A 144179-nucleotide genomic window follows, 5' to 3' on the forward strand; every position below is an offset into this window, starting at 1 on the left:
ACTGAAAGATTCATTGATTCAGAATCTATTTTTGATCAGAGATGTATTATTTTAAATTCTGATCCTAGCAAGTGACAATTGTTAGTCTTAGTTGAGATTATAAGCCTTAACAAATTTGTTCATTCTTAGGCAATCTCTAGAGTTGCATTAAATTACAAGCCAATCTATATGGTCCCCCAATGGATGACCGCTGGGAGATCCTCTAAAAACCTGGTGGCATTTCTACCTGGTATATGGTGGGAAGCAGTCAGTGCACTTTACAGCTTTTTTCCTTTCTCCCTCCCTCCCTTCGTCCCTTCCTTCCTTCCTTCCTTCCTTTCTCCGCCCAGGTCAAATCCCAGGGGGCATTCATCCCTGGGCCTGCTGTGCTCAAGACAATTTTATTTTTCAATGAAACATGGTAATTTTCACATTTTATTGCCTTTTAATACTTTTTTAAATTGAAGTAGAGTTGATTTACAATGTTTCAGCAAAGTGATTCAGCTACACACACACACACACACACACACACACACACACACACATCCTTTTTCAGATTCTTTTAGATTATAGGTTATTACAAGATATTGAATATAGTTCCCTGTGCTATACAGTAGGTCCTTGTTGTTTATCTCTTTTATATATAGTAGTGTGTATCTGTTAATCCCAAATTCCTAATTTGTCCCTCCCTCCACTTTCCCCTGTGGTAACCATAAATTTGTTCTCTATGTCTGTGATTCTCTTTTTGCTTTGTAAATAACTTCATTTGTGTCATATTTTGGATTCCATATATGTGATCCTATGCTATTTGTCTTTCTCTAAGTATTTTACTTAGCATGATAATCTCTAGGTCCATCCATGTTGCTGCAAACGGCATTATTTCATTCTTTTTTATGGCTGAGTAATATTCCATTGTATATATATGTGCCACATCTTCTTTATCCATTCCTCTGTTGAGAGACGCTTAGGTTGCCTCCATGTCTTGGCTATTGTAACTAGTGCTTCTATGAACACTGGGGTGCATGTATCTTTTTGAATTAGAGTTTCTGTCTTTTCCAGATATACGCCCAGGAGTGGGATTGATGTATCATATTGTAACTCTGTTTTTCTTTACCTGATTGACTTAGTAAGCGGACATATATTCAGGGGTTAAGGCCAAGGGTACCAGAGCCCGCCCCCCCCCCAGTAAATGCTTGTTTACTCAGTGGCAAGCACTCGGGCAAAATTCAAGAGCTGTAACGGGCAAGTCACTCCCCCATCTGAGCCATCGAAGTAGAGATAAACTGGTGCTTACTTAGAAATATGCCAGCCATAGTAAGTGCTCAAGCTGTGTTAGCTCCAGAGGGCCCTCCCCCGGGGAAGATGGCAGCCAGCCCCATGGAGAAGTCCCCAGCCCAGCACAGGCCCCGAGAACAGAGGAGCGACAGCCGATGGGGGAGCCTCCAGCGTGGGTGGACGGTTCAGCCCCGTCCTGCTCGCGCAGCACGGTGTCCAGTGGCCGCCGAGGGGAAGGGGAGGTGAAGAGGCCACGCATGCACCGGTGGGCCAGCGATGGCCGGACACAGTGGCCGCACAGACGCAGCCGCTGCCAGTGAGCAGGGCGCACACGCTGCACCCAGTGGGGCCCATTGGACAGCTGAGCTGCCCCACTCCGGGTCAGACCATCCTGTCCTGTTTGACGGGGAGCTTCAAAAAGGCAGCTCTTTTTTTTTTTCCAAATAGTTATTTATTTGCCGTGCTGGGTCTTAGTTGTAGCATATGGGATCTTCAGTTGCGGCATGTGGGATCTTTGGTTGCAGTATGCGGACTTCTTAGTTGCAGCATGCGTGCGGGATCCAGTTCCCCGACCAGGGATCGAACCCGGGCCCCCTGCATTGGGAGCTCAGAGTCTTACCCACTGGACCACCAGGAAAGCCCCCCAATAAGGCAGCTTGAAACTGGAAATGTCCAAATCACCGTGATTTGGTGATTGGGTTACATTTTCCAGTACTGGTAGAAACTGGAGCTTGTGAACTTAGTTGTATTCAATTATAGAGAAATACCAGTTTCATATACGTCTGCATATCCAACTTTTGTGGACTACCAGTTACGATACTGGTAAAGTTGAGGCTTGCAAATTGTAGAACTAAAGTGATTTTATATTTGTGGGAACGTAGCTTGAAGAACAGAAGGGCCACCATAATTCTAATCGCAGCTCTTATTCAAGAAGATACTTGGTTCTATGGGGTTTCATAAAGGGGAGGAAAAAAAACCCTCCCAAAGCAGCGAGGCAGGTTTTCATATCCTAGCTTGATGCTTCTCACGTATGGTTCCTGGACCACCTGTGTGTGAATCTCCTCGGGGAGGACGCAGTCCCCAGGCCTATCCGCAGATCCCCGAGTCAGTAATCAGTGGAGATTTTTCAAGCTGGTGGTGGTGACTTCCTTTCTCTCTCCCCTCTCCCATTCATCTCCCTGCGCTGCAACTAAACTCTGTGATTTTTACCCCAAACCCCTCAAAACCTGTACTCTTGCTTAAAACCACAGGGACTCCCACTCTAATTATCGTCTGACGCACAAGCATCAGTGGAGGGGTGGTCTGTTTTCAGGGTAGCAGCACCGTCCAGCACAACTTTCTGTGATGATGGAAATGTTCCCGTCTCTGTGCCGTCCAATAGGGCAGCCACCAGTCACCGGCGGCTCCTGGGCACTCGGAATGGGGCAAGTGTGACTGAGGAACAAGTGTGTACTTTCATCTTATTTAATTGCTTTAAATTTAAATAGCTTGGGCGTGACAGTGATGATGGCTGGACAAGAGCATATCTGGGACACTTTGGAGTCGACTGGACGGGCCAGGGCAGGCTTGGGGAGGCCCCTGGGGCTCTGGCCGGAGCTGCTGGGTGGGAGGGGGTCACTTAGGGAATAGGGAAGGGTGGGGGAAGGAAGTGACGTTGGGGTGAGGAGTCACCAGCTCCAAGACAGACATCTTGAGAATGTTCGTGAACATACAGCCAACTCCTGCTGGTCTGGGACACACAGGTTTCTCCAGGTGACTTCGCTGATCTCTGCTCTGATTCGTATAAATCTTGCCTGAAAGGCAAGCGTTGGAGAGCTGGAGCTTAGTTTCCTGTCCCTCACACTTTCCTCATCAGGAATAATGTTCCACGCAAAATTCCTAGTTTGCTAACGTCTTACCTATAGGATCTTCTGGTCTTTTGAAAGTTTGAACGTGTTGTTCATGGGAGCCTTTTTACAAATGGAGTTGAGATACTTGGAAAAGTCTATAACAACGTGTTCATAATATAGTTGATTACCACCGGAGGACACCATTTGGGATTATTCCCATGACAAAGCTTCTTCTAGTCTAATTCAGAACTCTCTAGGCTGTGCTATCCCGTATATTAGCCACTAGCTCCATGTGGCTATATGAATTTAAACTCTTTAAAATAAAGTAAACGTTCAGTAGTTCTTCGGCCACACTCACCCCACTTCAAGCGCTCAGCAGTCACATGTGGCTGGCGGCTGCCATACCGAACCAGGCACAGCCCCCTCTAACACACACTTCAAATCATCTAGGGGCTAAACGGGTCCTAAGACAGACAACTAGTAGGCAAATGAGTTACTCAAAGAATATCTAATGGTAATAGCTGTAGCGTAAGAGAACAAAAATGCAGGTACACAATTAGACCAACTGGGGGTAGGCTCAGGCCGAGCAGGAGAGCCCTGATTTCTGTGCCACGAAATCGAAAGGATCAGGGTATCTGATGAGCTAAAAACCAAACACAGACAGAAGACACGGAGCAGCCTTGTTTCTTCAGAATGATCAAAAGTTTTCTATATGAAATTTTAAGGATAAAGGTGAACCTGATTCTGATTTTAAAGACTTAAATGTTTTTAAAAAGCTTTAAACAGAGGACAGCTTGTACGATGCAACTCTGATTTTTAGGGGAAATTGTTCAATGTAACAGAAGATGTGATGACAGGACTTCAAACATTATGATATAAAAATGCATTCCAAATCTTCATGACCTTCTCGAGACAAGAACCGTCAAAGATGGGAACGGGAGCCCAGTACCCTCTCGGCCACCAAACAGACCTGCTCTGTTCAGACCACAGTCAGGCTGGCTCAGGTATTCTGGGACCTGGAGCAGAAGATGAAAGGTTTTCTCAGAACATCTTGGGATCACAGAATTTGAAATTTCAGTATGTGTAATGACATGATAGTTATAATACTCGCATGAGGAGAAACTGGGCTATTTAAATGAAAGCTGAAACGTAGTCATTTGGAGTTGGTAAACTAAGTTTCAAGGAAAAATTACATACTAATTCTGGGGTTTCGACACACTGTCGTATATTTTAGAAAAGTCAGCTAATTTATTTGGACCATTTCCCCAACTGAAAGATGGGTGTCTCACAGTTAAAAATCTTGAAGAGTTGGTGATAAAGTAAAGAAAAGTCCTTGATAAAGTTGAAAGATTTTGCTTTTGAGATAATAAGCAAAAAAGAGGGAAAAGTTTAAAAACGTATTCATTTCTCCTTTGTTTAATCTCTGCAATCCCTATCTCACTTTGCAATGCTGTAGGCTATATGTGGATGCAGCTCCTCTGTGGCTTCAGAAGTCTTTAGGTAGCCCAGTTTGGTCAAACAGCATGAAGTTGAGAGTCCAGAGAAATGTAACAGATAGATGGAGATTTTGCACGGAACAGCGTTAAGTACTCTGAATCTTGAGAAGAACCTGCGAATGAATCCTTGGTGCCTCGAGACCGTGGTGAGGCAGGCTAGGCCCTGGGGGTCAGAGAGGCCTGGTTGGATCCTAGCACCTTGGCTTTTAATAGCTGGGGGACCCGGGAGAGTCATCAACCTGCCGGAGCCTCAACTCCCTCATCTGTAATATGAAAATGAAGAGCCAGGGGAAAGCTGGCCTGTGGGTGTGAAATCTCTTTCTAAAGTGAGGTGTGCCTGACAATTTCTATCACCATCCAGATGAGAGGAGAAGATGAGCCAATCTTGGTGGTTGCTCTGAAGCACACGTCAAGACCCAGAACAGCATCTGTCCAAAGGCAAGTCCTATCTGACCCAATGGCCACATTCAGCTGAGACCATAGACAACTCTGCCAGCGCCCAGCGTTAAGTCCCTGCCGACGAGCGTGGACGCCTGCAGACACTGCCGTGTCCCTCTCGTGCAAGCCTGCGAGCCAAAAACTAAATGACAGAAAGAAGCAGTGACTAGTTTAACCCTTTAACAAAAATCAAAGAAAAATGAAAATGATTTGGAAATGGCAACAGTTTAATTGAACCCATTTACTGGCATCTACCCTGTCTGAAAAAGGAAAGCAGCAATTTTCTGACTGTTCTTATAACCTGACAGTGAAACTGTTTCACACAATGAAAACGTACATAATCCAGTGTCAAAAACTGGTGATTTACAGAAATCACCCCCATTTATTTTTCCCAGCAAAGAGGAGAAAAACAAACACGTTTCCACAATTCAGTGTTTGAATCACTGGCAAAAACTGTCTGCCTCATTCAACGTTCCCGGCCACGAGCTCCGGAAACACTCTGATGGCCACGAACCTCCCGTGGTTCAAACGAAACGGAGAGCCCACGCATGAAGATTATGTGAGTTGAAGACAAGATGCCTTCTCACAATGTGCCTAAAAAGAAGGTCTTTGAAGAATACCCAGATCTTCAAAGGAATGAAAACACTCCTGTTCTGTTGTTGATTTTTGGTTTTGGGAATAAACTTTCTTCACTGGGAGGAAGGGGTTGTATGACTTTGTAAGTGGAAACCAAGAGGCCGCTGGCTAATACGTATGCCTCCCCTCCCACAGAGCTCTTCTGTCGCCCCAACACCCTCTTCCATGAATTTTGTTATGGTTCGGAAAGGTAAGGAAAATGACTTCAAGTATTCGATTCCTATCAAAAATTGGTATCAAAAGTAATAAAGGACCTAATTTCTTTATAATTCCATGTTTTAAAAAATAACTTAAGAAGCAAGAGGTCCGGCCCTTTACTTGTATAAATACCACAGCGTAACTAGAGTTTCTTAAGACAACGTGGGGAGGAGTCCGTGTTGAGCACCTCGATCATTGATCTTAACGTTGGGAACGTCTCAGACACGGACGGAAGAGTCTTATAAGAAGGTGAGATACTGAAAAAGAAAAACACAAAGCAAGGGTGTGAAAATCAACACAACTGTACAAAAAAGGCAAAGCTTACGGTCTATTAATTCCTATTACGATATTCACTTTCCAGTACTCCCTACGCACGACAGCAGACAATGTTACAAAGCAGGGGGCGCTGTGAACAGAGCAGGCCCTGCTGCAGTGATGATGTGGGGTACGGGCAGGCTCCCACCACGAGCTGCTGGGAAATTCAGCCAGTCTTCAGAAAGAAAAATCAACCCCTGATTTGCACAGTGAGCGTTACGCACACACGTCCCACTGGGGCGCATGCTGGACACGGAACCGGAAGACACAGGTTTCGGGTCCAGCCTTGACCCTTATCAGCTTTAGGGGTTCCTCTCAGCCCCGCTTCCCATATCTGCAGCAAGAGGGAGAGGGTTCCTAACTCCCAGAGCTAGCAGGAGCATGGGACGGGTGTCAAGGTACGCTGTGAAACGGCAGCTGTACAACATAGGGTAGTATTGCTATCTTTTCCTTAAAGAGTTGTTGAAAGATCAACACTGTAAAATGATGTAGGAAACAGAGGCGAGGGCTTTGACCTTATGGTCGTGTCACTAAAACATGTGTAAACTAGTAAACGTGAAACAAGAATATACTGCAACAAGGTGTAGCTGTTAGGAGTTTCCATTACAGAGCTCATGGGATTCTTGCAAACCGGACAAAAGTGTCCTACAGACACAAATTTCTGTTTTAAACAGAGCACAAATTATCCAGCCACTTTTAGAGAGGTTGCTGTGTTCAGTAGGTAACGAAAGGCAGACTGGAAGTGGTTATGATATAAAGGAATAAATAAGGTTGAACAGTGAGATCTGCTTATTCTTAACTAACTCTGAAAGCATCTGTGAGTTTTATTTCATTGCAAATTTACACGTTCCCCGTGGTGCTTCGGAAAACAAGGGCCAGGAAAGATCAGAGTCTGCTAGGCTCTCCCACCGTAATCGTCAGGGGTAATTTCTGGCTAGCATTTCCTGACTCACGTGTATTCCGCACCTAAATAACAATAAAGTATCACCTTCCCAAAACCTAGAGTGCAGGAAAAATGCAGCTGAAAGGCAGGCACTACCACCCAGACTCAGTCTGAATCGGGTGCAGCTCAGCGTTCAAAGTCGCTCCCGAATACTGACCCTGAGAGTCTGGGACAAAGGGCGGATTAGGCAAGAGATATGGGTATCTGACTATATAAATAAGACATTTGTAACCCTTTCTTCACAAACTGGTTCCCTTACTCTATTCATTATTCACGTTTATCCATATACTCACCTGTTAAGGGGTCTTACGCGACAGCAAAAACATTTTAACCTTGAAAAGTGGATTCAATTCATTGTATAATCATAACTCATAAAAATGAGTACAATTCCAGTTTCACGACGCTCGAAAAGTAACGGGGAGCCCCTTCTTTCCCTTTTCAGTTGTAACATCCTTTTGTTTGACCCCTATCCAGCAGTTACCTTTTCAAGTTCATCCAGCTTTTAGCTATTTTGCTAAAGGCCTCTGAACCAGGGGCGGTCATAGCTTCAAAGTCAACCAACTGAAAAAGAAAGAAATTTAACAATGTGATCAAACATGCAGGGGGAAGCTCCCTTTGGGAGCCGTTGCATTCGTGTGTCTCAACACAAAACTCCACAGATTGGGATTTAAACGTTTCCCTTCCAGCTCCAGCTCCGACATACCTTCCCTTTGGGAATTTTTCCTGCTACTTCCTTTCCACTCGCCATCAGGGCTCCCACAATCACTGAGTAAGCGATCACACTGTTTAGGTAAAGAACAATTACCGGTCAGTCCCAGGCCACGGACAGTTACCACGTTAGAGCTTACCACGGATTTTCCATGCTAAGAGATGACATTTTATTTCTCTTAAGAATTCTCTGGACATTAAACATAAGAATATTTTCATTTGCCTTAAAAATATTTACTAATTTACTAATAAAACTATTTACTGATTTACTAATTTAAGGGTAAACGTGTAAGAATAATATTTTTCTGAGAACAAAAAGTATCTTTTAATTAGGAGTTTTCTCCTCACTTGGCTTTTCTCTTCTTGTGAAAGAGTGAATTAGAAAATGTGCCTGCTTATATTTTTAACACCTTCATGAGGCGTGGCTTTAAAACGCAATATATACGATATACTTTGTAAATGCAAACATATTAATATTATCGTTTAAACATTAAACGCTGTGGCCCCGAAGACGAAACAAGCAGAACGCGTTTGCAGAACGCACTAACAGACTGGCCCGAAGCCGGCTGAGCTACGGGGACATCCCGGCGTGTCCGGACTCACTCTGGATCTTGACGTCTTTGTGGCACCAGCTCTGTGCCCTGTGCCAGGCAGCCCAGGACGAAGACAACTAAGACAGGCGTCTTGCCCCGGCGAGCGGACACCAGAGAGAGTGAGCCCGCCCCGGGGTCGCCTGCCAGGGAAGCCCTCACTGAGGCCGCGGCCACGTGCGCTGCATCTTCGAGGGCCACGGGTGGGGCCCCCGAGGCAGAGGAGGGGGAAGCGGACCGGCGGTGGGGGGAGGAGACAGGAAGGTGTGGGCACGGGCTGGGGGCGTGGGGAGGCAGAGAGCAGGGCGGCACAGCCGCCGTGAGGACACGCGCGTGCACAGCGCCTGCGAGGGCGGCGGGCGGAAGGCGGCACGTGGAGGGCATCGCGGGCACATCTAATGACGACTGTCCCGAAGGCACAAGGTTTATGTTCCCATTTTGTTTCAATGCCGTCGTTACCGTTATGTAAGTTCCGTGTAAGGGCACGCACCCGTCTACACCGGAGTGCTCACCACAAGCCTAGTTTCCATCCATCACCACACAGGGGACCCCCTTCGCCCATGTCGCCCCACCCGCCCCCAACGCTTTTGTCATATTATAACAACATTTACTACCACATTTTGGAGAGTTTTACTTTCTAAAGTAGTACTTAAAGATCAAGACATTTAAGTGTATTACTTTAGCCAAAGCATCTTAAAGTCAAACATGTGCTAACGATGGCATACGCCATTCGCATGATTTACTGTACACGGTACCAGAGAAAAGGGAAGAAAAAGAAAGCTCTACAGATGCATCCTTGTTTGAATGACACCTGAAAGATGCCTGGTGAATTCAGTAAGTAGCAAGAATTCATTCATAATAACAAAAATACTTTGCAATGATTGGTGACCCAAAAGTATTAAACGTTAGGGCTAAAGGTCAATTAATGGCCAAAACTTGGGGGCGAGGGGAGAACAGGGCAGGGTACAGTCTGGGCAAATATCAGGAATTAAAGCACAGGGCGCACACGTGCGCACACAGTGAGACTTCGAGCTCCAGCCTATAAACGCCAAGCACCTTCTTTTAAAACTACCTTCCAAGACTCTTGGTGATGCAGTAGATCAAGGACATCATGTTTGGGTGGACTTTGAAAAAAACCAAGGGGTCTTCCCGCCATTGCTGGGGTACCTGTACCCAGGGCCACACAGGAGATGTAAGCAAAAGGAGTGCGTTCTTCACTCCAAAAACTGTCAGATTAGAGGATATCACTCACCTGGATCCGCGAGAGAGCGGCATTAAATTATAAAAGTAATAAACTAAAGATAAGATTAAGTTGCCAACAGCATCAGTCTCCTAGGGAAAAAAAAAAAACATGTGCTTATGAACTTAAATAACAGATTATGAACTCATTTCTTATCAGGTGACAAGACACATCAGAAGCATTTACATTAGGAAGAGGATTATTTCCTTCTTCTTCTACAAGAACCTACTTTCCACATCCTTGAATATTTTATACTCTTCCCAATGATGTTTTTTCTCACGAGAGGGTATACATTCAGCTCGGTTTAGAGCAGTACGTCCCCAGCTGCCTTTAAAACTGCAACCGTTTCTGATAAACCTAGACATCTGTTTCAGTCTATAATGTTACTTGAAATGTCGACATATACATTGAGATTAAAATAAAACAAAGCACTTATTAATACTGAATACACTTTCTCAGACTACAGGCCTCTCTACTCCAGGGTTCTGTCTAGTGCCCTACCCCCACCCACTGAGATTTAGGTGATCAGTATACTTAATTTATGGGTATAAACTGATTAAGATCCTGAGAAACAAAGTAACTTCCCAAGGGCCACGGGCATCCATTACAGAATGCGGATGGAGTGGCCACTACACTCTCCACACAGTGGACAGCTACAGCGACGGAGGTGACGTTGCAGCTCCTGCAACCAAGGAGCCCCACCTTGAGTCGGGGAAGCAACGGAGGGCAGAGGTCACAGTCCAGGAGAGTGTCACTAAATGCAGCACAGGTCATGTCCATCGTGGACCAACCTGTTCTCTCAAATCTTGACAAAGCCCAAATTTCTGATACTATGACACAGTCACTACATACATGTATCATTCCCCTTCCCCAGTTTCTGTACTTACTAAATACGGGAATTGTCTCTACAAGAATATTAAAAGAAATATTTACCACTCAATTAAAGCTGATTTCAAGCATAAACTGTGTAATCCCAAGGAAAGGGTAAAGGCTTTAAGCAGTGTACAAAAGAATCAGAAGAAGCATGGATAAAATGAAGATAAACGAAACCTACCCCAAATTCTGATGAGAGAATCAGTACTTTTCCTTTCGCTGTTAGATCTTTATAAAGTGCATCTATTTCGGCGTGATATAACTGTGTCCTTTCTTCTGTGGTCTGGGTTTCCACGGAAAATAGTATATTGCCTACCCTAAAAATACAAGAAGGTGTGTCGAAGGCACGTATGATACGGTTCAAAGAGCTAAGCACAGACGGGTGGGGAGGGCAGCGTGGCGACGGGGGCACAGGACGCAAGGAAGACTGTCTCTGCCTCTCTGAGCAGACAGATGGGGCGTGGCTCACAGCAGGCAGCTTTTCCACAAAATACGGTTTTGCTCAGTCTAACTGTAGGCCCTGCTTACATGAGCTTCAGCTAACACAGGAGGAGGAAACTACACAGAGTAGAATGTATTTCAATGCCCAGGAAACATTTTATCAGACAGCCACCCTATTACAATAGAAGAGCAGGGGCCGGGGCTGTGCCCTGAAAGCGAGTTCAGGGCCTCCGCTGTTTCCTTTTCTATTAAGCTTCTGCTGCATGAGCTCCATGTGAGGCTCTGTGGAGGATATAAATTCTATGCAACAGGTAGTTACTGGATAACGCCGGTACCCAAACGCTGAAAATACTCCTCAGACCCTCTAAAGGACAACACAGCAGAGCTGCCACGTTGATGGAGGGACGGAGGGGGAAACGAGGCCACAGATTGTGATGAGCCCATGCGTAGAGCCGTAACAGTTCATCAGAGGTCCCAAGGAGAGAGAGTTGATCTACTCTGGAAGACATGGAAGAAAACAGGAAATGCTTGCGGAGGAAGGGGCCTGAGCCTGGGTCTTGAAGAGGAGGACGGCGATGCCAGAGGCGCAGAGCCAGGAGGTGGGAGGTGACCTCGGCGAACAAGCAGTCCAGCTGAATTAGCAGGCCAGGCGCTGGCAGGAAAGTGCTTCAGGGAGGCAGGAAGCGTTGTTTGAGGCCATGATCACAAAAGGCCTGAATGTACGGCACGGGGGCCGATTTTGGTGTCAACAGGCCACGGCAGGGTATGGACTGGGGAGGGAGTTCTGGAGCCACGGGGGCGCCCCATGGACCCGGCCTTAGGACCCGAGGATGCACGGGTCAGCCACAGGAGACCGGAGATGGAGGCATGGGTCATGAGTAGGGGTCAGAGGTCCCGAGCGAGACTGACAACAAATGGGGTGAGACAGACAGCTGAGCAAAGATGCTGCGTTTCAGGGAAGGACTTATGGACTCTTACTCGGCAGTTGCATTTCTGCCTGGGTGAAGAGGTAGGAGAAAAAAATTTCACCTCGACAGAAAACCCTGGAATTCCTTCTTGGGGGAGGATGACCCTTATTGGGAAAGTACTTTGACAAGTGGCTTGGGTTAGAGACGGAGACCTCAACGACGTGGCAGAGTCATAGAATCTGGAAGTTGCTAAACGGGGGTTTCCTCATGAAGGCCTGTGTAAGTTTGGACAAGGAAACCAGAGCCCAGCAGGGGCTGAGAGGACATGGCTCCCACCGCTGAGCTGCCGGAAGTCCCTGATGCAGAAGTGGTGGAGCCTCCTAGGGAAGCAAATGAGGAGTGCGGTGTTTTGGGGACGGCAGTGAATGGAGAGGGTCAAGGTCATTCCACCCAGAACTCAAGGGATATGGAGGCTCCTAGGTGAAGTTTGGATTTCAGATGTAAAGAAAATGATCATTAATAAAAACGGTCACTGCGGCGCTACTACTGATAAGGTGAAAAAATGGGAAACACCCTGAATGATCAATGACAAAAAAATTAGTAGGAGCAACTCTACAATATCCCTAAAATGGAATACTATGCAATTTTTTAAAATGCTTCTAAGAATAGGATATGGGGAAATGTTGGTAGTAAGGGTAGAAAACAAACAGGTTGTAAAACAATATGTACAGTATAATCTCAGTTTTTAAAGGAAACAATGATTTAAAATTTTTAATCTTTGCTTATCTGTATTCTAAAGTTTCAATAAGACTGCACTTATACTCTCATACTACTTTAAAACCTATATTTAAAAATCCAATAATAGCCTTCAACCTGCCAATCTCTCATCTTTTTTCCATTTAATTAGTAAAAGTCTTACCCACGACAAACTTCAAGAACCTGGAAGAATGCTTTCCACAAACCACATCAGACATTATACTTGATATCTAGAAAGTTGTTAGATTTAGCACAGTCAGAAAATCTATCTGCTGGTGTAATAATCTAAACGTCACGCTAAAAAAAAAAAAAAAAAAAGCTGGTTCTCGTTACACACTGGACCTTGATCATCTCCGTTTTAGGAGACAGCCAAAGCCCAGGAGGTCCGATCTCCCGCAGCAGCGCCAAGCGTCTGCATGCCTTCTGACACCAGCCCCCGTCTGCGCACCCGCACGTGGGAAGCACACGTACTTGTCTCCTGTAATAGTGATCGTGAAGCCGTCATATTCCTTCCCTTGGTCTTTGAGGCTGGGAACTTTTGTGTTCACAGTGAACCCATCCTTCGTTTTAGTATTAAACTGCTTTCGGGGAAAAAGAAAATTCACGTTACTGGTGAGATTCACTGTAAATTCCCAACTGCCACTGTGCAGCGCCGACTCCGACTTTCATGTCTTTAAGAAGGGTCACGGTGTGCCAGACACCGTGTATTCTCTGTCCTGGCCCCATGCCCCAACCCAGACTCCCAGCCCAAGTCACGCTCCCCGTGGCCCCTGCCAGAGGGCAGCAGAGAACCTCAGAGCAAAAGGCGCACAGCCTCCCTGCAATGGCAAGGCCCTGCTCACTGCTAAGAGCTCCCTTGGGGTCTTTTCTCTTGTTCATCTTAAGCGGCAGCCACACTGATACTTTGCAGCATAGTTGTACTCAACAGCCTATAATTCGAAAGAGCACCTTGTGTTTATTCTACTGCTTCTTCAAAGTAGACTCTCATCTGTCTGCAAATACTCAGAATTTTGTCACCTGAGAATTTTATACACACGCGTGCCCACACCCCAACTCCGCAGACCACAGAGTGACAAAGCAAAGTATTCTAAAGGAATTACACAGAGATCAGAGTGGCCCTTAAGGGTGATGAGTATGAACACGGCTTTCTGTTGAAAACACTTTTGGCAAAGTGAAATGCCAATAAATTACTCCAGAAAAATCCTCCCCAATTTGGTTATTTGGTGTAGCCAACATTTTTTTAGGATTGACAGACCTGAATAAGAGAATCAATGGTAAAATTAAAAGAGGTCGTGCTTCGCATAAGATACTGGAGGGAAAGTTTGCCCGAAAACAGAGACAGCCAGCAGGCGTTCACCAAGGTCCAGAGAAGGACATAGATGAAGGGACGTCAGCAGGAGAGCGGGCGGCAGGGGCCGAGACGGGAGGTGTCCCGTAGGAGGACAGAGACTTGTAGAGGCAGAAGGCGCTAACACTTAGTATGTGCCAATGCTCTTTCATGCCCACAGCATGCCCATAAGACAGGACACGACCTCCATCTTACAGGTGAGGAAACCAAGTTGGTGAGATGAGGTGAGGTCTGGCCCGAGCTGGCACGAGGGAGTGGCAGAGTGGAAGCAGGGACCCAGGCCCTCTCGACGTCCAGTCCCCTAACTTACTAACCAGCTGCCCCGAGGGGAGCTGAGGTACATCTGAACTTGGCTTTTCAGAAAGCAAAAGTGAATGTGCTGAAAAAGTACACGTACTTTTCAGCAAAAGTACCTATATCTCAGTGGAGGCTGTCATGGCATCATATTCACCAAGCACTTTAAACACAAAGGCGTATTTTTACATACTTCTACGTGTGCCTTTAGAAAGGCCAGTGTGCCCACAGCCTGGCTGGAGGTGCGGTGCAAAACCACAGTGGGATGGCCACTCCCAGATGTGGCCAGACAGGCAGTGACTTTGCACTGGGAGCCAGGCACTGGGCGGGTGATGCCCGGCCCCTTAGCTGCTCTCCAGGCTACTGCAGCCTTTTCTCCATTGTGCTTTTCTTTTTAGACCAAGATATACATATATTAAAATATCCCTAAGCTGATTTTGTATTCTGCCTAATATAGTAAATTTAAATGCCTAAAATACCCACAGGACAGCTAAAGACTAAAACCTGAGTCAGGCTCTAGTTTTCTTTCTGTCTGGTGCATCCAGCGGCCCTCGGCGCGGCCCTTCTGCCCCTTCGGGGGCGTTTGGGGAATTTATAGGATACTGTGGTGGCTGCGGGGATGAGGTGCTGGGGACGGTCACACAGGCGCGACTCCCACTGGACTTCCGTGTAGATGAAGAACGTGTTTATAATGTAATGATTATCTAGGCCTGGAACCAGACTCCGTTTTACACTCACGCTAAATATTTGTTACAATTTTAATACACACTGACTTTCCTAGGAATGCAAACAGCATATACATTGAGGAAAGAGGATACTTATACATTGTGTGGAACTTTATTAAGTGTGGTTTACCATTACAGAAAACCGTTATCGCCAACATCGTAGCTCGTGATACTTGAGTCACCAAATGACACATGGATACAGGGCTGCATCTGTCGCTGTCACGTTCACCAAGATTATACACATATGTGCAAGCAACTGGCTACTTCTTTGTGGCTTCTCATGAAGACATGCCTGAATGTTGACACACTGAAATACATGGTTTTCTACTATAAACAACTTACCTTTTAGAACTCCCTTACGGCACTGTGGTGACTTTTGAAATAATTTTTTGAGTAGGTGGGATACATCCTTTATGAATTTCATTCTAGTGCAGTAAAGGGAACATCTGAACATGTTTACTGAGTTAAGACGGGTCTGAGAAGACTGAGAACCACTGCCTCAGTTCATGAGACCCTCACAACGAGCAGGTCAGCCGGAATCACGGCTCTCCAACACATGAGAGCCTGGGATGAGACCGGGAGAGCCTGTCAAACCCGGCGAGCAGACTGGACCCTGGGTACAGAGTCAGCTCACGGCTTTGTCCATGACGGGATGCTTCCTGGTTATTCTTTAGAAATGGATAAGCTTTGGTCAGTCATAGAAATTTCTTAATGTTTATTTGATGTAAATCAATCTCATCTACTATAGCTACAAGGAGAACATTGATTCAAGTTTTATGTTATAGTTCAAACCATTAGCTGAAAAAAACCAAACCAACCTGCTGCTGGTGCATTATGGGTAGTTATGTTCCTAGGTGGAGAAAAGGTGCATAAAATTATAACTTCTTAATGGATTGTACTTTTAAACAATATAATTGCTGTCCCCTGACACGCCCTTTATCTTGAATTCCAATGTTTCTGATACTGATACTGCCACACCTGCTTTTCTTCAGTAGCATTTGCCTGCCTACCTTTCCGCCTTCAACGTTTTGAATGTCATCTCGTTGTAGGTGTTTCCTGTGAACAGAACCTAGCTGGGCTTTAAAATACCGATCTGAGATGCTCATTCTTTCAGTGAGGGATCGATTATTAACGTCATGTTGAGACCCAGCATCCATTACAGACATTTCCTCCTTACCTTTTTCCCCCCTCTCTTTCTGTAAGCTTTTAGTTGAACTGACTTTGTTTTCTTTATTCCATTTTCCTACCTTCTAGGGTCCGTTTTGTTGTATTTTCGTTATTCTGCAGAATGTGTTTTTATCAGTGTTTTCAAGTAGCACACTTTATAAAACTTAAAATACTTGTTAACAAACAGACATTTAATAATTACGAGTTCGTTTTGTAAAAAGTACGGGGCTTCCCTGGTGGCGCAGTGGTTAAGGATCCGCCTGCCAATGCACAGAACACGAGTTCGAGTGCTGGTCCGGGAAGATCCCCCCATGCCACGGGGCAACGGAGCCCGTGCGCCACAACTACTGAGCCTGCGCTCTAGAGCCCGCAAGCCACAACTACTGAGCCTGCGTGCCACAACTACTGAAGCCCACGAGCCTAGAGCCCGTGCTCTGCAACAAGAGAAGCCACCGCAATGAGAAGCCCGCGCGCCGCAACGAAGAGTAGCCCCCGCTTGCTGCAACTACAGAGAGCCCGAGCCCAGCAACGAAGACCCGACGTAGCCAAAAATAAATATAAAAATAAAATAAATAAATTTTTTTAAAAAGTACTAACTGTTTCCCCTAAAAACGCCTACTGCAATTTTGATGATAAATTTACCTTCATAATTGGAAGGAGGTCTTCCACTTTGTGGACCTTTTCCAGAGCTTCTCTAACTTCCAACAATCCTTTAGGATTATTAGCTCTTAAAAAGGGAAAGAGAGATGGCAACTAAAATTAATACAGAAATTAATAGTTATGCTCTCACCTTTAATTTAAATAAATCATCCTTAATTACTAGTGGCTTTGTTTGTGGCTAAACCACAAACAAAGTTTTGAAATAATGGGATGGTTTAATCTAATGAGTATTGGGCTACAGATGAGAATTAAGCAAACAAGAGAGCAGTCTGTCTAGAATGTGAACTGGGGAAAACCTGAAAGGATGGACAGCCAACGTCTGTGTGGACACGCATGGGTCTGGGCTTGGTCAGAACACATTGATCCTCCTATTCCAACTATGAAATTAGAAGTGAGTGTTTTTTCTTCCTAAAGTTGCTCAAATGGAAGTACCCTACTAAGCTCTTATACCAATTTTATATTTACCTGGTGAACTAACATTCAGAATTCCTTCTTCCCCAGCATTCTGTCCACTGTCCTGTCAATGCTGTGCTGCCTCTCAGTTGAGGGAGAATGAGTATTAAGGCGAAAATCCCTCACTTAATCCCTAATTAAGAAATTCAAGGAAACATCCTGCTTTGAATTCAAAGAAAGCCTAGACGCTTTCAAAGAGGCTAGAAAAGTCACAGCAATGTGTGTAAGATAAAAATACTCGGTTAAGGTCCATGGATTTTGTGGAGCTCTTAAAAAGAAGGTTGATAAATGATTATGAAAGGTTTTATGGTTCCAAACAGTATGTAAAAATATGACGTATTTTGTTTGGTCTGTCAATAGGCTTGGTTTTCAAGTTTCATAAATATAACTAATGTAAAATACATAAAATTTATCCATTACTATGAAAAGGAAATTGAAAGATTACCCATGATAAACTAGGATTCTATCTTTAATAAAATGAAGAATTTTCTCAAAATATTCCAGGTATCTCATGTTGATCACCTGACCCCTGTAAGAAAAAACAATTAAGAATGTTTTTACAAAGAAATATGTTCCACACAATATTTAATTTCAAAGTTAATTCAAAAGGACAATAAAAGAGCTGGGAAATTCGCTTGTTTGCAGCCAAAGAACGGGAGAAACAAACACCTGTCTAAGCAAGACTGATGGTCAGCGACTGGGCTTATGCTGGTGGGAAAGGCACCAAACTCAGCCCTGGAGATGCCAAAACAGGAAGAAAAGTCCTCAGGTACTTAAACGGGGCTCAGGCTTGTATCCCCTTATGGATCCTTTCCCTTTTTCGGCAATATGCTCCCTCCTGCCCCTCGGGGCTCCTGATAGCACTAGGGGCTAATACTCCTTCTTGCTGTCCAGCTTACTAGCTGTCTTCATCTCCTCTACCACTCTAAATAGTATTTTCCTCCCGTTTCTATCCCCACCCCCATTTTTAAAACTCTCCCAGAACCTCACGTACAGCCAACACGCCGATGTACCCATCCAGCTGACGCACGTGTCCGGCAACACACATAGCCAACTGCTTCCCGGGCACCGCTCCCTGGACTCCCCGCAGGCGAGTCAAACCTCAGGTTCAGGAACTCACCCCAGCTCCCCAGCGTGTTCACCTACGTTCTGCCCTGGGGCTTCCTGGCCTACTGGGGCAACCACGTGCCCGCTCGGCAATGGGACCGCCTACCCGCAGCTTCACGCTCGCCCTCACTTCTAACCCACCCCCAGTGTTCCGACCCTGCCTTCTCAGTATCCACTCTTCCCCTCCAGCTCACTTCCACAAAGCTTTCCAGACCTCGGGACCAGTGCACCGGAATGTTCCAGAACTTTCTAACCAGTCCCACGCCTCCAAGGGAAGTCGCTGTCCTCTCATCTATTCTGCCACCTGTGGCCAAAGTGATCACCCAAATGTGTAAATCTGTTCAGCTCACTTCTCTGCTTCTGATCTCTGAATGACTCTCTTTTATTTCAGGACAAAAAGTGCCTGAGCATGGATATGTTAGCTATATTTGGGGGGAAAAAAGCTGTTTATGTTTCAGCCTCTGCCTGTCTTTCCAGCCCCGACTGCTGACAGCCCCTTAATCATAAACTAACCACCAGTCATAATGAATTAGTGATACCTCCCTGACCATGCCTGACTCACAGGTGCGGCCATGCCTGACTCACAGGTGGGGCCATGCCTGACTCACAGGTGCGGCCATGCCTCACCCACCTCTCTGCTTTCCATCTTTCCAAACAGCATCACCTGAAGGCTGGACTGGGACCCACCCCCCCCCAGCCCCCACCCCCGCCCTCCGGCATCCTGTACACGTGAGCACCACCACTCTTAACACACTACACGGTAGGCTCATAGCTTAGTGAGGTCCATCTTCGTCACTAAGCTACAAGCCTTCTGCCGTGAGAGGCTGTACTTCACGGCTAAATCACCATCATGCTGCACAGCACATGGAGAGTGGCCTTTAGTTAAAGCTAGTTGAGTCTACCTGTGAATGTCACAAATTATTCTGCAAGAAACAGGAATATACAAGTCACAAGGGGAAAGGAAATTTATTTTCTAGGAATTAAAAAAATAAATGTCTTAAGAACATTTCCATTAAACTTAAATGTCAAAGTTGTATACTATACTATTTTCTTGATTCAGGGTTCTGGAATTCGAAGCATTTTAGATGTGACACAACTACCACAGGTGTAAAATTTACCTAAAATTAAATTCAGTGGGTCTGATACTGAAGCTGATACTCTTTAGTATTTGCTCATCATATATCTAGAGAGTGGCTAAGCACATGAAGGGTCCGGTAACGAGGTGAGCACTTCACCCACGCCCCTAACTTGCCAGAGCCTCTGGACAAAACAAAAGCTCTCCAGCTAACCTGGCTCATCCTCCCAGGAAGGCAGCTTAGCACCCAGACAGCGTTTTTCATCCAACCGCCTTGGGTGTTGCAGGGTTGGAAGGGGGAGTTTTTCCCTCACCACAAGAACTCCCGATATTATCGGGATCTTATGGTAATGTAATATTCTCCATCTAATTACTTTCTATGATGTTTTAGGGCCCTTTAAAGACTGACATCTAGGCAAAAATCTGGCACTCTACCCTTCACTTGAGTTCTGCGGCAAAGAGCCTGGAGAAGGGGCACAGCATTTCTTTCCGCAACCAGGCTAGCTCAAAGGAATGCGGGAAGGACCTTGCAGGTGCAGAGCTGATTTGTGTCAAAAAGTCACCGAGGAGGGAGCACTGGGCTGCTCGTGGTCTCCATGAACTGACGATTTAAAATAAACTCCTATGAGAACAGGAAAGATAAACAGAATGTTCATACCTGATCAAATTGATGTGGTTGTTAAAGCCTCTGCTAAGACTTCGCGCTGGCATCTGATCCAACCATAACACTGGCTGGTCTGGGTCCGCAATCCTGTAAAAGAGAGCTTATTGAAAAACGAAGACCTGGGCTTCCCCGGTGGCGCAGTGGCTGAGAGTCCGCCTGCCGCTGCAGGGGACGCGGGTTCGAGCCCCGGTCCGGGAGGATCCCACATGCCGCGAGCGGCTGGGCCCGTGAGCCATGGCCGCTGAGCCTGCGCGTCCGGAGCCTGTGCTCCGCAACGAGAGAGGCCACAACAGTGAGAGGCCCGCGTACCGCAAAAATAAATAAATAAATAAATAAATGAAGACCTTATAAAACCTAGAAATGTTCAAAAGCTTTCAAAATAAAACATGTAGAGGTCTTTGGAAAACAACTGCTCAGTCCATTACATCTAAAAGTATGAAACAGAAACCTGCAGATTCCAAAAAGATGTTCTAACTGGGCCAAGGAAGACGTCAGTACAGGTTTGCTAGTAGAGCAGGATTTTTCTCATGAAAATGAGTATCAGCGGTTCCCCCTCTAAAATGTAGCTGGTTGGCCAGGCCCGCACTTCAAGCATAAGAAGACTGGTGCACTGAAGCTCGTTCAAAGGTACCACAGGTAATGAACGATATGCTCTTCCAGAGAGACCGCTTTTTCTACAACACCTCACTTAAAAATGTGCTCGGAAGCACGGCAACGATCAATTCCTATTTCATAAATATTCGCCGAGTGTATTTCAAAGAATAATGATGTCAGGAATTTCTGACAAACTGTAGAGAGGAAAACATAACTTACAAGGCCAATTATTAGTAAATAAAATGGGATTCAAAACCTGTGAACTAGAGGAGACTTAACATTTTCTGACAATGATAAGACGTCTAGCTTATTTTCACTGAAACGTCAGTTACCGTCTCCACTTCACTGCGATGTCAAACATGTCTCTCCACTGCATCAGCCGCGTTTTCCCATTCATTCGAACCTTTGAACTGGTCCACGTACGCTGTACAGCTTGCATGACTTCTAAGGCTGCCAAACCCATGGCTAAAAGAAGGAAATGTGGGGAAAACAGAGTTTGTAGGTACCCTTTAGTGGGAATGATCTTCGCCGACAACTCGGCGAAAGAATCACGGAATCTAAAAAAAAAAAAAAAATGGTTCTGATGCACCTAGGGCCCGGACAGGAATAAAGACGCAGACGTAGAGAATGGACTTGAGGACACGGGGAGAGGGAAGGGTAAGCTGGGACGAACTGAGAGAGTGGCATGGACATATATACACTACCAAATGTAAGGTAGATAGCTAGTGGGAAGCAGCCACTTGGCACAGGAGATCAGCTCGGTGCTTTGTGACCACCTAGAGGGGTGGGATAGGGAGGGTGGGAGGGAGACGCAAGAGGGAGGGGATATGGGGATATACGTATGCATATGGCTGATTCACTTTGTTATACAGCAGAAACTAACACAGCATTGTAGAGCAATTATACTGCAATAGAGATGTTAAAAAAATGACAAAAAATTTTAAAGGCAAAAAAAAGAATAAAAATTAAAATAAATACGAAAATAAACCGGGGAAAACAAAAAGAATCACAAGTATTGGTAATTTAACAGGACCATAGATGCATTACATGATGGCCTGACTAAAGCTCAACTCTATCAGAGGAAATTGGAGGCAACCTCACACTTGTCTGCTCCCAATCCTGAAAGAACTGAGGTTCAAATCCCTCCTCACCCTACAGTAAGGAGACAGCTCTGGTGGATGAGCTGTCTGATTTACAGCAATGACTGAAGACCTACCTCCTACATCTACACCAAAGCAACAGCATAAGAGCCAAAGTTGGAAGCACTCTTCTCTCAGAATTCAGTGTGAATGAATCTATACATTTCTGTTCTGATCACATGGAGATTTTCAGTAAGCACAACATATGATTCTTTTCAAAAGTACAACGTGGTTTCACCGATCCTCAGCTCCTCTGTCATAAACACTTCCATTTTCAGATAGTTTTAAAATACCTCTGTGTATTCTCTTGTTTGGCAGGAAACCAGGTGTTTCATACTGCATCAGAGATCCCAAACGATCAGCTACACAAATCAGCTCTTGGACCTCGGGCTTATAACTCTCAAAATTCTGATGTAACACGTCTCTGGAAGAAACATTACGTACATGATAAAGACTTTTACCACAGATATCTGGTTATCCAGTTTCACCTGAAAAGCAGTCGCTTCTTCCACTGCAAAAATAATCAAGGAACTTCTGACCACATGATCTTTACTTCAGTGGTCTGTACCCAACCAGACACGAATTCAAAGCAGGACTCTTCATGACAGTGTGTGTACAGTCGCTGTCACGTGCTTGTTAGTAACGCTGATAACTAGTCTGCAATTCAGAAGACACGTCTGAGCCTTATTTGTTCTGTAAACCTCTCCAGAACACAGGGACTGCCTCTTTTGACAAGCAACCAAACCCGACCCTACGTCCATCTCCTGCTCCGGCCCCAAGTTACATGATGCCAAGTGTACTTGGGACTGTGTACGTGACTGCTACTGTTTACCCGCCAACCTGCTAAAAGTTTTCATAACAAAGACTGCAATTCTAAGTTACAGGCTGTGTCAGCGTCCCCAAGGGTTCAGTAATTCACTAGGAGGACTCCCAGGCTCTGTGTACAGCTGTACTCGTGGCTCTGAGGACACAGCACAATCGTCAGAGGGAAAAGGCACGTGGGGCGAGGCCCAGAGGAATCCAGGCGCACTTCCAGGACCCTGGGGAGACACGTGGCTCTAATTCCCCGAGTGAAACGCTCACTGGCCACGCCGTGCCCAGGGATTGTACTGGGGGCTGACCACGTGAGCACCCCTGCCTTGCAGGTACCCTAGGCCCCCAGAGGAGGGCAGGTGTTCAGCATGAACCACACTGTTCACACACATGGCGCAGGTGCTGGGAGCCATTCTTAGCTCTGGGCACTTGGGGGTAGGGGGAGATCCCGAAATCCCCGTTCCCAGACGCCGGCCCAGGGCCAGCCTGGTGAGCAGGCCTCTCCAAGGACAGCCCTTCAGGCGCCCCCGCTTTCCTGCACATAAGTATTTCTCTAAAAAGGGGTGCTAGAGGACATACATACCTCTTTGAGCAATCTATTTGGTTTTTATTATCTTGATTATTGAAACTTACAAAAGCATACAACCTCATTACTCAACGAAAGGACCTGAACAATTATGTAGCTCTACCTACTTGTATGCCACTTTCCTGTCCTATCCTCCTGCCTCCCAGGAAGAGGTAACTTATCTTGAATTTTGTGTGCACGATTCCTTGACGTTCTTCTTTTAAAAAATAGGTTACATATGTATATCCCTAAACAATATATTCTATAGTTTTGCTTATGAGCTCTACGGGGAAAATGATGTGACCCTGCAGTGTACCAACTTGCTGTTTTTACTCAACTTTATATTTCAAAATTAGTCCACACTGTTGCTTGGGTCATTTGTTTATACTGCTGTATAATACCCCACTATGTGACAGTATCTCATTTATCCGTTTTTCTGTTCATGAACATTTGGGATGATTTCGTTTTCAGTTGTGAACAAAGAAACTGCTATCAACAGGTCTCCAAGCAGACATGTGCACAGGTACATGGTTGTCTCCTGAATATACACAGGAGCGGAACTTAAAGATTGTAGGACGTGCAAATATTCGATTTTACACAATAAGGACAAACTGCTGGCAGAAGTTCATGGAGCAATTTATCCCCCAGTGTAAGGAATTTCCCCATATCCTCCTCCTGGTCAATACTACTATTATCAGACTTTGTATTGCTAATATTTGTTTACCTAGTGGGTGAAGCATCTCATGTGGTCTTATAGATTTATGAACTGAAGCATCTTTTCACATGCTTGCCATTCATGTTTTCCCCTTGATGAAATTACCTGTTCATGTCTTTTGCACTTTTCTAATTAGCTGTTTGACTTTTATTTGCAGAAACTGTTGGTGTTGAAAGGTTTACAGTCAGTCCAATAATTGACCCTAAGTAGGTGATATGACTTTCCTATTTTTAAGACTTTTCTCTTTACCTTAGGTGTTCTCCAGTTACTTATGATGTGTCTGAGTGGATTTTTTTTCGTTTACCCTGCTTCTTAAAAAAAAATCTATGAATGTGTTTCCTTCGTTCTGGAAAATTCTTAGCCATTATTTCTTCACATACTGCCTCTCCTCCATTTTCTCCTTCGGGAGTTTCAATCACACACACAAGTGTTAGCCCTTCTTACATTTTACGTATCTGCTCTCTTTCAAGTTTTCTAACTCCTTGACTCTCTGTGCTCTATCTTCCAATTCTGCAATTTTCTCTCAGCTATATCTAATCTGCTTTTTAGCCAGTATACTGAATTCTTCATTTCAATGATTATATTTTCTATTCCTAGAGCTTATGTTTTTGGTCTGCGGCATGTGGGTCTGTGGCATCTGTCTGGTCATTTTTTATAATCTCATGTCTCTTCCTCATGTTTGTGATCTCTTCATAATTTCTTCAAGCATTTCATTTGGAGTTATCGTAGAGTCTGTTTTCAACAATTCCAATATCTGAAGTCCTTAAGGGTCAAAGTCTATTGTTTGTGGCTTCTGTTGATTCTCACAAATGGTTTCGGTCATCTTGGTTTTCATTCTCACACTCATGATCTTAATCTGTGGGAATACTGGGGGTACAAATGGGCACTAATTTCTCCCCAGGAAGGATCTGCGTCTGCTTCTGTTGAGATCCTGGGAATGCCTCCAATATGGGATCACTTTAGCCCTTTGAAGGTCAACAAACCCACCCTGCCATGCCTCAAGGCACTCCACTGGATAGGATGCCTTCTTCCGTTAAAATGTGTTTACCATCCATCACTGTAGTTTGAATACTTTCTCTTTTCTTTCTTTTTAGGCATAGAGGGAGCTGATCTTTACAGATTTTTCCTAATTTTTAAGACACTGCTAGACTGCCAGGAATTAATTTCTGTTCTAAATCTAATTGTTCTGTAATGGGATAGCCTTTTAAGCATATCCATTTTGCCATATTGCAGCAGTATTGGCCAGTGCTGTAATTTCAAACTTTTAATATGTTAAGAAATTTGTTTTAAAGTAACATGGTAAAGGAATAATGCATATCAAACGCTACCAAGAAGTATAAGTACATTTGAAGTTACCCCACATTAACAGGGAATGTCGCGCTAAAAGGAAAGACGATGCCCAAAGGTAAGCTAAAAGAAATATTTGCGGACATATCCAATTCAAAAATAAATTCATCAGAAACATGAATAGAAAGCCATTTACTGACCAAGAGATATTATGATGAACTTACAGCTCAGTGTTGAAAAAGAAAAAAAAAATCTTCACTTAAAGCGCTCACTTTGAGAGTTGCACTGACATATATACACTACCAAACGTAAAATAGATAGCTAGTGGGAAGCAGCCGCATAGCACAGGGAGATCAGCTCGGTGCTGTGTGACCACCTAGGGGGGTGGGATAGGGAGGGTGGGAGGGAGACGCAAGAGGGAGGGGGTGTGGGGATATATGTATACGTCTAGCTGATTCACTTCGTTGTACAGCGGAAACTAACACCACATTGTAAAGCAATTCTACTCCAATAAAGATGTAAAAAATAAACAAATAAATAAAGCACTCACTTTATGTGGGGTTGCAGCCCTGGCTGCTCTTCGTAGTCTTCTATGAGGAAAGGCAGATTCTTAGCCCAGTGGTCTTTAAAGCTCCCGGGCAGGTCCGCGTCAATGTTATATTCCGTAAGGGGAGTATCAAGGTGGGCATGAAGATATCGAGAATACTCTGCAGATGGGAAATGGGATCTGACACACCCGGATATGCCAAAGAGACGGTTTTTATAGCTAACTGTAATTTTTTATAGCCAGTCTGTACAAATACTTCATAACAAACCGTTATTTAATTACGAGGATTCTGGGACTTCCCTGGTGGTGCAGTGGTTAAGAATCCGCCTGCCAGTGCAGGGGACACAGGTTCAATCCCTGGTCTGGGAAGATCCCACATGCCGCGGAGCAACTAAGCCCGTGCGCCACAACTACTAGGCCCGCACTCTAGAGCCAGCGAGCCACAACTACTGAGCCCACACGCCACAACTACTGAAGCCCACTGCGCCTAGAGCCCGTGATCCGCAACAAGAGAAGCCACGGCAATGAGAAGCCGGCGCACCGCAATGAAGAGTAGCCCCGGCTCGCCACAGCTAGAGAAAGCCCGCGCACAGCAACGAAGACCCAACGCAGCCAAAAGTAAATAAATAAATAAATTTATTTTTAAAAATTATAAGAATTCTAAATGGAGACTCCAAATTTTAGCAAGTCGCTCTCGTATGATAACGGAGGTGGCCTACCACTGACTTGAGTTACCAGGGTCAAATACAAGCCAGCCAATCAGGGTCCACTTCGGCGAAATTTTAACCACCTTTCCATAAGCAACACCAAAGATCTCACTAGTCGATTCCAGAGTCTGGGAATGCAAGTTCAGTGTTAGACAGAGCCTGCTTCCTTCTCAACTAATAGATCTACGGACTACGTATGCGATGTCATCAACTGACTGACCAACTGCTGCTTATCTCTAGGGACGCGGTGTAGAAAAAAACCAGGATATGGAGTGCCCCCAGCTTCAGTCTACAGTCCACAAGTCCAAGTTCTCCTAAACCAGGAAAATAGAGGGAATTACAATTTAGAGTAAAGAGCTGTGCTATCGAAAAGGTAATCCCTAGCCAGCCGGCTACTGACAACTGAAGGGGTGACTAGTGCGGCTGAGGCACTGAACTTTAGATTTTACTTAATTTGAAGTAATTTAAACTTAAAACTGATATTTTATTCAATTATTAGAAAACTGCCGTAGGTTTGGAACAACTTACGTATATCAGTCTACTTTTACAACTTTAAACTTTATGAAATCTACGTTCAGATCAAGTATTTCCAATGAAAATTTAGCGTCCAAATTGAGATGAACTGTAAGTGTAAATTATAGGCCATATTCAAAGACTAGTACCAAAAACTGTAAAACATCCAATAAAGAGTGCTTTCATATTAATTATATATTGAACTAATATTGTGCAGGTACCAAGTTAAATAAGATAAAATATATTATTAAAATGAATTCCACCCGTTCGTCTTTACTTTTTTAATGTGGCTACTAGAAATTTAAAATTACACACATGGCTTGTAAATGTTTTCACTTGGACAGTGCTAGTACAGAGGGCTAATGATAAAGGAAAGAGAAGGAATAAAAGTAAAGATTTGGGCTTTATATGAAAAACAAAAATGTCTTTGTGTATGGCAGAGAAAGGGTAAGACTGACTAATAAAAGGATAACCCAAAGATCTGCTTTCTTCTTCATCTCAATTTAAATTCTCCAAACTATGTGGGAATTCTGATATGAAGGAATGACAGTTCGAAGATACCAAGTTTTTATTTAACAGTATAAACCTCATAAAATGCTCCTTTCCTGTCATTCCTATATCTCTGGATGAGGTGTGACAAGTCATGGATACCCAGATGATTGTCACATTTAGGTCAGAATATGTTTTTTTGGCATAAGTAAAATTTTTTAACTTTAGAAAGAAAAAATGTGAGGAAGAGGGAAAAAAAAAAAAAAAGCACTGGATTGGCCTTTAGAAGACATGGGCCCGTCCCTCTAGTCCAGATACCACCACTAGCCAAGGGGCAGCTGAGGACAAGTCACGCAGCTGCTCTGAGACTCAACTGCCTAACACGGAACATCAGAGACACAAGCAGTATCACTCCTACTCCAAGCACTCAGCGTCAGTGATTCTGCAGCTGTTTGACTTACCTCGGAGATACTTCACTTTAAGGTACTCTGGGCTGGCCTTCTGGCCTGGGAGAGGGTCATTTAGCATAACTTTAGTTTGTGCTTTTATCCCTTCATAAAACTGTCCCATTGCTACGTGGCTGAGTCCTTTCATGTACTGGCACACCTCGTTATACGGTTCCAGCTGCAGACACCGCTGAGGCATCGAAGGAGAAAATGCTGTATTAGAATCGATACAGTTTAAGGAAACTTTAAAGTACTTTCTTCTTTAATCTGGAATTAGGGAAGTCTTCTCTCCAGGTTAAATCAGACCAAATACATCCTCAGTAAATCAGTCTACAGGACCGGGCCATGGTTTTTTCCTCTTTCTTTCTGCTTAAGTATAAGCACTATTCTTGCCCGCCCTCCCCGCTGACCCCGCTCACTTCACTGAACTTTGCTGAAGAATGACGCAGAATTGCAGTTACACTGCTTCTCACTTACGGATGCTCACCTTGAAGTTCTTAAGGGCTTCCTGCAAGCTGCCATGGTGGTAAAGCATCATTCCCCGAAGCTGGAGGGTCTGCACGTGATTTTGGTTCAGCAACAGAGCCTTTTGAAAGCTCTCAGTGGCTGCTTCAAAATTGCCCAGCTCTCTAGGTGTTTAACAATAGCAATGAACATAGTATAGGCATTTCAGTAAACATACAGAATAAGTTATCCTCAGAATTACGGTTCAATCTACAAATACGATACTTTAATGTGGGTGCTTGCTTTTTTATTTTACCACTTTATAGCTGCTTAGCCTTTGACGCATCACATCCTACTTGCTTTTTCTAAATCTTACCAGATTATAGGATCACCACAGAGCTCGTGAAATTCTCTGGGGGAAAATTAATTTATTGATTTCCAAAGACAAATGCTTATTCAAATCCCTTTCCCCAACTCATGATCAGCTCCAACCCCTAAAAAATCTTTGTGTAAATTTTAGTTATCTGGATAGAAACATATGTTTCTCCTTTGGAAAAAAGTAAGTAGGTTATAATCATACAGAGGTATAACATTGCGAATCAAATTCATAGGCTTATAATTTAATTTTTTCTGTCACTGAAGGTACTTCACTGAAAATCCAGTAAATCATTATCTACTTTAAAATTCTGAAATAAGAAGTATATTTCAGAATTGTGATCATTTCAGAGTGGAAATGGTTATTACTGACCAGCCTTGCCCTCTTTTATATATCAACATTTTTATAAATAATTGAAGAACCTTCAAAATATCCCATATGTCAACTTTCTATAAATAATGAAGATTTAAAATATATATATATAACACCCACTTACATTTCTACAGCACTTTACTATTTACTAGGTGTTTTCAAATCTGTTTTCAATTTATATACCCAACAATTTCGTGGGACAGGAAGGATAAATATCATCCCTTAAACCTAGAACAAATCCAAACACGCTTTGTCCAAGTTAGTATGAGAGCTTTTCCAACGATGGCATCAGATAAATAAGCTCTTAAATGTAATCCTTCCTGAATAAGGCACCTAACAGGGTTTAACAGGGGATTTCCATGACTGTCTCTCTCTTTCCTAACTTTTTATAGCACCTTTATACGAGTCAGAATGTTAAAAAAAATTTTAAGCCAGAAGTCAGAATGGCTTTGCTGGTCAGGGCAATGCATGTAGTCAGGAAGCCAGGGTCCAGGCACAACTACTCATACCCTACAGAGATGCATCATAACTGTAGCATTTCCATCCCGCAATTCTAGGAATCTTCAAACAGATCCTAGTGATGTGGGTATTAACCTTAGTTACTGCCTAAAAAGGCAGCAGCGTCTGTAACTCAGCAGCTTATAATGCCACTATTCAAAGCAACAACTCTTGAAGGACTAACGTCTTCTAGACTAATATATACAGACCGAGGCTGTTTTAAGACACAGTAACACGTATCACGATATCCTCTTACCCGTGGTTCTATGTTCCAGAGAAGATCTTAATAAGTATGTGAATGCCTATGTGATTTAGAACGACCGTCTCTTTTGGTTAAGAAATGCATTTTTTTTTTTAAAAAATCACTATTATTTGAGGCTATCCCACTCTACGCCCTCCCTCCTACCCCAACTATTAGTACTTTACTTACCTATAGGCCTGCCCCAGGCTTTTATATGCATCAATAAAATCAACTTTCTGCTTCAAAGCTTCTTTGAAGGATTCAATAGCTTCCTGTAAAAAGTATATAGAAAATTATTTCATTTGCTTAACTGTTAAAATTGAGTTTCTCTCAAATCACTAAAGGACATATATATATATATATATATATTTATATAAATTTATATAAATTTAATTAAAAAAGTTGTCTCTGAGTACTTTTTTTTTTTTTAATAGGAGGACTTAAAAAAAAGAGAGAGGTAGAAAGTACAATAAACTATGAGTCTGGAGGATTTAATTTCAATAGTAAACAAATGCATTACTATGAACAACAACAGAGCCTTAAGTTTCTCCTTCCAAAATGGGAAAACAGCTTCTCACTATCTTTTTCATTAGGGCTTTAGTACTGATCACACCTGCATTTTAACATCAGTTCCTTAATTAATAAAAACCCTATGGAACAAAAGTAAGCCTAATAGCTGTGTGAAATGATGCAAAACGATCACAGCTAGCAGCATTTGAAAGTGAACCAATAGAAGAGACAAAAAAAGCAAGCCCAATGTGAAATTATTTATAGAACAAGAAGAAAGGCTCCCAGGATAGCTACCTGAAGGACTCCCATGATCTACGAGGAAAAAAGAAACCGTAAAATTCAGGAGAAACCTTCAAGTTGGGGGCAGGTGGGCATGACTCCTGCCAGCACAGCTCAAGGCGGCACTAAGGGCCCAGAGCTGCACCCACTATGCTTTCAGGGGAGCCCTCGGAACCACAGTGCACTTGGCCGCAGGGGGACTCCCTGGGGAAATTGGTGGTAAAATAAAAATTGGTGATGAAATGTTTCAGAATAAACACCCTAGGCTTACACTGGGATTGAACGTACTTTTCATTATGACTCTATTTATTGTGATTAAAAAAAAATTACGAAGACATTTCCCACATTTCCCAAGGAAAAGACATATCTGACTTAACGGCTATAAAGGCTCACAATCTCTAAGAGCTTTAATTGAGAGACACTTGACTTTAAAACTTCTGGAATAGATCATTTCAACCTGATTAGAGAATTCAGAGCAGAAAACCACTAAAGATATCAAATGCCTTGCCCATGGTAGGCACTCAATAAATATTTAATGCCCCGGTAGGCACACAAAATAGTTTTGCAAAAGCTATACAATCTTGATTCTTTTCAGAAAGTCATTCAGCCCCCGCTCCTTGATTTTCTCAGAAGGGGCCAGCAGGGCAAGAGAGGCTGGCTTTGAAACTCTTCAAAGGCAATACTGAGGACAAAATTGCCTCATGAAGGAATGCCACTGAATAGCTACTGTTTGGGTGAAAGATGAGAACGGATAAATTTTAACACCGAAGAAACGTAAAAGGGCATTCTTCATCGGGCTTCCTGCCGTGACATAATCTCGATCTTTTAGGATTTGTACAACTGTACTTTTAATTCGACAAACATGTATTGAGCGCCTACTATGTGCCAGGGATAGCAGGAGGTAAGGGGACACGAAGATGGGTGAGTCATTACCTCTGTACTCTGAGAACTCACAGTGTCATTAGAAAGCCAAGTAGGTAACCAGTTTATTAGAATACAAACTAAGAGCTACGGCAGAGATGTGAGGAAGAGGCTCTGGGAATAAAGAGAAAGAAACCACTAAACTGAGCCTGGGAGACCAGAAGAGGCTGTACAGAGGCGCTGACAACTGAGCTGGGTCTTAAAGAACGAGGAGTTTGGTAAAGCAAGAGGGCATCTTGGACGGGGCAGGGGGCACCGCACAGCGGCACAGAGTGCTCACCGACGCTGGGAAAGCCGGAGGGGCAGGAGTGCAGGGGGCATGGGGTCGGGGGGAGTGGGGAAGAGGGAAAGCCGGGGCCAGTAGGAAGGAAGCAACGAGGACTGGGGGCTCTGAGGAGGTGTGGGACCTCACCAAATTTACTCTTTGTAAACATGAAAAATGCTGGTAAAAAAGGAGAAGACACGCTGGAGAGGGGAGAGGATGGGGCCCAGATGGGAGGCGGCTGTGATGGAACAGGCAAGAGATAATGCAAGCTCAGATCGAGACAGTGCCTCTGAGGAGAGGGAAAGAAGGGTCAAATTCGGGAGAGAGTTTTAAAGGCAAACTAAGAGAAAATCTGGTGGCTGTCTGGGTACGAGGGAGGGATGAGGGAGAAGAGAGGGCAGGGAGAGTCTAGGCTGAGAGCCCGGGTGGAGGGAGGCGTTAAGGAATGTTAGGAAGTACGGGGAGGTCGTGAGTCCACTGGGGCGTGTGATGTCTGGGGTGTTTGTGGACGTCTAGTGGAGATGCCCGGGAGGCGGCTGCTGCCCACCGCACTTACTGCATGCTTGGACGCCACAGTTCTTCAAAGTCTGATTTCTCTTCAGCTTTTAAGTCTTTGGTTTCGGGGTTCCTGTCTAATCACTGCACAGCTCTCTACCTCATTCTGCCAAAGAGGGGACATAGCAGAATCAAGATTTTGAGCCATTGGGAACAAAGAAACTACGTTTGTTGAATCAATCTCTAAGCACATGAACTGGCTCTGAATTTGTTGGCATCGTGAATGCAATCATCACCACTTAAGTCACCATCTTCTTTACTAGCTAAAGGGCAGCCATCGCCCTGGGGCTGTTCGGTATAACTGAACAGAACAAACGCAGGTAACTCTCAAAGTAAAGGCTTATAATATACAATTTTTGAAATATCCTTACAACGTGGGTAGAATTCAGTAGAAAAGTTCTTGCTGTTCTACTCCCTAGGAATTTCCAAAACGTCTGATATATCTTCTGAATTGGACAATTGTGAAACTTGTCATGTAATATATCCTAATATACTTCTAAGGTATTATACCATAAAGTAAATAAGCCATCACCCGCTCTGTTTCTAAACTGCTGTTGACCTGGAGAGACCACCTTTAGGGTACAGAGCTAGCTCAAACTCATTGGTCCCTTTAATACTTCGTCTCTACAGTTAACGAGAGAAAGAGAGATATCTGAACTAAGTTCATTAATTTAATTAAGGCATTTCACCACTGACTCAGTTTTCCAATCTCTGTAACTGGGACACCCTCTGCTCCTTCTATACTTCACGGGGATGCTTCTGGGATGAGTGAGACGCTACGGAAACACCCTGACCTCCTCGGACGGCAGATCTATAAAATGCAAAGAAAAAGTCCCCATCTATTACACACGTTGCTGCTGTGTCGGTGGGCATGGTGAAAAGGAGGGAAGACCAAACCGTTTGGTGAGACTGGTTCACTGAGGGGCTGCCAACACTCAGAGAATGAAAGCACTGTTTCTAGGTCTTCATCCGGGAGGTTCGGAATAAACCAAACTGAATTTTGGTCCATGTCTATTTTCTACTTAGTGTCTCTGTTATGGCTCTTTGCTGAAAAATTCTCATTTCGAAATAACACAAAGGGCCCTGCCCACGTTCCTAAACATGGCTTTACAGTTAAAAGTGAAATCAACTGTTTGCATTTGTTTACTTTAAAAATTATCTGGACCCTCTTAGTACTAATAATTGGCCTTTTTTTTTTTTTTCTATTTCAGATCTCTTTCTCCTCCATGTGATACTCAAGGGAGAGACTCTGAACACAGCATTGCGATTCTCAATTTTTTAACTGAAGGGGACTGAGAGAAGATGAGAAGACAGACGGCAGAGACAAAATAAACTGGAAGACGTCACCTGGCAGCTGCTCAAAGCACATGTTAAATAACTCAAAGCCTGCACTGCCTGTCCGAATCCTCAAAGGGGGACGGAAAGGGTCCCTGTTAGGACCACCTCCACATATTTGCAAAACGGAGATGAGGTGTATGAAGTAAGATTTGCAAAATTCCTTCTAGTTTGGTTTTTAACGGACGGGAGTTATTTTTTAGAATCCACAAAACTTCGATGAAATTACATTCTCACATGTAAAATAATCTGTATCATAATCAATACCCGATTCTGGTTTACAGTTTATAAAGGGCTTTTCACACATGTTGTTTTATGGAAGCCTCACTCTCATTTCCAGAGGCAGACAGTAGCATCATCTCTGCCTGATAAATGTGGAGAGACGGGCTCAAAGAGTTCAAGCAGCGGCTTCAGCAGTGCAGTTAATAAGATTCAGAGCGAGAGCTCAGAGCAAGGCCTTCCAACTCCAATTCAGCTCTCTGCCCTTGACATGCATTTACCCCACTGATTCTTACTGAGCACCTACTATGTGACAGGCACTGTCTGTAACACGGAGGACTTACAACTTGTGGCCTTTTTAGAGGTAAACCCTCTCCCCACCCTCCCAGTGTGTGTGTTTATGTGTGTGTCAGATCCTCAGAACTATTTTTAATAATAACACGCATGCTCTCTCTGCCAGAGTACCCTTCTCTGCCACAGGTTGTTGAAGCTCTTCCCACCTTTCCAAGTTCAGGGTTAAGTGCAGCCTACTCTGAATTCTCCACCTCCTGGTCAGAATGAGTGTCTTCACCTAGGCGGGCGGGCAGACCGTCTGTGACTCTCAGGCCGGCTGTCTTCAGTCGGGCAGTTTGGAGTGTCAGGCCTTGGGTGAGAGCCAGAGCTCCATTCTCAGCCGTGTTTCTGCCCCTCACCCCGGCCGGAAAGAAGCTGCTGTAGGACAGGCTCCCCAAACAGGCTCGGAGAACGGAGAGTCCCGGGCAGGAGGAGGGGCAGGCAGGCTGGCAGTGACGTCCCTGCCCCACTCAGCTGACACAGAGCCTCTCCTTTGTCCCTCGCCTCCTTCTTCCCACAGCAGCCTTCAAGGGACAGTGCTGGGACCGCTCCTGCAGCCCCCAGAGGATCCGAGGCAGTCTGGCCGCCCCTGACCTGAACGTGGCCAGCGACCCCCTCAGCAGTCCCCCGTCCCTACCCTCCTCGGCCACCGCTGTATCAGCAACCACTTCCTCAATACAGATTGGGTCTCAACTCTGTATGTCCCCCCAGATCTAGACTTCACAGCCCCTCTGGGCCTAGCAACTCAAGTCGGCACCGGAGACCTTTCAGGGCCCCTCCCCGTGCTGCAGCCCTTCACACTCAGCCTGCCTATTTGCTCAAGGGCCTGACCATGGCCCCGCCCCCCACGTCATCACTCACACCTTCCTCTCGCCCTCAGAGGCCCTTCTCCTTCCCAGCCCTGCTCTGCCTTCCAGGTCAGGACGAAGTCCACTTGCTCTCTGGACCTTCCCTAACTCCCGAGTTCAAATGAATCTTTCTCACCTCTGCTTCCAAAGCACTCTGCTTCTACTGCTTTCTTTCGTGTGTTCACCCTATGATAAGTTATCTGTGGCGAAAGCCTTTGGAAAGTGTATTCGTCCCAAGTGTAAAGCATTATTTCTCCCTTATAACCTTTCGCCCTCTCCCCTTCTGCACCTTCCTCCAAGTACCTATCAGATAGTAGGCGCTCAATAAATATCTCGATGCAAACGACTTTCTAAAATAAACCAATGAGACACTTGAGACGTCATTTTAAAACCTGCCAGACTTAACCCCGCTCAGTTCACTGCAAAGGAGAAGCAGGATTGCTGTAGGTACACGTATTGCGCAGCACTTTCACCTTCAAAAGTCCTCTGTGAAAGAAAGTTAAACCTTTGTATAGCATAGCTATGGGCTGGTTTTTGTTCAGTTCTAAGGACTGCTGAAAGTCTTCGTGGGCTGTTGCATAGTCCTACAAAAAGGAGAATGAAAAAAAATAAATAAAGTAGTATTCGTTAGACATTTGGACATGTCCTACTTTCGACTGATAGAGGAAAAGAAATCCCAATTTAGTTTGTGCCCTTTCTGGCTTTAAAGGAAACATTTCATGACCACGAATATTAGAAGAATGCTTACACTGTTTGTTGAAAGAGTCGATTTCAATTGACAGGAGAAACTCACAAAGGTTTAATTTAAGCACACTGTCTCAGCCGCAAAAAAGAATATTATTTTAAATTCAATTAAAGTCATAATCTGTTACAGAAATTTTACAAATTATTTTCTGGTACTAGCATTTTATTATACTGAATTCTAAAATAATTAGGACATAGATCAACCTTAAAATGTGTTATGTTGAGATTTTTTAAATCTACTTTCTTTTGCAATAGAAAATTGTTATTAAAATGACTGCAAGCCCACAAAAATAGCTATGGCAGTCATAAATACCACTCTGATGATAAAAGATAATCTTGCTAGATTGAGAAGCTACAGTCTGGGAAGCCGCATTAGTTCAGGTTATGGTTTTCGGGTTGGGATACCCAAAGAAATTCAAATTGCACCTCTAAGTTTAATGATCACACATTGACAACACGCATACCTGCTTCTCTATGCTGACATCTGCAAGCACAGTTAAGGTATAATCTGTAAACCAAATTTCTCTTCTTCTGTTTCTCACTCTTTCTTTTCTCCCCCAGCCCAGAATTAGTTACTGCTGACAGTTCAAGCAAGAAAACGTGTTCCTGGTACTTAATATTTCTCCACTGGGTTCGACCTCAGCTAAAGAAAATGCTTTCATAACTGTCTTGTATCACGAGCTATTATAATACAGCCCCAAACCCAAATCTATCCAATAGCAGCTTTCTGAAGTAGAAGGAAAGGCGAAATCTTTATCATCATGAAAGGGCATGTTTTAAGGCAAGAACAATTCACCTCTGATATGAAGTACAGGGTCCCGCGGTGTCTGTACAGCCGTGCTGAGGGCTGAAGTTGAATAGCTTTAGTGAGATCATTCACTGCTTCATTAATTCGTCCCAGAGGGGACAGAATCTATAAACCCAAAAATGTAATTAGGGGAGAAAAGTCCCAACGATCGCCCCTACAACCGTCAATGATTCTGACTTTTCAATTCCGCTTCACCACCCCACATTCACAATGTGACCCTCTCAGCAGTCTAGAACCCTTGACGCCACGTAGTATGCAGTGAGGTTCAAAGTCAACAGCTGAGGGGCTGCCGATCTTGTCCAGCCAAGGGGATGCAGATGAACTATGACCATGGCAATTGCCTTGCCATTGTTTCACGTTCTAGGTCAAAGCAGATGTGGCTTTTCTTGAAGTGTGACCATTTGTTCCCCAACCTATCATTTACCTTTCAAAACAAAATTGGCATGTCAAATTAATCTGAAGGATAACTTTGAGCCATTAAAATAGAGGAATTGTTCAACACGGATTGGAGTCCTCCGTGGCGTCTAGCTATGCCGTCTGTAGTATTAAGTGCTGAATGGCAATTTCTAGGATTCCAGGTGTTTTGTAAGCCCTCTTCTGTGAACGACTCTCAACTCAGCAGTCATGATCTGCAAGGCCGTGAAGGAACATCTGCAGGCCTGTTCTGAATGCCCTTTTGATGGAGCCATCGGTGGTGTTCAGGCAACAATGACAATACAGAAGACAGCTCAGAATGCAGAAGTTCACCCAAATGACATAAGAAAACCCAAAATGGGTACCAGTATTCATGCAATCAAGCTCAAGCAATTTATCCGGAACAGATGTCCTTAAATTAGGGTTAATTTTGTTCTTATAATAGGTCATTTCCGTCAAGTTTTACTAACTGGTTTCCTCCTCTGCAGGAGCTTAAAAGCAGCAAGAGAGGGAAGATTCAGGCAGGCACATGACCAGGGGCAAGAAAGCTCAGAGAGAGGAAAGAAATGGAAAACATGCCCTTAGAGTTCAAGAAGCATAGGGGTCTAGGGTTATATTTTCAAAGGAAAAACATCCCAACCCAGTATATTAACCCCTAGAGACATAAGTGAATTATCACACCCCAGCACAACAATCAATACGCATAGTAATGACCAGAGTAACTAAAAAAGGTTAAATTATGTTCACTACATATAGACTATTTCAGAAAGTGTAAAAGCAAACGCTTTCTTATAAAATAATTCCTGACGTATATAAATGGTATCCTGTAATTTAGCTGGAAGAATCACTATGTCGTGACATTATTGCCTGATGATGCCAGGAAAGGGGGATATTAATATATATATTTTTAAGATCATTGGAAATCACTTTTCTGATTACTAACATCATTTGGGGTACACAGTTAGCTTTTTATTAGATATACAAATTTTTTAAAGCTGCTAAATCAGTCTTCTTTCTAAGTGTGCTTAATTAAATTCATGCTTTATCATAACATTTTAGCACAGCATCAGCGTAATGGCGGGGAAAAGCACAGTACCCAGTCCCTGGAGCAGAAGGTCACCAAGTGAACCACCAAACGCTCACCCTAAAAACCAACAGGACTCTCGTGCAGCAGCGGACAGATTACGGTCACTTAACCCTTAGGGTTACAATCCAGAAGTGCCATGAGAAAACGAATTCTTTCATTAATTGAGAAGGAATTTCCTTCAGAAAGCCAAGTCCCCAATAAAACAAAAAACTCATTTTAAGAAACTGAACTGTAACTTCAGACACTATAATTTTGAGAACATCACAAATGCAAACATCACAAATGCAGTTTTAAAATTACTAAAACACTTAGTGTGCCCTTTGCTTGCTAAGTTTTCTCCCCCAAGAGAGGGGGAAAAAGTCATTTGTCCCTTTAGTCCAACTATGAAATCCCACCAGATCAGATAATTAAAAGTTACGTTTTATTCAGATTGAAAACATTAACATAAATTCTAAAGCATTTCACATGGTTAAATGTGCAGTAAAATAAATACAACATGAAACCTGGATAGTTTACTATTGTTTTATGAAAATGGTAAAATGGACCCATTTCATTTAAAAGGGGTGCCTTTGCACACATTCCTTTCTCTGGCCTGAACGCCCTTCTCTACCTTGCTCCCCAGGACATGGTTTCTGACCAGCTCCAGCATCACCTCTTCAGTGAGGCCTCTGCAAACACCACCCACGCCTCTCCCCTTGCCAATCTGTCCCAGGGCTCCAGCAGACCACGCTTCTCTGCTCCTGACCAAGCAGCCCCTCTCCCGGTGTCCACTGTCACACCCGTTACCTGGAACTGTCACCACGTGTTGCCTCTCTGTCTCCACCGTGAGTCCCAAGTTCCAGTTATGGTCACCCTTACCTGATCTACATGTCTATGTAGATAGGTATATCTCATAAAAATTACATCCAAGTGTGCGCGCGCACACGCACGCACACACACACAAGCACACGCACACACACATGCTTCCAAAGGCTATAAATCTCTTTTGACCATACTGTCACATTGTTTTGCTGAAGTAAGTCATGTATACAATAAACACGGTGACATATTTTTCAACAAACATTGACAGTGGTAGTACACATCAAAACTGTACACCTTAATACTAAATGTTACTGTTATATGTTAAATCAGGAGTATCACTCGGCCCATAGTTTTCTAGTAATTTCAACTGTGTTTAAAGGCGTTATGTATGTATGGAGGAAAACACAATAGGTATGCGGGAGTTTTAAAATTTCTCAGTAATAAAATAATAGGAAAAAAATCTGAGATTCGACTAATCCAATAACAACAGAGGGAAAAAGAAAGCCACACTCACTTCTGCTCGCTGCTCAAATACCTCTGGACGATCTGGTTCCAAGGTAATTACTCGGCTCAGTTCGAACAGAGAAAGCTCAGCATTCTTAATGTCCTTGAAAAGGCATTAGCTTAGTATGAGATACACTGTTCCTCAAAACCAGCTTGAATAGATTTTCTGAAAAAACTAATAATTTAGCAATGACATAACTACTTATTTAGAAATAAATATGAACTTAGCTTCTAAATAAGAGATCGGCCAAGTTAAATAAGCTCTATTACAATTACTTAACTCACTCAAGTCTACCTACCCATCAACAGCACATGGGACCTGGCTACCTATCCCAAGTTCCACAGAGGGCAAGACATTTTCTCAATTTAACCTATTGAAACACCACATCAACAAATTTCAAGGGATGAGCATGTATGGACACCAGTGTGCAAAATGATGCTGACCAGTGGCAGTGAGGGAACAGAGAGGAGCCGTGTCAGTGTCAGTCAAAACCCCTAGGCCTACACACCTACACCTGGAGAAGTCTAGGTAAACCTGTTCTCTTTAAAATTTACACATTACTTTATATCAAAAATATATGAGCATGTTACTTTTACATTAAAAGTGCATTAAAGATACAAGCAAATTTCACATCAAGATATAAAATTAAAAGAGATGAGAATGAGGAAGAAGCACTTTATCGCTGACCTTTACTAGGGCAACTTAGGTCATTTACTGATGCCCTGAACCTAACTAGGGCTATTTATTGATGCTCTGAATGTAACATTGTTTCCTTCCTAAACATCTTCATTCCCAAATCTGAGTTCCTGCTCAGTCTTCCTTCTCAAGTCTCAGAAATATACAAATATTATACAAGATTTCTCCAGTAGGCTGGCAGGCAATTAGGACAGTTTTTTTTAATTGGCAAAGATACAAAAGTGACACTTCTCCCTCAAGACATAATTTCATTTGAATATTTTTAATAGAAAATAATAGAAAAAGTTTACGTAGAATGTTGAAGACTGAAAATTTGGACATCTGATCTTAGACCACTTCGTTATTTACTATATACTCTCAGGAAAAGTCTTCATTTTTATACCATAGTGCCTTTGTTTGACCAAAATATATTGGGTTGACCAAAAAGTTCATCCGGGTTTTTCCGTAACATCATGAGACATACTGTTATTCAAAACCAGCTTCAATAGATTTTCTGAAAAATCCAGTAATTTAGTAATGACATAACTACTTATTTAGAAATAAATATGAACATCTTATGGAAAAACCCGGGCGAACTTTCTGGCCATCCAATACTTATTATAACCTTTCTCCTGCATTCCTCAGAGAAATAAGGGGAATAAGGCTCCAGAGACATATCTATCTGGGAAAGTATAATGTATGGTAACAAATTAAAAATAAATTTTACAAAAAAACCTTTGTTCTTTTATTCAACCTTTAAAAATTGTGGAAGGAACTCAGATTCTAAGTCCTACTACACTACTGATGCCCCGTCTCTCTTTTACAGCAATGAGTGTTTCTCAGGAATTCAGTCAAGGTCTCGTGTTTTTCTAGGCTTATGTCCAGCTCATCATGAAATAAAGGTTAGGCTGCCAAAGGCTGTCCTTTTGGAATAGAAAGTAACCTCAGAAGACCTGGGCAGAAACTCCCATCCCCCCACATCCCAGCCACTTGATCTTGGAGAAGTCCCCTACGGCCATGGTCTCATCTGTGAACTGGAATGACACCACTGCGTGTTCCCTCAGAGCCCGGGGAGCGGTGAGGGTCTCTATGGGAACCCTGGTCCGAGTCTGATCACGTAGACACTATGGCAGGCATAACTATTCCATACTCACATGTAATCCCTTCTTTCCATAGGCTATCCCTCGGCCATAAATTGCACTAACCAGATCAGGTTCCTCCTATTCAGACCAAAACAGAAACACGTCAAAAACCATAAACAAAACAAAACAAAACAAATCAGTTTCTGCTTAAAGCACGTTAATGCCACAAATGACAGCTCTACATTATGCTACCACTACTCATGTCAGTCAATACACAGTCCCCAACCACAAAAGTCTATATTTCTAAAGCTCATTTGAATGAGACATGAATAAGAGTTTTACATCAAAAAAAAAAAACACTTAAAAATAGAGAAAACTAACATTACTGAGCGCTGTGCTAGTTTCTTTCGCACAGTCGTCTTACTTAAAATGCAATCCTCTCAGCAACTCTATGCTGGGCCACCAGCAAACACAGCTCAGAGAGAAAACGGAGGTTCGGAGAAGCAGATACAGGAGTAAAGGGCCTGGGTGACACCCCCTCCTAGTTGGTCTGCTTTCAGGTAGTCATGAAATCATCTGAAAAGGAGAGAACCCGTCGGAGCCAGCACAACAAGGAACAAGAGGTGAGTCGACTCCACAGACTGTTGGGGATTAATACAGTCCTTTATTCTAAGGGGTCAGAGTGAGAACCAGACCCTTTCTGCAACCTGCTCCCATGTGGACTGGACGCAACGCCTCTCAGTCCCAAGGACAGGGCGTCTGCTGCCCCTGCCATCGAGTCCCTACGTGTGGGGCAGTGGCGTGAACTCCCGTCCTCATCTAACCTGTGCAATTCTTAGCCTCTTCTCTGAATGCTTCCCTGCATATTTAAGAAGGAAGAGTACACAGCCTCTGGCTATAAGGTCCTGAAGGAAGAACCTGACAGGGCTACAGCAGATGAGCTATTCTAGAGGCTAATCTATTATCAGTTTCAAATCTGAGATCGGGTGTCTGCGGGTATTGCCGAAAAAGACACATCAACTTCAATGATGAGAAAGTGCGAAAAAATAAAGGATAAGATGCTGTGCACGGAAAAACAAAAAAAGGCTACTATAAACAGAATCAGGTACATCACCTCAGGTAGCAAGTGGGTGCATCGCTGCCTACAGCCCAGCCCGCAGATGGACCTCATGGTATATGGAGAATTGGAAAAATTCAAGTAAATAATTACAGATTTCTAGCTTCTCTTGGAAAATAAAAAAATCCAACAATGACAGACCCACATTCGGGCATGGGAATGTGAGAACGTGACAAAAACATAGGCACCGGCTGCCTATTTCGATGAAGGGTGTGTACTCACCAGCTTACCATGAGCCCACCCTTGGTCTCTACACTACATCAATTCACTTTGCTCATTTAATGTGTTTCTCTGGCTCCCAGAGAGTTTTGGGTCTCTGATTCATAACGTATGTGTAACCGACATGAAAGGTTGTCCATGCTATTTGCTAAATGGGAAAAAGTATGAGTGACAGAACGAGAGAGGAATGGTAGTCACTTCTTATAAATAATGCTTACATAGGATTATGTGGGCCAGCAGGTGCATAGAAAAAAAGCTCTAACAGTAGTTTTCTCTAGAGAGTGGGATTACTAGGTGTCTTCCTATTCTGCATAATACGCTGATGCATTCCTTTTAATTGTTTAAAACAAACACACATACAGTTATAATCAGAAAAAATATGTGTTAAGTAAGGCATATTACAGAAAATAATAGAAAACTACTGTCAACTGAAAATATCGTATTTAAATAAATAAAGAGAAAATTTATTATAAATTATAGAAAATTTAGGAGATGAGAAAAGCTCAAAAAATAAGGTAAAAGGCATCCTACAATCCTGTCACCCAGAGATAACACTAAACATTTAAATATTCCTCTGGAGACTTCCCTGGTGGTGCAGTGGTTAAGAATCCGCCTGCTAATGCAGGGGACACAGGTTCGAGCCCTGGTCCGGGGAGATCCCACGTGCCGCAGAGCAAATAATCCCGTGCACCACAACTACTGAACCTGAGCTCTAGAGCCCATGTGCCGCAACTACTGAGCCCGCGTGCTGCAACTACTGAAACCCGCGCTCCTAGAGCCCGCGCTCTGCAACAAGAGAAGCCACCGCACTGAGAAGCCCACGCACCGCAATGAAGAGTAGCCCCAGCTCGCTGCAACTAGGGAAAGCCCACGCGCAGCAACGAAGACCCAACGCAGCCAAAAATAAAAATTAAAAACTAATAAATAAACACATAAATATTCCTCCTGGCTTAAAGAAAGGCAGAGCAAGTAGTTTGAGAGAGGGATACAGGTACAGAGGGTGAGGAGAAGCAGGAAAAAGAGTTCCCCACTGAGGAATCAAAGTCAGACGGTCTTCACGTTTTTCCCTAGCAACGGCACCTGCCAGAAGACAGAACAGTCAACAGAGCAGCACCTCGGCCAGGCTGGGTGGGGCTGGTGAGCCCACGCACCTCCCGCCTGCTGATGACAGGCCTCCAGGGAGAGGAAACCCCACTTTCAGAGAAGCTTTTCTCCTCAACTGAGGAAAATTTTATACCAGATGACAGGAGGTTAGTTAGAAAAAAGTGCATTTAAATAACGAGTTATTCTACTTGCGTGACGGACATCTCCATACACCCAGTGGCCACTCCAGCCACCCTGGGAGTCGTCCTCATGTCCCCAGCCAACATATCTACTCAAGATATCCCGGTGCTTTCACCTGCTGATCGATCAGCCACTGTCCAGTTTGCAGCCTTCCCCTCTCACCTGGCTACTGCAATGGCCTTAAGCACGCTCCTGTTTCTTCCCATCCAGTCTCCAGGCCCACACTAAGCCGTCTCAGGGTGATCATGACACTCCCCTGGCTGAGACTGTTCACTGCCCCCCAGCACCTACACTAGCAAAATTCGAACGTTTCCACTCTCATCCACAGTAGGAAATACATTTTACACCGTAACCCAGTACACTCATACGTGTATACATAAACATACACACAAACACACCAGAAACAAGTGTCACTAACGTCGCATCAAGAGCCTCACTACACACAGTGTAATCTGGTACTTCCTCGCTGGTATGTTTCATTAAAAAAAGCTAGTCTTGACTCACCAATTAATTTCAGGGCCCCCTAAAAGGTAGCGCCTCGTAATTTGAAAAACAGTGAGGTAATATCTAAACGCCTTTGCAAAAAGTACTGATCATTTTCCTGCCTCTCTGTTCACCTCCTTCCTCTGCCCCACTCACAATTCTTACTCTAAAAATTGGCTTAATGGGGACTTCCCTGGTGGCGCAGTGGTTGAGAGTCCGCCTGCTGATGCAGGGGACACGGGTTCGTGCCCCGGTCCGGGAAGATCCCACATGCCGCGGAGTGGCTGGGCCCGTGAGCCATGGCCGCTGAGCCTGCGCGTCCGGGCCTGTGCTCCGCAACGGGAGAGGCCACAACAGTGAGAGGCCCGCGTATCGCAAAAAAAAAAAAAAAAAAAAAAATTGGCTTAATGGGACTTCCCTGGTGGTCCAGTGGTTAAGACTTCGCCTTCCAATGCAGGGGCTGTGGGTTCCATACCTGGTCGGGGAGCTAAGATCCCACATGTCTCACGGCCAAAAAACCAAAACATCAAACAGAAGCAGTATTGTAACAAATTCAATGAAGACTTTTAAAAAATGGTCCACATCAAAAAAAAAAAATCTTAAAATAATAATAAAAATTGGCATTACTTAATAGTTCCCTAGATACAACAGGGTCTCCCAAGCTCGGTGCATTTGCAAATGCTCTCATCTGCCTGAAACACCCACCCACGGCCTCTGTGCCCAAGAAAGTCCTTCAATCCTTGAACCCTCTCTTCTGATGCCTTCCAGATGCCCCTGGAAAATAGATACGCCCCTCTCCTCTGTTCCACTATATGTCATATGGATGTGAGTCATTCATTCAACAAATATTTACTCAGGGCCAGCTATGAGCCATGTCCCGGCTCATGTGCTATGAATACCATAGTAAGCGAGAACCAACACAGAAGGCAAAAAAGATTCTTGCCTTCTTGGAGCACAGCCAAAGAATCACAGACATAAGTGTAAAGTTACACCTTCAGTAAATGCTAGAGTAATAAATGGTGCTTTTAGAAAACGTATAAAGACTTAAACAAGGTTAGGAAGGATTTCCTACGGGAGAGATACCTGGGTTGAGATCTGTAGAGGATGGGGGAATCCCAGAATGACTGGTCCAGGCAGCGGGGGCAGACGGTACAAAGGCTCAGAGGGACGCGGGGAACACGGCATCTCCAAGCTGAGGTTGGAGAGGCAGGTAGGGACCTCATTAAGGATTTTTATCTCTAACCTAAAAGTAGCAGCAAAGTATATGTGTGTTTAAAGTACATGTTTGTATGGTATGTACATGTGAGTGTGTGTGGAGGGTGTGAGGAGAGAAGCCAGGAACCGAGAGCCCCATCTGTCATCTGGCAGATGGAAGTGGCTCAGCCGTGGTTTGAACAGAGCCGGGAGTAGCAGATGGACAAAGGAGATACTTAGGAGGCACACAGACAGAGCTGGTGATGAAGTAAGTGGCACACATGTATGTGGAACATGTAGCCTCACATAACCCTGTGCCATTCATTGAGCTTGGCGACACTAGGATACGAGTAGGAATTCTTTTTCAGTTGTGGCTGGGGAGGGTCTGGTGGGATCAGGGGAGAGCAGGCAGTCGATTTGGAACCCGTAATACTAGACTATAACTATGATAACTACCGCAATAACTAAACATCCTTCTGTGCGGTTGCAAGAAAATTCTGAAAAGAAGAGTCAGTCGAATGGAGAAAACCTAAATACGTTACAGATGCACATGTTTGTTTTCTCTAGTATTCAATTTACATGTTCTTTTTAGAATTTCTTTTCGACAGCGTAGAAGGATCTATAATTATTGTGGCTGTTACCACACCACAATATAGCCTAGTATTACAGGTTCCTAAATATAAATAGTAGATTTTATTGCTTTTTCTGATTGATACAACTTTATTACTTTATCACTGGCTTTGGATGTTAACAAGTCAAAACTCTTTCTTTGTGAAATGTCACAATGAATTATTGTTTCAAATAAAAAACAATGTTTATTTCTAAAAACTAATTGAGCTCAGAATATCATTCCAAAGTATTTTTGAATACACAAGTCTAATAATATTTACACTTTATAAAGTTTTCAGAATTTTAAATAAATTAAATTAAACTAATATTTCAATCATCCAATATTACTCACTTTATGCAAATGCAAAATCATGGTATAATAAGACTGTTATCTTACTGGATCATGTCCACTTAAATGTCTCAATTCTCAAAAGAATCGATTTTTTTAAACCCATAAAAGTCTAATTTACCATCTTCATTATATTATTTACATAGTGATTTTAAAATTTACAAATATTTATTTTTCCACCACAAGGCTGGCTTTTTGTTAAAACTCGAAAGTCACTGGATCAAAGACAAACGAATAAGTCAAAAACGTCACTGCACAGCAACGTAACAAGGATTAAGTTCTGTGTAAGTGGCAGGCGCACATACATATGTACATAAAAGATGGTTACAAGATCATGTGCAGAGGAATGTTTTACACTTTGTCTGCTAATGCAAAGTTCTTTCATGAATTCAATTCCACCAGAATCAGATCAGAATCAGATGAGCTCAAGGTCACACAACTAACAGCAAAGGCCAACTGCCTCATAACACTGTCACAGCACTTACGTCACCCAGCCCTGCATGAGCATCAAAGCAGCACAGACATCAGGAAAGGGTCCCACTTTCAAGAACGCTATGATGGAGGTGCTGACACATGTGCAAGTGACACAAGGACACTGACGTGGAGACAATACTGACTGATACGCTTTTAAAATCAAGAGGTTCCAATGAAGACGGACAGATCTATTAAGTCTTGAAACTGTGCTCAGTTGGAAACCTTGATGCTCAAGGAACACTGTATTCCTTTATAGACGTGCCAAACAACCCATACTTGGATAAATATTCAAAGGAACAGTTTGAAACAACAAAGATTATGGAAATAGCCCTTAAGTTTGTTCTCTGATGCTGGAGCTAAGACCACAAGAAAGTATAAAAGCTTTACATCAAAAGGTCACTCTGGAATATGAGTGGCCTTCATGCATAGATCCAAATTTCACGTTAAATGATCCTATATAAATGGTGACTATAATAAAATCCTAGCCCCCATGGCCCCATCTGTCTTCAGCTTTCTATGAATGAAGTCCGATTCTATGCACTCCTGCTTCACCCTGGAGTTCGCGGGCTGTCCAAGAGAAACACTTTGTCGGGAGATAACAAGCTAAAACAAACTGGAAAAGCTTGTCTGTGAACGGTTATCACTGAAGATTTGTTAAACGATGTTTATTGGCTTAAAAATAAAGAGTTGGGCTTCCCTGGTGGCTCGGTGGTTGAGGGTCCGCCTGCCGATGCAGGGGACGCGGGCTCGTGCCCCGGTCCGGGAGGATCCCACATGCCGCGGAGCGGCTGGGCCCGTGAGCCATGGCCGCTGAGCCTGCGCGTCCGGAGCCTGTGCTCCGCAACGGGAGAGACCACAACAGCGAGAGGCCCGCGTACCGCAAAAAAAATTTTTTTAAATAATAAATAAATAAAGAGTTGTCGCACATGTGGAAAGATCCTGCAAGGAACAGGTGAACATCTGATAGCATATACTGACCAAAAATGACCCTCTGGTGATGCTGAGTTGAGTCCTAACTTGGCATCCCTCCATGCTTGAAGAAACGCTTTACCACTATTCTGAATACTGGATACGAAAAAGTATTGCTGGGGTAAAAATCAGTTTCGTTACTGCCAAGACCCAGTATTGCTGCATTTGCCAATAAAAGAAAAGGAAGAGCAGTTAGATTTAAAGAATGGTCATACTTTAAAAATACAATATAAAGAGATGGATTTATGCAAATTCTGATTCATGGTAAGAAAAGGAGTTTTGGTCAATTAGAGAAGTAGCAATAACTAATCTTTGGACACTTGCTACCGTGTGGTTGTGCAGTTTCTTGATGAGATTGGCTATCAGAGATTTGAAGAAATCCATGAAAAGCTCTTAAACAGGAATTATGTGCATCAGTTTCAAACATAAAGCCTAACATGGAAAAGTTATGTCCAGAAAAGCAGGATCAAGTCTCTTATTAAAATTTTTAAAAAGAATTTTAGCACTTAATGTCAAATCTTTGTATTTTGCATTTAGCATAGTCATATAACGTAAAGAAAATGTGACAGATTTTCACCAAGCTCTCTCTGGATGTCTCTAAATTTGCTCCTGCTTACTCCAGCGTGTCATGATTTTCCACATGTGTTATAATGCAGAAAAGGCTGGGAAGCACCGAAACAAAGGGGAAGAGAGACATCCCCAAGAAGAGCACCGGCAGGAAAGCCAAAGGCATTGAATTCCCATGTAAAGACGTGTCATGAATGACAACGCAGTCTCGTCTTCTGCGGGCCCGTAGCATTTGAACTTTCTGCTGCTCCATCATCCTCTATTCCTGCCCCATCGTAGCCTGAATCACCAAAGTCACCAGTCCAACCTTATAACCCACACATTCTCAAAGAAAAATTTACCAGTCGAAAGCAACCCAACGCAGATTGATGAAAATGTTATATCAAACTTCAACATATTAATATCTTTTCATAGCACAAAGAGAAAAATTCTGATCTACTTTCTGAATGCAACTGCAAGGAAAAGATGTTTTACGATAATAAATGGACAACAGAGATACTATGGAGTCACTAAAATTATGATTGTAGAGAAAGACTGAAAAACATTTATAAAATTAAGTAAAAAAGTAACACAAAATAGTACATAAGTTCAGATTATAAAAAACAAATGCATACTTTGAAAAGGTCATAAACTTAAATAATGGTAGAGTGGCAGAATTAGGAAATTTTTCATTACTTAAAGTTTTTTCTTTAACGTTGTTATATTGCCTTCAGCTAGACGGATAACAATATTTTTCAAAAAGTTAAATGAATTGCTAATACGTCTGCAAGCCTGTACTGTTGTCTTCTGTTGGCTACCGTAAATTAGCTGACATTTGCTCCTATAAATGTATCAAAACCTCCCTTTCAAGCCAGGGTGTTAAAGTGCTTTCTTACCTTTTTAAATACTGCAATGCTAAACAGAAAGGCGATTTTTAAAACTTTATAATCTACCCATCGTACTTTAAACTCCACTGAAGAATATTATTCCCTATGACCACTCAAACACATAGCCGCTTGGATCTAAGCACTTTAAAGTAATAACTATAAAAGTGTCTTATTGATTATTTGAGAGTGAAGATGGAATTGTCAACATAATTAATCATATGTTTAAAAAGAGAAAACAAAAGCAGAGCAAAAATTTCAAAAATAATACTTTAAAATTAAGTCTGCCTGCTGGATTGTAAACTATCTATTGGCTCTTACTGTATTAGCACAGATGAATATGCCAGAATGGTCCTTGGAATAGCTGAAATTAACTGAGCACTTACTATGTGCCAGGCACCTAGTAAAGTACTTTTTAGGATATTTCATTCAAACTGAACGAGAATATTTTTGGAGGTAGTTATTATTGTGCCCATAATCCAGGTGGTTAAATAACTTGCTAGTAAGCAGCAGAGTAGATGAGAACTTGGGTATTTCTAACTTTACTTGACCCTCCTGGACAGAGAATGGATAATGGCCAGGCATCTACCAGAGTACAGTTAAATCATGACCTGAGATACACAGCCAGCAATGTCAGGCTGCATTGCAGGTCTCCTATGCAACTCTTACACTTGCGTATGAAAGCACTTGGTCTGTACCGGATTTTAACACAGCCATCAATCAATAGAGGCCCAATACTTCCACTGAAGAGTCTCATAATTACACTTTAAGGTGAGAAACAAATCCACGAATGGACTTAAGCGTGCAGATCAACTCCTGCATGGAGAGTAAACATCCGTAGCTCTAAGAATTTCCAGTGTCCACATCTCATGGGAGACATCAAGGTAGAGAGGAAAATGAACTGAAGCTAACGTCTGTCTTTTTGAAACTTGGTTTGAATCTCACCTCTGCCACCTGATGGTGGGGAGACTACAAGCAAATTGCCTGATCTCCTTAGATCGCATTTTCCTCCTTTAAAATAAAGTAATACTGCAAAGATTAAATGAGAGCATGTTACAAGGCCTGCACTAAGAAAGTGCTCAGTCAGGGCTGATTTCCTTTACTTTCTTGTAAAATCTTAAAATCCATGTTTTATTGCAGCACTTTCGCTATGCGTAAGTCCATATTTTTGTCGTGACTATAAACTTGCAATCATATAATTAAGAAGAAAAATTACCTGAAGCATTGTTGAAAAATGTCTTATTGCTTCATCATAGAGACCACTGCCAATCAACACATATGCAATAGCTATGAAAAAATACAGAAACATTAAAGGAACGAATAAAGGATCTCAGACTGGAATCGGTAACTAAATTCTTTACCAAATCTTAAAAGGCAGCTCCAAGGACTAGAAGCAGTTAAAGAAAACCTAGAAGTTAATAAGATGTAATTGAATTCTCCTACCACTCAGCACTTGCTAATCAGTCTTCTAGTTCCATCTAGATTTAAATTATTAAAGCCATCTATAAAACACCCGCCTACAAGAAGTAATTATCTTTTTCTAAGCCCATCACTCACTTTCAAATACCAAATAATCTTTACGATGTTTCTTATCTATATATACAAAAGAGCTAGTAATAAGCCTGAATAATGTCCATATAACATGGCAATGTGACTTTACTGTGAAAGTTAGAAGAAATACCCCAATAGCATCACATATCTCGATTCCTGCAGGTGCTGAATTTACTGCCAATTACCTAGTAAGAACAAAAACAGAGGCTCCAATTAATATATATTAATATAGTGCTTAACTGTAGATATAATTCACAGCACTGCAAAAGGCCACTAGTCTTTTCTCTAGCTCTTCTATTCAAAATACAGTCAAGACACTACTCAAAATATACTCTAAAGATCACAAATAGTTTTTAATCAAATTGTTTAGGTAAGTGGTATTTTGAAATTAGAGCCATGAATATCTCTTAAAACATGGCACAACTTAGACTAAACGTTTTCACCTGTCAAAAAAACCAATAAATTTTAATATTCTAGATTACATTTTTATCTATAATATTTGCCCTAACTCCCTAAAGTCCCAAATATCCCTGAAAAATTGTATTCCTAACTCAACATAATACTATTTTGATCATATTTCTTTGCAAAAAAGGCTTTATGCAACCCTCTAATTCAAGGACATAATTACGTGTTCAAGAAGATGGGTAACTAAAACTTTTAATGTCATTCAGAGTTTAAATTCCTTGACACTAAAAAGTAGTCAAAACATTAAATGCAGAAAGAGATTCAGAGTATCTTTATAACTAACCTGAGAAAAGTAAAGTTCAGAAACATACAAGAGCTTTTGGGGGCATTCATCAACATGAAAAGAGGAATGTTTTCATCCTAATTGTTTTGGAAAGATAATTAAGCTCAAACTCCTATTCAGAATAATGGGAATGGATGCTACTCAGGTAGTTGTAGCAGACAATGTAGCAGACCAGAGACCTCTTCGGCGGGGGTCAGCGGCATTAGTAGTAAAAACAACAACAACAACAATAATAGTTACATGTACAGTACCCTTAATACGTGCCAGGCACAGTCCTAATTATATACATGTATTATAGCCCATTTACTCCTTAATCGCAGTGAGGTAGGTACAACTGTCATCCCCATTTGCAGACAAGGAAATGAAGCATTTAAACTGTCCAAAGACAGCATGCGGTGAGACAAAGGAAACAGGCTGCCTGGCTCCAGGACCCACCCATCTCTGAGAAAAATCTGGGCTGCACTGAAACTACTGTGCACGGGGCTGGACTGCAAAATCGTTTGAATTCCTCGATGATTGGATGAACAGGGACTGAAGCATAAACTTGTGCATTTTTGAGTGTAGGAAGGTACTTTAGAAAGCCAAGAACTGGGCTCAGATTCTGGCCCCGCCACTCGCTGGCTGTGTCACCACAGGGACCTCAGTCGCTCTCATGACTCTCTGAGTCTTGCTTAACAAGCCTGTAGAAAATTTTCTTAGATTCCTTTCAGATCTAAATTTTCAGAATTTCCTACCTATCTTCCCATAATCAGTAAATATCTGTTGAATGAACAAATGAATAAGTGACCCATAAAAACATATACGGCTTTAGCGGATAAATGTTATACTTGGCGACATGTTGAAAACTTTCGTCCTTGGCTAGCCTACTGAACTCCACTCAAATAAAATCAAATGCAGCTCTCAAATATTTCCATCTAAAAGTAAATATTTTTTTGAGAAAAACCCAAAAGTATGCATTAAAAAGTAACCTAAATCTTGGACAAATATAAATAACTGTTCGTACTAGGATCTAAATTTGGTTGTGGGAGTTCAAAGACATAAAGGAAAAACTAGGATAGCTGGAATCTCCCAGAAATTGTTAATAACCAGCAATTCCACATCTCCGCACAACGTGTATGTTGACAGAGGTCATTTTTCCAAGAAAAAAAAATACTGAGGTTCAAAAGCTCCTAAGCCAGCTCAGGGACTATCCTATCCCAGGGTGTACTACAATTATTCTTAGAGCACAGGACAGGCCTGGCACACGTCAGACTCTTAATTCACTATTTAATAAATGAATATAAGGCTGAACAGAATCCAAGGACTACAACAGAGACCAGATCTGATGCCTTAAAGGATAATTAATTCTCAAAGCCCGCTCAAAGAATATAAACAAAAAGTGATTAATACTTTCAAAATAGTCAACTCTCAATTATCCGCACTAACAAAGGAAGAAGCCAATACAAGAAGTGCTCAGTCTTAATATAAAATGCATATGGTAGAAGAAAGGATAAAATGGTTATGTGTAAATCAGACAGAAAAAAATTTCTGCAGGTGCTTTGGGCCACCAGGCAACCTGTGGGAGAACGCACTTATGTGAAATCTGTCCAGCTGCAGTGTTCAGTCCTCTATTCAATTTTGTTTCCACTCTTTCAAGTGTGAGCTGACCAGGCACTGATGGAGACACACCCAGAGCATATCAGACACTGGCGAAACCAGACTGTTTTAAGACATGCCTCGAACAAGCCAAACTGCATGACCCGTTTGCCGATTAGAATGAACTCAACTTTCTACACCCACATGCTTAGACCCAACAATAACTGATTGGCCCCACAGTAAAATTAACTCAAACCTAGCTATTTTATTACAAAGAAGACTGAAGTAGGTATGATTCTCTCCTGCTTTTACTTCTCTATTGTTCATATTTGATGACAGCACACAAATAACCTTCTAATGAATGCTAGTAGCTCATAAGAACTCGTTACCATAATTATTAATCTCCATAGAAACACAGGTGTGGAACAGTCCTTACGGATTCCATCCAGACCTTTTATTTTATGACTTATAGTACCGAGACCCTCACAAGGGCTGAATGCCCTCCCTACCCAAGATCAAACCTCTCGTGCTGGCAGAGCCAGGCTCTGTGCTCTTTCTGTCTCACCATCCTGCCTACCTGCTCTGCATCTGATCATAAATTCTAGGCAAATATCCCAGGAACGGCCCCCGAGTCAAGTCTCACCTAACTCTTCATTTGTGCTGTCATTATCAGTAGCAAATGGGAATCTCTTTTGTTCGGCAATAGACTTGGCCTGGCTCTGAAATAAAAACAAACATACATTTTTAGCTTATCGCAGATGAGAAACTTACCATGAAACCTGTATTTAAAAGAATTAAAGCTACATTTGATTTATATGAAAGCAAGAAAATATTCACATTAAGTCATATCAATCATGTACTTCAGGGACACAATTTGTGCTGTAACTGATTTGCTTCCTCTTCTTATCACTAGTGGTTTTTGGTTTCCAGGAACACCTGTCTTTTTACTTTCATGGGGATTAATCTTCCCGGCTGCTTCAAAGCTCCCTCCACAGACTACTCAATGACATCGATCATGTTACAAAGATCACACTCTAGTGTTTGGTCTCCAAAGTGGCTTGATAACAGAATATTTTTTAAAATAAATTTATTGTTTTCTGACTGCGTTGAGTCTTTGCTGCTGCGCGCAGGCTTTCTCTAGTTGCTGCGAGCAGGGCCTACTCTTCACTGCAGTGCTCAGGCTTCTCATTGCGGAGGCTTCTCTTGTTGCGGAGCACGTGCTCTAGGGGCGCGGGCTTCAGCAGTTGTGGCTCGCGGGCTCAGTAGTTTGGCTCGCAGGCTCTAGAGCGCAGGCTCAGTAGTTGTAGTGCATGGGCTTAGCTGCTCTGCGGCATGTGGGATCTTCCCGGGCCAGGGCTCGAACCCATGCCCCTGCATTGGCAGGTGGATTCTTAACCACTGCACCGCTAGGGAAGTCCCCCAGAATATTGCCTTTTAAACTTTAAAAATAGTTTAGAAGTAAGAGCTACCGTTTGTTGGGACTTCCCTGGGGGGTCCAGTGGTTAAGTCTTCGCCTTCCAACGCAGGGGGCCCAGGTTCGATCCCTGGTTGGGGAGCTAAGATCCCACATGCCTCGTGGCCCACAAACCAAAAAAAAACATAAAACAGAAGCAATATTGTAACAAATTCAGTAAAGACTTTAGAAATGGTCCACATCAAAAAAAATCTTTTTAAAAAAAAAGCTATAGGTGGTACAGGGATGACACCATAATAGGACCAGCAAAACCTGACCAAGAAACAAGACATGCTATTAAATAACGCATAGCAGGCGATGAACATAACCACACTACTTGATGCATATGCAGACTTGGCAGAAAAGCTAAAGCAAAAGCGGAAGCTAGGGAAAAAACTAAGTAAGTTAGCTTAGCAATTGGAAAGATTCTATAGGCAGCAATGGTCCAACATGCAAAATGACGGCTCTATTGTGTTTTGGAGACAAATCATGTCTGATTATGCAAACAGCTGTCACTTTGCCTGAAGACTTGACTGTCGGCACTAAGTTGTGATATGCTTAGCCTACAGGGTACACATTAAAATGATAACTTCATACCAGATTCACCTAAGATATGATTAAAACTTGTACACACACACAGACAGGAAAAGCTAAGATAATACAAGACTAAAGATGTCGCTTTTGGCAAAACTTTACGATCAGAACCAAGTGACATCTCAATTATTTGAATTCCTCTTTTTGTTAATCCATTGTACAGATGCCTACAGGCATGTATGACAGCCAAATAATTCTACACAGGTGACTCTTCTGACTGATGGATATGCTCTTTGGCTAATGATTGGTACTCATTAGCCATAGTCTCTTGGGCTTCACTGACTCAACAGAGTAACAGGTATTTCCACCTATATTCCCTACACACTTAAAGTCAAGATTGATGTTCAGATACAGAGTGGTTTTGGGTTTGCCTGTAAAACAAGTCAAGAATAAGCTACCTCTACTTAGAACGCAAGTTAAAAGACACAGGTCAGAAGGGCATCCCATCTCAGGAGACTCAGAGTTCTCGCTTCATTCCATTCAGGACCCCAAACCAAATGAAACACCTGAAAATTCTACCGCTTTGGGGATGTTTATACTTTATTTCTTCCAGTAAAACCTTGGTGGCTAGAGGGGAACTCTGTCAGCTCTTTCTTGCCTTGCTCTATAGCTGGGAGCTTCCACACATGGGAACCTCATTCGGCTTCTTTAGGAAGTGGTAGATTCCACAACACGTGAGGACAGCACAGCACTGTACATACATCCAGGTGTGACCAGACATAAGTCCTTCCTCTTTACCAGCTGCTTACAGACAAACACATAAGTGCAAAACATTTTCTACTTAATAAATTGCTTAGAGCCAAGGAAAGGGGTCTATAAACAACGCTTTTAATGCTTCAAAAACTTTTTATTATTTCATCCAGTATTCAACGAAGGTCTTGGCAACCATTTGCCAAGACTGTGTGCAAAAAGATGGGAAGAGAAGAGAAATGAAATCCCATAAGAAGAAGAAATCATTTACTAAGCAACAATAAGAATATGCTGAAGAGCGTATCTGATTTTAAAGGGTTTGTATTATATTAGAAATAAAATTTATAACAGAAGTGGGCGGGCAAAGTATAGTAGGGACAAATTCATTTCCTGATCAAAAAGAATCTTCCCCACGTCTAATACTGCAACTATAGATATCTTCTGTGGACAGAGTGGAGCAGCTATGATCAAGGAAGTTTAAACCCACAACCCCACATTGCTAGTAGACTAGCCCCAATCCACCTTTCAGGTCCCTGCTCATGGTTCAATTCCTGAAAGCTGTCTTGCCTGATACCCCTAACTTAAGGGAGATTATGTTGACCCTTTGTTTTTCCTTCATATGATTTGCACAGTTACACGTCTATGCTTACTTGTATAATTATTTGATTAGTAGCTATAGAGCCCTAAGTGCTGGGACCAAGCCTCTCTGGCTCACCACTCCCTGGCTAAGTACTTGCTTAGCTAAACGCTTGACAAAAGTAGGTGCAAAATAAATATCTGGAAAATGAATGAATAAATGAAGAGTTTAACTCCCATATTTTCAACCTAGGGAAAACAAAAGGCCTAGACGTATCAGCTTTCTCCCATAGGTTACTAGCTAGTGCCATCTTAAACTGGAAAGGCAAATAGTAGGTAATATTTGAATTACTATCAGCAAGAAGGTCCCTAATAACTCTAAGAATCTAATCACTTCTCCAAGGTGGGGATGATCCAGTTTCTATTTAAATGTTTTCAGTGATGGCCAACTCACTACTTCACAAGTTAGCCCATTCTGGTTTGGGACAAGGCTAATTCAAAAGTTCTTCCATATACCACGTTGACGGCTATGCGATGAGTTAAGTAAAATCAGTTGATCATTCTCTAGTTTGCAGTTTTTACCCATACTGAGTAGTTCTTACATGAAAAGGCAGAAGAGCTTTGTCTGGAGAAGAAAAGAGTATCCCTAAAGGGAAATTTTAAACAAAAGAAGCCAACAATATCTATGTGGATGTCGAAGGAAAAGGCCTGGTGAAAAACTGTTAACCTTGGGCACTGAAAGAAGAGCAGCCTCACAGAATTAAGTGTGAACAAAAATACCCTGGCACGTTGAGGCAGCCGGGCCAGAGGGGGACACACGCTAGCACGATAGGTAATGCACGTTACGTGGCACGGTGCCAGGTGCTCGTCCCTGGAATGGAGAGGTCTCTGGTACAGCTTAGCTGGTGCTGATTAAAAAAACATAGATATAAAAGATACACAGGCAAAGGCTGGAAAAATAAGATTATACGCTACCTTCAAATCCGTAAGGCTCCTAGAAGTAAGGTTCAGCCATGATCTCCTTTATTCCTTGGAACTTGAAAGTAAAGAGTCCTAGGTCCAGAATGACCAACCATCCAACGCATAAGACACAATAATTCAATGTGACTAAACACCAGATGACCTATCTTTACCTTATGCAATTGGACTCAACTCCTAGTTGATAAACAGACGCAATCTCCACCTTTTGGAACTAGTATCACCATGTTTCAGGTCACAAAAACAGAAGGCATAGAAGATGCATACCAGAATCTTTTCAGTGTTGAGAGAAAGCAAAGAGTCACAGGGTGGTGGTCCTTTGGGTTCGCAGTCGGAGTCATGGAAATTCAAAAAGGATGACTCTGAAAAGCAAACAGTCCTTGTTATTCTCCTTACTTTAGATGTATGGCTCTTAGGTGCTTAACTATGAATTGCAGTGTGAAGAATCCACAAAATCAAAACAAGGACAAGGGTAAAAAACACTAAAAGGGGCATCATGTCTTCCACCTCTACAACTGGGTAACATTTTATAGTTTCCAAGTATCTCACACACGCCTCGCTGATTTTGTCCTCACAACAGGGAACACAGCTGTTAAGATCCTTTCATGGGATACCTCTGATGTGGCAGCATTTCCCAGAGGTTAAAAAAAAAAATCACAAAGAGGGGAACAAAGTCAAGCCAGGAAGACCTGATGTTAAGAGGTATGTGCTAAGGATCTAGTATCCAGAATATCTAAAAACTCCTCAAATTCAACAAGAAAAAGACAACCCCATTTTAAAAACGGGTAAAGGACTTGAACTGGCAACTCTCCGAAGATATACAAACAGCCACTGAGTACATGAAAAGATGCTCTACATCATTATTAACTAATGAATACAAATCAAACCACAAGGAGGTACCAATTCACACCCACTAGGATGGCTATAATTTTTTTTTTTTAAACGGGAAATCACAAGTGCTGGCAAGGAGGCAGAGAAATTGAACCCTTGTGCAATGCTGATGGGGATGTAAAACTGTGTGGCCACTGTAGAGTTGGCTGGTTCCTCAAAAAGTTAAAGATAGAATTACCACCTGGTCCCGCTATTCCGCTCCTAGGTACGTACCCCAAAGAACTGAATACAGGGACTCAGACAAGCACACATACGCACATGTTCATAGCAGCACCATTTACAATAACCAAAAGGTGGAAAAAGCCTAAATGTCCATCAACAGAAAACAGATAAACAAATTGTGGTATATACATATAGTGGAATATTATTCAGCCTTAAAAATGAATGAAGTGGGGACTTCCCTGGCGGTCCAGTGGTTGAGAATCTTCCTTCCAATGCAGGGGACGCGCGTTTGAGCGCTGGTTGGGGAACTAAGATCCCACATGCCGCGGGGCAACGAAGCCGCACGCCGCAACTACTGAGCCCGTGTGGCACAACTAGAGAGTCCGCGCTGCAACTACAGAGCCCACACGCTCTGGAGCCTGCGTGCCACAACTCGAGAGAGAAAACCCACGTGCCACAACGAAAGATCCCACGTGTCTCAACTAAGACCCAACGCAGCCAAAAATAAATAAATAATTTTTAAAAAACGAATGAAGTACTGATACATATTACAACATGGAAGAACCTCCAAAACAAAAACTAAGTGAAAGAAACTAGACACAAAAGGTCACATATTGTATGATTCCGTTTACATGTAGTGTCCAGAATAGGCAAATCCATAGACGCAGTATGCACCTTGGCGGTTGAAGGAGGGAATGGAGAGAAACTGCCTGACGGGCAAGGGAGTTTACTTTGGAGTGATGGAAATGTTTTGAGGTAATTGCACTACCTGGTCAACGTGCTAAATGCCACTGAACTGTTCACTTGAACATGGTTGATTCTACATTATGTGATTTTTTTTTTTTTTTTTTTTTTTGCGGTACGCGGGCCTCTCACTGCTGTGGCCTCTCCCGTTGCGGAGCACAGGCTCCGGACGCGCAGGCTCAGCGGCCATAGCTCACGGGCCCAGCCGCTCCGCGCATGTGGGATCTTCCCGGACCGGGGCACGGACCCGTGTCCCCTGCATCGGCAGGCGGACTCTCAACCACTGCGCCACCAGAGAAGCCCAACATTATGTGAATTTTGCCTCAACAACTTATTTTTTAAAATATGCTCTAATGCAGCAGTCATTAAAGAGCACAAAATTATGTTCAAGAAACCACGTGAACCAATTTAGCTGAATTCTCACATGTGTGTATCCTAACGACAGGAAGAAGGACATGACGGATCCAAGCGCCCTGGTGGGGAGCAGTGACTGAAGCCGGAATGTTAAGCCTCACAAGGCACAGCGGGGTTTAAAGGATGGATGGGTTCAGACTGGCGGGCAGAAAGGGAATGGATACTCCAGGCAGAATGAGTGGTGTACAGAAACACAAAGGCAAGCAAATGCAAAGGGGCAGTGAGCAGACCACCCTAGCTAGAGGAGGGAGTCGGTGCTGGAAAATAAAAAAGGTGAGTGGTCAGACTAGGAAGTCATGGACCCAGAGAAAGGCTTTAGTCTGACAAGAATGAAGAACCAGTAATGCTTGTTGATAGGCAGTTGGATATACGTTCATCAATAACCTGTCTCCCCTACCTTTCAAAAAAGGTACCATTTGAGAACTCACATGTTGAGCCCTGTGCAAAGCACTACACAGACATGGCTGTATTCTCTTCTAACAATCTCTCCACTTTATGGAATTTTTTTTAGTTTCAATAAATAAACATCGACATAATTTTATTTTTTATTGTAATTGAAGTATAGTTGATTTATAATATTAGTTTCAGGTGTACTGTTTTTTTTTTAATTAAAAATATTTTTTTAATTTTTGGCTGCGTTGGGTCTTCGTTGCTGCGCGCGGGCTTTCTCTCTAGTTGCGGCGAGCGGGGGCTTCTCTTCCTTGCGGCGCGTGGGCTTCTCATTGCGGTGGCTTCTCTTGTTGCAGAGCACGGGCCCTAGGCGCGCGGGCTTCAGTAGTTGCGGCACGTGTCCTCAGTAGTTGTGGCTCGCGGGCTCTAGAGCACAGGCTCAGTAGCTGTAGCGCATGGGCTTAATTGCTTGCGGCATGTGGGATCTTCCCAGAAGAGGGCTCAAACCCGTGTCCCCTGCATTGGCAGGTGGATGCTTAACCACTGCGCCACCAGGGAAGTCCAAACATTTATTTAATTTTAAATGGTTGCACAGTATTCCATTGCATGGAATTTAACCATACCCCTATCATTGGATAATTAGGATGTCCTTTCTTTTTCCTTAATACAGACACTTTCAATGAGTATCCTTGACCTATATTTTTGCAAATTTACCCAACTGGGCAATTAAACTACAGTATAACATATGTAATTGCTGAGGCAAAGGGTGTAAACAATTTTAAGACTTTCCATATATATTGCTCCATTTCCATCTCAATGCTTAATAATTTCATTTCCATTCACAGTGTATAACACCACTATTTCCCTCTGCTCAAAGTAGTGTCATTCTTTTTATCTTTTCCAATCTGAAAATAGTACTAGTAAGATTAAACTTTTGGTTTATTGGCCATTTGTATCTCTTTTGTAAATTGCTTATATCCTTTGCTAATTTGTAACTCATCTATTCTGGCCTAAGATTTAGAGAAGAATTTCTAATTATCTACTTTCTCACCTCAGGACCACTTATGAAATTATCAATTTGAATGCCACCTTTATAACACATTATAGTCACTGGGATCTGTTTCTAGACTCCTTTTTTTAAAGGAATCTTTGAGATGATTTACATCTACCTTCTGCAGTAGCTCTGACAGATGACTCTTCAATCTCTACATGGACATTTATTTCTAAAAAATTATAGTAGTTATTCACGATCGTTGTAGAAAATACAGAAAAATCACAGAATGTAAATAAAAGTCACTTACAATACCACCATGCGTTGAGAACCACCATGAAAATTTTGGTGTGTATAATTAGGAGTGATAATTCTGAAGTCGGGTGGCTGGGTTTGAATTCCTGCTCTCTGCCACTGCTTACTAGCTCTTGGCCACTGACTTAGCCTCCTCCATCTTCAGTTTCTTCATTTGTAAAACAGGGTCAGTGATAAGTTATCTACGTCACAGGGGTGGTTGTGAGATTTAAATAAGGAAATATAAGTAAAGCATGTGGTATAGTTTCTGACACAAAGAAGGAGCTCAAAAAATGTTTGCTACTATTGTTATCATGAGGTTGTGAGAACTGAATGAGCTACATTGTTTTGTAAGCTGCCCTTTCAACTTAATAATATAACGTAAACACTTAACTATATGATTACATTTTCTTCTACATTATTTAAATTTAAACTTGGTGAGATTATATATCATTTTAACACTTCAGACATAAAATTTCAATTCTCTACAATAGACCTGCATCTTGTTGTTTTGTTTTGTAGGCTTTCTAATCCCTCATAATGATGTTTATTCTGACTTCAGTATCATTGTTTAAATTACTATAGCTTTACAATGAGTGCATACAGGTTAATGTAAAAGCAAAGCCTCATCACCTTTTTTTAAAAAAAAATTTCTTGGCTATTTGGATAAACATTCTTCCTTCAGATAAACTTCAGTCATTTTGTTACGGTTCCAAAACAAAAAGCCCTGTATGGTTTTTATTAGAATTGCATTAAAATTGTAGATTAATGAGGGGAGAAACACTTGACTTCTTTACAAAATTTAATCTTTTATTAACCTATGTGGAATTTTATAAATTTTATGCAGGATGTACACGTTCAAGTCTGCTGTGATCTTAAAAAAAAAAAATCGCTTGATAACCACAGATTCATCGGTGGTTGAATCTATTATCTGTTGAGCATCTACTATGTTCCAGTCACGGCCTTAGCCTCAATGGTCGTCAAAACCATAAATGACCCCAGTCCTTGTATATAGCATTCAGTGGGGAAGCTGACAGTAATCAGAGCCACATAAAAAAATGTCAGAATGCAACAGTTTAAGAGTCATGACCTAGAGCATAATCTGGAGAAGAGGTGTGTGTGCTCAGGAAAAGCTTCCAGAGGACTGAGTAACGCCAGCCAATACCAATACAGTCACCATGTATAGGTACCCTTCCAATCCCCATTTTTTTTTTTTTTTTTTTGGCGGTACGCGGGCCTCTCACTGTCGCAGCCTCTCCCGTTGCGGAGCACAGGCTCCGGATGCGCAGGCTCAGCGGCCATGGCTCACGGGCCAAGCCGCTCCGCGGCATGTGGGATACCTCCCGGACCAGGGCACGAACCTGTGTCCCCTGCATCGGCAGGCGGACTCTCAACCACTGCGCCACCAGGGAAGCCCCCAATCCCCATTTTAAAGAAGAGGAAAACGAGGCCGACAGCCTAAGCAATTTGCAAAAGGCCACCCTCCAGCAAAGCAATGGAGGTGTTGGTTGGCTGTCTGCCATGAAAGAGTGAAGGCAGATCTAAGCGAAGTTAAGGACTTCACAGGTGAAGGTCCATGGGAGGCTGGTAGGACCGGGAGAGTGGCCCAGGCAGAGATGCAGCATACTGTCAATCTTTTGCCTTCTTAGCTGACTAGAGCTGAATATTTTATCTGTCCACATTATTGAACTTTTAACAGCTCTATTAATGTCTTCATTTACACACTGGATAACTGTGCCATCTACACGTAATTATATCAAGGTCTTTTTAATATTTATACTCACTTAGCATCTTATTTTACTGGACAAAACCTCCCCAAAGTGCTCAATAATACTCGTGATAAAAGGCACTCCTGCTTAGTCCTGAGGTTAACATGTCATTTGATGACCCAGAATTTCCTCAACTTTTGACAGTAATACTTTTAAATTTAACATTTACAAACATCCAGTGGGAAGCTGCTCTATGTGCCTATTTTGAGATTGATATATTTTACCATATAAAGGAAGGGTGGAGATCGATGCATCTTACCATATAAAGGAAGAATTCTCCTATTCTTTGCTTTACCCAAAATTTTAAATCAGGAAAGCTGGCTGAAATTTATCAAGTGATTTTGGATATTTCTTTATGACAATCATGATTTCTCTCCTTTGATCTATCAAGGTGATTAATTCCTTAAAAAGTTGAACCATCTTTTGTACTTCTAGAATAAACTAATTGATCAAGGCAGATTATTCTTTTGTTTGCTGGCTTCAGTTTACTAATATTTTACTTTGGATTTTTATAACTATGTTAATAGCTTTCTTTTCTGCCCCCGAACTTTATCAGATTCTGGCATCAGTGTTTTCTGCTGGTTTGGTAAGGTCTGTGATACAAAACTAGTTTGTTCTAGTTGTAACTAGAGTTGTCTGGAACAGGAGGTTAAATTTGTTCTTTAATCTAAAAATATTTAACTCACCATGGATTCAATTATTTTCAAATAATAACCCAACCAGCTGTATTTAAATGCTACAGATTTCCATGAAATTAGGAAAAGTCTGTTTTCTTCCTTGTTCAGGTCATACAAGTAATGTCATTGTGATTACTGCAGAAATAGTCTCAAAACACATTATAGAATCTCATCTTTTTCTTCTGCATCATCTTCCTGGATATTTCTCTACTGCTTCTTATTTTTAACCTATTTGCAGAGGTTTCTGCACCGTTGTCTCTTAAATTCTAACAGCCGCTACGGTTGCGCACATACCCCCTCATTCATTACATGCAGTTGCATCTGCTCCCTACTTACACGTCAGCCTTATCAGATTCATCTATTTTATTCTTTTTTAAAGAAGAAGCTCTTGGGTCTATTGATCCATTCCGTTGTTGCTCTGTTTCTAATTCATTTATTCTGGCTTTGGTCTTCTTAGCCCTGCGATTTCCTTTATTTCCTCTTCTAGTTTCCCAAGTTTAGTATCCAGTTCATTTATTCCCTTTCTTCTTTAGTATTAAGATGCCATGGAGGGCTTCCCTGGTGGCGCAGTGGTTGAGAGTCCGCCTGCCGATGCAGGGGACGCGGGTTCGTGCCCCGGTCCGGGAAGATCCCACGTGCCGCGGAGCGGCTGGGCCCGTGAGCCATGGCCGCTGAGCCTGCGCGTCCGGAGCCTGTGCTCCGCAACGGGAGAGGCCACAGCGGTGAGGAAGAAAGATCAAAGACAGTGGGGAGAGAAGGAGATATGAAGGAAAAAGGACAGAGCTTTGAGAAAATTGGGCACAGGAAGAGGAAAGAGGCACCGTTTCCCGTTTGTGCAGCTAGAGAGGGGTAGTGCCTGTAACTGAAGTGGGGAGTCTAAGAGGAAGAGTGCTTTCAGAGGGAAGTAAAGCGCTAACTCTGGGTTTAAGCAATTGCTCATGAGATGCTAAACCAGGAAGCTGTCTTGCATGTCGTTAGGAAATTCCAGAGAAAGAGCTACAGATATGAATCTGATAATCATTAACTGATGGTAGATGATTAAGCAGGAAACGTAGGGAGGATCTCCAAGAAAGCTTAGGAAGCGAGAAGAAAAGAGCTGACCCTGGTGGGAACAAGATACTTTAGAGGCAGAGGGAGAATCAACTTGGTAATTTACCTTTTTTCTAAAGAGCTACCTATTTCTTTGAACTGTTCTACATCTTTGTCATAAAGCTATACAGAGAGTTATAATGATTCCTAAAGGCAAATACAGTTGACCCTTGAACAACATGGGGGTTTGGGGTGCCAATCCTCCATGCAGTTGAAAATCTGCATATAACTTGTAGTTAGCCCTCCGAATCCGCAGTTGGACAACTGAGATCCACCAACCACAGATTGTGTAGCACTGTAGTATCTCCTACTGAAAAAAATCCATGTATAAGTGAACCTGCACAGTTCAAACCCGTGCTGGTTAAGGGCCAGCTGTATTTGTTTCCTCTCATTTTTCTTGATTGCCCTTGCTAGATGATTGTCTAAACTTTACCAGTTATTTTCAAACAGCCAGCTCTTCTACTTAAAGCTCCTCTTTCCCTGACTTCAAATGTAACTAGTTCTGCAGCAAAGTAACAGAGGGGTTCAGAGCACAGGCTGTGGTGCCAGACTGACTCAGATTAGATGCCTAACTGGCTGTTTGACTTTGGGCAAGTCCTCTCATTTCTCCTAGCCTCAGATTCCTCATCTGTGAAACAGGAATAACTACCACCACATACCCTCTTCGGGCAACTGTGAGGAATAGACATAATGCCCACAGTTCACAGAATGATTGTTAAATGTTAGTATATACATCTAGGCTAAAATTGCTGGGGTTTTCTTGTAAATTTCTTCTTCCTGCTTTCCTGAAGTTTATTTTGGCCTTCACAGTACTTTACGGCTTTCAAAATACTTTCACAGACATTCTTTCTTTTGGTCCTCCATCCTCTGAGGCTGGTGGAACATACCTTGGGCTCACTGTACACGTGGGGAATGATGCTCAATGTTAATGGACACGTTTAAGGTCACAAAAATGAAGAAACAATGAAGCGAAGATTCGCCACAGATGTGCTCTAGGACACCCCATCGATAGGGGCACACGGCACATTTATCACCGCTCATTCTGCCAAAGCGGGGTCCTAGTAATAGTCTACTACAGCAATGCCATCCAACTTCTTTCTTCTCCCCCTCAACCTTACACACAGCTGACTTTAAGAAGAGCATCTTTGGTGGAGAGACAGGAGCTGACTGTAGGACATTGAGACAGTGTATATAAACATCTTCTTTGAGGAATTCTGCTGTAAAAGGGAACAGAGAGATGAGGTGGTGGCTGGAAGGACTCGGCGGTCCTGTCTCTGTGGCCTGTTTTTTCAAGATGGGCGCTGCACCAGGCAGAAGCCACGGGTCCTCCAAGGAGACAGGACCGCAGGCAAAGGCTATAAGTACAGCTGTGGGCGGGTTGACAGCTAGAATGGTGGGAAAGCGTGGAAATTCTCAATCAGATAAGAGGACAGCATTGCCTCCTGCTGAGGAGAGGCGGTGTTACTGCAAAGAGCATGCGTGTGTCACACATTCCTGTCCTGCAAGGGAAAGCTGACTGAAAGTTTGCGTTTCCCCGAAGGAAAATGTTTCATAAGGAATTCCACAGCTGCTTCTGTGCTCATCACTTGACCACCTGGCTCTAGGTATAACAGACGGTGGGCCAGGTTCACCTGAACACAAGGATGACTGGGCTTTTCCCATGGAGGAGCCAGAACTTGGAAGTCAGGTACCACATATTTATCGACAATCCTGGTCCCAGGTGTAGGGTAACCCAGGAAGAGCAGACCGCATTACCGTGGCTGGAGGAGCTCCCTGAAGGTCAAACAGGTGCTACACGGCATCAACTTGTAGTGCCTTTGCTTTTTTTTTTTTTGTCAATAATTGGACTTTAATAATTCTGGTAAAAGCGTTTTTGCACAGATATGCAGGTATAAAACACATATAAAAAATGAACAAAAAGATTCCTTCTCTCCTTAAGTACATCTTAGAACAGCCATGACTAAGTTTAACGTGATATATATTTCAGAGCTTAAAACCCAAGAAACTTTGCTTTTATCAGTTTCTGCATTTGTAAGACAACCACTGTTGAGAGTGAAGCTAGGTCCCCCTGAAACCGAGCTGCCCTGTCAAGTTTATGATTAACCTTTCTATTCAAGACTTTATTCTCTTTCTTATCCTGCTCCCTGTTCCCCCTCAAGATTGAGGAGTATCAAAGAAAAGGTGGCGGGGGAGGGTTGACCCCTGCGGGGTCCTCCCGGGTACCAAAGCCCATCCAGGTCACCTGTTTCTTGTTTGTGGAAAAAGGCTTTAGTCTCCTAGGTCTTCCCTGAGTTCCAAAGAGCAGACTCAAGCAGTTACCAATTAGGGAAGTGAGGGAATGCAGAAACTAAGGAAAAAAGGTCAAGCAAGAAACGTAATGGTAGCGTAAACAGTTCAGCGACAGAAGTCCTAGTTCCTCCTAAAGGACGATAACCTTGGAGTTGTTCTGCAGAAACTAAGACCCCACCCAGGTGGACGATGGTGATGACCTGCTGATCACAAGCCTGTAGATCCCAGACTGGTTGGAACCAGAAGCTTGATGATTAAGATCCCCAAAACATCACCTTATTTCCTCACCACCAAGCAATCAGAAGGAAGTGCACGGGCTACAACTCTCACCTCAAATGTTGCCTTTAAAACCCTTCCCTGAAAGCCATCGGGGAGTTTGGACTTTCTGAGCATAAGTTGCTAGCCCTCCTGGCTTGGCGCCCTGCAAATAATCGAACTTTCCTTCACCACAGCCCGGTGTCAGCAGACCGGCTTTGCGGTGCTGTGGGTGTGCAGACTCAAGTTCGGTTCAGTAACAAGGACGTTGTCGATTACCTTGCTGGATGGTCCCAGGTGGTACTTTCCCTTTAGAATGTAATAACAGGAAAAGTGATAACAGGGAAAATTCTCCTCTGAAGAATTTATATGCTTCTTTTGTTCTAATAAAATACTCTTCATCAGTGCCTGAGATGTGTAAGGTATCATAAAACAACTTGAAAACAGAGGCCGCCCACTGAGAATCAGGTTATAAGGTCAACATATAACTAGTCCTCTGGAACAAGGATCTGCAAAAGCCATCTTAAAAGAGACAGAACGGCTTTTTAGCAAAACATAAATGTAATTTGACTGAAGCTGTATTAACTCAGTAAAGTACTTTAAAAGTAAAGTACTTGTAAAGAATGTATAAAACCAAAAGAAAAGGAGTTGGTCAGCTGCACAGAATGGAAAAAGAAGCATGGAAGCAAGTTACGGGGCGCCGATCCAGGAACAGAACAGGATGGCAGGTGCTGCCGCCAGCATACTGGGCAGCGGGCCTTAACCACAAAGGCTGCTCACTTAGCTTGGGGTTATAAACTGCGCCGAAAATGCATCGCAGGCTCAGGGTGGCACGCGCTCTTAAGAGCTGAAGACTTTTCGCATAAGCCCACACGTACTGTCAAACGTCATCAGCTCTACTGGGAAAGCTGAAGCACATCTAGGCAGTGATGTGAAACCGTCAGAGATAAGGAAACACAGTGTCACTTAGAACACTCCAAACACAGGCAGGAAAAAGTCACAAGGGAAGTCAGCTGGTCTTTCGTGCAGAAGTCGTGCCAGGTGGAGGACAGACCACCTGACACAGGACCCCCGGGCACCTGTGTGAAGAACGCCAGCGCCTGAGCAGAGTCCATGCACTGTGCCGGTTCCTGAGGCAGAAATGAAGCCACAGCAAATATTTCCCAATGAAACAAGGGTGACGTAGAATAAGACTTTCTTAGCGTGCTTAAAAACAGATAGCAGCTATTGGTTTGGGGTTCTTCCTGGTTACACGCGTTACTCAGTTTGTGAAAATTTATGGAGCGTCACACTTGTGATGCACACATTTTTCTGCATATGTCATATTTCAATAAAGAGTAAAAATAAAGACAGCAGAAGGAAAATGTTGGAAAGCATTAACCCGAAGGGAAAAGTATTAAAATTTTGTTATTTTAATAAATTTTGTACTTATTCTATCTGCAAGATAACAAGCCCAAACAAAAAGATAAGATGACCTCTTTAAAACACTACACTGTGAAAAGGGGATGCTTTATAAGTTGGTCAGTCAGGCAAGTATCTACTGAGTGCAAAGAAACCAAGCTGTCTCTACAGGCTGTAAAAGAGACTCCTTGAAAAGTTTTTATATAGAAAGTACTCTGCCACTTCCTGTAGTCATATGCTCCAGGTAGGTAGGTTTAAAAACCCAGGCCAGAACTTCCCTGGTGGCACAGTGGTTGAGAGTCCGCCTGCCGATGCAGGGGACGCGGGTTCGTGCCCCGGTCCGGGAAGATCCCACGTGCCGTGGAGCGGCTGGGCCCGTGAGCCATGGCCGCTGAGCCTGCGCGTCCGGAGCCTGTGCTCCGCAACGGAAGAGGCCACAGCAGTGAGAGGCCCGCATACTGCCAAAAAAAAAACCAAGTACTAGAAATGCATATGTTTGAACTAAAATACAGGTGGACCATCTATAAAGAACACATAAAGACATACTTAATACAGACGAATGCTGCACTGGAATAAGATGTAGCTTAACTTTGGGAGGAAGAGCAGAGGAGAAAACCTGAATTCTTGAATCAGTGGACAAGTTACAACTAGACCTTACTTTACCAGATCTGTGACATCAGGGGGTCAAGTTAAGATATGGCTAAGCTCTCTCTCTGAGTCTCACTCCATCCGGGTCTTTGCTCGTGTCACCTTAGCAGAGGCCTTCCCAGGCCACCTCTCAAAGAAGCATCCCCACACCACTCTATTCCTCAAGGCGCTTATCACCAGGCCTATTGCACACCGCTCCTTCCCCCACCAGAACACAGGCTCCACTGAGGAACTCAGCCGACCGTGCTGTAACCCCAGGGTCTACAACACTGAGTAGAATCTAGGAGGCACACAAACAGGTTTTCAGGTAAAAAACAGATCCAGGGACTTCCCTCATGGTCCAGTAGTAAAGAATCTAACTTGTAATGCAAGGGATGCAGGTTCGATCCCTGATCAGGGAACTAAGATCCCACATGCTCCGGGGTAACTAAGCCCGCGTGCCACAACTACTGAGCCCGCGTGTCACAAACTACAGAGCCCACGCGCCCTGGAGCCTGCACGCCACAACTAGAGATGAGAAAGCCCACACGCCGCAACTAGAGAGAAGCCCACGCACCAGAATGAAGAGCCCACACACCGCAATGAAAGATCCCACATGCCTCAACAAAGATCCCACGTGCTGCAACTAAGACCCAACACAGCCGAAGTAAATAAAATTTAAAAATAAATAATAAATAAATCTTTAAAAAAAAGAACAGATCCAGTCCCCTCTACGGTTCAAGTATTAGGCTCAATGGAGCATCCTTGCACATAACGTAAACATAAAATTCTAGGACAAGTTACCTAAGACTATAACCTGCAACAAAGCTTAAGGGCATAGGACCTTATCAATTATATTAGTACGAAATTATACTAACACGCAAATATTACTGACGGGAAGTTTACAGACGGTCGGGAGGCCAGGTTCAAATCCTGGCTCGACTCTCTGCGTGACCATTCTTAACTTCTCTTTGCCTCAGTTTCCCCTTACATGAAATGGAGACAAAAACAGTACTTACTTCAGTGTCAAGTACTGTGCGAAATAAGGATGCAGTGTTGACAAGGATAAACCCGAGGGAAAGAATTAGGGGAAAACTTCTGTTCTTTATTTCTTCCCACAGTTCCAAACTACAAACAGGGCAAAGGTAACAAGGAAGGGAGGGGACATTTACTTTTATTTGAAAAATATGTACATTACAGTGTTCGTGATTTTAAAAGAGCAAGGTAATTTTCACCATGGGAAAACAGAATATCCGAAGTCTGTGGTTACACATGCTTTTCAAATAAAAAGCGAAATGTAAAAACGTGCTAGAGGAGAAAGAGCTGAAGGGGGGCTGAGGTCCGTGGCACTGAGATCACCCGTGCTTGCCGTCTGGGCAGCTGGGCCCCCTGAGGCTGCTCCCTGGGGCCTGGATTCCGGCCACTGTCATTTTGCTGTCCAGACAGCTCCCACCAGCCGTCCTCTTCGGCCCTACAATCACTGGAGGTTCTGCCTTAAGAGAATACATACGCAGCTCATCTGAAGGTGTGCAGATTCAGACCCATGCAGGCATTAACTCAGTCATTTATACCCAAAAGCAGGGGGCAGGCTTCTGAAAAGTGGCTGTGCAGCCGCGGCTGCCCTCTGCATAGGGATAGGCTTGGGCTGGATGAGCCAGCAGGGCCAGTGACGTGATTAATAAATAGTTGGTGAGGGCAGGGCTTGATTCTGAATAACTGATCAGTTCTGGATCCCGGCACTTGCTTAGACCCTAATGCTGACCATATGGGGGCTCTCGATGCAGAGCATGAACCCCTCAGGCGACAATCTGGCTCGCTGTAAATCCTGAATTGCTGTTCTTCCTGGAACAGAGAGGGACCGAGGCAGGTTTCACTTGCTTCTACCTGGCTGTCTAGGACAAGGAAGGAGAAATGAGAGACAGGTGGGTGAGTTTCTACCACAAAAGAGACGGCTTTCGTCACACACTGCAGCCAGCAAAGCGAAGCGGAACACCTGGAGGCCCAGGTAGCATAAGCAGTTGACCCTGGGAGTCATTTCCTGAGGTGGCCGCGGGAACAGGAACAGCAAAGCCACTGCAGCACCTGTCGGCAGCCACTGGGACACTCACGTCAGCCCAGGGAAGGCCGTCTGGAAGACGTGTCACCAATTTTCAACAGCACGTTCTTAATTCTAAACTAAGAAAATAAGTACTACACGGAGGGGTTAAAGAGAAAATGGAAACATTTCAATAAATTATGCTTAAAGCCTCAGAATACAGTGTTTATCCTCTGAAGCAGAGGACGTTAGATAATGGCGTCCATACGTGAGGGAACGGAGAATGAACAGGATTCCCCCAAATGCCCCGGTTCTAACAACCTACATTTATCATGATTTGGGTGAAAAGCATAATACAAGTCAGAGGTGGCTCAAACGAGGACTCTTAACCATTGGCGTAAGCCTGACGCTACAAAGTGAAATGAGCCACCTATAGCAATAGTATCAATTGATTTCATAATTTGTATCTTTCATCGCCTAGCATCTGGGTCTCCCTTAGCCAGTGAGCATCACATGAATACAAGAGGGAAAGGAAAGGAAGATTTACACACTACCTACTGTATGCTTGTAAATATGACAGATGCTTTTTCCCTAACTATAATCATTGAGTGCTTCAGACAAATGCTGTCTGGAGTCTGACCACCTGGGCTCCTCCCCTTCCAGCTGTGGGCCCTCAGGAAAGTGATGATTTCACTGTGCCCCCATCTTCTCCTCTGAGAAAAGGAGCTACCACCCAAAGATGTAGTTACCAGCGCTCTGACAGGCTGAGGGTACTGCCTAACCAACCTAAGGCTGTCACAACGGCACAGGGCACACAGCAAGCACCACGTAACATGTACGATCACGATTTCCCATTTCCCTCACGGCATCCTTGTGAAGAAAATAAAACCCTGTAATTGGGGAACAGTGTCTTCAATTTACAGAGGAGGCAATTTTGCAAAGACAGGCAATCAACCTGCTTGGAGTCACAGAAAGTGACAGAGGGTAAAAGCCATCCTCTTGCCACTGTGCAGTGCTGGCCATGGAGTTCATGCTGTTACGGTACTACATAAACTGTAAAGAGCCATAAACAATGTAAAAGATCTTTTTTGAAGTTCAGTGTGGACTGTGGAATTACACTATAGTAGGCTTGACCACCGTAATTCAACAATGGCCACTATAAAGAACCGCATGAGAATCACCCCTTGTTTCAAAACCTTGGGGAATCATGGTGACTACGGGTGCCCAGACCACCGCGTGGTCCAGCGCTGAGCGGCCACGCACAAAATGCAACATCACTGAACTGCAGCCGAGGCCACTGCGGCCACTACAGTTAAGGTTTGCAAATCACTTCCACCCTCAGGGTAGGGCAACTTCCACAGAAGCATTTCTTATTACTATCATATTAATGGTCCTGAAAGCACATGTCAAATTACTTCTGCCCCGTGTGCCTCAAGGAGAGAACACTGAAACTCCGCGGGTTCTCACAGCAGATGCATTTGGATCAAATGGCTCATAGTTACTGCCGGGATCGGTGAAGGGGAGTGGGCAGCAAAACCACAACCTGGCTGTGGCCAAGGGGCCCCCACCGCAGTCGCTGATAAAAGGGAGGCCTGTTAGCAAGTGAGATGAGAAGAGAACACGAAAGGAGTTACGCGCTCTTGGCTGTCTTAACAACAGCAAAATGTCACAGAGGAGGTGGTGTTTATTTCCTTCTTGGGCCGAGGCCCAAACATCAGTTGATATGAAAGGGAAACAAAGACCCATCTATGTACTATCCATCTGTGCACGTATGGATGCTATGTACGGTTCCAGACTAAATGTTCTATTTAAACAGACCCGAGTTATGGTCAAGAGTAAGCGGTTTCATTCATAGCTTCCATTTAAAAAAACAAACAACATTAGCGGGGTTTTTTTCCAGTTTGGAGCTAACGACTGATGTGACAATACTTCATTCACTGCCTGCCGCAGAAAGTTGGGACACCCCAAGACAATTTTCCAGGAGAGAGAGCCAAGGCCCAGGGCTCCACAGCAACTGCAGTGAAACTTCTGGGGTAGCTGCCATCCAGAGCCTCCTCAGGGATTTGTTGTCACAATCTCCATAACAAACATCTCCCGTCACACGTTGACTGAGACTCATTATTACTCACCAAGAAGTACCCTAGGAAAAGCTTTCGTTTTTTGGCTGGCCAAAGTGTCCTTTAAAAAATGCTCAAATAAGGGCTTCCCTGGTGGCGCAGTGGTTGAGAGTCCACCTGCCGATGCAGGGGACGCGGGCTCGTGCCCCGGTCCGGGAAGATCCCACATGCCGCAGAGCGGCTAGGCCCATGAGCTGTGACCGCTGGGTCTGCGCATCCGGAGCCTGTGCTCCGCAACGGGAGAGGCTTACCAGCCACGGCTTACTTCAAAATACAGAAGTCACATAGCCCTCGGTGAGCGAGACGTCCTCAAGGAAGTCAGATTGTGCTGAAAGGAAATCAGACTGACTGTGCTAACCTCGACATTTCATCTCAACCAAAAAACACTTATTGTCTTCCCAGGTACACAATGCTAGACTGCTGTCAGGCCATAAAAGCAAGCAGCCAGCTCCTAGTGAGTTAGGTAGACCCGGACGTTTCAAAAGCGAGCCTTAGGGGAACTCACGGAGGGCAAGAGGAAAGGGAAAGGACAAGGGAGGGGATTAAACAGTAAAAAGACTCACTACAGACCTTCAAAACGAAACATGTACATATCTACCTTGCCCCTGAGGAATCTGCCCAGGACCTTAAACTGAGGCCAATAGCGCCCAATCTTAATGAATGAACTGGCCCAGTTCCCACACACACACAGCTCTGACGTACACAGGCCCGCAGGGCCCTTTTGACTCTCTGGGAGACACCTGACAGATCACAGGTCAACCGTAAAACGCCTGGGAGCAAGATGTCAATGAACAGATTCAATGGGGTTACTCTTCTGTTCCCTTCTTTCTTCCCTGGGATCACATTTTTACAGGCTATGTTTGATACAATACGTCAATCGGGAGGTCAGGAAACCTGATTTCCAGGCCTGAGATGGGCCAGACAGTCCCGCTCCGGGCGCGGGTCCGGTCCTCTTTGTCCGTCGGTCCCTCACTCGCTCCCACAGCACCCGCGGGGGCCAGAGCAGGGACTGGGGCTGCCCCGGGCCACCTGCCATCTCCTCCTCCACCCTCTCAAAAGTTGCCAGGGCTGCAGAGAGGCCGCCCTGGCCTCGGGGGCATGTTGTCGGCTCTTTTCACTATCCACCGGCCTCCCCACGGCGGCCTCGGGAGGAGGGCGCGCAGCGGCGTGGGTGTGAGCGGCGGGAAGCAGCCCCGGCGTGACACTTCGCGGAACCGGCTCCCGCAGGGACACACGCCGCGGCCGGTGCCGGCGAGGCCCGGGCGGCCCACACATCGGCCCCGGGGCCCGCAGTCCCCGGACCCGCCGCGCCGGCGCTCCGCGGCAACCCGGACGCCCGCCCGCCCGCCGCCGCCGCCGCCGCCGCCCACTCACCGCCGCACTCGGCAGAGTACTGGTCCCCCCAGTCCCCGGACTGCGGGCTGCAGCCGCCGCCCGCCGGGGCCTCCTGCTGCTGCCGGTGCTGCAGCTCCTGCTTGAGCAGGGACAGCGGCGAGTAGTGCTCGGTGGCTAGGGCGCCCGGTCGCGGCCCCCTGGACAGAACCCCCAGCAGCAGCAGCAGCAGCAGCAGAACCAAGACTCGCCGGGCGGCGCCCGCGGCGGCCACAGCGCCGCCCCAGCAGCCGCAGCACCAGCAGCCGGCAGGTGCCATCTTCCCTCAGGGCGCATGTGCGGCGGCCCTCGCCGCGCACTGCGGCCTCCCAGCCTGAACCTGCGGCTGGCAGGTGGGCCGTGGCGAGGGGGCGGGAGAAGGGGAGTGGCAACGCCTCCTGGGAGTTGTAGTCCCCAGCTCAGGCAGCCTGCGAGCCCCTTTTCAGTGCTGGGACTGCGAGTCCCGGTAAGCACCGCGCCGCGCAAGGCTTCCGGTCTGGCGTCTGACGTCTTCCCCGCCACTGAATCGGAAGTTCTCGCCCGCAGTTGCGTGGAAATGAGCACTGATGGGCGGAGTGGGCTTCGGCCCGGCAAGGGGAACGCCGAAGGGGTGACAGCTGGAAAGGGGAAGACGGATGGGGTGGCAGTGACTCCTCCTACTGCTGCTGCCTCGGCCTCCTGCCAGTACAGGTGCATCGAATGCAACCAAGAGGCCAAGGAGTTGTACCGAGACTACAGCCACGGCGTGCTGAAGATAACCATCTGTGTGAGTTGTCAGGTGTGGGCTGTCCTTGGGTAAGAAATGGCGCAGCGAGGTTTGGGAACCGCGAGAGCCCATGGTACCTCTACCAGATTTTTAGGGTGCTAAAAATAAAAAACCAGCGAGTTTCAGGGTCCTCTAATACAGACTTCAGTTCGATGCTTGACATTCCCGTTCCTGCTCAGTAGAACCTTTGCATGAATCCCTATAGTGGTAGAGAAGTCATACCCTACAGCGCTTTTCTCATGCCGGTCACGTTTGCTGCTCCGGGCGAACGAATCCTCGGACGGAGATGGATGCAGGTGTTGTGCGTAGAAATTTAAAGATCGGATTAGGGCGACATTTGGGCTCACGCCAAAGCTATTTCATTCTTATTCTCCCTTTGATAGATGTTACCATCTTTACACTTCATAACCTATAGTAAATTCTCCTAGAATACTTTTTCAAGCTTCATCCGTTGTGGTTTTTGCATGTAGAGTATTAAGTGCAAAGTACGATGCTAGACGTTGGTGATATAAAAACCAAAAATGAGGAAGTAAAAATTCTTTGCCTGGAACAGTCTTCTCTCAGGTATCTGTGTGGCTCATTCCCTCACCTCCTTCAAGGACTTTTCTCGAATATCTTATAGAGAGGCCTACTCTGACCACCCTATTAAAAATGATGAGCCCCCCTTCAAGGCTGGTATACCTTATCACCCTTCCCTGCTTATCTTTCTCCATAGTACCTATCATCTTCTAATATTGTATATAATCGACTTTATTATTTATTGCCTGTCTCCTCCCACTGGAATGTAAGCAACACAAGGACAGAGATTGTGTATATTTTATTCATTAATGTAGTTGGACCACCCAGGACAGTGTTTGACACATAGTAGGTATTAAATATTTGTTGAATGAGTGAACCATTTCTAGGTTTTTTAGATGATCATATCCTAGGCCATCCTGGTATGAGAGAACAGTAAGTTATATGTGGTCTAAACTTAATGGCTTTGGACTAGTCCAATTAAATGGCCCGTCTAAAAGACGACAGCCACGTAACTGTGAATATAGTTTGTCCAAAGAAAAGCTAGTAAATGCCTATGCATTTTAGTTAGCAGTGATTTGTAATGTAATCTGTATTTTAAAAAAATATTGGCATTAAGCTAACAACAACAAAATCCCTGTTCAAATCATCAGACACTGGCTTCTCTATACCTTTACTTATGTAAAGAGAAAATAATTATTGGATAGCTGTTTAGGTCAACAGCTATACTCTCCCCCACTTTTTTCCCCCAGACATTGCACTTTCTCACCCAGGAGACAGATTTTAGAGTAGTATTTGGAATACTGAACGGTGGTACTGTACATTATGGATTACTGTACACAGTCATTCCCTAATGAAACAGAGTAGGTAGTATCCTTGTTTATATCATGCTAATGCTTAATGATACGCATGATTGCATTACTCAGACAAATCATTCATGTGATGCCAGACTCTGAAAATCAAACCATAAATTATTAACTTTGTAAAGGCAGCCCAAGTCCTGGGATTAAAAGGAAAAAGTGTTTAGACATCAGGCTCTTTGTTGGGAAAAAAATATACAAAGTTTCTAAGTGGTTACAGCCGGTAACTTATAGGTACTTTGATCTCTTCTCTGCTGTATTTGGAGTCAGCAGTATACTCGGCCTGATCTCCTACCAGTATTTTTCATTCTAATCTCCCTTCCCTTTGCTCTTCTTGCTTTTTCCTGCCATTTCTCCCAGCTTGCTTATCTGTGTTTCTCTAACTTTCTTCTAATGGAAGCAGGTCCCTTGCTTTTAGTCACTCTCTCTGCTTCAGCGCCTCACAATTTATTATAGTTATATTAAAGATATTGTACTTTTAATATCCTGAGGAGCCTGGCCTATTTTAAGTGCTCAGATATTTGCTAAATCCATTATGGTAACAAAACAAAACAAAACAAGACTCCTTTGAGACTGTCTCAAGTTTTAGTTCTGTTCAGGGCAACAAGATGCAGCTTTCACCCCTGGGTGCTGGGTGCAAAGATGAATAAGACAGCACTGCCCTCACAGGTTCCACTTCTCAGATATGTTTGCTTATTGTGGAGCTAAAATTTGAGAATGAGTGGGGAAGGGGTTAGTCCTGGAGACGATGGGAAGGAAGAAGCAGCAAGAATATTCATGAAAAAAAATGGCCAGTTTATATTCTGAAAGAGATGTGATTCATTATAGAATTAGAGAACATAGCAGCAGAAACTAAGCCATATCCATGTTAAAACTGAGCTGGTGGAAGCAGTATTTCAGTTCCCAGGGTGTACACGGTCCCTGTGCTGCAGGGATTTCTTAGAGGACAGCTTTCTCTTTTCAGGATACTTGTCTGTTGAGTAATAAATGATACGGAATAGAACCATCTTGCCAGAATAAGAAAACATTTCTACCACATTGAGCTATCTCCCAATCGGATGTTTTAGCACATTTGTTCGTTTTGTGCATGTGTATGTGGTTTGACTCATCACATTCAAGGTGAAGGAAGCACTCAAGGGAAAAGCAAATAACAGAAGCAGAACAAGGAAAAAATGTGGCCTAAACTGATAGGGAGGGAACCAGCAGACTTTAATGAATTCTCCGTGTTTCTAAACTACTCAGCATGTTGGGAAGGGGAGATGGGCATAGCGCATAGCATGTCCCATGATACCAGCAGCTGCCTCTTCTGTTGGGGTTCATGTCACCCTGTGCTCATTCCATTGTAGCACTTACAGTAGCATGTTTATTTGACTTCCCCTTCTAAACTGTAAGGTCCTTGAGGGTAGAGCCTATGTCTCAAGGAAAGTATCTAGCACTGTGGAAGTGCCTGGTCCATAGACATGGCTAAGTAAAGAGAGCTGTTGTGAGTGTAATAGGCACTCCAAACACGTATGTCAGACAAATGATTGCAAAAGGAGTAACTACGCTGCTGTGTCTCCTGCTGCTGGTTTCTGCCTACCTCCTTCTAAAAAATGTCCAAAGCCCGTCTTAGACTTGTGATGCTGTCAGAAGATGGGTTTTAGGGAACTTTTAAAGGACAAAGAGAGGATCCCTGACCAGTCTGCAGTTTCATTTTAAAGTGAAGTAGCATCTCTGGTCTTCCGTTCTCATTTGTATAAAGAGAGGAAGTGTTCTCCACATGAGGAGCACAGGGAGAGGTTCTAGAAAACAGCTCTGTCATGTATATAGAATTTCTGATTCTGTGGCTTCTGTTTAGATACTGGCTTACTCTTTGCTCAGCTAAAAAGCCTAACCTCTTAAACCTCAGATCTATTAGGTGGATTTAAATTTGGAGTAATAGCACATCTCCCTTCATTGGTTCACCTGATGACTAGACAGACATACACACTTCTTGTAATGACATGAGTGAAGTGGAGAAGCTTTAAATTGGAATTGAATCTAACTTCGTGACATTGGGAAGGCAGGGTTCATATTCGTCAACGCACTCCATTCTTCTTCTAGCACTTTGATATAATTAAAAGGCCATCCTGGTATGTGTGCATATCCATCACTTCTTCTATTTCTATTTTATCCCCTCAATGTTTCAAAATGTTTTGTGTTTCAATTGTAGCCATTAGTTTATGCAGTGAATAGGACATTTGATGCAACTTTGTAGCTAATACTCTCTCAAATGTCATTTCTAATGAGCTTGTTCTCCTATACCTGCATTTTATATGTTCTGATGGGATTGGGATTTCATAACATTGTAATCACGTGTCCAAAAAAAAAAAAAAAAAGCCCTTTAATAGGAATGGCTGAGAGCCCAGGGAGCCTTGATTTGGGCAACTCAGAATCAGGCGGCACAACCCCGTTCCTTGCATACAGCCAGCGTTCTCCACTGTCTACTATGGCAGAGAAGGACCATTTTCTTGCCATGTTCTCCATGGAGAGAAAGACAGGCTTCTCTTGGTATGTGCCACCCGAGGATTCCTACCTGCCTGGAGCTCTCAGAAGCTCTGGGTGCAGGGTTACTCTTCTGAACCCTTTTCTCCAAATCATGTTTCAAGAACCACAAAGTTGGGGCCATCTAGCCAACAGGCAATGAAGGTACATTATAAACTTACTTATTTTATAATAATTCCTACAAATTGAAAGTAGCGTGCTCTGAGATACTTTCCTGCCTAAAATCAGTCTTTAAATGAAATATCTTTTGGGTCTTCTTAAATATGAGATTAAAAGATTAATATTTTTAGCCTAGAAGATTCTATTTAGGCATTTCTGAAACCAGGTCTTATGCAGATGAACATCTTGTATCTGAATGGAAGTTTATTTAAATAAATGCTGATATAACCTTATTGCCATACAAATCCAAACTAGACTCCGCGGTTTTGAAATCCTTTAAGATTTCAGAATGTATGAATATGTTTATTCTAATGTTATCTTGCATTATTTCAGAAATCCTGCCAGAAACCTGTAGACAAATATATCGAGTATGATCCTGTTATCATCTTGATTAATGCTATTTTATGCAGAGCCCAGGCCTACAGGCATATTCTTTTCAATACCAAAATAAATGTAAGTTGTTATAATTTTTTTCTTTTCTAATTTTACTGGATGATTTTGCATTTTTAAATAATAATATCAACAATTTTGAACAGAATTAAAGAATATTATTGAAACAAAGAAATTCTAACAAGAGTGGGTCTTCTATCTCAACAATGTCTGGAAATTTCTAGAAATAGCAGGCACTGCTTTTTAAAAAAGTGTACAGTGTTTAGTGTATGTTTAAGAATATGAAAAAAAAAAGAATATGGTCACTAGCAGGAAGTTGACAAACGATAATCTGGATTGCCTTTTAGTAGGTTACCTTTTGAAACAGACATCAATAATTTTGAACAGAATAAAATTAAATATAACCTGGTAGGGAGAGAATTATACCTAAAAGAAATAAGCAAACATTGAAAGAAAAAGATTTAAAAACATAACTTATTGCATGTTATACTCTGCTGTTCAGGGAACACATGAGGTGAAAAATCAGAAAAGTCCTAATATATGAAGTTGGATTTTTTTTTTTTAAATATACATTTAATGTACTGACTTGCGAACTCTTTTAATAGTTTGGCTAGGGTTGACAAATAAAATACAGGACACCCAATTAAACTTGGAAGTCAGATAAACAATAAATAATTTTTTAGCATATGTCCTAAGTATTGCACGGAACATACATACACAAAAAAAGTATTTGCTGTTTATCTAAAATGCGTATTTAACTGGGTGTCCTGTATTTTTCTTTGCCAAATCTGGCACCCCTAATTTTGGGCTAACGGGGACAGTAACAGTGCAATTTATTTTCCCTGTGCCTCCTCCCCCAAGTTAAACAACGCAGGCAGTGTTTATATTAGTAATATAATTGAGTCTCAAACCTTGCTACACATTAGAACCACCTGCGGGAGACGGAGGGGACAGCAGTTAATTCTTCCAAGCCGAGGCCTCACCCAGAACCAGTTACATGCGAATCTTGGGATCCAGGAAGGAGTATTTCTACAACTCCCTGGGCAATTCCAGAGTGCAGCCAGGAGCGCCAGTGCGCCAGCTGGAGGAGCCTGAGGAGCTCACCCCGCGCTCGTCCCTGGACCACACTGAGTTTGCACACACACTTTCTCTTCCCCACTCTATATTGATAAATGTCAACCCATGGGAGAAATATATGGAACAAAGCCACTTTTTGTTGCCTAGCATTTTCTGTTTTTTACCAAAATTTCAGCCTCTTAAAAACTTCCAGCTTTTAATTGCTTTCACTATTTTCATTTATACTCATCCAACCTAGGGGCACTTTTTAAGAAATTCATGTTCAGACTAATCGTTTCTTCGGAGGAATCATGAAATCTTCAGGTTCAATCTATTCTCTTACTGCTGCTTCCATCTCTCCTGAGTCACACAAATTCTTGCTGGATTCCGTGTATCAGACGAATGTTGAAAATATAATGGAGGGTGAACTCCTATTTAAAGCAGTGATTCTTAACCAGGGGTGCACATTAGAATTCACCCTCTGGGTGTGGAGAAAAGGGAACCCTCTTGCACTGTTGGTGGGAATGTAAATTGATACAGCCACTATGGAGAACAGTATGGAGGTTCCTTAAAAAACTGAAAATAGAGTTACCATATGACCCAGCAATCCCACTACTGGGCATATACCCAGAGAAAACCATAATTCAAAAAGACACAGGCACCCCAATGTTAATTGCAGCACTATTTACAATAGCCAGGTCATGGAAGCAACCTAAATGCCCATCGACAGGTGAATGGATAAAGAAGATGTGGCACATATATACAATGGAATATTACTCAGCCATAAAAATAAACGAAATTGAGTTATTTGTAGTGAGGTGGATGGACCTAGAGTCTGTCATACAGAGTGAAGTAAGTCAGAAGGAGAAAAACAAATACCGTATGCCAACACATATATGGAATCTGAAAAAAAAAAAAAGGTTATGAAGAACCTCGGGGCAGGACAGGAATAAAGATGCAGATGTAGAGAATGGACTTGAGGACACGGGGAGGGGGGAGGGTAAGCTGGGACGAACTGAGAGAGTGGCATGGACTTATATATACAGTACCGAATGTAAAATAGATAGCTAGTGGGAAGCAGCTGCATAGCACAGGGAGATCAGCTCGGTGCTTTGTGACCACCTAGAGGGGTGCGATAGGGAGGGTGGGAGGGAGGGAGACGCAAGAGGGAGGGGATATGGGGACATATGTATATGTATAGCTGATTCACTTTGTTATAAAGCAGAAACTAACACACCATTGTAAAGCAATTATACTCCAATAAAGATGTTAAAAAAAAAATTCACCCTCTGCCTGGAACTGTTTCAAAGTATGCGTGCCTAGGATTTACTTCCACAGATTCTGAATCAGGACTGGGGTGTTTCGAAAACTCTCCCCATGTGATGCTTCTGCTGAACATTGCTGATTAAGAACTCCTGGTTACAGGCTGAATACAGTTGGCATTTAATTGGGCAGTTCAGAGTTTGACAAGCTACTAGGTGGGACATCCTTCAAAAACCACAGAAGTTAGCTCTGTCTGTGCCTATTGGTGTTAAGTACAGTTGTTTCTTTACCTGATTGCATGGCAATGTCTTTTTGACTACCAGATGCACGGAAAACTCTGCGTGTTTTGTTTGCTTTGTGAAGCGTACCTGAGATGGTGGCAGCTTCAAGATTCGAGCCGGAGCATTGATCCTGACGACTTTATCAGATATGCTAAAGAGTGGGATTTCTATAGAATGTTTGCAATTGCTTCTCTAGGTAGGAAGAAGCCATGCTTTCTATTCTTAGTTGACCTAACATTTTGATTTTAAAATTAAGGTGTGTGGTCTTAATCACTGGTAAAGAGGAGCTAGTCAGAAGACTTGAGACTAAATTTTCAGCTGTACCACTAATCTGCTAGGTGAGTGTGTATAAATCACCTGCTTTCTTTTTGTTACCACACATATGGCATGGAAATAATTATGCTTATCAGATCAGAGTGTTTCATAAAGTATTTTGAGACACAGTATTTTTAGTAAAATTCTTCAATTTAAGTTCTGATTATCCAATCTGAAGATTGCCTGAATCTCATCTTTATTAAAACAGATTGATAATTGCCAGGCATTATTCAATGTATTATACTGACTGCATTGTACTAATGCAATGTATTTAATAGGGGAAACTTGTTATATATCTGGCTGCATGCAGGGAAGGGGCTACTCCCCCAAATTCTTTAAGTTCTGAAATGGCTTTTCTTCAGAATTTGCATTTGTGACTTAGGTCAGAATGGGGTTGAATTAATTTCTGTGACTATTTTATTACTTACTGGTTTCCATGCTTTTCTGCTTCTACAATCTTCTCATTATACTGAAATATTATTTTAGTAGTATTGTCTCCAGCCCACTCCAATGTCACGTTTATGGACTGTGTGCCCTCTTTTGTCCCTTTTTATTCTCAATCTGCCCTTACTCCCTCGGCCCAGTGGTTTTAAAATTCATCCAGTCCCAGAGGTTTTAAAATTCATCTATATGCCGAGAATTCCCAAATGTACGTAATAATATTAAAAACATCCTTGAACACATCACCTAAACCAAGAACCAGAACCTAATATAAAGCTTTAAAGCAAAGCCTCTTAGAATTGCTCTAGATAAACTGCTCTATGTCCATAATTTCTAAAAAGCAAACCAGGCTTGTTTTCAAATAGTTTGGAATTTCTGTGGCACCGACTCTACAGTGGCCATTTTGACACTTGATCAGAAATTTTTTTCTACTGTTACTTAACTTTTTTATGTGTCTTAATCTAATCCCTAGTTAGGTTTCAAATCCCTAAAACAACTCATAAAGAATATTTTACACAAATACAGTATCTTACAACTTAAACACGGTTTTTACGGTATTATCAACTCAGTTTTCACAACCATCCTCTTCGGTGGGTAGATGGGGGCTCCTTCCCTATCCGCAGCTGTGGAAGCACAGGAACAGGAAGGGCAAATGGTTTACCCTAAGTCCCCCCGCAGGTTACCGTCAGCGCAGAGCCAGGGGAAGGTCTCCTGGCGCCCTGTCTTCCATTTCCTCCACCGCCGCTCCTACTGAAGCCACCTGATCACGAACGCCTTAAGTACTGGGGGCTCTCCAACATCTGCCTTGTGAAGGACTGTGCAGAGCCCAAGGGCAGCTGCAGTTCCCTGAGTCTCCCAAGTTCTAAGCTAGAAAGCTATGGAGGGTGACCTAGTCAGCCCTCCTGTCCAGTGCAAGAAACCCTTCTCTCTAGATTCCTGCAAGAGGGTTTGAGTATCCCCAGTGACAGGAGACAACCCACCATCGTTAGATGGTTCTTGTTGTTAGGGAGTTCTTTATTATTATTATTATTATTATTGGTCCAAAACCCAGGCTGTATGATCTGCCTGTTTGAACAGATCCTTGCCGTTGACAAGCCCTTCAGTCCTTCTGAGGTAGTGTGTCTCTCCTGAAGAATATATCAAATTTCATGTGGGCTAACCATCCTAAATTATGTTGATCGATCCTAATCACCTATATTTGGAACCTCTTTATTTTGGCTGGATTCAGTTATAAAACATCTTAGAAAGAATACAGTTGTTTCTCCTGGAATATGATCCATGTGTTCCAGAAAAACCTGATCCTGCAGAAACCTTAAGGTAGAATTAGGGACAGACCATTCAGAATGTATGCAGCCGGGTAATCAGCACTAACCATCTTAATAAAAAGAATAATGCAGTTAAAAGCAACGTTAAATTCCTAGTTGATGGGGACAGAACAGATTGTGCCCTATTCTGACTGTGGGACACCAGGGGAACTATTGCTTCTTCTAGTCTGGACTCTGTCTCTGAATGCTTTCTGGAAGGATATGGAATTACACTCAAAAAGTTTTTGTTAAAATGAATAAGGGAAGTTTTAAATTTAGCTAACAGAGTATTCAGAATCTTATGGCTAATAGGCACTCAATAAAGAGTAGAAGAATGAACCACGAAGAACCTCCTCATGTGTACTTCCTAGGCTGGGTCCCACCTTTCAGATTTAAAAGCGTCCGTTCTCCTGTCTGTTCTTTCTGTGGAGATCGCCAGGACTAAAGCTGTTTACACAGAGCCTTACTTCCTAAAGGAACTTTAGAACGTCGATTATTACAGCTCTTATGGAGTTACTTTTTCTCCAGAGGATGATGAAGTATTTCATGAAAGAATTATTGAAATACGTTTCTGAAATCATACAGGATTTGACACAAGAGACAGGGGTTTATTTAAAAAAAAAAAGAAAAGGAAGAAGAAGAAGAAAAGGGAACGAAAAAGAAACTTTGGTCTTGGTAAAGCATTTCTTTTGTGGTCAGCTGATAGGCTGCATTTTGGAATTGTGGGTTGTTTGCTTCTAGGGGGCTCTGCTTTGGATTGGACATTCATATCTTTATTTTTCATTTCCTCCTTAGAACAAACTGCCTATTTTACTGGCATCTTTACTTTCCTGTGGGTAGAACGACCCATAACAGCGAAAAAAACCCTCAACTTCGCTTTGCTGCTGAAAGCGTTGTTATTATCCAGCTACGGAAAACTCCTGCTCATCCCAGCTGTCATCTGGGAACATGACTACACACCCCTGTGCCTCAGACTCATTAAAGTATTTGTCCTTACGTCAAATTTTCAGGCAGTTAGAGGTATGTTTGTGTCTTATTGTTTTCTCAGCTTTCAACCCGTCTGAAAGCTTGAAGTCTTGTTTCTATAGAGTAGTTTTGGGGTTTTTTTGGGTTTTTTTTTGCGGTACACGGGCCTCTCACTGTTGTGGCCTCTCCCGCTGTGGAGCACAGGCTCCGGACACGCAGGCTCCCATGGCTCACAGGCCCAGCCGCTCCGCGGCATGTGGGATCTTCCCGGACCGGGGCACGAACCCGTGTCCCCTGCATTGGCAGGCGGACTCTCAACCACTGCGCCACCAGGGAAGCCCTATAGAGTAGTTTTTATATAACCTGTTAAACGCTGGAATTCTTCGTAGAATAATCACGATGCCTAACATTTCTATAGTGCCTTACATATAGCACACATTCGGTATTTGTTCAGTTTAACCACATGGTACTCTTTAGTTTTCAAAATGCCTTCTTTATGCATTATATCTATCCCCTGGGGTCTGTAGGACAGCCATTATTATCTCCACTTTATGACTCGTGGGGACTTGACCAAGGTTACATGGCCGGCAGTTATCAAGCCAAGGTAGGGTGCCAGCCTGCCTCCCAGCTCAGGACAGTTCAAGGAAGGGGTAAGCAGCCCTGTGTGTCTTCCTTTTTCCCACACACTGTGAGAAGTGCTATCTTAAATGGACCTATTATCTGATACTTTGTATAATGTTTATCATCTTGTAAACTATAAAACCAAGAGTAGCAAATTTTTTCTGTTACTCTCTTTATAACCTTAGAATCTTTCATTTTCCTGTGTACTATTCATGGGAATCCGTGTCTTGATGCAAGCAGGAGAGGCCCAGTGCTTTTGTTATAAGCAGATGCTTTGCTTCTCTCAGAAGGTTTGCAGATGGAAAAGTAACAGCATAGATTAATAAGGACAAACAGATTTTCTAAAAACAGCTTTACAAAACAACTCCATTCACACTACCACATAATTTACATGCCAGTATCATTTAATTAAACTCTTAAGAACTTACCAGTTGCCTTCTCTTTTTCAGTGACCCTAAACGTCAACCGCAAGCTCTCCTTTTTGGCCATCTTGAGTGGCTTACTGGTGGAGAGCGCCATGGTCTACTTCTTCCAGAGGATGGCATGGGCTGTTGGAAGTGACTGCCATCCATAAATCTCAAGACTTTTGAAGAGGTACAGAGAGCATCTCTCAGTGTTCATGCACGCAGACACGTGTCCTCCTCAAATTAGACAGATGTCGCAGAATACATCACCCACCCCCCGGCACCCGGGTGCCTCGAGGTCACCTCCACCTCCCTCGGGGTCTTTTGTCATCCACAGTGACATCAATAGCTATGTTTTTGTTGCTTCTGGGGCCCTGTTCTCACAGTTCTGTAACACCTTCCCTCCAACGCACTCCTCCTAAGACCTCGGACTCTGAACGACAGCCGTCTCCCGCCCTTTCCAACCATTCCACTCCCTCCCTCCCATGAACCCTGCCTTTGCTGCCTTTTGTACCTCTCTTCCCTAAACCTCTCACTTTCCTCTACTTCTCACCTCCCTTGCCTCTCTCTTGACTGTGCCTGGAGCCTAGAGGCAGCTGTTGCCTCATCCTCTGTTAGTCCCTGGAAACGAGTCAGCTTCCTACCCTTCTGCCAGCGCCCCCGTTAGAGCTCTTGGGGTGAGTCCACCAGCTGTTTCCTCTGTGAAGCCTGGCAGGCGGTCCCTGTGTCTGCACAGAGCACGGCCGGGTGGCTGCTCCTGTCTCGAGGGCACCTCTAGGGACCCAACACACACGCACACACACACACACACACACACACACACACACACACACAGCGGCCTTAGAGCAGTTGTTCTGAAGTCTTCCCGCGCTCCTTCCTTCCGCGTCTGCTGTCACTTTGCTGAGAATTGAGACTTACCAACTCCTTGGGTGTCCCCCCTCCGTTCCGGAACTTGTTTGGCGTCTGCCTTCTTTCCTCCTCCCTCCATCCCGCCTCGGAGCCCTGCTCAGCGTTCCACGCCCCGCACCCCGGGCGGATTCCACCCTGCAGCTCTCCTCCCGCCTCTGCTCACCCTGAGGGGTCTGGACCACAGCTGCAGTCCGCCTTGAGGCAGGACGGGCGACTTGAAGGCGGGGCAGCTGGTGAGGGAAGCGTGGGGCAGGAGCGAGCAGCTGCGTCCCGTCCCGAAGACCTTCTCCGCCTCTCCCGGTACCTCGGCCTCCCCCCCACCCCGCCCCGCTCAGCTCAGCCTCGTCCTCTCCGCCCCCCAGGCATCGCTCCCTCCATCCTCTCTCGTCTGTGCCGGCTCCTCCCCTCTGCCAGCAGACACGTGCAGCTCTCGACTTGCGAGCAGCTGCCCTGAGCCTCTTTCTCCACTGCCTTCCCTCTTGGTGACACGTCCTTCCTCCCTAGTCTCCCGAGCCGCTGCTCCTGCGATCAAAGGCAGCCGCCGCCGGCTGTCAGGCTCCTCCCCGTCGCCGCCCTGCGCTGGAAGCGGCTGGCTTCTGAAACAGGCCGCCCGGGCCCCTTCTGTCACCGACTTCCCTGTCTGTGCCCGGCTTCCGTCCTCGGCCCTCCGCTTCTCCCTCCTGCCGTGCAGACGCCCGGCTTCCGCACGCCTTGGCCCATCTCTCAGTGCATGTTGCTTCCAGATCTTTCCAGATCTGACACCTCTAGCCCTCCGCCTCTGCCAGGTCACTCATGCCCTTCCACTGCCTCCGAGGTACTGCCAGGACGGTGTGGCCATTACCTCTAAAATCGAACTCAGTACCCCACCCGCCCGTCCCCACGGAAACAACCTTCCTGATGGCTTCTCATCTTGTCACTCCGACCCCAGCCCAAGCCTCCTGGTCTCCTGCTTCACAGTTTACAACAGCCTCACCCACCTTCAGCCTCTCTTCACAGAGCACCGCTCCTGGTGTCTCTCTGAATTTTTCATCCTTTCCTACTGTGGACAGGAACTTCCTCTTCCTGAGGAACACCTTTTAGTGTTCTCTGAGCTCCAGTGCTAACTTCTCCTCTGCAGACATGCTCCTGCCCACGGTCTCTACTGCACTCTCCCCCTCCCCAGAGATGTCACACCCTCTCCAGGACCTGGAGGGGCCTCTTCTCCGCCTAACCAGGTCCAGTCACCTCTGCTTCTCCGTGGAACGAAGCCCTTCCCCACACTCCAGTCTGCCGTGCTCACTCCCTCCGTAGACCTCCCGGTGCCCAGCTCAGCACAGTCACACTGCCGGCGCTCCTGAGACCCTTCCGGTGCTGAACGCCTGTCCCCTCCTTCTGTTAGCGCTTCACTTGTCAGGCTACCCATGACAGCTTCTGGTTAGGAGAAGATCACCTGTCTTTAACGTCCCTTACGTTGTTTCATGTTTTATGCTCGTCTCCCCTAGGCCGGCTGGGTGCCGGGAGAGGCCATGCCTGTGTTAACTGTGTCTCCCAGAGTACACGGCCTGCCCTAATAAGTATCTACTGATTTGATCTTCTGCAGAATGTGCCATTCTGAATACTTCATTTATCATCCACAGTGTCCTTTTTTCTTTACTCTCTGGGGCATAACCAGCTGCATCCGTAAAACAGAAGGCGTAAAATACAAACCAAGCTTCTCGTTATTGTTGTGTAAAATGAAGCAAAGATTTGGATACACTTCCTGAAAAAGAAAGCAACGGTTATGGCGTTGGGGACTCCTAACCCTACCACCCCACCCCTACATGCAGGAAACAACTAAACCACACAGGGACACACACAGAGACACTCACACAAACACAAGGAACCATCTACATTATAGATGGTTCAGGTAAGCATCTGAATTGAAGGAACGTGAATTCATGCGTCACACAGAAGAAAAGATCTTTGTTCGTTCCTTTGACATTTAAATGTTAATGGTTAAAATAATATTTTGTGTTCTTAAACAAGAGAAACGCTTTTCTCCAATGCAGTCACAATAAACTGAGCTTTTGTGAATATTTAATTCAGTATCTTCCCCTGTAACTAAGTTCCTCTTTAAAATCAGCTGATCCAAAAATAACTAAAAACTGAATTTGTCCACTTAACAGGAGTGAATTATATCTCAATAGAGCTGTTATTAAATAAATATCACCTCTCTCCTTTTCTCTCTCCCTGCTTCATTCATTTGTTCTTTCATTCATTATTTACTTATTCATTCACCAGATGTTTACTGAGCACCTACTCTGTTTGGGTCAGACACTACGGATACAGTGGGAAAAAAGACAAGGCCCTCTCGACATTTACCAAGTAGTGATGGATTTAGAAACAGGAGTAGGTAATTGCAGTACAGTGTCATAAGTGTTATAAAGGGGTGAGTATAGGGTACTCGGGAAAGGCAGAGTGGGAACACCTGTTCCAGTCTCAGAAGTCGAGAAGGTCTTCCAAGGGGAAGGGGAAAGGACACGAACTTTCCATTACCCCTGGTAGAGAGGATGCCAGTGCACGTATGTTCCTAGAGAGCAGAGTGCTAATGTGCACAGGCAGGGGCTGAAAGCGAATAGTCCAACTGGGTGGAACGTGGGCAGTGGGAGTTTTACAAAGGACACTAGGAAGACACGTAAAGGTCGGATTATGAAGGGCCTCGTGAGTTGTAATTTATCCCAAGGATGATGAAACCAACACAGATAGTTAAAAAGAAGACTCCAAAGTAAAAAAGAAACAGGACAAAACCAACTGGGATAACATCACAGAATAGCCGTAGGCTGGAGAGGACCGTTGGCCACCAGATGGAGCCTGTAAATGTTAAGGAGGGGGTAGAAAACATGGTTCAAAGGCATACAACCAAAAGAAAAAAGCAATTCGAAAACAAATAATAGGGGGAAAAAATGACCAAAAAAAACCCTACACTGATCATACCTTTTCAAATCTTTGACTCAGATAAAGAGACACACATCACCCATTTATAAATTCGTACTCAATACATTCCCAGGCTGTCTTGATCACCATAAAGGTACTTGTTAATCTTTCAAAATGAAGGAAGTGTTAGAAATCCCTTTCCAGGGTGTCAGTGAGGTATCCGTGAGCGGTAGGTAGCTAAGCGCTGCAGAATGTGTGGTAAGGACTGCAAGGGAAACCCATCTGATCAGCTCTGACCTTGGACTCCACTCAGCCTATTTATCACATCGCTCACTGGAGTGAGAAAAGAAAGGGCAAGACTCCAGGAACAAGGGAGAGAGACTGCCTTCCAGGTCACTGCGAGGTGGCCAGTTCTCCCGCCACCCAGGCCGTGCCCCAGTGCCCAGCACAGGAGTTCATCCTATCTCTGTGCTATCAGTGGCCCTACTTTTTCAACATGTTTTATGAAAAGTTTCAAAGATACAAAAACGGTGAAAGAACTGTACAGTGAAAACACACCTATCCGCCACCTAGGTTTTACAGGTGTTAAATTTTACCCCGTGATTCCTGAGATGGCAGAATTTTCAATTGTGCTGGGAAGATGAGGTAGTGGTGGTGCTTGGTGCCTTAGAATGGTGTCTATGTTTTCCAAGCCATCCCTCTCTCTCCCCCAGTCACTGAAACATGGTCTGACAACAACAAAGAAGGCATTTATATGAAAATTCTCTTGAAGGTATAAAAATTACTTTTATCCACACTTTTATTGAAAAAGCATATGCACCCAAGCCATCCTAGAAAAGCTACCTTAAAATCACGGATCAGTTACCGTCACAGTGGCTACACAGACAGCCCACTGCTGACTCTTGAGTTTTCAACACAGCCAAGAGCCAGGAGAAAAAATACTCAGTTTATGAGAGCACAATATAGATGAATAAGGCACAGAGAAAACGGACAAGTGGTCTTCTGTTGGAAGATTCTCCGTCACAGTGTTTGAAGCCTTTGAACTAAATCGGAAAGAAAACATCACGGTGTACATGAGAGCCAAAGAAAGCGTATTTTTAGGTATTTACAACAAAACAAAGCAAACATCAGTCAGAAAAGCTGAAGATATTTTTAAAATCAGTCTTATATGAAGAAACTGAAGCTCGGAATGGTTCAGGGATACGCTCATGGTCACAGAAGCACAGAGTGACAGAACTGGGACTAAAACCTGGTCTCCACTCCTAGTCTAACAGGGGATCCCTGGGTCTATATCAGTCTCCACTACCTAGTTGAATGGTGGATCCCTGGGTCTATCTTGGTCTCCACTACGTAGTCTAATGGGAGATCCCTGGGGCTATCTTGGTCACTACTACCTAGCCTAAGGGTGGATCCCTGGATCTATATTAGTCTCCACCCCTAGTCTAATGGGGGGTACTGCAGTCCTTCTTCCCTTGTTAAGAAAAAGGATAATGGTCTTCAAATACAGTTAGGGATAGAGAACAACAGAGTTTTAAATAAATAGGGAACTCAAATGACTAGAACCAGATTAATATTAGTCCTCTGCCTCCAAGGAAGAAGCTGCAGAAGACAATGAGCGCTGTATTGTATTCTTTCCTCAGCATTGCTGCGATCCTTAAGAGATGTGTTGTACCTTTCCGATATAACCTTATTTGCAAAGCTGGCGACTCATTCTGCAGGGAGAGTTAGTGACCCAAGACTGAATTATAGGGTTCTCTGGCTAAGCCAGTAGAGGAAATACGCTGCAAAAGCAAGAACCTCAGTACCCAAATAGGATTATAGTTATTCATTCCTATTTAAGAAGAGTTTATATATACTATTGACTTTGCGCCAGGCACTGTTTTAGGGGCTTTATAATCGTTAACTCACTTCACCCTCATGATAACCCTAGAAGTTGCCTCTAAGAGCCCACTGGGAAATGCATGCTGGGTATTCTGAAAGGGGGGGGCACAGTGGGGGGGGGCTGGCAGATTAAATGATGCTGCCCTGTCGCAACAGAGATAAACAGCTAAGCGGGAGGAACACAAGGGTGCCCAGAAATCTGTGCCAGTTTCCTGTGGCTGCTGTACCCATTACCACAAGCTTGCGGCTTAAGACAACAAATGTATTCTCTCGCAATTCTGGAGGAAGGAAGTCCAGAGTCAGTTTCACTGGGCCAAAGCCGAGGTGTGGACGGGACTACTCTCCCCAGAGGCTCTAAGGGAGAATCCATTCCCTCCCTCTTGCGGGTTTTGGTGGCTGATGCCAGTTCCTGGCTCCTGGGCACGTCAATCTCCCCTCCATCTTCATATCACCTCCTCTTCCGTGAGTCAAACCTCCCTCTGCCTCCCTCTTACAAGGACATTTGTGATAGCATTTAAGACCCACCCGGGTAATTCAGGATGATCTGGTCATCTCAAGATCCTGAACTACATCCACAACGGCATTTTTCTCCAAATAAGGTAACATTTACAAGTTCCAGAGACTGTATCTTTGGCCCAGATATCTCTGGGGGGCCATTTTTCAGCCTATCACAAAATCATCTGGCGAATAGCAGCTCCACACCCAGCACACACACACACAACCTCCCAAATTTGAGCGGGACTCGCCTGTGAAACTTAACCTTCTATCTGTGGCTTCATCAGAGTCCCAGGGACACAGATTTCAGCGCACTGCGAGGGGCTCCCCACACTGGCCGGGAGTGGACTCCGTGCAGCTATGACGATTCCCTCACAACACGGAAAGAATGCCATTCTAGCTCCTTCCCGTATTTCCCAGAAATCACCTTGCTTGGACTCATTTGGCAGGGAAACACCCAGGCGAACACCTGCTCTATAGCTGAGCCTTCTCCATCCATCTATGGCCTTCATTTCAATTCAAGGTCAGAAACTCCTTCATTTATGTTCTGCAGGCAAATAGAACCACTTGTCTTTCTCACAGCAGGTGCTTCCTGTGCTGACTTTACACCTGGCTGCATCTTACCTTTCCTGCCTTCGTATTCCCTTTGCTGATTTTTAAACCCACTTTTTAAAAAACTGCATTTTACTGTGTTGTATGAATTTTTATAAAGCAGCCTTAAACAGTTTTTTTAAACACAGGTGGTATATAAATCGTACCAGTCCATTTAAAATACATAAATGTGTGACCAGGCATCTGTCTGTACAAGACTGTGTCTTCTGCCCTAAGGGGCGTGTTTCTACTCTTCCTTCCACAGCTGGGGGACAGAAGTTCAACCTCCACGTCTTATACTGGGCTCCTTCCAATTCGAGGTCCAAGCACACTGGAAGTGCTTCAGGCAGGGTGCTTGAGCTGGTGTAAATTACTGATCAATGGCCATTTAGGGTGTGTCTTGATAGCTTGTTGAGAAAAGTCACATGGTGTATGACCCCAGGGGAAATAAGTTGAGCTTATCGTCCCTAGTATTTCTGCCAGGAAGGCAGATGGGCATCGGCCAGAGAGGACCAGCGCCCAGTGGGGAGTACTCCTGGCGATGGCCCGGCCGGGGACACACAGTAACTGCAGGTGGAGTCTGGTTAGCAAGCACCCTCCTCGTTCTCCAAACTCACCTCCATCTAGATTCCTGAGGCGTCCATGCACAGGGCCACACCAGATGAACAGGCGCTATTACCAGCCTGCCCTTCAACCTCAAGTCCCCATGGCTTCCCTATCATTGTGCTGGACTTAGGAATTTCAGAGCTTTCTTGCCTCTAACACAAATGATGTCCTAGAGGTCACCTTAGGTGGTTTCCTCTCTCGCCCTTTCTCCCTGAGCCCACCCTGGCATCTCATCACCCTGAGGGCAGCAGAGAGAGAACGAAAGGTAAGCTGCTCTCTTCCCTAAGTCCCAGAACAAAGTCCTAACTTCTCTTCTCCGATACCCCGTGCCCTTGTGAGAGACTTGGGAAATGCTCCCAGGTCGTATGGTGACTGTGGCTTTAACCACGTCTATTTCTAAGGCAAGTACTCCTCCCACCAAAATCGGCCTTCCGAGTAACGATGGTTTCTGTGTTCCTGGGGCCCCACTGGTCACTGACTTTCATTAGTGCTTCTGTCTTGGAGACGGGATGGAGAGCAGAGAGAGGGGGTCTTTGAGCTTCTGCCTGAGGTTGACAGTGCATAATTCTCTCATCCTCTTGTCCTCCCCTCTCACAGGGACCTGTCTCTCTGGGGCTATAACTCTTCCTAAACTACTAATCACGTCATGCTTTTATTCTGCTAATCTTGCTTTGTTCGTGTATTTAACAAGGGTTGTGCTCAACATTGTGTAGATGCTAAGCTTCCTTGTGAGAGTTCTTCAGAAAGTCAGGAGAACCAGGTTGGAAGCTGGGTCTCTAGGGACCTGTCCTCAGTTAACTGGTGGCCAGAGGAGTGAGGTGGAAAATCACGCATCCTTATCATAGTTGATTAGAACAAAGGCATCAGGCAGGCTGTTGACACCCTCTCCAAAGCCCACACTAGGTGGTCTGGAGGCCCACGCGCGCTCCCATAGCCTTTTCACCCATGACACTGACCCAGCAGGTGTCAGCCGTTCTTCAGGTGTAACCTCCAGATGTTACCTTCCAACCGAAGTTCTACCACCTCCGTACAGCATGGGCTCAGATACATCTCTCTGAACTGAAAGTACAATCCATGAAGACAAGAGGACTGGACATGCTTGGGCTTTTGACAATCGCTAAGTTTTCCTTGGGCAGAGAGATGAGACTCCACTGACAACTCGCCTCCAGTGAAGTGATGTTGGTTGCTGTGGGGTCTTTGGGTCACACATACACTTGGCGTATGTTTGTTATCACAGGCTCTGAAAGAAATCAGCCCTGTGCATGTAGACGTCAGACCAAGATCCAGCAGAAAGCACTGCACAACAAATCATTAAATAATACGGCACTGTGATGAAGGCGAACGGGCTGTACCAGGCAGTCTCCTTAGATTTCACATTATTCCAGCACCTGCTTGCGCCTTAAACGTAAAGCACAAAGTGCGTCTGAGAACTCCAGCTCCGCTGTTATTTAGCCACGGTCCTTGGCAAATCGCTTAACCCATTTAAATTATAGAAAGGAAAGTGTTTTATGAAAGCACACGGCACTGCACGTAAAAGTTTTCGGAGACTTCGTTTAAGCCATTACATCTGCCTTCTCACTCTTGGCCTCTTGAGGGACTTATTCAACCTCCAAAGCCAGCTCAGAGGGCTCCACCAATATCCCCAAGTAGCTGTGGAGTCTCCTTCTGGCACTCAGTGGCCCATGGTACTTCCCCCATCACAGTACTTAACATCCCGTGCTAAGCTATTTGTGGAAGTGGAGAACTGGCCAGAGGCTCTTCACGGTGTTCATCTGTTCTGGGCGCCTGGATCAACGTGATCCCGATAAATGCTAAATAATAATGCTAGCTGAAGGAGTAACATCACCCTAGGTTACAGAGGCATGAAAGCAAGGAGTCAGGTTGGCTAACCGACTATGAATTCCACTGGGGACATAAGGGGAACAGTATCGTTTGTGAATTGCAAGGCTTAAATTAGCAACAATTCTGAGTTCACTGCACATATGCCTAGGAAGCTAGAGGTGTTTTCTTAACAACTATGGATGTCGCCTTACACAGTAGTTCACAATTTCTGCAGCTTTCGTCCGGTAATGCTGGACTGCCTTATCGTCTACGTTTCTCTGCTGGTCACCGAGTAGCAAGACAGACCCACTCTGAACTTACAAGTAATGACTTACGCCAGGTAGCAAAAAACGAAACCAGCTGAATTTATTTTCTAGTCACCTGTGGCACCTTTGTAGAAGGGTATATTCAAAAACACTTTATGATTTGGGAAACTTTAATATTCCTTGCCAAGCTGTATTTACAGTATTTAAAGTGTACTACACTTAGAGTAAGAGAAGGTTTGGGGTGAGTTACATATATTTCAGATGGAGCGCTGACCACCCACAGTGGTTTATGTGTATATGCCACTTCACTGCAGGAGCCAGGAATGTGTCAGCCCAGCCGGCAGGGAAGGGCCCCTTGCTCGCCTTGATTCATTCCACTTCTAACTCTGACAGGCTATCCCACAGGGATGAGACAAAGGCCCAGAGACTCACAGGCCCTAGGAGTCACTGCGGGTCCCCGCAGACCCAGGGAACGCAAGCATTCTGAATCAGAGCGCTCCCCCAGACAGAGCCAGCCCCGCAAGCTTCGCCTGGGGCAGGCCAGGCAATTCTTCAGTGCTGCAGGGACAGCCCTCCGAGAGCGGCAGTGTTGGTGCTGGGCTGACTTAAAGCAGCACTTCTGGAACTCTGTGCAGAATGATGGTCGGAGGACTCGTATCAAGGCGCAGGGCCGGGGGCAGAAGGCTGGGTGGGTGAGATTCTGCACCACGTTTCCGGTGACGCCTGCTCCACGGACTACATCTTGAATTCTAGATCTCAACTAGATCCACATTAGACTCACGGGGGGGGCAGGGGAGACTTTTAGAACCGTACAGGCACCCAGGCCTCACTCCTTACTAATTAAATCTGAATGATGCTAGGGGCCGGAGCGGGGAGTGGGGTGGGCGCGAGGGGGGCACAAGGGGAAGTCTTGATCCTGGCTCGATACTGTTCTGAAAGCTCCCCCAAGTGATTCTCATGTGGTCAAGGTTCAGAACAACTGAGCTCAGGTTCACCTCATTGTTAAGCAGGGGCCCAGCCTCGAAGGAAGAGGTTCCAGTAGACAACCAGACTTCACCTGGTTTTGCCACTTTCAATTTTCCCCACCGAGGGCTTCCCTGGTGGCGCAGTGGTTAAGAATCCGCCTGCCAATGCGGGGGACACGCCTGCTCTGGTGCGGGAAGATCCCACATGCCGGGGAGCAACGAAGCCCGGGCACCACAACTACTGAGCCTGCACTCTAGAGCCCACAAGCCACAGCTACTGAGTGCGTGAGCCACAGCTACTGAGCCCACATGCCGCAACTATTGAAGTCCGCACGCCTAGAGTCCCCAACAGGAGAAGCCACCGCAATGAGAAGCCCGCGCACCGCAAGGAAGAGTAGCCCCCGCCCTCCGCAACTAGAGAAAGCCCGCACGCAGCAACAAAGACCCAACACAGCCAAAAATAAATAAATAAAATGAATTTTCCCCACCGAACAGTCCCGCCACTTGCTGAAGGCAGTTTCCTGCCACCCCTCATTTTAATGGTGACTTTCAACACAGCAAATGAGCGGGAAGGCTTTTCCTTCTCTGCATATCACCCCTATCCCTGACATGGGGTTGTGTACATGACAGGCTGTCAACATGCTGCTTCACGATGGTGAGTTTTACGTCCTCTCTCTGACCCCAAAGAGGTGCTAATAAGCAACTACTGCTCCAAAGGAGAGAAGAGAAGAGAAGCAAGGGGCCCAGAGTATTCAGTGACTGAACAGCCCTGAGACGTAACTGTCAGCCGCAGTCTACTGATAAAACAACTCCAGGAATGAGCTAAGAGAGGAATAAAGCTTCTTTCAAATTCTTACTGGCAAGAAAACAAACTGCAATTTTCTTTCAGCAGTTGATCGGATTCAACGCATTCAAGTGATGAAAGTTGATGATTCTTAATTCAGACCAAAATAATATCGATACACAACCACAGACAGTTTAGCATTTTATCCTCACTTGTAACCTACAAAGCGTAAAGTGTGCATGAAAGATTTTAATAAATATAGTAAGGCTTAAGGTGACGACCGTTTTGAGTGGAAGAGTTTGCTTTCTCACATAGTAGCTGACATTCAGAATCTTTAAAACCTGAAACGTTCACCGCCTTACCGTGGGTGACACAAAACACAGCTTGCTCCAGTTTCCCCCCACCCCCGCTTGAAGTATCTTTGTATTATCTTCCTTCCTCCCACATCTGAGGGACAAACGATGATACAAAAATTTTTGACAGGTTAAGAGAATGCAGTTCTCTTGATTGGTGTGACCTGAAATGTTTACTGTTTCAGTGAAAAGCTTTTACTGAGTCACTGGACCATGAGTAATGCAGCTTACAAATAAATACAGCTCGACCCAGTGGCTTCAGAGCTCAGGAAACAGCAAGAAGGGCTGTTGAACACACCGAGGAAGGGCAGCAGGGAAGTGTTAGCTCTCTTACACTGTAAACTGGAGGCAAACCCTACCTGTGAGAAAGCCGCCAGCTACACACGGGTCCTCTCATCTCGCACAAAATAACCCGAGCAGGTCTTCTCCAGGGACCCTCTCATCATGCTCTCAGTACAAATCCTTGGCCGCAGGGCCTCAGGGCCAGGCTGTGAGGAGATTGCTGAACGCCTCCAGGTCACCTCAGTAGAAAGCGGCCCCCGAAGCGGCCCGAGGCCCCGCGCCCAGGCAGATCTCCCTGCCTGCAAACTGAACGGGCAGCACAGGTCCCACTGGCCTGGGGATGCCCGCAGCGGGGGAGGAGAGGAGAAGCACACGCTGACAGTCGCCTCCCTCCTGGGTCCTTTAGATGGACTCCAGGATCCAGTCGGCGCTGCAGAGCGGGGAGACAGGCGGTGAGGGGTCCCTCGGGGGGCTTTGCTCCCTCCTGTCGTGCAGGGGGCTCTGCTCCTGGAAATAGCCCTCCTCGTCGTCGAAGAAGCCGTTCTCCAGCGCGTAAGTGCAGTCTGAGCTCGACGCAGCCTGGCACGCTCCCTTGTATTCCTGGATGGACTCGTAGAGGCTGTATAGCTGGCAGAGCAAGGACATGTCCAGCTGTCGGAGGCCGACCTTGAGGGAAGGGGCAGGCAGGTAAAAACGACAAGTCAGCACTGCAGTGTCACCTCAGCTGTACCCTCAGCCAGCCATCTGCTCGCGCCTGCACCTTCCATCCACGCGGCAAACGACGCAGAGCATCACCTGAATGCTTCGGATTTCCAGTTCTGAGAAAACCTTAATTACGTGATGCCCACGCCTCAGACGTTACTCAACATGTCAGGGAAGGGTCACACCCGCAGGGCGGCGGGGGCCCCGGCACGCCCTGTGGAGCAACAGCTTTGCACATTCTGCAAGCCCCAGCTGGCTTCACATTGGACAGCAAGATTCAAGGGTGTCATTTCCTCTTGCCACGATCAGATTCAGAGAAGACCCACGTGTGCCTGCCCTGCTACGGCCGTCTTTCCTCCCTGGGCCAACAGTCTCCTTGCCACCGCCAGTGGCTCACCGGTCAGTGTCACACACTGCCCCCTGGAGCGCTCACCCTCCAACCAGCTCCGTCTCCAGGCTCACAAGTGGTCAGACTTCCTCTCCTCTGGACAAGAGGACATCTCCTCCTGAGATGGCTGTGGGATCACTCGCCAGAGCGGCCACCAAATCAGCCTAGTGAGACCCGGGACCTCTACAGATTCTCCTGGGAACTATTTTCACAAGTGATGACAGAACCAAGAACATTTAAAAGTCACGTATTTGTTTACCTTCAGGTTCCTCCCTTCCCCGCGGCCCATCCCAGGGAAGAGAGCACAATCAGGACAGGTGATGCACCGTTTCCATCAATCCCAAAGGGAGAAGGGTTAATTCACCTAGAAATGCAGCCTTGACCAATGCATCTACACTTTCCTGTGCATGAGAACCACTTGGGGATCTTGCTAAGCCTGCGGGTTCTGACTCGGGCCCCAGGCCTGAGGCCACTGGTGACGGGAACACTGAGCAGTGCTGCTGGGTGGCAAACCTCACAGAGTCTCGAGGGGAGACACTCTAAACAAGATGCCAGATTTATCATCTCTATGCCTCACCTGATGACAAAATGGAATACTTCCTCTTAATCTGTTGGGAGGATCAAATGAAATATCAACCATTTAAATAAACAGGAGTCAAATGCCTCCTGTGTAACAAGCGCTAGGCTAAAGGGGTCGCGATGTCCGGGGAACAGTCCACAGAAAACCGCAGGGAGTGTCAGAGGAGTTAGTCTTTAATATTACCCAGCAGTGAGATTTTCTGCGCAAGGGAAGCTAGGGCCCAGGAGGGAGCGGTCACTTGGTGACAAGACTGGGCGATAAACTCCAGGTCACTCTTCACACCGTCAGCCACGCCCAGTCACCAGCCCTCTCTCCAGTACCGCCGAACAGACTACAGAAACGGAGCCGCTCGCACCGCCTTTGCATAAGAGCCAGGATGCTCAAAGGAAGACCCAGACGGAGATGCGGGTCCTGTTCTTTCTGGAGCGTTTCCCTTTATTCTAGAATTCCTTCTACCTAGAATTCCTAAAGAAGCTGTTCCCAGGAAGAGACCTCGCCACAAGCCGGGGGCGTGGCCTCCAGGCCCAGCTCCGGCACTTTCCATGGCTTTGTTGAGGCCCTTGCCCTCAACCTGTCAATAAATGGAGGCTTTGGGCCAGATAATCTGTGGCTACGCAAACACTGGGGCTCTGTGTCCTAAACCACCGCTCCTTAGTCCTCAACGAATGGTGAGCGCCTGGGAGAAGGCTTTCCTGAAGGACAGACATGTCCCAAGGCATCCTACTCTCCAAAGCACACCTTGAACAGGGAAGGCAAACCAAGAGGTGACCGGGCGGCCACAATGTCCCACTGTCGGGTCAAGACACCATCACTATTCCTCATGAGTGTGTGTGTGTGCGCGCGCGCGTGAGTGTGCACAAATATACGTGTGTATGTCGGAAGAGTGGGTCCCTGACATTTGTGTTTTAAAAATTACACAGATGATCCTGAAGTCCAGTTCTAGTGAAGAACCAGGGTTCTTGACGGGAGTATCCGTCTGCCTCTCCCGTGCCACGTGTAGGGGCTGTCCTGGGCGCCCGGAACCGCAGGCCGGCAGGGGGCGCGGCGCCGTATCCAGGCCCCGGGCGCCCGCCCGCCGGCTCGGATCCAAGCTGCGAGAGCACGGCAGACCAACTGTTCAGCTCCTGAAAAGAGCGGTAGCTGCTGCCACCCTTGTTTCCCTCTTCACTGTTCTTTTCCACTCTGCTGGCCTGCAGGGTTTCAGCTTGGAAAGGAATGGCAGGGACCTCGGGGCTCCGGCCAGGGCAGCGCCCGCGTGCCGCCTCATTCCTCCGCCCGCTGAGCCCTGATCCGGCCCGGGGTGTGCGTGGCGTCGCCGGGGCCGCCACACTGGATGCACGCTCTCGCCGTCAGCCTGCTTTGTGGGAAGCAGTGGTAACTGCAGACTCTCAAGGAGGAAAGGCCCTCCCGTGTCTTACTTCAAACCCCAACGAAGAGGACCTTGCAAACCAGCTAGTTCATTTCAAACCGATGTAATTATTCTTTATACCAAGTCAAACTCTGCGAGCCCTTTGATGCTATGTGTCGCCGCTGCACATACAAATTTAGTTACTCTCTTTCTTAACCACCTTTTAAATATTTGAGGATAATCTCTTTCCACCACCTTCACCCCCTAAACCATTTGCCTTCTCCGAGCTAATATCCTCAGTCCTTCCACTATTCGTGATGACTCTGTTCTATTAACCATCTAGTTCTTTCCTCTGGACTTTCCAAAGCCTCCTCCACGGTATCCGGATCTGAATACAACAACCAAGCCACAAGGTTCAGACTCGGCAAATTCACATGGCCCTACCTTCTCTAGGATTTTATACAGGGAACATAAACTTTAATAAAGGAAGTCACACCTTCCAGAGAGTACACCAATATTTGCTCTGAAAGTCATAGTAAACATTCATCCAGAATCCTGGAGATGCTTCTACTGGGTCACTCTGATACCAGTAGGGTTGGGGGAATCCCAAAACTGTTTAGGGAAAAAGAAGTAGCAGGGAGTGACATGCTACTGGCCCAGGTCTGTCAACCTGCTGGGCCACTGGAATGCAGGGGGCACAGGTGAATGCAGAAGACTAGGCTCCACGGCTCTACAACCCCTGACAGGCTGCAGAGGCCCCGACCTCCCACGATGCCGTGCTACCCCCGAAGCGAGGTTCCAGGCTATTCTCTTTAGGTGCCAAGGTTCTCCAAGGCATTCCCAGGCCTACGTGGGAGACACACTAGGCTGGGAGTCGGATCATGACCTGGACCTTTCTGCACCATGGCGGCTGGTGATTCACAAAGCTGCCTTGTCATCGGGCAGAAAGCTGGCCTAGAAACCAAGTCTGACCAGCCCAGGAATACAGCGCAGCCCTGTACATGCCTGTTACACAAGCCAACAGATGCCAAGCGTTTGGACTAACTGAACAGGATTACAGGGATTTAAAAACAACACACATGCACGCACACGCCCACACCCCACCCAGCTTCTCGGGACCTCCTTCTTCGGGTCCTAGATTCCACTTCCTCTGATTCACCAGCAATCCTCCAGATTAGCTAGGAGGACATGGGGTAAGTAAACAGGAAGCTAGGAACAACCTAGCTTCCTAGCCAGGACCCCCCCCTCTCCCCCAGCTGTGCTTGTTTAAACATTTTCACTTGAATTTTCTAGATGTAAATTGAAAATCCCTAGGCAGCATCCCCTGATCTGGTCTGAAACTATGCTCCCCTGCGCCTCATGCACTGTTCAGGCTGAGGCCCCTTCACCCCGAGTGTCCCCTGGCTGTCTCCAACTACATCTGTTGAAGCCCAGCCCCAGGGTCTCCTCCACTCTTCAGACCTGGATGGGCTCAGCCACCAGCGCTCCTTGCTTTCCCTTGCCTTCTCTGCCTGTCTCATGGCATTTATCACTCTCTACCTTATGCTGTGGGTACACACACGGTCTTCCTTCTCCTACTGTAGGAGGAGCCCAGATGGCAGGGACCCACCGCCCTTTGGGTCCCTCAGCACCCAGCGCAGAACCCTGCAGAGGAAACTCGGATACTGGTTGCCTGAGGGAAAGCGCCTCGCTGTGGAGACCTCGGTGCCCTCCCAGAGGACGCCTGGCAGCGTCCCGGCAGTGGGTCGCACTAGGATTCGCAGGCCCCTGGCTCCAAACCAAGGTCCCCCTGAGGAAAGCCACAGGCCGCGTGGTTCTCGCCACGTCATCAAAAAAGCACTCGCCTCTTGCCTGACAGGAGGAGGCACAAAACCAAGATTCCTTCCTGAGCGCTCGTTACAGAGCCAGCCATCTGCAGCTGGAAGACAAACTCATGACAGGCCAGAAAGCAGGCTCTCAACACCGGCGCCAAGAGAACTCAACTGCCATTATGTTCTAGGACATGATGAAATCACCCATGAACAAGAACTTCTCATCCTTCCCGAAGAAAGTGAGACGGCCGTGGCGGGGGGGGGGGGGGGCTAGGCAGGGGAACACGCCCTCAGCAAGCCCACTAACCCTCGCCACTGTCCCCACCCTGCGAGCAGAAGCCTGTCACCTTACGGACGTGTTCCCACGGGTCCCTAAAGGACAGCTGCTCTCTTCATTCACAGGTGGATTCAGAAAATGCAGCTCTTATTTGAAAGTGCAGTTGAAAAATTCAGACGGGCTCATTTTAGAAAAACACAGACTTCTAAGACCCTGCCATTTGCAGCCCCTTGGTCTACACCTCTGAGACAATTCAGAACAAGCCACTCGCTTCCATCTCTTTAAACTGCTAGCGTGATTCCTTCCTCTCCCTGGTCAGGCTTCCTGCCTCCTTCCTGAACTTTTCCCACGAGCAGAGCTCCCTGCACGCTGCCTGCTGCACGCACAGGTGGCTCACCAACCCGCGGCATCTCCAACGACGGGGCCGGATAATCCTGAACAACCCTCGCTCGTGACGGTTTCAAGAGTTCACAGTGGGCTGGCCCCATGAATACACCTCAGACAGGGTGGTGGTTCCCAGCTGGGTCTGGGGTCACCCAGCCTCTGGATATCTTTGGAGGGTGGTGTTGAGGAGGAAGTTCTTCCTGACTTTCAGATTATAATAGAAACATTACCATTAGGGTACAAGGCCTAGAAGATGAAAGAAGACTTTCATGGGAGATTTATGTTGATTGAAAACAAAGCATCATGAAAAATTTTAGGATTTTCTCAGAAGTAAAAAATACATTTAAGAAAAAGAGTCTGTTTTATTGAAGTAACTAAAAACAAAATTTGGGGTAATTCATCGGTGCAACTTCTTCCCAAACACAGCAGTGAGTAGAAAATAAGACAAACATACAAGGAAATGGCCTTATTTGTACCCAGCTCCGTATAGGAGCCTGGGCCCAGGGGAGGGGGAAGCAGATCTGGTGCCAGCGTGGGCAATGAGCCCTCTCCCCTGGTAGTCCTCTATCTGCTATCGCTGTGATTCCTCAACCTAAGATGAAAACTACCCCACCTCACATGGGGCGAGGGATGTACAGATCCAAAGTTAAGCTATAGAATCGGGAACTACAGTACAGGGGGCCCCAAAATATGGGGACAGACGCGGAAAAAGTCTGTCGGGTGAAAGTTTAGTTCGGAACATAACGGATGATAGAAACTTGACTTAAGAAATTATATTATAGTCATACAATAAAAACCAGGCAGTCATTTAAAAGACAGAGCAGCTCTCTAAGCACTAGAGTAGGACACTGACCAACACACACCATTTGGCACGAAAGTTCAAGGTACAGAATTGTATGTTTAGTAGGATCTCACTTTATACATCTATGCACACACATGTGCAAGCTTCTGACTAGAAGAGAAAATGTCCGTTAGCAGAATTTACTTCTGGAAAGTGGGACTGGATGTTCACGGCCTTCTGTACTGCCTAATTTTTTTTTCCAACAAGCACGTTACTCCTAATTTTAAAAACTAGTAATAATAGGGCTGCATGCTTGTAAAACCTTTCTGGAGGACTCACTGGCAATGTCTATCAAAAGCCTTAAAACATCACATAACTTTTTTTTTTTTTTTGGCTGTGTTGGGTCTTCATTGCTGCACACGGGCTTTCTCTAGTTGGGGCGAGCGGGGTCTACTCTTTGTCGTGGTGCGCGGGCTTCTCATTGCGGTGGCTTCTCTTGCTGCGGAGCACGGTCTCTAGGCGCGCGGGCCCAGTAGTTGTGGCTCGCGGGCTCAGTAGTTGTGGCTCACAGGCTCTAGAGCACAGGCTCAGTAGTTGTGGCACATGGGCTTAGTTGCTCCGCGGCACGTGGGATCTTCCTGGACCAGGGCTCGAGCCCGTGTCCCCCGCATTGGCAGGCAGATTCTTAACCCCTGCGCCACCAGGGAAGTCCCTCACGTAACTTTTAACCAGCTAACCAGTTCATTTCTAGGGACCGTGGAGTAGAAAATCTCAGCTGTACACAAATAGGTAATCCTCATCCTTGTTCTGTGAGGTAGGTGTGGATTCTGTTACGATGAGGAAACTGAAGCCCTGAAAGATGCAGGCCCTTCACTAAGAGCAGGGGGCTGCAGGCACGTGGCAGGACTCCAGCGTCCATGCCGGACCATCAGCTTGCCCCGCCTGCACAGACGACACTGGGAGATGCCGCCATGTCAGCTGTGGTGCAGCAAGCTGCTGAGATCTCAAGTGCCTTTTATTTGGGGCTTTTCTGAACTTTCCAGATTTTCTACTGTGAATACGTATTCATTCATAACGAGAGAACTTTTAAAGTTATCTTTTGAAAACGTAATGAATAAGTAAGCATATCCAATGAACAGCTTGTAAATTTATTTTAGACAAGACTTGGTAAATGCCCCCAATTTAATGAGAGTGTCTAGTGTGCATCCACAGGACTGGAATGCAATAAAGCAGTGACTAACGGATCATAACCTGATTTCTGAATGAAGGATGTGTCGACAGAAGGACGCTGACCTGCATACTGTTCAGAAAAGGAAAGTCAACGAGAACAGCTTCATCGGTGTTGATCTAAGAGAGAAAAAGCTATGAACTCAGCAGCCGGAGCTGGACAGAGCTGCCCCTGCAGGACCCCGAGCTCCCCGGCATGCTGTGATCCTGGGCTCCCTAAGCAGGCTTCCATCCGTCACATGGCTCCTCCCCAGGGGCATGCACATCAGTCAGCCTCGTCTCCTGTTAACACTGTGGCCGCACTGAGCTGAGGACTGCCTCAGAAGAGCCCCGGTGACTCAGAGTCAGCAAACACACCAGGTGCATGGCCTCGCCAGGGATTAGGCCAGACCCAAAGCTCGGCCCGCCTCTACACTCTCCCATGAACTCCTCGACCAGGAAGGGCAGTTTGAGTGGAGTTTTCTGCTTACGCCAGAAGGCATCCGCACTGATGGATGGAGCCCATTCTGCAACTCAGCAGTTCTCATGAAGACGGCCTTGCTCATCTCTGACCTAAAGTAATGATAGTACCAATGAAGCCCATTTCCTCTCGTTGTGTCCTAGGTGAAGATGAAGAAAAGCGATCAACTGTTGTCTTTAAGAAACGTCTTTGTACATTCCTTAACTTTCCCGATTACAAAAATAAAATATTCTAACTATTAAAAAGTCAACGGGGGCTTCCCTGGTGGTGCAGTGGTTGAGAGTCCGCCTGCCGATGCAGGGGACACAGGTTCGTGCCCCGGTCCGGGAAGATCCCACATGCCGCGGAGCGGCTGGGCCCGTGAGCCATGGCCGCTGGGCCTGCGCGTCCGGAGCCTGTGCTCCGCAACGGGAGAGGCCACAGCAGTGAGAGGCCCGCGTACCGCAAAAAAAAAAAGTCAACGGCTCATAATTATACAAAGAGTCTTCCATAATTTCACGTTCTAAAGCAGCAATCTTCAAATGTTTTGGTCTTGGGACCCCTTTATACTCTTAAAATTATCGAGGGTCCCCAAGATCTGTTTATGTGGGTTATACCTATCAGTAGTTACCTTATTGGAAATTGAAACTGAGAAACTTTAATATTAATCCATTCAAAAACACTATACCCATTGTTAATATAAATAACATTTTTATAAATGAGATTTTGTAAATCTTTTTAATCTCTGGCTTATCTGCTCTGTACTTGATCCTTGTAACATGCTATTTTTGGTTGAAATAAACGTGGCCTCACACAGGTATGTAATTGGGAAAAAGAGGAGTATTTTAATCACCTTTCAGGTAATTGGGGCTATTCTTCTTTGACGCTATCCTTAAGGTGGCTCCAGTGTGGAATTTGAAAGTATGACAATGAGCTTTTCATACTGTTTCATTAAAACCCACCAGTCTCGCACTCTGAATGGACCTTTTAACCACGTGTCAAGCGTTGGTTATGTGAAACATGTGGAAAAATGATTCACTGAATTATTTAGCTCCTCGAAATATTGATACATTTTCTTAGGTACTATTTTGGAAAATCACATTTGTCAATGTGACCACCACATAACTACGGACCCCCGAAAGGATCTGGGAACCCCTAGATGTCCTCAGACCATAATTTAAGAACCACTGTTCTTAACATATCCACTTTTAGCTGTTTAGCATATGTCCCTCAAGACACCATGCATACACAAATGTATACATGTGCTGTTTTGTAACTTAACTTTTCCATACCTTGAACACCTATGTTTATTTACATAGTTACCACATTCTTTTCAACAACTATACAGTATTCTATCACTGCTATATATTATTATTATAGAATACTACTATATATCACTGCAAAAGATATTCTTGTACAAGTACTGTTATTCCCTTGTGTGACTATTTTTGTAAGATAAATTTATGAAATTGCAGGGGAGAAGGCAGAGAAGGGGAATGGGATGCCTTCCTTCCAGTCCTTCCCCAATCCTGGGGCCACAAACAGCAGACCATTCATCAAGGATTTGTGTCCAAGGCCTGAAAGTTCATTACTCAAGACGATGAATGCAAACGTGTATGCAGTTGAGGCTAAAAATCAGGTGGGACTAGAGGAAAAAACACGACTTACTAATGACACGTTGGAACTCAACACACATTTGAAGGTTAGCTTGCATTTGGTGACTTTCTTGAATGATATCCAACTAATTGAAATTGCCTCTCTGCAAGAGCAGATGCAGTTAAGGAAGAGCATCTGAAGCTAAAAATCAGAAAACCAAGTTCTTGGACAATATACAGAAAACTAAGTGTCAGCACCTAGTGTTTTTTAGAAAACTGACATAAGAAGCAAGAGAAAGAGGTTGGTGCCCATTCTGTTTTACGGTGCTTATTTCCCCGAACCCATGCCATCACTACGATCATTCTTTTCCATCTTTGCTAATCTTTTAGGTAAAACATGATACCTTATTGTTTTAATTTGCATATCTGGGGTTACAAGGGATTTTAAACACCTTGCCGTTCTCTTTACCTGCATGAACTTGACTATTTTATTGCCAATCCTAAATACAGCTGACAACCGAAGAATACACCAAACACCCTCCTTCCAAGTTTCTAGTCTCCATATGTATTTTGGTAATCTTCCTTAGCCCCGCCTCCCCAGGCTGGGACAGGCCTGGCATCCCACAGACATTACCCCTCCCCTAGAGAGCACAGATCAGAGGACACACACCCCCTCCACTTCTCCAGTCAAGGACAGCACCTCCCTCCCCGAATACTTGAAGACAGGATTCTCTGACCTGCAAAACGAGGCCTGCCCATGGCTCCTTAGGGCCAATCACGGAAGTGAACAGAGAGCGCTCATGAAAACTGAGAAGGCCACCTCTCTTAAACAATTTCTGTAGATCCGCAAGGAAGGCTAAGGGTTTGTCTCTTGGGGGAGAATGAACATCTCTGTTATGTCTGTGGGGGAATGAGCCACAGGAAAGAAGGAGCAGCCTTTGTGAGCCCTGCCTACTTATCACTTGGAAACATCTGGAGAATGTGGGCAAGGAGTGAGGTGAACAGGAGGCCAGGGCTCTGGAGAACAGCACTGGGCAAGAGGGGGCAAACATCTGACCTGGCCAGTCTCAGGGCTGGTTTCCTGCTCAGGGACTCTGTGATCTGTCCATAAGGTTTCTTACCCAGTATCGTGAAAAATTTAGCTTCTCAAATTGGGTTCTGAAGTCCCTGTAGTGCTGAGGCAGGCATTGCAGGAGCAAAACTGCGCAGCTCCTGACCGCTGCTGGGTGGGAGAAACTGCCTGGGGACTGTGGCCCTCTTCCTGGGCCCTCTCTGAACATCCTTGCCCACCTTGCCTCGAAGATCTACAGCAACGTCAGGCCCGGGCCCAGAGCGGGAGACACGGATGGCTGCAGGGTGCAGAAAGGCCTGGGCACTGGCTCTGTAAACAAAGAGGTACCCAAAGTGCCAACAACTGGGGCACGTTTAGAGCCACACTTAACAGATGAATGACTTTAACCAAAAGGGGGAGAAAAAGCAGAAGGGCAGCGTTATTCATGAGAGACTTCTGAGTTAGGGAAAATGTGAATTTAGAGTCTCTACAGGGAGGTACAGTAATAGATAAGAGCTGAAAGTGGTACGAAAACACATCTTTCAATCCTTTACATCTTCAAATCTTAAGACTATAAGTATAGGGCTTTCCTGGTGGCGCAGTGGTTGAGAGTCCGCCTGCCGATGCAGGGGACGCGGGTTCGTGCCCCGGGAGGATTCCACATGCCACGGAGCGGCTGGGCCCGTGAGCCGTGGCCACTGAGCCTGCGCGTCCGGAGCCTTTGCTCCACAACGGGAGAGGCCACAACAGCGAGAGAGGCCCGCGTACCGCAAAAAACAAAACAAAACAAAACAAAACAAAGACTATAAGTATGATCTCACTTAGAGATAACCTTGAAAGGGAATGAAACCAGGCCAATGACCCCATAGACACAAGTCTGCTATCATATAGACTTTTAGCTTTTGCTTTTATTGGGTGGATACTGGGATGGAGACAGGTATTACACAGGGTAAGAACGGCCTAAAATCTTTAAGAACTATTGTAGACAGCCAAATTTCTGATGAACCAAGTCCAAGAATAGCAAACTTACACCCTTCTTCCTTTTCTGCTCCCAGCCCTTTGCATTAAGTGGATCTGTCACAAGCAGGTGTAGCTGTGCAAGGGTCCTCGGGGGCACTAAGCACACTGCATTAGGGAGGACCTGCCCCCGTGCCCACGTTATTTTATGACAGAGCAAACGTCTTCTATAGGCACCATAATGACCCATAAAAACATGAGGGGAAAAGAATTATACTACTATTGCCAACTGGATCCTTTATGGCATTTAATCTCATTTTCCCAATAAGGGACCTGTAGCCTAAAATAATGAAGAGGCTTGCCCAAGTTATATCACATAATTTGGTAACAGGATTCAAGCTCTTGATGCCCGGCTCATGAGCTTCCCAGCTCTCAAAGAGCTTGTTAAAAATGCAGATTCTGCCTCTCCCCCATTCTGATTCTGTTGGTATAGGAAGGGGCCCGGGAATCTGCATTTTTAGCGAGCACCACAGGGGACTCTGGGGCTGCTGGTCCATTTGGGGAACACCAAGATAAGCCATACTGGTGAGAAGACCAGTGGAAACACAAAGACAATACTAAAGGCCAGCGGCCATCCCCAGTCGCCTCTGCCCAAGGTCGACCAAGAACGCTGCATTGGGAGCTAATGCTCTTACCTCAGATGGCATTTCACAGGCCTGGCTCGAGATTGGACCTCCAACCAGAAACCCATTTAAAGACTCAGACCTGCTCTCTGAGACACTAGTTTCGTGTGTAGGACGAGGACTGAACGCTGCGGGGATTTGGACTACTCAAGCTCATGCCTGTCTCCTAGAATACAGTTCACTGGACAAGCTCGTTAGGCCTTTAGCTGTTGTCTCAACTGAAATGCGGGAAAGATAAGTCTTGCTGCTCTCAGGAATCAAATCCTTTTTCTCAGATTAAATTCTTCACCCAAACCACTGCAGCTCTGGAACTCGAAAGTTCTGCGCGGGTGACTTCCCACTCACGCACAAGTGGGTGACCAAAGTAACTGCTGGACAGTTTGAAGACAAAAAGAAAAAAAATGAGGCCAAGAGTCTTCAAAGCTACTAGAACGTGCTGCTGGTTTGAGGAGTGGAACCCAAGAAGACACGGACCCCGTATCTCCGAGGACAGACACGGCCATCTCCCAGCCCCACGGCTGAGGCTCTCGTTGTGTCTCTCCGCTTCCGTGGGACGCTTTTGAGGACCTAAGCTTGATGCGCTAACCCCACAGGGCTGCTGGCCAGTGGTCTCTGGAGAACCCTGCAGGGAAAGGCGTGTGCCAGGTCCCTGGGGACCCTGAGAGTCACCTGTGTCCTTCAACCACACGCAAGGATTTGAAACGCCAACCGAGATCTTCTGAGCCAAGCTATCCTGTCAGCGTGGCAGATAAAAATCTTTGAAACTATGGGGGCCTTGAGGGCAAAGTATTCTTATCCAGAAAAAGTCTGCGGTAGACATCTAGTACTTTGGCTGTCCAACAGCTGCCCCCTGCTCCATTTCTGCAAATTGTTCTTTCTTTGAGGGATGCCCAGCCCCGAACCCCATCCACGTGGTCATACCATCGTAGTAAAATACCATCCTGCCCTCGGTCACCGATAGCTGGCCCAGGCTGGCCAGACCCCACCAAGCTGGACCCACTGGCATCCTTCCACACAGTATTTTCAAAGTGGCAGTAAGAAGCATGGCTGAGGGACTTCCCTGGTGGTGCAGTGGACAAGACTCTGCACTCCCAGTGCAGGGGGCCCGGGTTCGATCCCTGGACGGGGAACTAGATTCCAGCATGCATGCCACAACTAAGAGTTTGCATGCCACAACTAAGGAGTCCATGTGCCACAACTAAGGAGCCGGCGAGCCGCAACTAAGGATCCATCAGGCTGCAACTAAGGAGCCTGCGTGCCACAACTAAGGAGCTGGCGAGCCGCAACTAAGGAGCCCCGTATCTGCAACTAAGACCCAGCGCAACCAAATAAATAAATAAATAAATATTTTTAAAAACGAAGCATGGCTGAACCTGGGAGTGTGGACACTTTCGGCAGCCACATTCCAAAATGTAGGGAAAAAATTTTTTTACATAAAAAGGAGGGGAAAGGAGAATACAATGGCCTTCCTGGGTTCCCCATCAACCCTGGTTCTAGTCTGTCTCTGTACACATGCAGCCCTACAAGGTTCTCCTTTTGCAAGAGTTGGTTCAAACTGAGTCTCTATTACTAATACAGAGTCTTCAGACATGAAAAAATGACAAGTGGTCTAAACTACAGCAATCATATTGCTGCAAAGAGGCCCACCTCTACCAGATGTTATAAGCTTCTTAACACCTAGATACTTCCTATTCACCTCTGTGTCCTCCACAACACTTTGTAACTAGCAGACACCCGGTCAACATCTGTTGAATATGATCCAAAACTATTCTCTGATGTTGGCAAACAAACAAACAAACAACAATCTCAGCTTCTTGTTTTAAAGGACTTTTTCAGGTCTAAAGAGCAATAAGCATCTGTGTGACCCTCGCAGCTCTCCAAACGAGCTCGCTAGGGGAGGGGAAGGGAAGTCACAGGAGCACAGAACTTCAGAGTTACCCTGTTATGAGGACAGGAAACCAGCACTCTCAGAGCAGAGCAGGGCGTCGCCAGTCATGGGACAGAACCTCTGCCCACACGGGCGCCCCTGCACACCAGCTTCCCCAGGTTCTGCCCTCACCGTGCATCAATCAGTTATCTCCAGGCCAGACTCTGCCAGCCTCCAGCTCCACATTCTGAAATGTTTAACATACTCTTCCGCTGATGTAATGGCAAACCACCTTCCCCCATAAGCAGCCACTCCTCCTGACTCCCCTAGTGCTGTGACGAACCCCACTTTCCCCATGATGGATTATCAAGGTTATTACTGCCATATAATGGCACACTATGGAGTGAGAGAAGACATTATAGTATACATTGATCTAGAAAATATTTGTAATATGTGCCCCCCAAAAGTAGTAAAATGCAGTGATTAAACAGGGTCTTGGAGCCAGACACATCTGGTTGAGTTTGTCCGCCTTAGGTGAGTTACTTAAATTCTGAGTCATATTTTTTAAACTAGACACTTTCAGTACCTCTCTTGTGGAGAAGTTATAAAATTCAAATAAGACGATGTAAGGAAAGCATTTACATTGTGCCTATCGGGAGATACACCCAGATATTAACAGTGACTATCTCCAGGTGCTAGGACTGTAATTTTTCATTGTTTTGCTTAGCTGCACTTTCCATTAAAACACTTAAGTCATCTCTGGCTCCTCAGCATCACTGTCCCTGACTCCTAACATTGTATCAGCAACTCCTGCAGATTCTGTTTCAGAGAAGTAGCCCCCATTTGATTCTTGTTTCCCATTCCCGGGTCCCCATGCTGCCGGAGGCTCTCACCTGCCCCGACCATACCTCTAGCGTCTGCCAGGCCCAGCTCTCCCTCCTCAGCGCCCTGCTATCACATCAGCGCTTCCAAGCCAGCTCTCTGGCTCAACCCCTTCCTTTGCTACTGGAGGCTTTCCGCAACCCACCCGGCCCCGGCCCCCGGCCCCTCGCAGCTGCAATGTCCACTCCTGCGTTATTCCAATGGGAGCGCCCTTCGGGCTGGCTGTGCTGCTAGACGCCTATCACCCTCTCTCTTCTTAAAATGCAGCCACCTTCTGATGCCTTCCGCACTGCTGCTGCTGGAAGCTGGCCCTCTTTCTGTGCTGGCACAGGACTGTTTCAAAACGAACTAATTTCATTCTGCCAGGACTTCTAGTTAGGTCCCTTGACACAGATCTGACCTCAGGCCTTCAGAGTCAATAGATCAACACAAACTACTAGGCAGATAATTCAGGCACAAACTCTCCGTTCTGATCTTGCAAGGCCCCCCAGTGGGAGCCTCAGTTTGAGGTGACCACTCAGACCCCACTGCCCTAGGTTAGTAAATCTCAAAAAGCCAAAAAACCAGAGTACTTCGAAAGACCTTGTGACGTTTCTTGGGAGGGACCTGTCAAGGCCTGTAGCCATATTTTGTCTTGTTCTCAGCTAAATATCAGACAGACCTAAGATGGCTGTTTACTTTCCTTGTGCTTCAGATAGGCTTTGAGAGAGCTCTGGTCCAAGGCATAATGAGAAGGCTGTGGCTCTACTTCAGTTGCACCAGGAGGGACCTGGAAAAACACTTTCGGGAAGGGCATGTTTACTCCCACTTGGGCGTGTGTGAGACTACAAAGCACTTTCACAAAGCAGAGAGAGCTTCACAACAGGAAAAAACCTCTCTGAGGTTTTCCTGTCTCTGTTCTGGTAACTTAACCAGGATGGGTCTTCCTATTTCACCCCCGTATTTATGCTGCATCCAAGTTCAGGCTGTAAACATACTCGGTGTACATTTATCTAATTAAAACACAGCTTACCAGCTGTGCAATGCTGGTGCCGATTAATGTTTATTAATAAATTTAGAACAGTTGGCTTGGAATTTAAGTCATTCTGTAAGAAGCTTAGAAAAATCTTTTCGTAGAGAACTGGAAATCACTTCAGTGGCAGCCACGGAGGGGGAAGACAATATCTAATTGATTAAAAGGTGTTAAGGCTGTTTTTCTAGATTTAATTCTTAGTTTTCAGAACAGATATGCTCCTGAAAAAATGCATAAATTGAATTTTTCTAAAGAATATCTTAATGCACTCGATGCATATTTAAAGGATTCCTATTATAAATGTTTTGGTAAATTTATTCTTGGGGAAAAAGCAGTTTTCATATAGCAGATTTCCTTAATAAAGTATTTACCTGTGCCAGGAGAGGGGAAAAACCTGCACTAGGTAAAAGGAATGGGCAAATTCTAGAAAGAGAGAGGGTGGCCCGGGGAAGGTGCTCAGCGGCCCTGCGGGAGGGTTAGAAGGAGGAAGTTCTTCTGTTCTCTTCTAGGCTGGCCTAAGCCTGGAGAAGGCTGGAGAAAGGCTCTCTGCCACCCAAATCCCTGTCCTTGAGTTGCTTCTGGCGTCACCCTAAGTCGTGCGTCCTGGTCCACAAACACCTAACATACTTCCCAACGACTGCGGAAAAACTAAGCCCCATTGTTTAGAGCCCGGACACAACCTGAAGAACCAGCACGGGCTTCACCCAGACGGCGAGCATGCCACCGCCCCACTCCTCCCGAGCGGGCTCGGGGTGTCGCCGTACCGCGCGGACACGGTCAGGTCGAGCGGTGGCTTTCACGGCCATCTGTGGGCCGGAGCCGCTCCGCCGTAATCCAATTCTGCACGCGCCGCCTCGGGCGCGGGGGAGGGGCGAGGGCTGTTCCCATCTGCCGTCTACACTCGCAAGGACAAAAAGCTGTTCCTCTTCGGGGCAGAAGAACACAATCGCACACAGCTCTGAAGCCCTCGCGCGCAGCGATGGCCGCTCCCCGACCCGGGGGGTCTGCTGCCCTCTGGGGAGGGGTGACCAGCCGCCCCCGGCCCTAGGCCAAGCGCCAGCCCCACGCCGCGCCTCCCGGGTCTCTAAGCCAGCTGGGGCCGGACTAGGGGAGCCCGGTCTCCAAAAAGCTGCCTTTTGAGAGGGGTACCCTCCCAGGGCGAGGGTCCAGTCGCGGGCACAGAGCGGACAGCGTCCCTCTTTCGGCGCCGGCGCTTGGGGCAAAAGAGCCGGAGACGGGCGGGTGTCGCGGGGACTTCCGGCGAACTTTCCCGGGACGGCGAGCCGGGAGGGGAAGGACCCCCGCCCCAGCCCGCGGACCTCTCTTACCATCTCCTTGCGCAGCAGGGCCAGCGCGGCGTCCAGATTGGGAGGCTTGGCGGGCAGCGCCGCGGCCCGCGCCCCGCCGCCGCCAGCGCCCCCGCGGCTCAGCTCGTCCTGGATGCGCGACTTCTGCGCGTACAGCCGCTCCAGGTGCCTCCAGCCCCCCGACGCGCCGCCGCCCGACGCCGAGTGCAGCAGCCCGCTCAGGCTCTTGGGCAGCGGGGGCAGCCCGTCCACCCGCAGCCCGCGCACCGAGCCGGCTGCTCCGGGCCCGCTCATCCCGCCCGGCCAGACCGCTAGCCCTCAAGTCCTGCGCCTCCGCCGCCGCCGCCGCCTGGGGCCCAGGCTCCGCGGCCCGCCCCCTTTCCGGCGGCGCCCCGCCCACTTCCCCTCCCCGCCGCGCTGCCCCCGCCCCTCTCTGCGTCCCCGCCCCGCGCCCTCGCCCCCTTGGCGCCCCACCTCCCGGGCTCTCCTACGGCCCCGCCCACTTAGCGCCCACCCGACCTCCGGCGCTTCGGCGCTCACCCCCGCGTTCTTGGTTCACCGTGGACCCCTACCCCGTACCCCCCGCGCCCACCCCCCCACCGCTGCGCCCATCCCCGGCGCAACCTTGAGAACCTCTCGAGACTCCCGCCTCACCCCCGCGCCCTCCTCGCGCGGTCGATCCCTGCCCGGGCCGCCCCACTCCCGGCGAGGTGGGTTCCGCGACCAGCCCCCAAAGCTGCTTGTAAGTACTGATGGGGGAGGGTCACCTCAGACGCCACCCGACGAGGCGGGCTAGTGCGGGGAGTCGGGGTACAGAGGCTCCCCCTCGGGGCGGGCAGGACGTCGGGGAGGTTTGGCCGTGCTGGTGATCCCACCGGCGGTCACCGTCCCCGGAGGCCAGGATCCACCTGGCGGCGTCCGCGCTGACCGAGGTGGGAGGAGGCGGGGCTCTGGAGGCACTAGTTCGCTCCGGGGCGCGCTGGCCTTCTCAGTAAATGGCAATGTCCAGCCGTGCCGACAGCAGCCAAGAAGAGCGCCAGATCCACTTTGGGAACTTCAAAATGCGAACGAACACGTCTTTCAGCCTGGCTGTGAACGCGAGGGTAGTTCTCAACGGAAATAGCAGAGTGGAGAACGGGATTATCGCTCAGAAACTGTCCATCAGCTCTGAGGCGAAAATAAACACAATTCACACCTCAGAGAGGGAGAGAAAAGAGAGAGAGAAGCAGGCTCTACCCTTTGGAGGAAGAATAAAAATGACAGATGTTATAACCAGATTAGAGACAGAAAAGGTAAAAACAGAAGTTAGGGACCGATTTGCAGAGACCTCCTCATTGCAGATTAAAAACTACTGCAGTATATAGAGAGTGGATAAATTTAATGCCCATTGATCGTTGGTTTTCATTATAAAAGGGACTTAATTGTTCTAAATGCATTCAATAGGATCACAATTATAAAGTGTTCTGAGCGCTTCAGGCATTCAACATAAAAGAGCCCTGCACTTTTGGGGGTTTTTTCCCCTTTAATCTACCACCCCCCTTAAAACCCTCTCCAGAATCAATATTCTCGCTGGACCCTTGCGACTGGGTGAGACCAACATGGAGAAGCCCCAGCGCAAGCAGTGTGATTCAAGGGTATCAGGAAAGCTTCCCACCCCACCCAGTGCCCAGAATTTTCCTTCTCATCACCGTGCCTCACCTTCCACTAATTGCCTAGTTCCCTTCCCGGATCTCAGGGATTCATTCATTCGCCTATTTAAACAGTGGGTGTCTGAGAGAGTTACAGATTTGCTGGTGCCGAGACTAAGGGAGAGGAAGAGATGGGACACTTGATCTTTGGTTCACACCCTGGCATGAATTCCTTTAATTTGGGGTGTCAGGTTGCTGTCTGTCCTGCAGTAGCTAACAGAAGTCACTTAAGTGAGGTGTTTGGAGGTTCGGTTATGTGATGGTTCGATAAGAAAAGAAATAATTTCAAAGTATCTGGGCACTGAACTCATTTGAAAGCACATACTTGAGAGAATTACGGATGGCAAGAAGGAAAGAGGCTTGGGGCCAGCGGGACAGCGGCATGAGATCCCTGATGCCAGGACGAGAGAGACAGTTTACATGATGCAAACCCTACAATATTAAAGGCAGCTTCTGTGTTCAGATATATACTCAACGAGATGAACACATTGAAATTGTCCCCTTTATATCAACAAACAACATCCAGTGTGAATAGTCGAAATTTCTACAGAATTTCTGTGGCACTAATTAAGACTTTATTTGTATAAACCCAAAACATAATTACGCAAGAGCCCACCAAATATTTTGACACCCATGGGGCATGTCAGATAGTACCTGCTTATTCAAATGCAAATATAAGGTACCTTTTAAGGTTCATGCTTATATCAGGAATGAAGTAATTTTTTAAAACTTCTGAAAATATGTGTTTTTGCTTTAATTCAAGTCTGAAACACCAGCATTCTGACCTCAAACCAGAATGAACCCCAGCCATCTCTTATGCAGCTAAATCAGTCTTTTTTTGTTTTTTTCTCTTGTGTTTTGTTTGTGCACAGGCTCTTGGAAGTCAGAAAATACAGACTTTTTTTTTCTTTTTTTGTCACACTGCGTGGCATGTGGGATCTCAGTTCCCTGACCAGGGATCGAACCAACAACACCCGCGTTGGAATGCGCAGAGTCTTAACCACTGGACCGCCAGGGAAGTCCCAGAAAATACAGACTTTTAATTCAGTGCTCTAGTCGTTAACGCACACGTCTTCTTAGACTTTTCTGTAGGTCAAGGTCCAGGACCTGGGCCTGGGAGCACTGACCTCACATCTGCTGACACTCAGTGGATCTCAGCTTTGTTTCCCAGCCTTTTCAGCCAGGAGTGCGCTGTGAGCTCAGAGTGAACTTTCAAAGACTCACCAAGAGGCATTCTCATCTCCCTCCCGCCGTCCTTCCACTAATCCAGCCACTTCTTCACCCCACCCCTCATCCCTACCCACTTGGTGTGTGCTTTCTGGAACATCACAGAGTCCTTCTGTGCTTTTTTATAATTCTAAAAGTTTAATAACTTAGGTTGTGGATAGAATAGAAGGAACCTGAAAAATACATTAAAATTTCGATTGAGCTTTCTTTTTAGAGCTGATGACCTTAAATTCTGCTAACCAGAGAGAAATTTGTCTTCTTGTCCATGGTAAACATTTTTCACTTGTGTCAAGACCTAAAATTAGAATACTTTGAGAGCAATTGTGCAATGTATTTAGCCTCAATTTTAGCAAATGTATTTATTTCAAGATGTAATTTCTTATGTTTCTGTCATTTCTAAAACAAGTTGTAAATTAAAAAGTGTACACAAAGCCTTTCAAAGATCTTTACATGCAACTGTGTAGACACTAAGTGGGACTAAGAACTTAGCATGTAATCACAGATTCTTCTTCTTCCTTTTTTTTCCCCCCAGGAGACGGAGGGATTTATTACTTGCAGGAAGTAAGGAGAGCACTGCAGATCTTTCCCAAAGCATTGTCTCCACGGATTCTTTCATATAGTTTTTATATATAAGAAAACTATATGAAAGAATCTTGTAACCTCAACAATATTGTGTTGAGTCAGGGACAAGGGCAAGGCTTTTCGTAGCTGCCATAGCACCTGACACAATGCTAGGCACCTAGGGGTATTAAAAATTTTTTTTTAAAGAATGTATCATTAGATGTAACTTGTTGAGTACCTACTATGTGTAAACCACAGTGCTAAGCTCTGTGATGAACAGAAAGATGGGTACATAAAGAGGTTCAATCCATGACTTCAAGTCATTTACAGTCTATCAGGGGAGATGACATTGTCATAGAAGTAAAAAGCAAACACTGGCAGTCCCAGCAGGGAAAGATTCTTCGTGGGGATTCAGAAAACGTATACCAGGAGCGTGTTCATTTAAATTGGGCTTGAAGGGTAAGTAGACTTTCGGTGAGTGAAGACAGACCAGGGAGGGATGGGAAGAGTCCTAGCTGGTTGGAAGGTGGGTTCCATTTGGGAGACAAAGGGCAGAGAGGTGAGAACCATGGCTCTGACCTTAGACCAGGGAGGGTTTCAGAATGCATGCTCAGAAGTTTGGACTCTACTTCTTAGGCAGGGAAGCTATTGAGCATTTTGAAGCAACACAGCCTGAGCCTTAGAAGATCTTTCTGGCACTTGCATATCCAGCAGGTTGCACGTGGAAGCAGAGGTTAGAGGCAGGGACAGTGGTTGAGAGGCGAATGCATCTTTGAATTGAGAGGAAATGAAGGCCTGAATTAGGTGGCGGAAAGCAAAGGATAGGAAACCGAAAGCTAGCACTTGATAGATTTCTCATATATTTTCCTCATTTGACCTACACAACCTCTGGGAGATGAGTATTAGAGTTCCATCTGATGAATGCGGAATAAGGTAGCTGACTTGCCTAGGTCTTGCTCATCTCGTAAATGATGGGACCTTGCCAAAGGCCACTGTCTTCTTACCGGGGAGATGCCAGAGACAGAATCCGAGGAGCTGTTTGGTTGTGTAAAGGCTGGACCAGAGTGGGCATTTAGAGGTGATGGGTGAAACACTTAAAATGGAAGAAATCACAGAGAGAGCACCTCTCAACCAGTATTTGGAAACACTGTCACTCACGAGCCCTTTGAAGTTAAAAAAAAAAAGAAGAAAAAAATGCCAAAGAGAGTGCAAAAACCTAGAAAATGCAGTAAATGAATTAGAACATTGGGGGGAAATCCGCCACAAACTTGATTTTCTGAAGTGCAAGGTGAAGCATCTAGCCGAGGAGCTTAACCAGAAAATAATGTGCCCTTCAGAGATGAGAAGGGACGGTCATCAAATCTAGTGGGAGAGGAGAGGGAGAAAGTGGGTAGAGAGCTAGAGTAGTGTGTGTGAGAAATCCAGGCAAGAGGTGACTGAGAAATAGAGGGGAAGGGACTTCCCTGGTGGTCCAGAATCTGCCTTCCAATGCAGGGGATGCGGGTTTGAGCCCTGGTCAGGGAGCCAAGATCCCACATGCAGTGGGGCAAGTAAGCCCGCACACCACAACTACTGAGCCCACGCACCACAAGTAGAGAGACACCCACGTGCCACAACAAAAGACCCCGCATGCCACAACTAAGACCTGATGCAGCCAAAAAAAAAAAAAAGATGAGCGAGTGGGAGGGGGAAAAAAAGCATAAAGAGAAGGGGAAAATGCTTGGATTAATGTCATTTATTCATTTCTCTCTTCCTGCCTCCCTCCCTCCCTCTCTTCCTTCCTTCTTTGTCCTTTGATCTACTTTGTGCCAGGCAGTGAGCCAGGCTCAGAGATACAAATAAGTCACTCTGAGATAATGAATGAAATGCTTTTAAGAACATGGTAATTATTTTTGTTAATGGGGCCCCATCCTCTCCGTAAACATCTGAAATGATCGGGGTCAGTCACACTGGATGAAACCTGTCCATTCCACTTGCAGACCTTTCTAACTTTTAGAAGTAATTTTCCTCCTTGGTGGCAATTTAAAAAGCCCTTTTGGGCTTCCCTGGTGGCGCAGTGGTTGGGAGTCCGCCTGCCGATGCAGGGGATGTGGGTTCGTGCCCCGGTCCAGGAAGATCCCACATGCCGCGGAGCGGCTGGGCCCGTGAGCCATGGCCGCTGAGCCTGCGCGTCCGGAGCCTGTGCTCCGCAACGGGAGAGGCCACAACAGTGAGAGGCCTGCGTACTGCAAAAAAAAAAAAAAAAGGTGGTAAATTTTACCATTTTAAACGTTTTTAGTGTAGAGTTCAGTGACATAAACACATTCACATCGCTATGCAGCCGTCACCACCAGCCAGCTCCAAAACTGTTTCATTTTGCAAAACTGAAACTCTGCATCCATTACACAGTAACTCCTCATTCCCCCTCCCCTGCCCCTGGCAGCCACCCTTCTACTTTCTGTCCGCACGGACTTGACTAGCCCAGGAGCCTCATAAGCAGAATCGAGGTGACCATTTTTCATCACTTGGCTGATGGCCTCAGTTCCCTCCGGCACGCTCAATCTCCAGCCACAAGCTTGTCAGTGAGAGGCCACAGCAGCCTGACTTCTGTGCTCAGAGGACAGCAGAGCTACCCCAGGAGTCCCTTTCGGGCCTAGATCTTCAAGCCACGGGGAATCCTGTCCTCAGAGACAGGAACCAGGAAGGATGGTTGTGCTTCTACCTCCAGGTCAGGCTTACAAGTGGCAACAAAATGTGAAGGCAAACTGGAGTTAGGTCAATCCTTGAGGCCATCAGGACAGGATTAAAGCCATCAAAGAAGAACCAGAGGTGGCCGCCTCACCTCAGGCCCACCCAGGTCTGTGCAAACACCCTCAGTGCCACCAGACAGGCTTGAGGTGGGCAAAGGGGCACTGCTGACAGGCACAGCAGGGAACCTAGTATTGGCTCTGTTCCTCACTGAGTCCCCCCGTCCAGGCACATGGCTGGGGGGGATCCTCTCCAAGGCCAGCTGGGCAGGGGACAGCTTTATTCTCCATGAGCCCAGCACAGGGCAATCCTCTCCCTGCAGCTGTGCAAAAGGCTTGGGCCAGGAACTCCAGCCACCGGCACTCAATGGGATATGGAGAGTAAGCCCTCTGCCTCAGAAAGGAGAGTAAAGAATAGGTTTCCTAAAAAGAAAATCTTTGGGTTTTTTTTGTCATTGAAAGAGGCCAGGGCTTCCCTGGTGGCGCAGTGGTTGAGAGTCCGCCTGCCAATGCAGGGGACATGGGTTCGTGCCCCGGTCCGGGAAGATCCCACATGCCGCGGAGCGGCTGGGCGCGTGAGCCGTGGCCGCTGAACCTGCGCGTCCGGAGCCTGTGCTCCGCAACGGGAGAGGCCGCAGCAGTGAGAGGCCCGTGTACCGCAAAAAAAAAAAAAAAAAGCCCTTTCACGTCCATGATCTCATTTATCTCCATAGGAGTCTTCACTTAGTCAAAGCTATGCCCCCAACTATTAGAATCCTGGTTCTGCTCAGGCGCTGCCTCTTCAGATGGTTATAGCACAGCTGCTTTTCGTCCCACTCCTCTGGGATATTCCTGCTTCCCGTCAAACATCCGGAGGGCCTGCAGCCCACCTTTTGTGAAGACAATGGTTTTGAATTCTTTGCCCCCTTAATCAGTCTCCTCCAGACACATACAGTTTTGTCAGTATTTTTCTTGAAAGCTAGTGTCCATATGAAAGTGAAAAAATTCCAGATGTGTTGGACAAGTTCTAAAGAGCATTGGACTATTTCCTCCATTTTACCATTAACTTACTTTTTTTTTTTTTTTTTTTTTTTGCGGTATGCGGGCCTCTCACTGTTGTGGCCTCTCCCGTCGCGGAGCACAGGCTCCGGACGCGCAGGCTCAGCGGCCATGGCTCACGGGCCCAGCCGCTCCGCGGCATGTGGGATCTTCCCGGACCGGGGCACGAACCCGTGTCCCCTGCATCGGCAGGCGGACTCCCAACCACTGCACCACCAGGGAAGCCCGACTTACTTCTTTTGAAGCTTAAAATCAAATTAAAGTTTGGAGTTGACACATCCCACTTATGAATAATATTGACCTTTAATCCAACTTTAGTTTTAACCCCTTTTCAAGTAAGTTGCACAAGAGAATAAATCTATCCCCATAAGTGTTAAAAGTTTTAAAGGATAAACAAATATATGTTTATTTAGGCACAGGACATTCCTGGAAGGACATGTAAGAAAGTGGCTCCTTACTTCTAGGCAGTGGGAAAGGGGGTTCTCAGAGGGAGGTTTTTTTAACCTTTTACTTTATACCCTTTTGTACTATTTGCATTTTACATGAAATATGTGATAAAATTAAAGGTATAATTATATTCCTAACTATATTTAGTCAAGTATAAATTTTAATTTATAGAGTTAAATTTTAACTTATAAAACACTTAAGTGTCTCTTTTCGTATGAACTGCAATTAAGCTGAAAGCTTATTTTTGTATGGTTGGATTTTTTAACGTAAATGCAGTACTTTCACTTATCTATAGAAATTTCAGCTTGTTTTATTCAACCTTATTCAGCTTGTTTTATTCAGCTGCATACAGTCTGGGAAAAGCTTTTTGATTCTTTAACTTAATACCTGTCTTACCCCAGAATTATCTCACCTGCCAGATTAATAAATATACCATTTATGGTGGTAATGATAGTGGTAAAACCTAATATTTTTAAGGGCTTAATATGTTCTGTGTACTGGGGTAAGCATCTCACAGACAGTATCTCTTTTACTCTTCGTAACACTCCTTTGAGGTTGGTGTAATTATCCCCAGTTATGGATGATGAAACCAAAGTTAAGAGAAGAAAGTTAACTTGCTCACATTCACACATGTGGTTGGTGGTAGTACTGAGATTTGAAATTAAGGTCTCTCTGACTCGGAGCAGATGTTCTTTTTTTTTTTTTAATTGTGGTAATAAACACATAACATGAAGTCTACCCTCTTTACAAATGGTAAAGTGTACAGTACAGTATTGTTAACTCTATGCACTTTGCAGAGCGGGTGCTCTTAACCACTGCACGATCCAAGCCATCAAGGAAAACGATAAACAGAACAGGGTCAAGGACTGAAACTTGTGCCAGAGACCTTCCGCCAGTGTGACAACAGTATGTTGACTCACATTCTTTATGTACGTTATACCATCACCCAACCGTGTGGGATATCAAGGGCTAAGAGTACCTAAAACTGAGCTGTCCAGTATGGTAGCCACTAACCCCAAAGGGCCTCTGAGCGCCTGAAATGTGGCCACTCCAAACTGAGATGTGCTGTGCACTGGATTCCAAAAGCTTAATATGAAATAAAGGATGTAAGGTGTCTCATTAACAACTGTTTACATTGATTGCATGTTGGAAAAATACTTTGGATATATTTGGTTACATAAAATATATTATTAAAATTAATTTCATCTGTTTATTTTTTACGTGGCTATTAGAAAATTTATAATTACACATGAGGCTTTCTTTTGTGGCTCACGTTGTATTTCTGTTGGACAGTGCTGGCTTAAAATAAGTCCTGAGTCCCCAGGAGCTTACAATTCAGATATACATATATGAAAGGGTTAAAAACATAAAAAGCGTTGTTGAGTAATATACATGCCGAAATAGAATGCTGCAGACTACAGGAGTTCACACATAGGGATCATCAACAGAGAAAGGACTTGCAAGAAGAGCTGGACTTCTCTGGGCCTTTAAGGAGTTAAAAAGACGGGGCTTGCAGGACAGGGGCCCACATGAGCTCCACAGCAGGCAGAGGGAGACGGGGCCTGTGCGCAAGAATGAGGTTGGGAATGTGAATGGAGCAGGTAACTGAGGCTGAGGAACCCCGCAGAGACCAGGTGGGATCATTAGCCAGGGGCTCTGGCCCTTGCCCTTCAGCAGAGAGGGAGGACAGATGTTTTTAGTGCAGGAATGATGAAATCTGCATTTCGATATTTTCAGACAAGAGGTCTCACATATGTATTACTGAACCTACTAGTGCAGAGGCATAGAAACAAAGGGAAAAGTCATTTTCCCAATAAAACATGTCCAACTGTCCAGTTAGTGGTGATGAGATAAGATGCTCCTGACCTTGATACAGCATTAAGTAGGGTGCTCTCTCCTGTGGGATCCCTGAAAGACCCAGCTCGGCTGATCTCTACTGTCTCCTCTTGGAGTTAGACCTGATTTTATTTTATATATTTTTTAAATATTTATGTTTATTTATTTATTTGGCTGTGTCTGGTCTTAGTTGCGGCATGCGGGATCTTTGGTTGCAGTGCGCGGGCTTCTCTCTAGTTGTGGCGCGCGGGCTCTAGAGCACGTGGGCTTAGTTGCCCCGCCGCATGTGGGACCTCAGTTCCCCGACCAGGGATCTAACCCATGTCCCCTGCATTGGAAGGTGGATTCTTAACAACTGGACGGCCAAGGAAGTCCCTAGACCTGATTTTATTACCAGTTTTCATCCAAATCCATTTGGGGAATGAGATGATTATGCTTTTGGTTCTTGGCCAGGAATCTCTTAATCCTGAAAATCTAGTGAGGTGACCCGACAAGAACAGAGTCAATCGCACACACCACGATGAGCTAAATCTGTGTTTTAGAACGTGAACGTGGCAGGGCTCAGGATGGATGGGGTCGGGGAGGGGAAGAACCTGACACAAGAAAAGAAGGAAAGAACAATTAAGAAGCGAATGTTTCTGTCCAGACAGGAGTTAAAGCTGGCCCCTACACGGAGGGCCTGGCTCTGAGGATGAAGATGGGCAGGATGAGAGAGACCTTTAACAAAAAGTAACATAGTATTTGATGACTGGTGGGATATAGAGACTTGAGAGTCATCCTCAGAGACTGTCTATCTATATGCATGCTTACTTTTTTATCCCGAATAAATGAGAGTTGAGAGGAGGATTACATTGGTCACTGGGACTGTCACACACAATAAAAGCCGTTCAGTTGACAAGATTCAAGTTGAAACAAGCCATTCAAAAGCCCCCTTTATAATGGCCAGCGTTTCCAAGAATCCTCTGGTTGGAAAATTATTTGCAAATCCCTTTTAGATAACAGCTGAACTGAAACTAAAAATCATGGAGTTTCCCCACTTGGCACTGTTCACTGTTTAAATGAATATCAAATAATGGGGTTAGAATTCACTGGACGGAAAGCTCTCAGCACACATTGGCCAAGAATCTACACAAAGAGCAAAGGGAAATTGGTACGTAAGTAGAATCGGGAGCATCAGACAGAATTAATGCCGACAAAGTCGTCAGTGTCCCATGCAGCAGAGTGAAAGTGAGCTGTGCTTTATTCAGCTCCACCAATCAATCCGATGGCATGGCAAAGAGTGGTGTGATCTGGCCAATAGGTTACTACCTTTTTAGTTTTTCTGGTGGGAAGTTCGTTACCAAAGTTAATCGGTTAAATAGACGTATGCGCTCACTCCAGGCAGATTTATTAGCCATAAATTGAAAACAAGTTTTAAAGTGATGGCGTCTCCGTCATCTATCCTAGATACCCTGAGATCTACCATTATTAATTAATTTTTTTCACTTTATTGGTTCATTAATTTACTGTATATTAAATAACTACCATGTACGAGGCACTGTGTTATGTGATAGGAATACAAACAACAGTTTCTCCCCTCAAGAAGCACAGGAGACGAGCCCATAAGCTCAGAGGTTGAATATCCGTGATTGGTCCTATGATTGAAGTGGGGTAGGCAAAGCCCAGTGCCTTGGGGGCAAAACAAGGCCCTGAGGGCTCAGGCAAGGAGTGACATAATGGGGTTTTGTGTCCATCTTCATCATTCACAGGTTCTATATTTGCGGATTCTGCATTTTCCAATTTGCCTACTTGGTAAAATGTATTTGTAACTTCAAAAACAACACTTGCGGCAGTTTTGTGATCATCTGTGGACCTGGACGGAGAAGTGAAAAATCTGAAGCTCCCAGTGTTCACGTCCCCAGCTGAGGTGGAGCATGGGGACCTCTGCCTTCCTGTGTCAGTTCCTACTCTAAAAATGTGTCCTTTTTGTTGTCTATTTAGTGCCACTCTTTTTGCATTTTTGCGCTTTTTGCTGGTGACTTTATTGTTCAAAAAGGTCCCCATGCTGAGTGCTGAAGTGCTGTCTGGTGCTCCGAAGGGCAAGAAGGCTGTGATGTGTGCTCTGGAGAAGACACTATGTGTTTGTTAGATAAGATTGTTCAGGCGTTCACTGTGGTGCTGTGGCTGTGTAACATTCATTCAATGTTAATGAATCAGCAAGATATATCAAGTAAGGTGTCCTTAAACAGAAATGCACGGAAGGCGAGGTTATGTACTGATTAACTGATGAAAATGTTATGTTCCAGAAGCCCTCAGGAACCTAATCCTATATTTCCCCTTAGGAGACATGGTTCAGCATTTGCTAATTCAGTGTTTGCGGCAACTTCATAGAACATCACTGCTGTGAATAAGAAGAATTGAGAGTATTTTAGAACAATCCCTTTGGCAGAGTTGTGGTCAACGGATTGGAGGGTTTGTTGCTTGCTGTCATTTTCAGACTATCAGAGCAGTTCATCTGAAAAGATGAAGGACGTAACCAAGGTAGTAGTGGTGAGGATCTATTCATTCATTTGTTCTTTCATTAAGTACCTATGTCTTGAACACCTATTATACGAGAGATAGAGCAGAGCACAGGCGGACCAGGCGCCTTCATCGTTGGGTGGAGTGAGGTGGTCAGACCGCCAGGTATCAGTGACCGACTAGGTCTGAGGCAGGAAAGAGAAGCAAGGGGAGCCCAGCTGTCTGCTGGGCAGGTGAAAGGTGCTGATTCTCCCAAAGAAAAGGAACGTGAGGAGCAGGAATAGTCTTTGAAGGAGACAGCGAAGAAGTTGGTTGGATACATATTGAGTTTCGAGGTATAGGGGACGCTTCCAATTAGAAGACCAGTGGCAGGTAAGCATATGGGCCTAGAAATCAAGAAAGCAGTCACTGCCCCCTGTCCTTCCCAAGGTGGGCTCCAGGCAAAGTTATGAAGTAGAAGAAGCCCTCTCAGTGCTTGCCTTATTCTTGGAGCCTCTGCCCTTTGGGTAATCTCTTCCCATTATGTATCATGATACTCAGGACATTTGCCTCCATTGGATGCCCACCCTACCCCCCTGGGGCCTCCTTTCCTGCTCCTTTGGGCCCAGCTCCCTTCTCTTCCGTATCCTTAACCAACTTACTTCATCCCTTGATTTATAGTCAGTTTCTGGTTCCTCAAGTGCAACCATCCACCCACCAGATCTCCAGTCAAGTTTTAAAAGCAGTCCTGAATGGGAGCAGAAGTTCTAGGCAGTTGCCCGAGACCCACTCTATTTTTCCTGTCTGGGTGTTCGACAAGCTGGTCTCCCTAGGGGCTGGACACCGGTTTCCATACCTGGCTCTGGCTCCCCTTGGTGCCTTGGCTTTGTGTCCTGCTTGCCTCGGGTAAGAAGCTCCCTGTTTCACGTCTGTCCTCTAACCAGGTCACTTCCTAGGCCTGCCCGAGGAGGATTGCAGAGACGGTTCTTCTAGGTGTCAGTTTATCTTGTAAACTAACGCTCTGGGGGAACAAGTGGCCCTGAGGAGCCCAGTTTATTCACTGTTTTTATACATGTTTCATCTCCTTCACCAGTTTTAAGCTACCTGTTGGCAGAGGTTGTGCTCTGCTCAGCATCGAATCTTCCACAGCATCAAACACAGGGCAAAGCACTCGGGAGGCACTGAAAAAAGATGTGTGGAATCAGTACTCCAAGTGGGGACTTCAGAGCAAATAAGGAGGGATATCGTGGCAGGTAGAGTGGTAAGAGGATGCTTTGGTGACAATCCCTTAAATTGCCCCCTCTAGGCCACTACCAATTTTCCTCATGAAGCAGGGGCTTTTTTTTTTTTTTTTTTTTTTTTTTTTTTTTTGCGGTACGCGGGCCTCACTGTTGTGGCCTCTTCCGTTGCAGAGCACAGGCTCCGATGTACAGGCTCAGCGGCCATGGCTCACGGGCCCAGCCGCTCCGCGGCATGTGGGATCTTCCCGGACCGGGGCACGAACCCGTGTCCCCTGCATCGGCAGGCGGACTCTCAACCACTGCGCCACCAGGGAAGCCTGAAGCAGGGGCTTTGATATCTTATCCCCAGGGCTGGGTGAAAACCTGGCATATGGTGGGCATTCAGCAATTATTTGTTGAATAAATTATCCCTCCGTTTTGCTCTGTATCTCTCCCAGGTTTTGTGAGGGATACAAAGAGGTTCCACAGTCACCAAATTTCTAATCCAGAATATGTGCAAAATCTCCTTTGGCAGATGAAGGCTCTAACTTCAAAAATTTGTCTGAGGACTTCTGACTCTGGCCGTATGGTGTCACCGGTACCAGAGTTGCTCTCCCACCTTAATCAACTAGAAAAGCGAACAAAACCTAGGAGACAGCTGTTTTCGGCTACTGGATAACAGGCAACAAGGGACTGTGGTCCCTGAGAGAGTGATCACAAATAAGAGAGTCCTGTGGTTGCCCTGGCTTTCCATCCAAGAGGCACTTCCAGAATCCCAGCAGAGTAGGGAAGGCTCAATCCTGAAGATTCGGAGATGGGTATGTGGAGAGACAGAGGCAGCTGGAACTCATCGGGCGGAACATGGAGAGGAGAGAGCTATGCAAAGTGGTCCAGAAATCCGTGTGGGGCTACCCTGAAGCCTTGGCTGAACACCTGGCTGCCCAGGCATGGGATGTGATGACAAAGAACAATCGTCAGACCTCCCACAGGGCTGGGAGATGCTGAGATCTGACAGCCAGAGGGGAGAGACTGGGTGAACACCCAGTGTCAGCAGGCAGTGGAGAAACCAGAGACTGACTTCTCAGTAATGGGGCTCTACTACCTCTAGGTAAAGGCATTTGTTGTATTTAAATGAACCCATCTTCTAAGAATTGGCTTACTTCTTAGGACCATGAAAAGTCCTAGTTCTATTTTTCTTAATGTTTGTATACATAGCTTAACTATTTTCTACATGCTCAGATCCCACAGAGACACCCTGGCACCATCAGTTTGAGGCTTAAAGTTGGAAGTTTAGGCGTTTTATTAGGAACATTTATAAAATTACAGCCTACCATCAAAAGAAGATTAATTTTAATAACTTTTATCTGTGTAGCACTGTATGCTTTCTTTTTAAAGTATAGAGCATGTAATGCAAATTAAGTGTTATTTTTTTAAAGTGTACGTTATAGATAACACAAAGAAGAAAATCAGATGGCCTATAATGCCACCACTGACAGATAACAATTCTTTGTACTGTGTCCCTTTTAAAGAGTACTTTATCATACATTGTCTCATTTGGTCATCACAACAGCTGATTAAGCAGATGGAGTGCATATTATTATCCACATTTTACAGATAAAATTAAGTGGCTTGCATAAAGACACTCTGCTTAACGGCCAGGAAGCCAGACCTGGGCTCAGATACTCTGACTGTAGATGCTTCTAGTCCCTGGGAGTTGAAGTTCCCAATGAACTATTCCCAAAACAGTCTTCAGTTAGCTTTTCCATTAAGGTGGAAAAGAGGCCAGGAAAACAGTTCAACTGTAACCAGCAAATAAACTTTTTAGGCTTAAATAGTTAAGGGAAACCTTTCAGGAAAGTGAAGAGAAATGCGTTCAGAAGAAATGCCCTGAGACTCATCTTTCTCTGAGTCGAAGAAAGAGGCTGGGTTTCATTTCACTTTCGGGCAGCAGATTTTATGAGAGAGAGGAGGCAATCCTAATTTATATATCACACACTAGGTGAGAGAGCAAGGTAACCCAGATCGAGAATTACACTGGGATAATTTGAGGATGCAACTAAGAGGGGGGAAAGCCTGAAATTTAAATTGTCATTTTGTAAATCAAAGAAGAATAAAGAATTCTCCCATTTCTCCAATCTGCTGTTTTTTTAAAAGCTGATTCCTCAGTGAATCTATCCTTCTTAAAATCATTCATCCAGTTTTATTTCAGTCTTCCTTGCCTTTGAAAGCAGCGTGGGGAATTCCATGCAGCCTAACTCCTTCCCAGACTTGGGCTAGTCCTTTTAGGTACTTAGCACCCAAAACGGTTTCTCAGATTGTAAGGTTGCCCTATCAGCCAGAGTGAGTTAGTAGCAGAGTAACTCAAATTCACACAGGAGGCAAAAAGGTTTGCCTTTGGCCTCATCCTCACCCTCTTTGCCAATCCTATATTAAGAGAAATTTTCTGCTTAAACAAAAAAACAACAAGCAAACTAACAAATGCCAGCAGCTTTACACTAGGTTCAACGTTTACATCCCTGTTGGCGCCGTGGTTAAGAATCCGCCTGCCAAGGCAGGGGACACGGGTTCAAGCCCTGGTCCAGGAAGATCCCACATGCCACGGAGCAACTAAGCCTGTGCGCCACAACTACTGAGCCTGTGCTCTAGAGCCCACAAGCCACAACTACTGAGCCCATGAGCCACAGCTACTGAAGCTTGCGTGCCTAGAGCCCATGCTCTGCAACAAGAGAAGCCACCCCAATGAGAAGCCCACGCACCGCAACAAAGAGTAGCCCCCGTTTGCCACAACTAGAAAAAGCCCGTGTGCAGCAACGAAGACCCAACACAGCCAAAGATAAATAAATAAGTTTATAAAAAAAGAAAAACATAAAAAAAGAGGAACATGGGATGGGTCACCAACACTTGGACAAGGTGGGTGGTCTTCACTCTGGTTCAGGGCCCCCATGCCTTACTCTGTTCTTCTCAAATATGCTCCCATTCGTAACTGGGTTTTCTGCTGAGGGTAAGAGTCCTTTTTGTTTCCAAAACATTCCAAAATCATGGACTGCCCAAAATGCATATTTACTCTCTATGCGTATATTAACCCTCTTATCTGGAGCTATCTGGCAAGACCTGGTGAGCACAGTGAATTCTGCCATCGGGGCAGATTTTGCAGCTGTCAAGAGACCATGTTTTAGAGAAAGAGTGAATTTGTTACAGGATATTTTCTTGGTTCAGTCAGATGATATGGCCCATCAACCAACAAGATTGAGTCTGCTTTTTGCTAAAATTTCTGATAAATCTACTCATTCATGAACAGAGGTTAGATGATTATGAGTTTCCCCTTCAAGTAACAGAAAAAGAGTACCAGGTTTCAAGGTATTATAATGATGAATGGAAATAGGTAAGGGGGGAAGGAACAGGATTTCGTAGGAGGTAAGCCTACATGCTGAGAAATGTATATTTTCAATGAATAACAAAGATTGTCCAGCAGGAAGGACCATCGAATTTAAAAGAGATCCTAAAACCAGAACAAACTTGGAAGACTCACACTTCGCAATTTTAAAACCTTCTACAGGGACTTCCCTCGTGGCGCAGTGGTTAAGAATCTGCCTGCCAAGGCAGGGGACACGGGTTCAAGCCCTGGTCCAGGAAGATCCCACATGCCACAGAGCAACTAAGCCCATGCATCACAACTACTGAGCCTGCCTGGCACAGGAGCCGCAACTACTGAGCCTGCGTACCACAACTACTGTAGCCCGCGTGCCTAGAGCCCATACTCCACAACAAGAGAAGCCACTGCAGTGAGAAGCCTGCACACCTCAACAAAGAATAGCCCCTGCTCGCCGCAACTAGAGAAAGCCCACACACAGCAACGAAGACCAAACGCAACCAAAAATAAATAAGTAAATAAATAAAATTAAAAATGAAACCTTCTACAAAGCTCCAGTAACAGATGAATAGATAAAGAAGGTGTGGTACATATATACAATGGAATATTACTCAGCCATAAAAAGGAACGAAATTGGGTCATTTGTAGAGATGTGGATGGACCTAGAGTCTGTCATACAGCGTGAAGCAAGCCAGAAAGAGAAAAACAAATATCGTATATTAATGCATATATGTGTAATCTAGAAAAACGGTACAGATGAACATACTTGCAGAGCAGGAATAGAGACGTAGACATAGAGAACGGACGTGTGGACACAGTGGGGGAAGGGGAGGGTGGGACTAATTGGGAGATTAGGTTTGACATAAATACACCACCATGTGTAAAATAGATATCTAGTGGGAACCTGCTGTACAGCACAGGGAGCTCAGCTTGGTGCTCTGTGATGACCTAGATGGGTGGGATGCGGGGTGGGAGGGAGGGAAGTCCCTGAGGGAGGGGATATATGTATACATACAGCTGATTCACTTCACTGTACAGCAGAAACTAACACAGCGTTGTAAAGCAATTATACTCCAATAAAAAACAACAACAAAGAAAACCCCACTGTGGAACTGGTGTAGGGTCAGGCATATAGATCAATGAAATAGAATTGAGAGCCCAGAAATCAACCGTCTCATCCATGGTCAACTGATTTTCCACAAGGGTGCCAAGACCATTTAACGAAGACAGAACAGTCTCTTCAACAAATGGTACTGAGAAAATTGGATAGCCACATGCAAAAGAATGAAGTTGGGCCCTTACCTTACACCAAATATAAAAGTTAACTCAAAATGGATCAAAGAAAATAATAAGTTGGTCAAAGACTTAAATTTAAGAGCAAAACTACAACACTCTTAGAAGAAAGCATAGGGAAGATCTTTTTTTTTTTTTTTTTTGGCCATGCCGCATGCATGTGGAATCTTAGTTCCCCAACTAGGAATCGAACCCGCACCCCCTACATTGGAAGCGCAGAGTCTTAACCATTGGACCGCCAGCGAAGTCCCAGGGAAGATATTCATGACTTTGGATTTTGCAGTGTGTTCTTAAGTTTGACACCAAAAGCACAAGCAACAAAAGAAAAGAAATGAATTGGACTTCATCAAAACTAAAACTTTTGTGCATCAAAGGAGACTACCAGGAAAGTTAAAAGACAGCCCAAAGAATGGAAGAAAATATTTGCAAATCATATATGTGAAAAGGTTTAATATTCAGAATATATAAAGAACTCCTGCCTTTCAACAACAAAAGGACAAAAAGTCCAGTTTTAAAATGGGCAAAGTACTTGAGTAAACAGTTCTCCAAAGGAGATACACAAGTGGGAAATTATATGAAAAGATGCTAGATACCATTAGTCAATAGGGAAATGCAAATCTAAACCACAATGAGCTACCACTTCACACTAACTATGACAGCTATAATTTAAAAAAAGACATAAGTGTTAGCAAGGATGTAGAGAAGTTGCAACCCTCATACATTGCTGATCAGAATGTAAAACTGTGCAGCCTCTGTGAAAAAAAAGTTTGGTGGTTCCTCAGAAAGTTAAACAGAATTACCATATGAGCCAGCAATTCCTAGGTATTCACCCCAAAGAATTGAAATCAGGGACCTAATCGGTACACAAGCCTGTACATCGATGTTCATAGCAGCATTATTCACAATAGCCCCAAATAGAAACAACAAATGTATCCATAAATAGATGAATAAATAAACAAAATGTATTTACAACAGAATATTATTCAGTCATAAAAAGAAACGAGATTCTAATATATTCTACAACATAGATGAACCATGAAAAAGTTATGCTAGGTGAAATAAGGGCAAATATTGTATGATTCCACTTATGTAAAATATCTAAATCATAGGGACAGAAAGCAGATTAAAGGTTACCAGGGACTGTGGGTAGAGGAAACGCTAATGGTTAGAGTTTCTGTTTGGAAAGATGAAAGGTTGGTGAAAGATTATTTAGAAATAAATAGCGGTGATGATTGCACAAAATAATGACTGTAATATTAATTACCCCTGAATTTAAAAGTGGTTCAAATGGAAAATTTTATGTTATATACATTTATTTTACGCAACTAAAAACGTACACACAAGTGTGGCTAATTGGGCTGCTGTGGTTATTACACTTAGGTGGCTTAGCTTTGCCACTGGATCGAGAGAGACTGCAGTAAGTTATTGGCCTCTGATGAGCCTCATGAAGGTGAGTCTCATATACAAGTATGTAGAAAGGCTTATGGTAATTAGGAAGGCCCAGACTGGGAGATGGTTGAAGTGCTAATTTTAACTCATAAAAGGACCATTCATGTGTAGAGTCCCAGGGAAAAGATTTGGTTACCAAACACTTGGTAAAGTCATATGGTAGCAAGGCAATTTCAGGGAAGCCGGAAACCATAGCTCACAGCAGCCAGCGAGACCCAGGAATTCTCTTTTTTTTTTTTTTTTTTTAATTGAAGTATAATCGATCAGGAATCCTCTTAATTGTCTCTTAGTTACTGGCCTGGGAAAGTTTTGAAGGTCCTGCCTTGTGTCAGGAGTAAGGGATTTACCTCCTTGGGATAAAACATGTCCTAGGAAATGAACTTTGACAAAATTGTAACTTCTCTTTGGAAATCTACCCCTTTCTGAGCTAAAACACTGAGATAGATGGAATCAGTCTTAGAGCTCACCTCATCGTCAGAACACAACAGAAGGTCATCAGGTACTGGATAGAGTAGAGCCATAGGGAAATGGAGGGTCCTCGAGGCCCTGGCTGAAGACCTGTGAAAAGTTGGAGGGGCACTCTAAACTCCTGGGGCATAATGTTCATTTCCCAGGGGAATGTAAGCAAGTGTTGACTTCCCATCTAAAGAGAGGCTGAGGAAAGTAGAATGCAAATCTACAACTGTTAGATATGCAGCCTCAGGAGGCACCACTATGAAACTAGATGTGGGTTTGATACTACAGGGAAGCGAGGAACGTCTATTCTATTTATGGCCCTGAGTCCTGAATGCATCTCTATCTTAGCCCATTGGACTTTTTGGCAGGGAGCATAGGAGCATTACGTGGACTGGTACAAGCTTTTTCTCTGTTAGGCTTTTTATTTTTATTTTTTAAATTATTTATTTCTTTTGTTGCACCAGGTCTTAGCTGCAGCTCCAGAGCTCCTTTAGTTGCAGCTCTCCAGCTGCTTAGTTGTGGCATGCGAACCCTTAGTTGCAGCATGCATGTGGGATCTAGTTCCCTGACCAGGGATTAAACCCAGGTCCCCTGCATTGGGAGCGCAGAGTCTTATCCACTGTGCCACCAGGGAAGTCCCTCTGTTAGGCTTTTTAACAATTGGTTTCAGTCCTTCTTTAGCTTCCGGTTTAACAGGATACTGTGGCATTTGGACAGCGATTTAGATAAATCAGTCTGAACCTTAATTGTTTTAGCTCCTAAATCCTGCCTGCATCTAAAATATTGGGGGGGACTTACCTGGTGGTCCAGTGGTTGGGACTTCGCCTTCCAATGAGAGGGGTGTGGGTTCGATCCCTGGTTGGGGATCTAGGATCCCACATGCCTGAGAGCCAAAGGACCAAAACAGGGAACAGAGGCAGCATTGTGACAGATTCAATAAAGACTTTGAAGATGGTCAACATCAAAAAAAAAAATCTTTAACAAAAAAATTTTTTTTGGACCTCCTTGGTATTTTGGGCTTGACTCAGACACTAGAGTAACAGTGAATCAACATCCAAATTAGCTATGATCTCATTGTGGATAGGGGAGTTTTGGGGGATTTCAAGGAAGACAGCCCCTGGAGAACATTTAATCTGGCATTTGCACGGTAAACCCCTCCCTATCAAGTTATGTCAACAGCTGTCGTGTCGGGAGGAGGAAACACTGTTCCTTGGTTACAGGTCTGAGGGAGACATTTTGGCACTGGGAAACTTTGGGGGTTATTAGAGATCCCACCAGCTGACTAGTTGTTGACTCTAAGACAGTGGTAGCTTTAAAGTTTATGTATAGCACCTGAATTAATTAAAAATTGCCAATGTTGTCTGTTAACATTCAGAGAAATTTCTCCTTCTGATTTAAGGGTAAAACAGAAAATTAAGTGTCTGCTTTCCCCTTGGAGCACTTTAGCTGGTCACTCACTTCATTTTTGCCCCTTTAGTTTCTTAGCTAATGCAGAACAACTGTTTTTCTTTTTTTGTTTTCCCACATCTTTATTGGAGTATAATTGCTTTACAGTGTTGTGTTAGTATCTGCTGTACAACAAAGTGAATCAGCTATACGTATACATATATCCCCATATCCCCTCCCTCTTGCATCTCCCTCCCACCCTCCCTATCCCACCCCTCTAGGTGGACACAAAGCACCGAGCTGATCTCCCTGTGCTATGTGGTTGCTTCCCACTAGCCATCCATTTTACATTTGGTAGTGTATATTTGTCAGTGCCACTCTCTCACTTCGTCCCAGCTTCCCCTTCCCTGCCTGTGTCCTCAAGTCCGCTCTCTACGTCTGCGTCTTTATTCCTGCCCTGCCCCTAGGTTCATCAGTACCACTCTTTTAGATTCCATATATATGCGTTAGCATACGGTATTTGTTTTTCTCTTTCTGACTTACTTCACTCTGACAGACTCTAGGTCCATCCACCTCACTACAAATAACTCAATTTCAGAACAAATGTTTTTCTAACATCCTTTCAAAAGTGTCTTTGCCTAAGACGCCCTCCTTTGGAGATTAATGACTAGGGGAGCATCTAGCTATTTTTTCGTAATACCACGGATTGGCCACCTTTTCCTGCCAAGAGGCAGACAGTGAACATTTTGGACTTTGCAGGCCATACATCTCTGTTGCAACTGTTTAACTCCGAGGTTGTGAAAGCAGCCAGGGACAGTGTGTAAACAAATGAGGGTGGCTGTGTTCCATCAAAGTTTTATTTGCAGAAACAGGCAGAGGGTCAGAATTCACCCATGGGCTGTAGTTTACTGAAACTTTTGTGAGATCATGAGTTTATTCTGAGCCTTATTGTTTCTTTTGGAGCTCTCAGCAAAGAGCTGGAGGTCTGGCAATGGGGCTCTTTCCCATTGTAGCTTTTACTTGTATATTAAATCCCTTATTTCTGGATTAAGACCATTTACAAAAAGTGAGGTCACAACTGCTTAAGGATCTACTTTGGAATGCTATCTATAGGTGGAAAAGAGCCTGTTCCTGATTTCTCCAATGGATCATCTTTTTTTTTTTGCTTGCAGGACTGAATCAGAGCTCAACCTGTTTTCACGGGAAAGAGCTGGGGAGAGCTTCTAAAAAATCTTGTTCAACATGCACAACTTTTCTAAATTCCTCTGGTTTCCTCTGCCATTTTAAGTCATCCTGTATCTTCCCATTCTGCCTTTTCAACCTTTTTTTTTTTTTTTTCCAGCTGAGGTTCCTACTAATATATGAACTAAATGGTATAGATCTGTGAGTTTGGGATTCCACGTCCTAAGACTATTTTAAACTCTGTAAATTTCTCTCCATCCTGTCTAATTTCTCCAAAGACTTTGGAAAAACTTTGACAATGGCTCTCAGCTCACAGCAAGAACAGGGCTTAACAGCAGCCATAAGGGGTTTTCTCTGTCCTGAGGAGGATTTAAATTGAAAAGATAATTGAACTTTGAAGTTTCTGACTATTCAGGAAGGAAGAGGGGCAGATTGAGGTGAGGTGGGGACAGAAAAGATAGAGGAGCATAGACTGGAGAGAGAGGAATGGAAATAAGAAAGGCTATTAGATTTTAGTTGTGATTAAGGGATTATAAAGGAGACACAGTTTTATGTTGTTCACATTTTTCTTTGCCATGGCCAAGGAATCTCTTAAGGAAGCAGTTTTAGGATTAGAATTTCTTTTGGACACTTTCTTATACCAATCCAAAAAATGTAGAATATTGGATGTTTGGCAATGCTTCTAAAGTGTCTCTTAAATAAATAATTTTTTGTTCTAAAGTATCTCTTCACTAAATAATTTTATTCCCATCAAAAGTTCCCTGAGTGTGGCTACTATAATGCCAAATCATCCTTGGTGAAATTACGCCATTTAGGAAGGCAGGTACACGAATTTGAGTTACAGCATAAGTACAGATAAGAGGTAGGAATATGGCCTAGAGGGGATGTGCCCACAGACTGAGACGACTTCTTCAGAGTCTTGGAATAATTTTTCCAAACTATCACTTACACTTCTGTGTCTCCACTTCCCCAAGCTACTGGCTGAGCTGTAAAACCGCAAACCCAACCTACTTGCCGTTCGCAGAGGGTAAAGGTTTGGGAGATCTCTCCCAGAACCAGACTCTCAAGGAGAAAGCAAGGTAGGACTGAGGAAAGTTCTCATAAGAAATTAATACAAAAACCGCTTTATTGAGGTATGGGTTATACATTATAAAATTAATCCATTTTATTTTATTTTATTTTTATTTATTTATTTTTTTGCTGTATGCGGGCCTCTCACTGCTGTGGCCTCTCCCGTTGCAGAGCACAGGCTCCGGACGCGCAGGCTCAGCGGCCATGGCTCACGGGCCCAGCCGCTCCGCGGCATGTGGGATCTTCCCGGACCGGGGCACGAACCTGCGTCCCCTACATCAGCAGGCTGACTCTCAACCACTGCGCCACCAGGGAAGCCCCAAAATTAATCCATTTAAAATGCACAATTTGATAGTTTTTAGAAAATTTGCAAAGTTGTGCAACCATCAATATAATCCAATCTTAGTACATTTCATCTCTCCAAAAAATAACTTCTTGTCCATTTGCAGTCAATTTCTATTCCCACTCCCAGCCCTAGGCTACCACTAATTTACTTTCTATCCCTGTGGATTTGACCATTCTGGACATTTCATATAAATGGAATCACACAGTATATGATCTTTTCACTTAGCACAATGTTCTCGAGTTTCATTTCATAATGCTTTGGTGAGTGACCCAGGACAAAGATTGTCCACAGGACCCTGGTCTAAGAAGAAACCTTCTGACTTCTCAGTTCTCAGGGCTGCTTGAGGAATGGATTTTTGGGGACCTGGCCTGGCCTCCTCCCTGTGAACTTTCTTCTTATAGACATGCAGCAAATATCAAGACGGAGACATATACCAGTATTATTAGTGATAAGGCAGGTTTCCGACAAGTTTAAAGTTTTTCCAAACCTGATCACGTAACCAGAACACTTCTAAAAAGGGTTTTTTGTTTTGTTTTATTTTCCTGGGAGGCAAAATAGACTCGGCATTGGTGGAGCTCAACAAAAAGAAATCAGGGTCATATTACCCTGACACCTAATAAGTGCTAAATAAATGTTGGCTATTACCATTCATTTGTCAACATGTATTGAATGCCTACAATATACAAGCCTCAGTGCCAGGAATTACCCAGACAAAGCATAAGGCAAGGTCTAGTAGGAAAAGGGAGGGAGATAAGTACACAAAGGAATAGAATTGAGTGTGGCCAGCACTATGATAGGAGGAAGCTACTACTGTCCTAAGCTGGATCTTGAAGATGGACAAGGTGGGAAGGAGGAGGCACGTGGTCAGGTCACGGGAGCATCTTGCTCACGTAGAAGTATAGCCAGTAGAGAAAACCTGGTTCATTCTGGAAACTTCAGAGAGTTCGGCATGGTGGAGATGCAGAAGGTGGGTAAAAGGTGTCAAGAGATGGAATCAGAGAGGTGATGGGGCTGGCCTTGTGTGCCATACCAAGGAAACTGAGGGACATTGAAACATTGCAACCAGAGCAATTCGATGATCAGATCCAAGAACTGTATTCCAGGCACTGTACCAAGTACTTTGCATATGTTACCTCATTTAAGTTTCTTTTTTTTTTAAGATTTTTTTTTGATGTGGACCATTTTTAAAGCCTTTATTGAGTTTGTTACAATATTGCTTCTGTTTTATGTTTTGGTTTCTTGGCCACGAGGCATGTGGGATCTTAGCTCCCCGACCAAGGATCAAACCCACACCCCCTGCATTGGAAGGCGAAGTCTTAACCACTGGACCTCGAGGGAAGTCCTTATTGAAGTTTCCTAGTCACCCTGTGAAGTCAGCCATTTTCTGTATTTTACAGCTGAGAAAACCAAGGCTCGTAGAGATGAAGTATCTTGCCCAAAGGCACACAGTTATTAAGTGGTAGAACTGGAATCTGAATCCAGACCTTCCAAAGCCCAAACCGTGATGTTGGTTATCTCTTAATCATGATATTAACCATGATAGTGCCCTGCACCAGTTAGGTTCTCAGCGCTCTGCGGGAGAACACTTGAGGGCAGAGTCTAGGACAGTAGCAATAGAGAAAGAGAGACTGGCATGCGTTGGAGAGGTCCTAAGAAGTAGAGTCTGCAGGAATTGGTAAGTTGAATGGGAGGGAGGCTAGATGGATGATGGTGTCATTTGACCAAACAGGGACAATACAGGAGGAGGAGCAGGTTGCGGAGCGAGATAACAGTTTCTCTTTGGGTCGTGTTGAGTTCAAGTTACCTGGGGGAAAATTAAGCGTAGTACTCGGAAGTCTCTGGGGTCTAAGCTCAGAAGAGAGATGCCAGCTGAGAATTAGTTAGATGTGGGAGATGTAGAAAGTGAGAAGAGAAAGCCAATGATGAACGTGGGCTCTGTCATCGCAGCAGAAGTGTTTTGGGTTATTGATTTCCTAGATCATAGTCTAAGGAATTGATCTCCCATTAGCATGTGCAGAGGTGAGTCACATGTCTTCAATAAAATTCGAACTTCTTCCTTCATAGAGTGGGTCACACAAGAAATTCTTACATTGTAATGCTACCTTATATGACTCTGATTTAAAGCCTCTGTTTGAAAGGTCTAATAAAACTAAATGGAACAATATCATCAAGAAGGAAAGAAAAAAAAAATTAACAGCCCCTGACATGGGAGAATGTGCTGATCAAAGACAGGCATTAGATTCAGACCCACAAGTGGCAACTTCTGAGCCCAGAAACCCATTAAATGGTCTTCTCCATACATTTCTGTTAACGGAAGTCTTAAGTGCTTAAGGGAACTATTTATCCTTTATTCATCACTTCGGTGCGTTAATTTGTGAAGTCCGCTGAGGTCATTAAATAAGCATCAGATGAGAAAATGCATCTCATGATTTACCGTAGATAGTTTCCCACGACATAATACTTAAGATGGCAAGTTCCCTTTGAATAGGCCAGAGTCCTCGACTGGCCAAACAGCTTTTTGGGGTTTTTTTGGTTTTTGGCTTTTTTCCAGCACTCTAGGCTGTTCTATACATGAGAAAGGGCTAAAGTCAAAATAATAATATAATTTTTACCAAACGTTATGGGCTGAATTGTGTCCCCTAAAATTAATGTATGGAAGCCTCTACCCCCAGGAACCCAGAATGTGACCGTAGTTGGAGATGGGTTTTTAAAGAGGTAATTAAGGTAAAATGAGGTCATTGGGATGGGCCCTATTCCAAAAGACACACACAGAGAAGACAACGTGAAGACACAGGGAGAAGGTGGCCGTCTGCAAGCCAAGGAAAGAGGCCTCAGGAGAAACCAATCCTGCTGACACCTTGATCTCAGACTTCTAGCCTCCAGAACTGGGAGAAATAAATGTCTGTTGTTTAAGCCCCCTAGTCTGTGACACTTCGTTCTGTCAGCCCCAGCAGACTAGTACACCAAATAACCAGTATTTTCTCTCTCTACGTGACTATAAACCAACAGATAGCTAGATATGAGTGGGGAGTTTTGGCTTGCAGCGTTTTCATGGTGTGAGCCATAAAAGCAGATGCCACCGTAGAAACGGCTGCTTTAAATCCTGGAGTGATTACAGCAAATGCAATGCTTCAATCCAGGAAAAAGACAAAGCTGCTTTCAAAGGAAGGCAGGAAGGGGGAACCTGAGAAGCCATCTGTACGAGGGCCACAGATAAAAGCAGATGTGTCTGCAATATACCTTGCCTTCAGCCTGAATTTTCTTTGGTCAAAACTCAGTAACTTGGCAAATCTCATTGTGCCATTTATAAGCGATTGCTGGAAACAGGGGAAGGCAGGCATCTAAGGCAGGTGGGGGCTGGGGGGCAGGGCAGGATGGTGGGTAAGGGATCAAGATGCTCATTGTTGGCCTGTCCATAGGCCTTTGAAAAGGATGCAATTTCTCTATCCGTGTTTGCTGAAAGAGAACTCTGTTTATCGTCTGTCTTGGTAAGATTAAGACCCTTTCAGAAGTAAGCAGGAAGGAATTTTAATTTGCGTGCTCTTCTGTTTTCATTTTTTTACAGGAAAATCGAGTGAGTTGATTTTGAAAAAGACAAATGTGATTGTAGTTCCCTGGGTTACAGCGTATTTTCTCCTCTATATGGTTTGTAATTTTGGACTGCTTTCTTTTTTTTCCTTCTTCCCTCCCTCCCTCCCCCACTCCCATTCCCTTCCTTCCCTTCTCTTTAAACCAGGGCTCTCTTTAACACGTCTATCAAAAGATACAAGATACACTTCGAGCTCAGCATCTTGCTGCATTATCCACTAACCCCAATTTTGCCCATAGACTCTGTCCGGAGTTGGGGGTCTGTGATGTTGCCCTTGGCCGCCCCAGAGTCACAAAAATCATTCACCCACGGACTGGTAAGGAGCAAGGGGGCTGGGGAGGGCAGCTGCTAAGGAATATTTATCAAGTGTCCCCTTTCTCCTTCTCTGACCACTGTCTCTCCACATCCTTTACCAGCTATGGTCCTGGGTGGTGTTCTGTTCTAATCTGGGCTAATGCTCTCAACTAATGTCTTTTTTTTTTTTTTTTTAATAAGTTTTGGCCCCAGCATGTGGGATCTTAGTTCCCCGACCAGGGATCAAACCCACACCCCCTGCAGTGGAAACGTGGAGTCTTAACCACTGGACCACCAGGGAAGTCCCTCTTAACTGATTTCTGAGACCAAATTATTATTCTGTTTGGACCCAGGCATGTCAACCTTTCCCAGTCTCCCCTGAAGCACCCCCAGGGATTGTTGGAGAGTCTCTGTTCCTTTAACTGGGCAAAGGGCCAGTTGTAGAGAAAAAGCCCCAGAGACCGCCT

The 144179-nt window shown here is 45.0% G+C and overlaps 3 protein-coding genes across 5 annotated transcripts; 1 reads left to right on the top strand and 2 right to left on the bottom strand.

The window, feature by feature from the left end:
* Positions 1 to 5358: 5358 nt before the first annotated feature.
* TTC13 (tetratricopeptide repeat domain 13) lies at positions 5359 to 75373 on the bottom strand. Of its 2 annotated transcripts, XM_029244710.1 has the most exons (23): positions 75058 to 75373; positions 57806 to 57900; positions 53891 to 53966; positions 50590 to 50660; positions 41318 to 41383; positions 39498 to 39590; positions 36670 to 36786; positions 35603 to 35713; positions 30054 to 30136; positions 28421 to 28562; positions 27949 to 28123; positions 25782 to 25938; positions 22145 to 22275; positions 21045 to 21177; positions 20113 to 20205; positions 17718 to 17801; positions 16802 to 16886; positions 13097 to 13206; positions 10702 to 10837; positions 9660 to 9739; positions 7813 to 7891; positions 7591 to 7670; positions 5361 to 6108 (listed from the first exon to the last, which is right to left on the bottom strand). In XM_029244710.1, the coding sequence occupies exons 1-23, from the start codon at positions 75332 to 75334 to the stop codon at positions 5994 to 5996; spliced, it is 2589 nt and encodes an 862-aa protein (XP_029100543.1). In that variant the 5' UTR covers positions 75335 to 75373; the 3' UTR covers positions 5361 to 5993. The 2 variants fall into 2 exon arrangements, with proteins under 2 accessions (XP_029100544.1, XP_029100543.1); XM_029244711.1 differs by lacking the exons at positions 39498 to 39590; positions 41318 to 41383 and having other exon boundaries at positions 5359 to 6108; positions 13097 to 13203.
* FAM89A (family with sequence similarity 89 member A) lies at positions 36649 to 116396 on the bottom strand. 2 transcript variants are annotated; one of them, XR_003796963.1, is made up of 5 exons: positions 116077 to 116396; positions 98842 to 99430; positions 57806 to 57900; positions 53891 to 53966; positions 36649 to 36786 (listed from the first exon to the last, which is right to left on the bottom strand). XR_003796963.1 is itself a non-coding variant. In XM_029244714.1 (2 exons), exons 1-2 carry the CDS (start codon positions 116347 to 116349, stop codon positions 99167 to 99169), a joined length of 537 nt encoding a protein of 178 aa, XP_029100547.1. In that variant the 5' UTR covers positions 116350 to 116396; the 3' UTR covers positions 97734 to 99166. The 2 variants fall into 2 exon arrangements, 1 of the variants encoding a protein (XP_029100547.1); XM_029244714.1 differs by lacking the exons at positions 36649 to 36786; positions 53891 to 53966; positions 57806 to 57900 and having other exon boundaries at positions 97734 to 99430.
* On the top strand, positions 75583 to 92608 carry ARV1 (ARV1 homolog, fatty acid homeostasis modulator). The gene is given in 6 exon segments (XM_029244713.1): positions 75583 to 75820; positions 80212 to 80331; positions 82911 to 83064; positions 85724 to 85948; positions 86965 to 87076; positions 87078 to 92608. Coding segments are annotated over 6 exon segments (849 nt in total). The 5' UTR covers positions 75583 to 75610; the 3' UTR covers positions 87106 to 92608.
* Positions 116397 to 144179: the final 27783 nt, after the last annotated feature.

Source organism: Monodon monoceros, unplaced genomic scaffold (genome assembly GCF_005190385.1).
Source record: "Monodon monoceros isolate NGI ecotype Baffin Bay Population unplaced genomic scaffold, NGI_Narwhal_1 Super_Scaffold_4, whole genome shotgun sequence".
In the NCBI taxonomy this organism is placed as follows: domain Eukaryota; kingdom Metazoa; phylum Chordata; class Mammalia; order Artiodactyla; family Monodontidae; genus Monodon; species Monodon monoceros.

What these genes read in the sequence shown, in the direction of transcription:
- TTC13 (XM_029244710.1), bottom strand. Translation starts at nt 75,334, where the DNA reads ATGGCACCTGCCGGCTGCTGGTGCTGCGGCTGCTGGGGCGGCGCTGTG. An exon ending in GTACTCTGCCGAGTGCGGCG is followed by an intron (nt 57,901 to 75,057) that starts GTGAGTGGGCGG and finishes TTTGCTTTTCAG; the next exon opens with AGTCATCCTTTTTGAATTTC. An exon ending in CAGCACAAATGAAGAGTTAG is followed by an intron (nt 50,661 to 53,890) that starts GTGAGACTTGAC and finishes ATTTTTTCATAG; the next exon opens with CTATTGCATATGTGTTGATT.
- FAM89A (XM_029244714.1), bottom strand. Translation starts at nt 116,349, where the DNA reads ATGAGCGGGCCCGGAGCAGCCGGCTCGGTGCGCGGGCTGCGGGTGGAC. An exon ending in CCCTGCTGCGCAAGGAGATG is followed by an intron (nt 99,431 to 116,076) that starts GTAAGAGAGGTC and finishes CCTTCCCTCAAG; the next exon opens with GTCGGCCTCCGACAGCTGGA.